At 42.3% G+C, this 144179-nt stretch overlaps 1 protein-coding gene and 1 long non-coding RNA gene across 2 annotated transcripts; both read right to left on the reverse strand.

The window, feature by feature from the left end:
• Positions 1 to 1408: 1408 nt before the first annotated feature.
• XIRP2 (xin actin binding repeat containing 2) lies at positions 1409 to 79957 on the reverse strand. The gene is made up of 9 exons (XM_083576735.1): positions 79732 to 79957; positions 57652 to 57803; positions 46363 to 46488; positions 25537 to 25647; positions 23668 to 23740; positions 21847 to 21971; positions 11026 to 20485; positions 6977 to 7110; positions 1409 to 4346 (listed from the first exon to the last, which is right to left on the reverse strand). Exons 2-8 carry the CDS (start codon positions 57706 to 57708, stop codon positions 7016 to 7018), a joined length of 10047 nt encoding a protein of 3348 aa, XP_083432861.1. The 5' UTR covers positions 57709 to 57803; positions 79732 to 79957; the 3' UTR covers positions 1409 to 4346; positions 6977 to 7015.
• A 48116-nt stretch (positions 79958 to 128073) lies between these two features.
• LOC310745403 lies at positions 128074 to 131648 on the reverse strand. Its single transcript, XR_014540115.1, has 2 exons — positions 131260 to 131648; positions 128074 to 128236 (listed from the first exon to the last, which is right to left on the reverse strand). It is a non-coding gene; the product is annotated as an uncharacterized lncRNA (long non-coding RNA).
• Positions 131649 to 144179: the final 12531 nt, after the last annotated feature.

The following is a 144179-nucleotide window of genomic DNA, read 5'->3' on the forward strand; positions in this document are numbered from 1 at the left end:
CGGTGGAGTGAGGCTGGGCTTCTTGCTCACAGTGTGAGAAGTGGGTTTCACCACACAAAGTGCATCTCAGTCTGTTCTCCCAAGTCCCCCCCTCATTTTTTGAAGCATCACTTAAGCTGAGTGTTTTACACAGAGCAGAATTGATACCTTGCTGTTTTTTGCCACACCCAGCCTTGGCCAGCGCTCCAGGAGCTACATGGCAGTGGGGGCCACACCACATTCTGTCACACACATACAAAATACATACACAGATCCTGAGCTTTCCTCCTCCTGAGCTGATCCATGCAGATCAGCTGAGAAGGGTGGAAATCGCCCCCTCCCTGCTCATCAAATAATCAATCCCGGAAACTACAACTAATCCAGAATGCGGCAGCTAGACTGGTGACTGGAAGTAGCCACTGAGACCACCTAACACTGGTCCTGAAAGACCTACATTGGCTCCCAGTACGTTTCTGAGCACAATTCAAAGTGTTGGTGCTGACTTTTAGAGCCCTAAATGGCCTCGGCCCAGTAAACATGAAGGAGCGTCTCCACCACCAACATTCAGCCCAGACACTGAGGTCCAGCTCTGAGGGCTTTCTGGAGGTTCCCTCACTGTGAGGTTACAGGGAACTAGGCAGAGGGCCTTCTCGGTAGTGGCGCCCGCCCTGTGGAATGCCCTCCCACCAGATGTCAAAGAGAAAAACAACTACCAGACTTTTAGAAGACATCTGAAGGCAGCCTTGTTTAGGGAAGCTTTAAATGTCTGATGTTTCCTCGTGTTTTTAATATTCTGTGGGGAGCCACCCAGAGTGGGTGGGGAAACCCAGCCAGATGGGCAGCGTATAAATAAATAAATAAATAAATAAATAAATAAATAAATATTACTACTACTACTACTACTACTACTACTACTACTACTACAATCTGATGACCAGGGAAGGGGCAACTTGCATTCCCATCTGGATGCTGGGCTGCATGGTGAGGTTGAAATCCCAACTCCCAAAACTGCTTTAATGGGACAGTCGACAAATTCATGGTCTACCACTGGCTCTTGTTGTGATGCTCATGCCGTCACTGAAAAAGTGTTTATGTGCATAGGAATGCTTTTGCTCATGTGTCCCACTTGTGGGCTTCTCACAGGCATCTGGTTGGCCACCTCAAATTAGATGGGCCTTTGGCCTCACCCAGCAGCATCTTTCTTCTGTCCTCATCATGTATATTACTTTAGTTTTATGAGCCAGTGTTCGCAGAGAGGAATAATTATGAACGTTAGGCTTCAGTTTGGTTTTCAGTGCTGCTGACTTTATTTAATTTATTTTTTATGTTCACCACAAAGTAATTCTCTTATGCTAAAACCATTATAGTAATTTGCTATTACCAAACTTTTTCAAAAGTGTTGGGCTTAAAAATAAACTCAAAAGCTGCATTTTGTAAAGTGCTTTTTTATTATTAGGCATTGTCAACTGCTCAGTGAAGTGCTTTCATGCAAGCTCGACTACTGTTAACCTAGAAAAATCACTGCTATTCAGTACATAAAAGTCAGTCATCAAAAGTGCTACATGTTTCTAAAACTGAACCAGAGCCTGGTTTCGTTTCCAGTCACGTTGGAATATTTCAGTGAATTAACATTGGCTCACCAGCTCACTATTTCTGTAGATACCATCCGTGATGATGTTCTCTGAATGCACATCAGCCCAACTCAAGCAAGCTGAAGTCCTATTGATTCCAATGGGAGAAACTTAGCTTACTGTTTTCTCATTGAGCTAAATGGGACTTTTAGTGTGCAAATCTATGCAGGTAAGCCACATTGAACTTAGTAGTACTTACTTTTAAGAAAATATGCAAAGGATCTTGCTGCATACTGCTTAACTTTGGTTGGATCATGCACCTTATTTTTGGTTTTCAGGCAACGTAATGTATACACTGGATTCAAAAATGTGAAGGCACATCATACCTCAATGACAAAAACGATATGTATAATGTGCAAATGCTGGATAAATGGATTATGGTGCATTATGATGATCTATTTCAACCAAGGACTCTGATTCAATATTTCTTTTCTTTAAAAAAATGAAAAAGAAACAATGCTACTCCTATAGCTAAGAAAGCAAATGTACATACCATATCATGAAGCAACAGCTCATTTACTTACAGTAATAACAGTAGGTGAAAAAATATCTTTAGAAACCTTTGTCTTCCTCTTAGAGCACACCAGGTGCATCATCTCCAAGTTTATTACAACAGATAAAGCATATATTTGAAAAAGTGCAGTAGAAGAGAATAATATTGTAGCCCGCTTTTCCAGGGATGGAGTCACACATGCACGCTCATCTCTTGAATGCAACACTAACACAATGATCTACAGCATGTGTGAAGGGACCCATCATAAGAGCTAAAACCACAGTGAGAATTTTCATACACGCAATGCCACCTCAAACTAGATACATTTCAGTTCACACCTTTAGCCAGAGCTATCAAGCACTGGGTAAACAGGAGATGCGCTTGCATGTATGAAGTAGCCCTTAATAAACATTTTTTTATCTTTGTCTGAACAGACATGACAGATATTTCTCAGCTATACATGAATTCCAGTACACCTCCAGCAAATTAAGTGTAAATCATTGGTGAAATAGAGTACAAATAAATGTTTTCTGGTGCGACCTCGTGGTTTAAGTGTTTACAAAAAGTTATGGCAGGTAGCCGGATGTGAAAGGTATATTTCATAAATAATGGATATATAAACGTTTTACCACAGTTAACAAATTATGCTCGGTCAATTGGGCTACATTTACTCATTATCATCATACTGTGTATTTCCTTTAAATTGATCTCCATCAGCTGGCTTCCTCATCTTGACATAATCTTCTTGAGAAGACAGAACAGCTCTACAGCTTGAGTCCAGTGAATCTACGCTTGTATCTTTCTGCATAATTTCCTTTGCTTGACAGATATTAATAGGACCATTCATAGCGTCTTTTGAATGTGGTCTGGAAACATCTTTGGTTGCGCCAAGAGAGCCCAACAGACCAATGCTGTCATTGCGGGGTAAAAAAAAAGTGTCTGCGTTACCGGATGAAATAGTATTTAACTTTTTAGCATGTCTGACTGCTTCCCTGGTGCCTAGTAACTCACTATCCAAAGGATATGCTGCATTAGCGACCTCCTTTAAAATGACGGCGTTGCTAGCGCGTGGTTTTTGACAACTGGCAATTTTATTATTATGTCGAATAAGACTATCTGAGGTAGTGATAACTTTCCTTTTGATGCTTTCTTGAACGAGATTTAAAGCCTCAGTGGAGTAGCCCATGTCAGGGTCAGTTCTACTGAGCTGTTCTGAATTTCCTGTGTCTCTCTCTAGCCTTCCAAATGCATATTCATAGGGAGCGCTCTTTGCGTGGCTCAATTCTCCTAACAGAGAGTGCATATCACCAAGAGATACTTCCTGTCTCCCAATGTTCTGATGCGGAAAAGCGGATGTACAACTGTTGTTGTTGTTGTTGTTGTTGTTGTTGTTGTTGTTGTTGTTGTTGCTGTTGAAAGTGATATCCTTATTATTCGGCAATAGGATGTCCTCATCTGTGTTAGTAACTGGTATAACTTCCGCAACATCAGCCTTGCTATTTCTTCCATCCATCTCCTTTTCAGTACCCTTCATAGCCGTGTTACCACATTCTTTCACATTCTTTCCACTTTCCTTCTCCTTTTCTGATTCTTCAGCTTCACTTGTTTTCCCTTGCCTAGTTTCGTTTCCCCCCTTTTTGCCTACTTCGCATGTCCTTGTCATACTGGTATTTGTGGCTTCCACTCCCTGAGATGCAGGAGTAGGAAAGGGCTGGCCATTGGATTGCGAGTCAACAGTTTCACCTCTCTTTTTCTCCTTGGTTTCCCAAATATAGTCATCGCCGTTTGCCAGTTGATGCTGGTTTCGGTCACCCACACATGGATTTAGACAGGTCCTGACGACCTCTTGTTCAGAAACTTCTGGTGGCCATTTTGGTTTATTCACTTTAACCTCCTCCTCAATAGAAAATGATTTTTTTGGTGTTTCCATAGAAGGAGGCCATGTGACATTTAGTTTTCCGCACTCTATGTTTTGTTTTAAATTCTCACCCAAAGTTTCACGATGCCCTCGCCGCCTGCCAGGATTTGAAATTTGATCAGTTGGTTTATCTGTCTTTGAGATGGATGGATGAACTTCTTGAGCATGAACACAGCCAATGGAACCTTTTTGATCTTTGGGAATCCATAATTCTTTATGTTGCTTGTGTCCAAAACCTTCATCATAATTTCCTTTGGATTTGAAAAGTTGCTTAAAATGGGGTTTACAGTATATTTTTCCATGGAGAGAAGCGTAATTTCCCAAGCTGCCAAATCAAAGAGAAAGTGTTTTATGGCATCTATCTATCACAAATGCTCCAAGAATATCCAATTTCAGTTGACATTTTAAGTACCTATAAATAACAGTTTCTATAAATATGGCCCTAACTCATATCATTTTAGAAAAGAAATAATAAATGCATTTTATTTAATGTATTCTCAGGGATTACAGATTCGATGTATTCTAACAGATTATGTCTACTAGCAAGTGATATAACATTCACTTTCAATGTTGGTTTTATAACTTTGTTTTAAATGTGGAAATTGGTTTTTCAGGACAATCTGCTATCTTCCTATGCAAGAAACGGCACAAACCATAGCAGTGTGCAGCACTAGACAGAAATTGTTCTTTGTGAGGCAGTGTGGAATAGGAGTAGGTTGAAGGTGCCTATTCTTTTGATGGATCAGTCTTCAACTCACTATTGGGTTGTGGCCTGATCCAAAGGAGGTTGCAACAGGAGCACCACCACCATGCAAATATATGGCCACAAGAAGAAGAAATGAGTCCTCACATGCCTGCCTGCATAGCTCAGTGGGTTAGAGGGTGGTGCTGATAATGCCAAGGTTGCAAGTTTGATCCCTGCATGGGGCAGCTACATATTCCTGCACTGCAGGGGGTTGGACTAGATGATCCTCAGGGTCCCTTCCAACACCACAATTCTATCGTTCTTTGTCTGGGTTAAAAGTAGGTCATGGGTCTCCAAAGGCTGAAGATACCCACTTTAGAATAACGTATTTCAGAGGATGGTGATAAGTTTAACAGAATGTTGGACAATACCAGAACAGTCCACTCAAGATCCGTAAGTCCCATTTGTTTTACCGGAAAGGCTAAACATATATTAACCCTTTCTCAGTTCTCAACAGGAATGAAAGATGCTTAATTTTGATGGGTTCACACTCATTTTTACCAGTTTATATAGTGTGGTGAACTGCTTAGCCCATGAACCTGATCTGGACCACCAAGCCTTTTTAACAGCTCACCCTTGACCCAATGTATCAGGAGTGATAGCTCAGTGGCACTGTGATGCTGATCAGCTCCACCCCCACCCTGAGAGTGGGTCAGAGCACTCAAGAAAGATGAAGGAGCATCCCATCCATAGATTAATTTGCTTCACATTGAGCAGCTTTGCACACTATGTGGATGTTCCAATCAGAAACTCTATGTGAGTCCCACTTCCTGTTTCCCAACAGGTTTGTGAAAAACATACCGAAGTGTGGCATTTACACTCCTAGGTGTGTGACATCATACTGGGTTCATAAGGAAAGGGGTAACTAATTGTAAGGGGCGGAGTTAACTGTATATAAGGTTTAAGCACAGAGGTTTTTATTTAGAAAAAGGGTTAGAGTTAGGGTGGTTGAGAAGACAGTCTGGAGTTAGAAGAGACAGAGGAGATAAATCTGTGGGTTGGGTTAGTCTGGTGTGAGAGAGTGAGAGAATTTGTTAAGAGGAGTCAGTCAAACAGTTGAGATAATCAGTCAGAAGGTATTAGGAAGGTACAGGCTGGTAAAGAAACTAAAGTTAAGGTACTGACAGGAATATTATCTGAGAAACCATAAACTTGTTAATGTTTGTAAAATAAACTTGTTTATTTGGTTCACTTTTAACAACTGTCTGGACTCAGTGTTTTACCCGAGAGTAATGGGTTGGTGGCAGCGGGGAAGCGAGCACAGTGGTGGCACAGGGATCAATAGACTGTTAAATGTCCGGGGACCCTGTGTGATCACTACACCAAGGAACATCAGACCTTGCATCTGATAGCCACGCATCTCCCTGCATGGTATGTGTGCCGGACATTTCACACATGACCCCCCAAGTGTGGAAAGAGGAAGCACAACCCATTTGTACTTTCTGTTTGAACACTTTTCAGATAAACCAAGGTGTGTTTCGGATTCATTACACAAGTATTGATTAACTGCAGCGTACTGAAATACAGCACAGCAATGCAAGCGTGGTGAGGCTGTCCAGTCACATCACTACTATTCCTGGGAGCCAAATGGGAATGGGCAACGTGGCAAGGAGAGCAGTGCAGTGCACCTCTTCTCTTTTGGTTGATCTATACTTTGCTGCTTTTTCTTGGAATCATTTTACATGTTTTTTTTTAATAATCATACATAAACTGATATATTTCTTTTCTTTGTTTTTTAATTGCATGATTGTATTATTGTAAGCTGTCCTGAGGCCTTTTGTTGAAGGGCAAGTAATGAATCTTCCAACCAAATAAATATTATGAGTTCCTTGGGAAACACAGCATATTTAGTGTCCATGTGCAATATTATTTTGCAAACATAGCAAATGGAAAATAATTTCCAGGGAACAGATCCACCCAATTATTCTTGTCGCTCTGATTCTACCTACAAGACTTACATCACACTTTGCATCCAGCTCTGACAAGTTCTAAAATATGGAGAACCGATATTCCCCTCCCCCTTAGATAGAAATGTCCAAAGAGAAAGAGCTTAAGTGACCTGCCAAACGACCATTTCGGTGCTAGAGTTCGGCAGGAATTCCCGGTCTGTTGACTTTTGACCCACTCTCTTGGATATCACTCATATGAGAACAGATGCCGGCTATGTCAGTATTTGTATGTCAACGTGTTAATTGTTCACTTCATCTTACCTTAATTTACTGCCACAATGGTGACACCGGAAACATGATTTATGAAAGGTCTGCTTGTCGGCAACCAGGCATTCCATTGGATAGACTCTCTTTTGACAAAGTAGGCACGTTTCCTTTCCCTGAAGTTGCAGTTTCTAGAAATAAATAAGACAGGGTCTCAGAGCTATTACTCATTTTTTTTCCCCTTCAAGCTCTGCACCAAATGTTTTGCCACCACTAAGAAAGCTGAAATGCTTGACTCACATGGAATTAACACCTAAGATTCCAGTTTAAAGGGCCAAATAAAATCCATGTTGCATCGTAACCTATACATCCTTGGGAGACTAGGCTCACCTGTTTACTTGGAAGGCACAGATTGCGGTTTAATATTCCAAGAGGAAGAGTGACTCACGCTTCCTACTTTTACATTTTCACTGTCATGTGCCAAGCAGGAGCTTGCATAGCGAAGCTGCATATTTCTGCAGCCGGAGCTCGCCCACACCTTCCCACTGGGGAGGCGATGCATATGTTCCCCCTTAGCACATATTTCAGTGGAAATGCCTGTTTTTCCTCTTTCACTGCATTGGGGATTTTCTGCAGGCAGCAGATCATACATTTTTAAAGGGTTGGCTCAACAGCGTTGATCAATAGTCCAAGACATTTTGTGTTATTTACTTTGTTGAATCAGACCTGTTCTCCTTGGACAACGTGGATTATTACAGTGATGTCGATCCCTTTGTGTGTGTTTGTGTGGGGGGCTTGATGCTGTTTAGCAATGAAGTTGCTGCCAAGGTTTGCATTGCTGTGCTCTCTGCGAGGGACTGTGTTCCATCCAGGAATGGATGAAACCAGCTGACCAACTCCACAGTCCCACCACCTGCATACTGAAACTATAAACCAGGGCTGACTCACCTGTGCCCCCTCCCCCAGATGTTGTTGGATTACAACTTCCATAAGCCCCAGCTAAATTTGGCCAATGTTCAGGAATGATGGGAGTTGTAGTCCAACAACATCTGGGGGAAGGGGCACAGCTTAGACATCCTTGCTAAAAAGAAGACACCAGAATAGATGACAGCAATCTGGATTTTTTTCCTTTTCTTTTTGAATTACATTTGGCCAGAAGAAGAGAGAATGGGTCTTGGAGAGAAGTTTTGTTCTTGAAATACCCTGTTTAGGTTGAACTAATCTTTTGAATTATGGTGCTGGAGGAGACTCTTGAGAGTCCCATGGACTGCAAGAAGATCAAAACTCTCCATTCTTAAGGAAATCAGCCCTGAGTGCTCACTGGAAGGACAGATCCTGAAGCTGAGGCTCCAATACTTTGGCCACCTCATTGAGAAGAGAAGACTCCCTGGAAAAGACCCTGATGCTGGGAAAGATTGAGGGCACAAGGAGAAGGGGACGACAGAGGACGAGATGGTTGGACAGTGTTCTCGAAGCTACAAACGTGAGTTTGACCAAACTACGGGAGACAGTGGAAGACAGGAGTGCCTGGTGTGCTCTGGTCCATGGGGGTCACAAAGAGTCGGACACGACTAAACAACAACAACAATCTGTGAATATTTTACATGTGCTCCTCTATGCTTAAATGTATTGACACTGTATTGCATTTAGACCATTCATACAGTTCTTAGGTTGCTGATTTAACTGTTTTTAGTGTTATTTAATTGGAATTGTTTATATTAAGTATTGATTTTTGTGAGAAATTAGCTTATAATTACTGTTGCTTTTGTACTCGGCATATTGATATGTTAGGAAGCAATCTGAGCCCTTGATCCATGTTCCTGGAGGGGGTTAGAACTGGGCAAATGTCACTCCATCCAGCTCTGCTGAAAGGGTAGCTCTATTGCCATGGATGCCCCATTGCACCTACTGAAGATGGTACTGCCATCTGTATTCCTGCTGACAGTAGCTGGTGCAAGGACCCCAAATGTGGGTGTTATATGGGGAGCAGCAGGAGTGACCAAGGGTTTTCTGGGTCCTAAAATGGCCTCTTTTCAAGTTAGGGTCTTGATTTGGGCCTTTCTGCTGCTCATGCTCAGAGCTGAAACAGGAGAGAGAGAGAGAGAGAGAGAGAGAGAGAGAGAGAGAGAGATGCCTCCACCTCTGCCAGAAAAGGTTTAGGTAAGGCGATGGTCCCACGACTCTGATTTTCCCTGGGACCAGATTATTCTGATTCGAATTGCTCTGTTATTATACTTTTGACATTGATGTATTTACTGACATGTTGTACATATTATTGCTGTGAAGCACTTTGAGCTCAACTTTGCTGTTGGAAAAGTGGCATGCAAGTAAATCAGATGAAATCCCTCACAGATGAAGCCCATCACCACTTTAATTATAGCAATTAAAATGGATTAATATGGCATCAATATCATCACCCTTTGTTTTTAGTCTCTTAGCTGTGATATAACGTCCTGAAATGTTTTTATTGCTGTTATTATGACCCTGATTATATTGCTTATATTTTACAAGGTTTTTAATTGTTTTAAATCTTGTACACTACTGTGGGAAAATATTTTGAATGAAGGCTAATAATTTCTTTAAATAAATAAATATCCAGGGAGGCCAAAGAGTTGTTGGGGAGGGGAGAGAAAGGGGCAGGAAAGTCCCTTTCTATGAGCTTCTTTTTGTTTCCTATTCATGGGTTCCAAGCCCATCAGTTGGTTTCACATTTGCGTATACTGTAACAGAGAGTTTGGAAATCCCCAAATCCTATGGATGTAATCACCCTAAACAGTTCCGGTAGTGCAAGCATTTCTGGCTATGCAATTAAACTTCCCCTCCCTCTTTTCTTCCTGTCCAACCCCATGAACCACTTAGAGCTGTTCCAGATGGTTGTGGAGAAACCCACGACATATTTCGGGGATGTGGAGACAGAGAAGAGGGAGAGGAAGTTCTGTGGTGCAGCCAAAAGTGTTTCCACAAGCGGAACTATTTACCTGGATAGCATCTAGTGATTATATCCATAACTTCATCGCTCCTTTTCACAATGTTTTTTTACTGCTCTTAGTGTCTTCAGTCTCTCCTTCACTATAACATGTATTTGCAATAGTATGAATGAAGTGTTTTCATCAAATCAGTGCAATATTATTGTGCTTCCTTTCCCTGCTCCATCAATTTGTGCCCATCCCCTGGCACAAACATCATTGAGAATGCCTTCCTCTGGGAGAATCATTTTTGACAATAATTCCACATGCCACAGAGTAGAACTCCAAATAAATGCAACATTTTATGATGTCTTCTTTCTCTCTGTCTGGCATTCTGAGGTTTCAGCCCTAAACACACTTCTATAATTGGATCATTACCACGGAGCACATTGTAAGGGTTGGGCTATAAATCTCTTTAAAGGCCTGCACATATAAAACAAAATGAAGTTGCATTAAGGCAGGGGTAGCTAACCTGCCACTTTCTGAATGTTGATGGACTACAATATCCATCATCCCTGACCGTTGGGGGATGACGGGAGTTGTAGTCCATCAACATCAGGTGGCTGGAGATAAGACACCCCTGCATTATGGGCATACTCTTCTAGGAAAAAGTCAAGCACTAGCCACTTTTTTTAAAAAAAAAAATGATGGCTGCAAAAGATCATATTAATTTTATACGCCATGCAGATCCAAAGACCTTCATTCAATTAAGTGCAAAAAAACAAAACAACCCACACATGTTAGCATACTTTTAAAACTGAAGGAATCAACAAAAGTATCTTAAAACAAATGTCATAGTATGTTAATTATTTTGTTCTAATTTTAGTGCTCAGGAGAATGTCATTCCCGGAAATCAAATTTAACATTTGCCTTTTTCAACCTAAATTTAGGTTAGTCCCACACTTGGCACATATATCAAAGCACATGCCTTTGGAAAGGAAAGGAAGAAGAAAGATTTCTGAGACACAGAGAGAGTTGGGGTAAGAGGGAGGGGGAAACACCAGCAAAGAATTGTTAGTTGGAGTTATGTAACTTCACTCTTCCAATAGACACATTAATTGCACTCCATGTTTCATTGCCATGGCGCCATACTCTTCCCAAGCTGTTAATACCTGCTTCACACGCTGCATGCTTATTTACCACTGATAAACTCTGCCTCCTCATGGAAGCTACTTCTCACTTCTGCTTCGGCAGCATCAGACACGGTGTAGCCGAGGCTTTTGAAGACTCTCTCGCTTTCTTGCCAAGTCTTCTGAAAATTCCTTAGCAGCTCTTCTGGTGAATCAGCAGCAGAAATATCCAAGATATGCCCTGAGATGACGTCTTCATAGGTTGGCGGCGCACGCTTGAAGCCAAATCCTGACTGCATCCCATCTGCACTTCGTGATGTGGAGGTGGCAGTTCTCGATTCCACGACGGTATTCTCAAATGTATCCATGCCGGAGGAGCATTCAGTGTGGAACTTTGCATCAAAGCACACCCTGGGTTCCAAGGGATGCTCTTTAATGGCACATTGCTTTTGCTTGCAAGGTGCGTTTTCCTTGGGTTCTCTTTGCCACTTGCCTGGAAACTTTTGGAAGCTATCTAATCTCTTCTCACTCTCTTGGGAAGTTTGGCTCAATTCCTCCTTCCTAACCCTGTGCCTTTCTTCTTTTATTTTACCACTGATTACACCATTCTCAACATACTTTTTCTTTGTTTTCACCTCAGCCACTGGCTTATCATGAAGTGTTCCTAACACTACATGTATTTTATCCTCACTCTTCTTGCCCAATCTTTCAGATGCAGACGGTTCCTTCCTTATGGGAATAATCAATTCAGGGACTTCAGCCTTCTGCGCAAGACCTTGGGGACCAGTCTTAGAAACCTCAATATTTTGAGTCCTGCAGACAGAGTCCATATTTTGTCCATGTGGCTCTAAGCCTTCTGGAATGTTTCCTCCCTTTTTGGAGATGTGAGTCTTGTTTGTTTTGGATTCTTCACTAGCTTTTTTCACTGTACCAGCAGTTATTTGGGATTCATTTACGGATGACATTTTTGAAGTCAAAACATCAGATTGCCGTGCCTCAATCTTGATTTGTCGGCGGAGTGTTGCAGGAGATTTCACTATCTCTGACCTCTTTTCCACAATAGGAACTGGGGTTACTGATCGATTTTGCGTTGCCCCTTGAGCGAGTTTTACTGTGGTGTCTTTAAGCTTGGCCAGCTGCTCAGAACGGCTTCTTGGAGGAGAGGGGGAGAGGCAGGCAGCTGGCCGCTGCACCTTAGATGTTGGTGTAGTAGACCTGGGAGGTGGTGATGGTGGAACCGGGGTACTTTCCCTTTGAACAGGAGACAAGACCTCCCTGAGAGGAGATTCAATGCATCTAGATTCAATTGTAATGTAAGTAGGTGAAGGTGCTCTCATTCTTAGGGTTGAGGGTGAAGAAGTTCTGGTTTCTGAAAACCTGTGTTCACTAACTTGCTGTTTCACCTCTCGATGTGCCCTTGTGTCTTTGATCATCTCTTTAGTCTCCTGTGATTCTTTCCTGCTTGAACCAATGCTTACTTTAGCTGTCTTTTGCAATGATCCACCAACTTTAGGAAACTCTTTTCTCGGTTTTTGGGGTTTTGTGGAATTCATGGCTGTCTGGATGGCCTCCTCAAAGGATCCAAGCATTTTGGTGGCTTGATCTTTAATCAGCGATAACTCTTCTTTCATCTTCTCAACATCATTCCCTTGTGTGAAGTAAGCTAAGTTTTGCTTCCTGTCTTGTTCTACCAACCACTCTGGAATGACATTTAAGAATGCCTGTAATGTTTTGAGCCCATTTTTATTCGGCTCAGTTTCAAACTCCTTCACTCTGGACAACACCTGCTGTACTTCCTCACGTTTCCTCAAAAACTCTAATATATCGACTGGGCTTTTCTCGTTACTCTGCAGTGATCCTCCTGGTGAAATGGATGATAATGTCTTTTTCTGTGCCAGCTCTTGTTTCATCTCTGTTGCCTTTAAAAGGCCTTTTTTCTGCTGTGTGGACTTTTCCTGGGCATATTCCTTTCCTTGTAGGCTGCTAGTTTTCTGGGACAGTTTTTTATTTTGGGCATTTGTTTCTGAAACAAATGTTTTCTCTTTCTGTGAGATAGATGTCTGTGACTCCTGATGCATATCAATTATCTTTTGCTTGACCATTTTCTCTGATTTATTGCTAACCTCGTCTTGTTTTCTTTGGATTATTACTTTCTCTTCCTTGGGGCAAGCGATGACTTGCTTCTGCTTTCTTTCCACAGCCAAGGAGACTCTTTCTTGCTTCATTTCTTCTGTCCCTGTTTCTTTCCTTTGAACTAATATTTGCTTCCCTTCACTTGAATCTTTCTCTCTTCCGTCCTGCTTGCCTTCTGTATATTTTAGGAGTCCTTTCCCCACGTGCATCTTCTCATCAACGTTCACCTGGTTATTTGTCTTTGTGGTGCTTTGCTTTTTTCTGATAGAATTGCATACATTGTCTTTCTGTTTCTCTTGAACTTCTTGCTTCACAGCATTCTGGAAGCTAGTTGCCTCTTGCTTTTTATGCATCTCAGACTCCTTGTGGGTTTCATATGAACTTTGTTCTAAGGTGGGAAGCTTGACGGTTCTTACATTGAAAGTAGGGGAGACCAGTTTGCTTTTGGGCATGTGCAAATGCTCCACATTTTTATGTTGCTCTCCTGCATGCATAGCATGTTCTTCATGGGTCTGTACCTTCTGAGAAGACACACAGTGCTTTGTTAGGTTTTCTGACTCATGCGTTGATGTTTTTTGAGTGTGTTCCTCTGCTGAGATGCTAACAATGGTTTGAGACTGTTCAGCAGCTAATACCGTTGACATAGACTGCAGTTTATTGCTTTGTGACACCACGACTTGCGCCTTTCCCTGACATTCAGGCTGAGTGGGCCGATCTGGAGCTGAGGGCAAAAGGCCTGGCAGAGGGGTTTGATCCTGTTTGTCTGGTTTTGGTACTGGCAGACAATGTTCTGGCTCTGTCTGAACTGAACTTCCCGAAGCTTCACTGTTTCTTCTCATAACCACTTTGCAAACATCTTGGGTTTGCTTCTGCTCCATCTGTTCCCTTTGCTGCCTGTATTTTTCTTCTGCGATCATTAAAGGGGTTTTGAATTTTCGCACATAAGGCTTAGGACTTGCTTGTGTCACATCTGCTGGCAGGGAAGGAGATTTGACAAGTGGGAATGCACTTGTTTTCTTTAATGGCGAGGGCTCCAGCTTGATCACTTCCATAACTGATGCCGGCCTTCTAACCTCTTCAGCCCTTGCACAAACTCTTTCTTCTCTCTTTTCACAGCTAACAACATTCCTCGTTGTTGTGCTCTCCATGTTTTCTTCCATTATTTTTGTGGCATTGTTTTCTTGGTGCCTCTGGACAATGCTTGGGTGAACTTTGTGAGATGTTTTCGGCTGGGGTGCTTCTGACTCTTCCGTAAGTTCTATTGGAGGATGTTTCTTGGTGTGTGGGGCCTTGCCAGGCTTAACACTGGCATGAAGCTGAGTCGACTGCTGCAAAGTGTTGTCTAGGTGTTTGAGGAAATGTTCTTTCCTTTGCTTTGCCTGATGAACAGGAAAGGGCTGAGGAACAGGAGATGAAGCCAAAGCCACCAATTCATGCTCATCTTCGATAGGGGGCGGAGGTGGAGGAGGAAAATGTTCATATTCGGCTTTAGCCTGTCCTATGGGGGGCGGAGGGGAAGGAAAGCTTTGTCTGTCAGAAGCCATCAGGAAATGAGTCAGAGGAGGAGGAGGAGGCAGAGGAAGATCTGCTTCAGATGAAGTCACTGATATTGGGGGCGAAGGGGGAGGCGGAGGCGGAGGCGGAGAATCAATTTCTGTCCTGTCTGGGTCTTTGGAGTTTTTGTTTGGATTCAGTGGATTTTTCACCACACCTCTGAAGTCCGATGCCACAGCTTCCACTTTAGCTTTTCCTTGAAACTTCACTGTGGATTTTTCATTTTGCTGGATAATGTCTTGCTTCCTCTCGGCTTCTTTAAATTGGCTGTGGATTTCCTGGGTGACTCTGACTTTTTTATTGGTTTTAATATTCTGCTCTGATGCCATGGAAACCTCCGCTTGGGTCGCCTTAACATTCTTTTTCTTCTCTTGGCAAACTGCCTTTGAATACTGAGATTGTTTTCTATCTTGCTGCGCCCCTTGCGCTTCAACATGACCGGTTGCTTTGGAAATCACGCCAGTTGACATGTTGACCAGCTGCTCCGCACCCCTGCGATGAGAGCTGTGCTCACGGGCCGACAATTTTGATTTTTCTTTCCTCTCCTCCTGAACGCTCATGTCAAAATATTCTTCATCTTTACATTCCTGGAAAACATTCTGCTTCTTTCCAGTCATTACTTGCTTTGCAGACGGTACAATGCCAGGTGAACTGCCTTTCCGCAGCGTTCCACCTCCCTCTGACTTCTCTGTTCTTTCGCTTTTCTGAATAGTGCTAGGAAGAGCAGATTGATCAATCACATATTGATCTGTATGACTTTTTGCTTCCCTTTTCACAATGTTCTGGACTCTGACCTTATTCGTGGACTTATCCACTTTCTCGGTGACCTTGTGCTGGGAATTAGATAAGCACTTCACATTTTTCTTATCTGACTCATGTGCCTTGCTGCTCCATTTCTGAACAGAATGGATTGCTCTGGTGCCTCCAGTGAGAACGCTTGTCTCCCCAGACTTCATTCCTTCATGAAGTTCCCGGTGACATTCTTCAATATTATTTTGTGAACTTTCAGTTACATTAACTTGCTTCTTGACTAATTGCTGAGGTGGCTCATGCAGTTGTTCGGTGAGCCTCTTCATCTCTCGGCTGGTGCCTGTTTGCTGCAGCTTTGTTTTAGTTTCTGCAGAAGTTTCAAGAAAGCTCTCTACCTCCACCTGAACATCCCTCCTGACCATTTCCTCTTTGCTGACACTCTTGAAAGACTGTTGTGCTGCTTTTAAAGACCTCAGTGTGGATTCAAGGTCACCTCGAACAACCTCTTCTCTCAATACCTGGCTTTTTGTGTTTCTTGCTTTCTCCAGAGATTCAATTGCTTGCTTAATATCTCCAGGGATGACATCAGGCTTTTCTGTTTCCTTCAGCTGAGAAGCCGATTCTTTAAGGGACTTCAGAATTGCAAGGATGTCAGCTTTTATAATTTCTTCCTTCTCTGTAACAGTTGTTTGATTTATGGCCTGGCTGAGGGAATTTAAAGCTGCCTTCAAATCACCCCTTATAATTTCTTCTTTGCATACATGACAAGATGTATTTTGTGGCTCTGTTGTAAAGATTTTAACTGCATTGCACACATCTCCAGGGATTATGTCAGTTTCCTCAACTGTCCGCTGAATCTGAGACTTCTTTTTCTTAAGCAACAGTTTTGTAGCTTCAACATCACCACCAATGATTTCCTCCTCCTCCTCTTCTTGATTACGTCTTGCAAATGTTTCATTTTCGCCTGTCTGGAGTAGTCTCAAATAATCTAGTGCCCCAGCTTCTATGCATGTTGTAAAAAACTGAACATTTCCCCTTTCTGAATCATCTATTTTAGGTCTTTCTGATATTTCATAATTCATTGCAGAAGAGAGAAGGCTATGAATTGTACGCTTCACATCGCCACATATCACTTCTTCTTGCTCGATTTTATCACTATCCTTTTTGTGAAAGAGAGAATAGACTGTCATGTTAATATCACCTCTCTCGTTTTCCTGAATTAAAATTCCACGTTTTACAGAGCTGTCCTTACTAAACAGGTTTTTTATGGCTTGCTGTATATCACCTCTCACTACCTCTTCCTTTTCAATGTGAACATCTGTTGATCTATTCAGCAATTGCTCTTTTGCTAAATTCACATTTCCCTTTTCATCTTCATTGACTTTAGTTTCCCTTTCAATGGGGCCTGGTTTGGACAGCAGGTTCAACATGATGTTGGCTAAATCTCCTCTGATTATCTCTTCTTTTTGTATTTCAGGAGCCTCCTGATTCATAAGTTTATATTTTGTCATTCGGACATCGCCAATTTCATCTGCTTCCAAGATGATCCCATGGGATTCTACGACTTTGTGAGAATAAAGTTCCTTTAAAGTTTCTTTCACGCTTTTCCCTATGATTTCTTCCTTTTCAACTTTGCTTTCATTGAATTCATGGAAAGGAGTTGTTTCAAACAGCCACGTCGTAGTCTTTACATCTGCCTGTGGAATTTCTTCTTTATCTATTTTTGTATCGTTTTCGTCAGTTTCCTTAATGGAGTCCAGAGGCTGGTTTTCAAAAAGCCACACTGCATGCTGAACATCACCTTCTTGCACATCCTCCTTTGTTACTGTCTTGACATCTTTATACTCTGACCCCTCTCCTCTAATCTCATCCATGGTGTGTGTTTCAAATAACCAAGTAGACGTTTTGACATTGCCTTGCTGTATTTCGCTGACACTCACTGTTCTTACATACATGCCTCCTTGGCTTTCTTCAGACTCAAATAATTTCTTGTTGGCCTTCACGTTGCCACCCTGCACAGTGTCGACTGTGGGTACAATGAATTTTTCCTCATCTGAAATGGTGTCCAGCGGCTGTGTTTCAAACCGGTATCTGACCGAACTAACATCTCCTTTCTGAATATCTTCCTGGGTGACAGATTTTATAACATACACATTATCTGATTTGTTTATCAATCCTAAAGGCTTTGTTTCAAACAACCACCGCGTTCCACGTACATCCCCATGAATTACTTCTTCCTTCTTCACGGTAGTCACCTCATGATAATACCCTTCTTTGTCTTGAATTGCGTAAAGTGGCTGGGTCTCAAAGAGCATTCTGTAGCTTTTCACGTCCCCTTTGGCTATTTCTTCTTCACTTATGGTTTTCTTGGTGCTGACATCTGCAGAAGATTCATCTTTAATCTGGTCCAAAGAAAACGTCTCAAAGATGAAACATCCTTTCCTCACATTTCCACCTTGTATGTCTGTAACAGTTTTAACTGAGGTCCTGTCTCCCTGGTGGTCTGTTATTTCGTCAATTGACTGGTTCTCAAAAAGCCAACAGCAACGCAAAACATCCCCTTTCTGTATATCTTCACTTTGGATGGTTTTAATTTTGTTCACAACTTCCTCTGAGCTGACATTTATTGAGTCTAACGATTGATTCTCAAATTTATACCGCATGGTGGAGACATCTCCAGGCTGGATGTCAATTTCCACCACCCGCTTAAGTTCTTTCTCTTCTTCTCCTTGGATATTTTCTAGGTTTTCAGTCTCAAAAAGGAAACAAGCTGTGCGGACATCACTTCCCTGAATGTCCTCCTGTTCCACAGTGTGAAGTTTTATGGCTGTTTCTGCTTCTTCCCTTATTGCATCGAGAGGCTGAGTTTCAAAGAGCCAGGTACAGGTCTTGACATCTCCTCTGCAGATTTCTTCACTGTCTGTCGTGACCTTCTCTTTGTCATATAGAGATTCCATTGGCTGGGTTTCAAATAACCACCTGCATGTTTTAACATTCCCCTTCACAATTTCAGTTGTCTCAGTCTGTTCTGTGCTTTCTTCAACTTCCACGTTGCTAAAGTATTTAATGGAGTCAAGGGGCTGAGTTTCAAACAGCCACTTGGCTGTTTTCACATCACCTGACTGTACTTCTTGTGAGGAGATCCCTTTGATGATCTCAATTTTTTCAATACTCTCGTCAAACTGGTCAATGGGCCTTGTCTCAAAGAGCCACCTGCAGTTCCTGACATCCCCTCTCACGACCTCCTCTTGTCGAATTGTTTTAACTTCATGATATTTGCCATGCCTATCTTGGATGGCATATAATGGAGTTGTTTCAAAAAGACCTTTGTTTAATTTTACAGCACCTCTTGTTACACCTTCCACATGGATTTTACATGAGTCGTCATGTTTTCTGAAACGGCACATTTCAAATGCATGTTTGCAGCTGCTCACATCCCCCTTGTCAATTTCCTCCAGTCTCACAGTTCTTATGACTTCTTTCTTTTCCTCTCTAATCTGTTCAAGGGGCTTAGTCTCAAAAATCCATTTCTGATGCCTCACATCCCCTTTTTCTTCCTCAGTGGCAGCCATTTTCTGAAGCTTTCCAACATCTGGACTGTCTTTCAGCATATCCATTGGCAGTGTTTCAAACAAGTGTTTTGTGGTATTTACGTCACCTCCGATTATTTCTTCTGTGGGTAGAGGATTTTCATCTTCACTTTCCTTTAGAGTGTCAAGAGGCTGAGTCTCAAAAAGCCAGCATTTTCTGCAGACATCAGTGCCTAGGATGACTTCTTTTTCCACCACAGTTTCTTCAGTCTCCTCCTTAATGGCATCTAAAGGCTGGGTTTCAAAGAGCCATTTTGCCCTGCCTACTTCACCTTTGACACCCTCCTCCATGGAGATTCCACGGACGACTTTGATTTCCAATGAATCTTTGTTGATCATGTCCAAAGGCTGCGTTTCAAACATCCAGCGCACTGTCCTGACATCTCCTCTCTCAAGGTCTTCTCTGTGGACAGTTTTAATCTCTAGCATTTGGCCCAAATTGTTTCTAATAACATACATCGGTAGAGTTTCAAAATGCCTTATACTTCTCTTTACACCGCCTTTAATCTCCTGTAATTCAGATCGGAGCTGCAGCAGCTTAGCTTCATCCACTGAATAAAGTTGTCCAATGCTATCCAGATGTTGTGTTTCAAACATATACCTCACCGTTTTCACATCTCCGCCAGTGATCTCCTCATCAGAGGTTTCATTGGATTCCTGGTCTTTCTCATGGTGAATTTTATTCATTGAGTCCAGTGGCTGAGTTTCAAACATCCACGTGGCTGTGCGGACATCGCCTCGAGCCAATTCAGGAATTCTGTCTGCGCTTTCAGTGTTGTCTGAAGAATGTCCACCCAGTGCATCAATGGGTTGGTTTTCAAACATCCAGGTAGTATACTTAACATCCCCACCTGCAATGATTTCTTGACTGGCAATGCTTTTAACATTGTCCGGGTCAGGAGATTCATCTTTGATGGAATCCAGAGGCTGATTCTCAAAGATCCACCTCATAGATTGGACCTCTCCCTTGAGGATTTCATCCCACTCCAGATATTCCCTTTCTGGGCTCATGCACTTCTGAGGGCTGCTCTCTGTGTTTTCAAAGACATACCTCGCCTGGCGTACATCTCTTGCAGCTGAGCTGCTTATTTCAGTGTCACTAGACACGATATCAGAAATATCATTGAAGTAATCTTTTTCCAAATTCTTTCTCAATTCTGGGTGGATGTGTTTGTACAAACGCTTTAATTCGTAAAGGTTTCTTTGCTTGGAATACAGATCTTTGGGAAGGGGCTGCTTCGATGGAGAGGGAGAGGATTCAGGGGACTGGGAAAGCTCTGTCATTTCAGGTGGAGCCTGTAGTAAGTCTGGAGAAGGTGGAGGAGGAAACTCCTCTGTACTTGCATACTTGGAAGAGCAGCTATAAGCTGCAGCTGAGGCAGCAGATGTGCACTCGGTTTCCCTCGCCATATATATTCCTTGCTGTCTATTTGCAGAAGCCACTTCAGCAGAAGACGAAAAGGCTGCAGAAGGCCAGGCCATTTCTTGATACTCATTTTCAATCTTTAGGGGACAAAATTAGTCGTTTCTTTTAAAAAACTGTTTCCTTGAATTCATTCTATATAGTTCACTCAGCCCTACCAAGTGCTAAGCAGCAGGAGCTCAGATTTCTAATCTACCTGAGAACAAAACTAATGTCCAACAGTGTGAGTCAACATATTGGGGAAGGGCCATTGCTCAGTAGTAGAGCATCTGCTTTTCAGGCAGAAAGGTCCAAATTTCAATTCCTGGCATCTGTAGGCAGGGCTGTGAGAGTCCCCAGCCTGTTATGCTTGAGAGCTGCTACCAGTCGGTGTAGACAATAATAGGCTAGATGGGCCTACCTGGTAGAAGGCAGCCTCCTACATTCTATGAATTAGAACTGGTGCAATTCATCCATAGCCTCCGTTAGTTCAACAAGGTAGTTTGTTCCGATATTATTTATCTGCACTATAGTATATACACATTCTGAGATAATCTTGATCTGGCCTGCTTTTATCTCATATTAACAGATGCAGCAGTCATAGGCCTATGCATTCTTGTAAGAATTGTAAATAGACAGCACACAGAGCAAGGAGCCAGATAGTTTATATCCGTAAAATATCATTTATCTACACTATAGTGTGTGTGCCTTCTTCTAAGAATTGGAAATGGAATACAGAACATGCAGCCAGAGAAAAAGAATTTAACAGCACACAAAGGGTATTTTGAAAAGGAAAGCTGTACCTTATAGGTGGGTGTTGATCAAAAAATACGCTTAAGGATGTTAGAGAATTCCAGATTATTTCTGTAAAATTTAGACTAAACACTTGCAAGATCTTCCTGGATATCTCCCAAACAGACCAAAATATAATTTAATATACAAACAGCACTGTCCTGTGAGTCACTATACATCGGTTCATGGGATCACTCTTAAGGAGCCCAATGTTGCTATGATGCTCTAACAGGTACATGGGAAGGTAAGGGGGGGTCACAACCCCAGCTCTGCTAATGGCTGCCATGCTCACAGCATCCTAACATCTTTTCCAGTCAAAGAAAAGCCAGTGTAATCAAATCCCACTACTTCATTGCAGCAAGGACTTGGCAGGAAGAACAGTGAGCACACTCTGTCTTGCTAGCAAGTGATCAGAAGACACTCTAGCAGGACTCACTGTTTGCCCTGCCACAGTTTTAATTTGCCCCTAAACAATTGGAGCATACCCCCCGCTTGCCACACACATCCCTTGTTTACGGACTTAAGATTTGCACTGGAAATATCAATTAAACGAATGCAACATGGCTATTCTGAATTTAAAGGCTCAGAAAATAATGTTAACTATATGCAAAAATTGATAACAATTCAGGATTGTTCGGATGGAGATAATCCCATTTTTGGCACCACCGACCTTGATCTGCTTTGCAGGCGTTCCACTCTCTCGGCCAGAATGGAACTGGGCTGTTTTTTCAAAGTGCTGCTTTAAGGATTGTGTAGAAATCTTTGGGATCTCCTCATCTGTAGCTGCATTGACCACTGTGATACAGAAAGAAAATGAAAAGAAAAATGAAAACTTGAATCTATATTGGCTGTATGAAAATTCATCAGCATTTTTCTGTGTGTTTCTCCCCACAGGCACATTTTTGTATGTGATCCCCCCTCCAAAATATCGCATTTTTATATCATATATTCACAAATGTATGCATTTTTATGAACAACTCCCCCTAACGTATGCATTTCATCCCCCCCCCAAGTGCAAATTTCAAAGGACGGTTTGCATTTTGGTGTGCATATTATTCGGGATGTGTGAGTTACACCCTTGTGCAAATTAATTGAAATAAACAATGAATTTAGTAGTTTATTGTACAAAACTCATATACAAAACTAGCAGATATGACCTCCGCTATTTTTAAGCAGCATTTGAACATGGTTTGGCATGAAGTCTACTAGTTTTGAACAGTCACTGTTGATTTTCTGTACCACACTTGAATCAGTGCCTGAATGAGCTTCTCCATAGTCGTACAGTCTACAGAACGGAGGCAACTTTTGCATATAGCCCACAAATTCCCAATGGGATTTATGTCTGGGGAATTCCCTGGCCAATCAAGTACCTGTATTTGCTGCTCTGTCATGAATTTCTTCATCACTTTCGATGTGTGACAGGGCGCTAGGTCCTGCTGCAATATCTCAGTACCATCAGGATACCTCTTTTTCAGCTCTGGAATAACTCTCTTTCATAGAACCTCAATATATTGTGGCGAGCACATCATTCCTTCTATTGGCTTCCAGCTTCCGGCACCATAATGATCAACTGACTTTTCGTGTTTGTTTTGAGTACAGGATTACGAGTCAGATAGAAAACATGCTTTGTTTCAATTTATTTGCACAAGGGTGTAGATAGTGTTGCAAACCGGAGCAAATATCTCCTCCATCCCTACTTCAGGAATCCCCAAAGGCTTGAGCATTCCCAGTGGTGTGATTGGTTGGAAGATGCTACCAAAAACCACCAGGTTGGATTTGATGGACCTCTGGGTCAAAGTCTAGCCTGGAGATTCTATGGTTCTTATTCTCTCTGCACTATTTCTCTCATATTGATAGCAGAGAACCTTACATAGATAGAAAGTCCTAGCCATGAGCTAGAAGCACAATGAACCAGTTTATTTGCTGAGTGACATAGCAGCACCTCTTTCACATGTCAGACCAGAGCTGATTGAACACTGCAATAACAGGGACTGCGAGCCTTTATTAATTTCTGGCTAGGTGATCAGTCCAAGGGTAATTATATCCTTTGATATTCATGACATTTAAATATCTGCTAGGGGAATTGTTACAATAATAATAGAGAAAGAAAAATTGTTTGCCTAAGCCCAGGGCACTTGTGGAAAAACACTCAAGCATATATTAGGTAATTTTAAGCACACCACCATTCATATCAATGGGATGTATGAATGTGCTTAAGAGGAGATGCAAAGGCTTCTGGGCTGGAGTGAGTGTAAATAACCTTAATTATATTCTAATCTTTATGGCCACAATCCATCCAAAGTTAAGTCCCACTGATTTTGATGGATGATATTTAAGTAGGTGCTTAGTTCTCCAGTCAAAATTAATGGCACTCCCAGGACTTAATTGTGGATGGATTTTGTCTTTCATCCATATGCATACAACAGAATTTGCTGTGTGAAAGGGTAGCTATCGCTTCTTGCCTCCCAGTATATTCTCAGATTTCTCTTACCTGTTTCCTCAATGCTTTGAGTGACGTTAGAAGCTCTCTTAGCCTCAGACAAAGATTGTTCATGATGAGAAACCTGCAAACACAAATACACACCACAAAATAATTAAATAAACCAAATCTCAATGTGAAAATCAGTATTTTAATTTGATCTATTGTATGCTTTATGCAACTCTGGGAGGAGGAGGAACAAATGCTTTAAGGAGGGAACAGTGTGAGTCCTTCCTCCACCAGAACTGATGCTCTGTAGTTATCTGTGAGACAGAAAAACAGCAGTTAAAATTTCACCTCTGCCAAAAATTCACAAGGTAGGCAAGTTGCCATCTCTTTGTCTCTTGAAATGCATTTATTTATGTATTTTATTGATGTATATACCACTATTTATAAATATGTAAGAGCAATACTTGACAGTGCTTGAATTGGGGGGACAGAGAGGGTCCAGCCCCTCTTATTTTAGGGGTCAGTTTCAAGGATAACTGAGACAAAGTATGTGAAGTGCTTTGAGGACTCAATAACTTCCATTTGAATGCAGAGAACATCAAATGCACAACATCAGTGACTGAATTTGGATACATGCAGGTACAGTGCACACCACCTCTCCCCCCATCTTGCCACTGTTTGCCCACCCCCCCTTGCTTCCCTCACACTTTTGCTGCCACCGCCTCCATTGCTGCAAATGCTTCCCAGACTTGGGGAACAAGGCACAAGGCTCTGTTAGGATCCTGACTACCTGCTGCCTCATTCCCTAAGCCCAGGAAACACTTGCCCGGCTTTGGGAAGGATGCAGCAGTGTGCCGGGATCCTGACGGAGCCTGACAGACCCTCACACCCTCATCCCGCAAGCTGGACAAGCACGTCCTGGGCTCAGGGAACAAGGCCCTGCCAGCACCCTGGAGCCTGAAATGAGAGGGCTCTTGGACCCTGTCAGAGCCTTCCTGCCTCCATCCCAAAGCTGAACAAGTGCTTCCTGTGCTTAGGGAATGAGGCAAGAGTCTCTTCCAGGATCCTGGAACCCTGCTGCCTCTTTCCCTGAGCATGTGCAGAGAGCCTCCCCACCTTTGCCCACTTGGTTGTCCCTCCTCCAGCCATTTCTAGGCGGCGAGTACCAGCACCTTATTTTCTAGAGAATGAAAAGCACTGGGTACAGCAATACAAACTTACACATCGGTACAGACATCTGGACCAGCAGTTCTTTAATTTCAGTAGTAAAGTGTCTATCCGGTAGGTATAGCATATTGCATACAGTGTTCACTTGTTCCAGTTTAACATGGGGCAAGCCAAAGAGGAGAGAGCAAAGAAGAAAGTGGAAATGGCTTTGAGGAGGAACAGGTGTGGTTAACAGGAAGATGTCAAAGAAGGAAAGCTGTGGTGAAAGGAGGATGGGGCAGTGTCCAGTGGGATCCACTGCTCTTCTGTCGCCCAAGGGCCCACACAAACCTGAAGCCTGCCCTGCCAAGTGGCAACATTTTTGCACAAATACTTTTATCAGTGGTACTTCAATTATTTCCTGAGACGGGTAATGGGGACGGGTAATGAGTACAGGGAAGACTCCCTGGAAAAGACCCTGGTGTTGGGAAAGATGGAGGGCACAAGGAGAAGGGGATGACAGAGGATGAGATGGTTGGACAGTGTTCTCAAAGCTACAAACATGAGTCTGACCAAACTGCGGGAGGCAGTGGAAGACAGGAGTGCCTGGCGTGCTCTGGTCCATGGGGTCATGAAGAGTCGGATACGACTAAATGACTAAACAACAACAATGAGTACAGGTGCAAATTGTCCCATATAAAACTCCTCCTTGCCACCAAAGCCATAAGCACCAGAGGGCAAAAGTGGCACAGGCAAAATGGTATCTCATTGCATTGATACAGTTACCTTTTCTGATTGAAAGGCTTCCCGCTGAGTTGCCTTTGATGCCACCTCGTTCACCCTGGTTTCTGTGCTGCTGCTGCTTGACATTGTGGCTTGGCTTCGACTCGTCACCTTCTGAAGATGAACAGAAAATAATTCTACGTTGGCAAGTTTACGGTACACTTAAATAAACACTTTCTTCTTTTCTTTTCTTTTCTTTTCCTTTTATTTCTTGTACATGGGCCTTTCCTCATACAGAGCCCTCAGGGACTAACACCCGCATTAAAAACACACACAAGTAAAGCCACAATTGGCAATGCAACAGCATGTGGCAATCAGTGAAACAGGTTGACCAAGAGGGCCACTCCCGCGATGCTCTGAAGACCTGCAAAAATAAATGGTTCTTAAGCTGGCGCATGAATCAATACATAATGCGGGTGAGAACCAGATCTGTACTGGGAGGGAGTTCCAGAAATAGAACTGCCTCCATAATCATAAATGATTCTACGGTATATAAGAGGAAAGAGCCAGTTATTTAGTAACAGGGCATAACTCATAATATAATTGGCAAGGATAAGATAAGGAAAAAAATACTGGGATGGCTTTTGCCGTAACACACATTGTGGTTTCATTACTATAGTGCATCCAGGAGATTTCCTTTGCTAGGCTCTGTGGCATAAGATATGTATTAAAAGTAGTAGTACAGGACACAGTGACCTGGGTTTTAATGGAAGCTCTGTTGATTTAATCGTCAAATTCCTATTTACAAGCAAGTACGTGACTGGAATATATAGGAGAAAGTTCCCCAACTTGAAGATGATGTGAAGGTCTTGTTCGGAGGATGTAAATATGTGTAGCTAGAAGTCCCAGCAGTTGGGACAGAGGAATATTTCTAGTGTTGCTAGAAACTGTTGCAGCTTAAATCCCTGATTACAAACCACAGCAACTCTTAATCTTTGCCTTCAATACAAAGCTGTGCAATATGGCTCTTCAGCTCCTCAGATTTCAACCCTATTCGAGCTGAACAAGGACTGCCCCCACCCACCTTTCTACCCGATTTCTGCCACAGTGGGGGCAGCTGCCGCAAAGAGGAAGGTTGTCCTCCCTCTTCTGTCCTGCTCCTCAGGGAAGGACACCTCTGTCATTTCCTACTTGCTTCCTGGTGCCTGGGATGCTGTTACTAAGGTGCTCCAGACATTGGGGGACGGAGAGTGGAAAGAGACACCTCTTTCTTCCACCACCAGTGCCAAAGAAGAGGAAGGTGAGAAAGAGCACTGTGGTGTTTGTACAAATTGCTTTGGGTTGCTAGCCTCAGCCTGAGTCAAGCCTGGAGAATTCACTCCTCACTGCCTGTTTCTCCAAGGGACAAACGAGGGAGGAGCCAATTCACATGCCAGAAACTGTAAAGTAATCAGGTCTCCAGCAAACAGCATAATGGGGGGAAGCAGCATCTGAAGTGTGCGGCAATTATTATGACAATGTAGCTAGTTTTTTCAGCACGATGGCCATATACAAGCCCAAGTTAAATTCCCATGGATTTCAAGGGGAGCATTCGCAGAAGTCAATAGGAATTAATAAGGGCTTAACTTTGGCTGGGCTCATGCACAAGAGGACTTCCATTGCATTCCCTAAACAATGGCTTAATTGGCCATTCCTGGGGTTGCTCAGTTGGTAGTTCATGAGACTCTTAATCTCAGGGTTGTGAGTTTGAATCCCACATTGGGGAAAAGATACCTGCATTGCAGGGGGTTGGACTAAATGACCCCCATGCTCCCTTCCAACTCTACAAGTCGATGATTCTATGATCCTCCTCGGATCCATGTTATCATGGATGTTCATGCCAAATTTGAAAATCAGATGCCTGGCTCTATGGATCTGTAGGACCTGGAGCACATGGAAATAGTCAGAGACACACAAACGGTTCTGGGTGTGATGGACTGTTCAGCTCATGTTCCCAAAGCCCTTGGGCAGGGACAATGGGTGTGGGGGTGATTTCCAAAGGAAATAATCTATTTCCTTGTTTGATAATTCATAGGTTCATAAATATTTCCTGATGTCCAAAGGGAAAGAGAGCATGTGAATTGCAGAATGTAAAGGTTTGAACTTTCCAACTGTTGCTTGCAACAGCAATTATGTTAAGCGGAGGCAACCATGAGGCTGGCCACAGGCAGAACATATCGTTCAAACTAGGTGGGAAGGAATGGTAGGAAGAATGGGCAAGATTATTTAGATGGGTCATTTCCCTCCCCCTCCCATAAATGTAATTGTGGAAATGCTGTCGTAAAGTGATTTTCACATAAAAATAGCGTGCGGTTGAAAGCAAATGCGGGTCAGGGGGAGGAATCAATGCATGTCCCACAGGTAAGAATAAATGTTAAGAAGTGTTCAGGATTGACTTTTTTTTACATACAGAATTCTCTGGAGTAGATCACAGTTGAAAGGAAGCAGAAGTCAAGGAGTCTAGATGGCATCATCCACTGGCATCTCTCTCATTTTGAGATGAACCTTAAAACTACATTATATTAAGCATATTCCTAATTATGGTTCCATTAGGTATATAACTGACAGTTCAAAGACAGCTAACAATGGTTAGTAAGTGTATGAGGGCTTGCTTTGTATTTATAGTTGAATCTTTCCTACAGCGCCAATGGGATTGTTATGTAGCTAAGTGGCTTGAGAGCTACAGGCATTCCATTTACAATTTGCCTCATATTTCTTCCTTGCCGAGACTGAGTGATGGGCACAGCACACAATTGGCAGGGAACACAACTGATTCTATTCTATGTGGTTCACCTACAGCTGTTGTTATCGCAGTCTGTGTGCTTTTTATGTCCAGTGCCAAAAATAAAGGCTCCTCTCTTAAGTTATAACTCCAAGTAACTTCATAGGGTAAAAGAAATGGGATGAGTTGCCAGTCTGGTCCAGGCACTCTTGAAGGAGATGGGGTTTCTGGATCCATGAAATCCGGGTCCATGCCTGGTTTTGGTACTTGGTCACCCTGCAGGATAACCTCTGTGGGGATCAAGGATAGAGCATGAGACTCTTAATCCAAGGTAGTGGGTTTGAGCCCCACATTGGGTGAAATATTTCTGCATTGCAGGGGCCCTTGTGGTTCCTTCCAACTCTACAATTTTATGATTCAATTATTCTTAGACAGAGGGAGTGTGAACCTGTTGATTCCCCTTGTCCTCGCAGCTGTTACTATGCTGTTACTAAGAACCATGGTATTAATTTGGAAAGGCTGTCCAAGCTGGGTGAGGGTGGTATTTCATTATGGTGGTTCCACTCATCCAAGATGTAGCACTGGGGGGAATTTTCTGCTTCAGGGTTCTATCTTATCCACTTTTCTGTTCATCGTCTACAAAAGATCACTGAATGGTCTTTTAATATATTACTAATTGAATACTTTACGGACTTGAAATTGAATCTGCTCACACACACACACAAATGAGAGAGATAAATTCTTCTTCATCCGGATATGTTGTTGTTGTTGTTTAGTTGTTTAGTCGTGTCTGACTCTTTTTGACCCCATGGACCAGAGCACGCCAGGCACTTCTGTCTTCCACTGCCCCCTGCAGTTTGGTCAAATTCATGCTGGTAGCTTCGAGAACACTATCCAACCATCTTGTCCTCTGTCGTCCCCTTCTCCTTGTGCCAACATCAGGGTCTTTTCCAGGGAGTCTTCTCTTCTCATGAGGTGGCCAAAGTATTGGAGCCTCAGCTTCACAATCTGTCCTTCCAGTGAGCACTCAGGGCTGATTTCCTTAAGAATGGATAGGTTTGATCTTCTTGCAGTCCATGGGACTCTCAAGAGTCTCCTCCAGCACCATAATTCAAAAGCATCAATTCTTCGGCGATCAGCCTTCTTTATGGTCCAGCTTTCACTTCCATACATCACTACTGGGAAAACCATAGCTTTTACTATATGGACCTTTGTTGGCAAGGTGATGTCTCTACTTTTTAAGATGCTGTCTAGGTTTGTCATTGCTTTTCTCCCAAGAAGCAGGCGTCTTTTAATTTCGTGACTGCTGTCACCATCTGCAGTGATCATGGAGCCCAAGAAAGTAAAATCTCTCACTGCCTCCATTTCTTCCCCTTCTATTTGCCAGGAGGTGATGGGACCAGTGGCCATGATCTTCATTTTTTTGATGTTGAGTTTCAGACCATATTTTGCGCTCTCCTCTTTCACCCTCAATAAAAGGTTCTTTAATTCCTCCTCACTTTCTGCCATCAAGGTTGTGTCATCTGCATATCTGAGGTTGTTGTTAATTCTGGCTGGGGATTCATCCAGCCCGGCCTTTCGCATGATGAATTCTGCATATAAGTTAAATAAGCAGGGAGACAATATACAGCCTTGTCGTACTCCTTTCCCAATTTTGACCCAATTTTGAATCATCCGGATATAAGAAGGTCCAATTTCAGGTCTGCCAACCATGTCCCTGTCCATTAAATGGAAGTTATGTGGGCAACATTTTAGAGTCTTCTCATGACACATATGCCGATAAGCAAACTATGTGTTAAAGCTACTAATTTTTTGTAAGACAACACCACAGGAGATGTTGGACTACGCAGCATGGGAGAATAACAGGTTCTCACCCATTTGACAATGAACCATATTAGTAATCAGCGTTGTTTAGTTTGTGTATCCATCACTTGCAGTGACATCCTATTCATGTCTACTCAGAAGCTGGACCCACCCCCCGGGAAAATGGGTGCAGGACTGCAAGCCTCACCTACTATGCTCATCCTTTCATCTACCAGTCTTGGTCTGCTTTTGTGCAGCCCTGGCAAAGAGCTGTCAATCCCCTTCAAGCAAATCCCAAAATAGAGTGGATGAGCCCTACACGTTAGTGACCAATATTATTTGTAATCACATTCTTCGGAGAGATGTGCAGCCAGAGGTCTCTAAAGGGAATGATGATCATATTCTTCAGCAGTGACTCAGGTGCACTACCCTGGTTTTACTAGCAGTAATCCATTTTCCTGAGCTTTCTGTGCTTTTTATGATGAGCCAAACTTCATATCAGTTGATGCTCTTTGTTATGGCACAATGTCCTCTGGTCTATAAGAATTCAGCTTTATCCCTTTCCATGGAGAAGGCTGCCTGCTCTTTGTCTGAGAGTGTTTGTATCTGACAGCCAGGTTTATGCCGTATTGACGGATTGGCCTCCTTATCCTTCAAAATCAATTTAGTAGCTGCAACTGAGATGATTTTTGGCCCCTTCAAGAACAGAAGAGGTTCTTTCCAATTTCACACAGTGCAGTGGTGAACTTCTGTAGCTAAATTGCATGCTACACCCCGCCACACGCACACAAAGATACCAGGCTCTGAAACAAAGATCCTGGTGTTTAGTAGTGGTCTGCATGCCTAGACACATTGTGAAGATAGTGAGAGAACAGTCCCCAACCTTCTCCAAATGATATGATCAGCACTGTCAAAATGGACAGCATCGGCCATGCATTTGGTACTATAACATGGATCCCAATGCACACTGCAGGAACCCTATATCAATCCTTGGTACCAGATGTAAGGAAGTTTGTTTTAAAAACAAACAAGTTCAAGTTCAACATGTCTGCAAAGGAGCTAATTCTGGCTCACAGCTGTCCCTTTGCAAAACAAAGCTGCTGTGCCAAAGTATAAAACATACTTAAGAAGTCTAAGAAAACATCTAAACACACACACATATGTGTGTGAATTTTGTTTCATTTATTTCCCCCAACAATTAGGATCTTTAAACTAAAAGGCCCAAAGTGTAAATGAACTTGAAGATGAACAAGAAATCATTCAAAGTTCTGCTCCAAAAATGAACTTAATTCATGTTCAGCTCACTTGGCAATTATGGGAACTATTTTCAGATACAGTTCAGAAATTTTTGAACTAATTCAATGAATTTCATTGAACCAAACTAGGTCATCCCAAGGCCTGATAAGAATTTGGCAAAAGGAACTGCAGGCATGACCCTCATTTGCACATGTGGATCCTTATCCATTAGGGCTTCAGCCCTGCACAAACAAACTAGGAGTATGCTCCATTTAATACAGTGGGACTTACATTTGAGCATACATATGCACAGGACTGAGGTTCACCGACATTGGGTGGTGGCATTCCATGCCAAAGAGTTTAATATTTGATGCTACAATTCTATGTAATTCTCTTTGCAATGTTAAGTTGTGCATGTATTACAATATACAGTGGTGTCTCGGGTTACAGATGCTTCAGGTTACAGACTCCGCTAACCCATAAATAGTACCTCAGGTTAAGAACTTTGCTTCAGGATGAGAACAGAAATCGTGTGGCTGTAGCGGGAGGCCGCATTAGCTAAAGTGGTACCTCAGGTTAAGAACAGTTTCAGGTTAAGAACGGACCTCCAGAACGAATTACCGGTAAGTTCTTAACCTGAGGTACCACTGTATTTGTTTCTGAAGAGCAAGAGACATATACCAGGCAGATGATTTTTGGAGGGCAGATAATGCTTGCTTTGGTTTTCAGAAAACTGGCTGCTGCTCCCATCAATGGCTGTTGCTTAAATGTCATTCAAAACTATTTCATTGTGTTCAGTAGCATTGTGTGAAGGAGACAGGAGGGGGCTTCCTAGCAGTATTTACAACCAGAGTTTGAAAGCACTTCACCACATGCTGCTTTTTTCTTTTTTTAAACTTTTACTTTTACTTAGAATTGAACACCACCCTGGTGGGAAAGTCAAATGAAAGAGCTCCATCTACGTGGCTCCTGCTAATGCATGGCTTTTTAGATCTATTTGAGTGTGCTGGTTGTGTGGGAAAGCTACACAAAAGCAGGATGGAATTACTAAGCCCTGTGTTGTGATGCCCATTATTCTCTATGAGTTGGAGGATGAAATTTGAAATGTGTAGACTGCTCAATGCTCCCCATATGATTTATAACCTAAGTTTTGCAGAACAAAACTGTCCTTGCTGTAACTCCCCCCCTCCCCGGTCCTTTACCTAACTTATTATCTGACTTTGAACTTTGGGTTCCGTTGTTTCCCTGTTCTTGTGGTAGTTTTCAGTATCTACTCCAATAACTCTGATGAATCAGATGCTTGATGTCATCTTGCGCTTTCTGGTTTGTATCCCCATCCCTCAATTTTTCTACCTCTTTGGCTCACTCACAGATCATGTTTTGGATTTGATAACAGTTTTTTCTATATTTCCATTTTCTGATGGTCACCTTCTTTTTCTCTCATTCTTCTTTGTGCAAACCTCTTACTAGATCATCGAATTACCTTCAGAATCTGGATTTTGATGCCTTCACCCTTGTTAGGTCCTTCGGTCGATATCTCCTGTTTATTTATTCCCTGCATCTTCTTCTAGTGTTCCTCTTTCCCTATGTAACTGCTCTTCTATATTGTTCCTGTCATCCTTCTCCTACTTTGCCTTTAGTTCCTCATTGTAGTAACTTCGGTAATGAATTTGGGCTGCTTTATAAGTTATGGGGCAAGACTAAACACATTTCTTCTCCCTGGCATAAATTAATGTACATCTCTTTTCTTCTTCCACCTGCTCAACCTTAGTATTTGCCAAAACAAATTGCTTCTTTTCCTTCTTCTCCTTGCTTTTTAACTGTTAATTTTGTGCTCTACCTTTTTTCATCCCCTCCCCACGTCTCACATCTCGGATTTTTGCTTAGTTCCCCTGCCCACCATAATAAATCAGCAGCTCCTGACTTTTCTATTTCTGTAACTTACATCTCCTGGTCCTTTATAGAACTCTTATTTCTAAACCTTCTCAACCAAATGGGTCATAGCTCATTAGCAGAGGACCTGCAGTGCATGGAGAAGGTCCCACATTCAATCCTGGGCATCTGCAGGGCTGGAAAAGACGCCTAGTCAGTATAGACAATACTGAGCTGGACACATCATCTAAAGAAATAGCAGTGGAAGAAGGAAAGCAATGAGCAGAAGAAATAAAGGAAGATGCTTTGCTACAAGGCAAATTCCTATGCCTCCCCCTATGCCTCATGATTTTCTTCTTTCTCTACTATTTATTCAGAAGATCTTTCTGGTTTCGTCCTCACCCAAACCTACATCCAGTCCTTTTTCATCCCATTTCTTCTTCTTCTCATTAAATATATTGCTTTAGCTCATTTTGCTTTCTTTCTCTAACTAATCCCTCCTTGATCTCTGGTTAGTTTTCTTTGACCTTTAATTCTAATTTTAATTTAAGAACACAGAAGTGTCAACAATGGTTGATTCTTCTTCACTTGCTATTGGCTAGTTTTTCATCTTGCTTTTCGGTGGCATCCAGTGTTAGTCAAACTTAGAGCAGACCCATTTAAATCAGTGGTTGTCTGCTGAATTCAGTGGGCCTACTCTGAGAATCACTAACATTGGATATCTCCCTTTGTTTCTTAATTACTTGAACAAATCTTATTTGAATTTTATCAAATACTCTTTTTGAGTCTTATCAATCAGATCTTCATGCTAACAGAATAGAAACAATGTTCTTTTCCTTAGCTAATTTATCTGAATGCCCCTTGTATGCTGATCTCTTCCTGATCTCTCCTCTACATTAAATATTATTAGTAATTCTCTTCTTCCTTCTGTTTTCAATATTGTTAATCATACTCTTCTTTCTTCCTTGCATGAGTTTAGTTTCATGGTTCTCCTCATATATATTTTTTAACAATGCTTGTGTTTCTATTATTTGAAATTCCTAAAGGTTCTGATTCAGGCCGTTTGATTCTTCTTGTTTACCTTCATTAGAGTTTTAGATTCTCTCATTTAGTCTTTTCATATTGATCAGCATGTTCAGGACGATATCTAGCTACTCTTTTCTATTTCTGATCTGTCTTCTTCTTTTGCCAATCTTTCGTCATGTGTTCTTGCTGCTTCCACATGGCAGCCTGCTCATTCTTTGAAGTTAAATCTTCAAACAGAAAACAGAATATCTTACTTTTCCTGTCTCTTCTCTTCCCGTTCTTTCTGCTTCTTTGATTTATGGCTGATGTTATCAGTTGTCCTTCTCTTCCAACCAGAGATTTCAGAACCTTTTCCTTCTTTTTTCTTCACAGACTTCATTTTCAGCTAAGCTTTGTCGTTTTCGGTTGTCAAAGCCAGCTAAAATTCATTCATTTCTTTTTGTTTATTCTGTCCATCCTTTGAATCATTCTCTTATTTTCTGACACTTGGATTATTGCAGTGCTCTTTTGGTTGGTCTTCTGAATTACCCTCTTGTTGCTTTCATTTTGTCACCTGCCTTATTTTTCCTCACACAAATATGATCATGTTTCTCTGCCTTTGATTCCTCTTCAGTGGTTACCTTTTCCTTTTCACATTCAATTTATGATTCTGCAACTTGCCACAAAATGTATTCAATCTCGGACTTCCTGTTATGCAACGAACCCAGCAAGTCGCCCTCTTGGGTGCTCCAGCGCCCGGGAGGGGTCCCCATGGAGATGAATGGGTAAGGGGCATGTCTCCCCTATCCTTTTGAGGGTAACAAAAGGGCACGACCTGCGGTCGTCCATTAATGCCTTTTTGGTAACAACTGGACTGACTGTCTGTAAAGCACTTGGAAGAGAATAAACTGTTGAGTTGGATATAATGGAACTGAGGACTGGCAGGATGGACTGCAGGAAGATTAATTAGTTTAGGGAGGAGGATGGAGAGGAGATATGGATTTTGTTTAGATTACATCAGCCCACCCTCTAGAAGCTTGAAGTTGGAAATAAGAACAGTGAAAGGGACAGGATGGACCACAGTGTATACCAACTTGACAGCTTCTGAGACTTTCAGACAGAAAAGAAGAAATATGGATTGTGTGTATTTATTAATGAGCTGGTTGGATGTAAAATTGAGGATTAAATTTGGCAAAATCTGAAGGGTGGGTGATGCTGGGAGATTGGCAGTATTAAAGGGGGGTGTTTATTATATATTTTTACAAAAAAATTCTAGGGGTTTCATTTTCACGCTCTGCACCAGTGAGGCTGAGTTGTTGATTACTGGGGCCAGGTGTCAGACAGCCATGTTCAAGGCCATGTTAAGGAGGAATGTGTGTATGTTGTCTGGGAGGAAGCAATATCTGTTTTTCCTCAGGTAAAGTGTTACTCATGAGGTATCAGAAGGAAATGTTTGAAAATTGATGAACAACTATTATAGATAGATGAGGATTTACTCTACTCAGGTATTTTGAGGACAGGTTATAACAATGTATAAAAGCCGTAGCAGAAATTTGTAATTGAACAGGTGTAGAGGCGAAGGGATGAATGTATTTTGAATTATAGCTGGAAAAGTTATTTTATTGGGAGCAGCAAAGGAGGAAGGAAAATAGAGGTGACATCTGGGGTGGGTGGGAAGTCAACTTTTAAATTTACATTGAATTTGTATTAATTTGGTGACAATTTGTTAAAAGTTATGGAAAATCAATAAAAATAATTGGTAAAAAATGTATTCATTCTCTAGATCCTGCTCGCCTTCATCTCTGGTTTCTCTATAGTCTACTTTCCTTTGTTTCTATTTTTCTGCTTCTTATTATTTGTCACATGCTGGACTTCTTCCTCTCATGCTTCATGCTTTTTTCTCCTTTTTCTCCTTCACTATGCAACTCTTTAGCAAACAATATTTGTTAAATTAATTCTCATACTTTTGATTTTAAAATGCCTTTAGAATGCAATTCTATAATAAAATCTGAAGTTTATGCTAAAATCCTAATCCTCTTTAACGATGAGTAACCCCAATAGGTCTTATTTCTGAGTATACATGATTTGGATGGTGTTATGAGTCCATTTGAAGTGGTGCTTGCTTCTGAGCAGATGTATATATATATAACTGCATTGTCTTATCTATTTCAGCTAGTTTCTTGCTGCCTTCTCCAGTGTTTAGCTTCATTTTTAGTATATTATTTCAGTATTAGCAGATTGTTGTCTTACATAGATAGTAAGACCATTAGGTAAGACCTGTCTTTGGGTCAAGTGGAAAAGAGGTAGCCATAACGAGTTTCCAAAATAGATAGTGTATTGCAAATTCACTGGGATGTATGTCACTGGAATACAATGGGACTGAGACCTGGGTTAAATGTGAAACAAACTCACCCATGCTGGGTTCCATGCACCTGGTCTCACACCTGTTGGCATCTACATGTGCAGCATTAGTGCAGAAGTGATCTGTGCCTCAGGAGTATTTTGTGCTAGCATGTTCATTATGCACACAGAGCCGGTGACACTGTGTGTGCAATTCCTTTTCTTCTTTTTTGCTCAGCACATTTAAACTGGGCTGTATTTTTGTAAATGCAGAATCTGATATAATCTGATGGATGGAGGCTTTCACATGGCATCTTCAGTTTGCTTCCAGCACAGCCATGATGTGCATTTTGTGGCCTTTAGCAAGTCAGCATTACCTATCCCACCAGGATGCCATGAGGATGAAAGGAGATCATTGCAAGTGTACCACCCTGAGTTCTTTAGAAGCCAGAATAGAAGGATTACTAATAAATATATTTCTTGCTATCCAGAGACGAGTGATGTTTGCCCTTTAGTTGGACTTTGCTTTCAGTTCTTCTAGAAGCAAGTACTAACCATTTATTCAGCCACTCGTTTTATGTGAAGAACTGCACATAGCTCAAAAGCTTGCACAACTAATATATAATACCTTTGTAATACAATGGTATCAGTGCTCAAATTACAGACAGCAGAAGAGAATCAGAGTTGAATAAAGAGGAGTCAGCCACACCTGGGGCTGCTGTACCACTCACTGGGGAATTGGACCAGGTTCACTGTGTGCTCCTACAGAAGCTTGGGCTGATGATTTGGAAGCCATGGAAACTGAGGCTGGTGGTCTGGAGTCTGCAGAGCTTAGGTCCTTAAGAGACACTATTAGGAACCAGACCTGCCCAGCAATGCAAGGAGAACATCAGAAGGAAGGTCATAGAAAGAGTAAGTACTTGTCTTCAGGACAGAGTGCTGGCCAGAACCACAGGTCTCAGGCCAAGGTGGTGGAGCCTGGGGAAGGTAGACTGAACGAAGAGATGTATTAGGTCTCAGTTCATCTCCAGTCTTCCTAAGAGCAAGTTGCTCACTTGGTGCTGCAACCACAGAACTGCCTTGCTGCCTTGGCCTCATGGGTACCCAATTAGTATGGTCAGAACCACCTTCCACTCGGACACTCAGGGTGGGGTGAGTTAAAGCCAAGTCAATGTCTCGGATCCAAAATGTTCCTCCTAGTAGAATATCCACAGCAAATAATTTGAATGAACGCTTACAGAGGAAATCATTCAAGGAGGATCCTGTCAGTGATCAGAAAAGAGCAAGCCTTCTTCCTTCGGCCTCCCAGATCTTACAATGTCATGGAACTGATATGCTTTCCTGGTTCACTGCTAGCTTTCAAAAATGAAGATTTAACTTGCTTTCCACTGTTTATTGCCAAATGTTCCTTCTAGAACAAAGATCTTTTACAGTAAGACTGTACTGTGTGCTCCTACACACACACAAAACAAACATAGCAGTCTGAAAGGAGAGGCAAACAGCTATTGACCTGAAAGCTGCACTATGAAAGAAAATTCACAGTAAAATCAGGTAATTTTTGCCTATTTGACTCTAATGCACAACAATAACATTAGCAGATTTTTTTTTCTAAGGAACATGGGCTCAACAATCATTATTATTTCTAACTGAGGTGATGCATGCTTCAAGTCCAATGTTTAAAATGCATCTTGATCAAGCTTCTATTGCTCTCTTTGGTACACTGAATTGAATATTGACCCAAGATACCAAAGTTAAATAAGGACAGGATGCCAACCTGGATTTCCTTGTTACCATTAGCTACGTGAATCCTGGCTTGCAATAGGGCAACACAGCAGACCTGAACTTTATATTTGCTCGGGTGGCTTAAAACAGCTTTCAAACTGGGAATGCATCACATTGATTAAAAGGAATTGAATAATTTCCTGTGACAGGCTATGGATTCCCTTAAGAGTTGTCAGAAATCTGTGGACAGAAAACCCATGCAGTTTCAGAAGGGGAAGTGAATGCATAACTTGATTAGATGAGATTTTTTGCTGGAGGCTACTCTCCCTGCCTGTCTCCCATATACCTCAAGGGATATGACTACCATATGCATTTCGATCTACACTTATTTTTAGCATTAGGTTTACTTTAAGTAAGTGAAATGCACTAAGCATAGGTAAGTACCAGTTGAGATTGTGCCCGTGAGAGTGTAGTACATTACTGACAAATCACGTTAAATCAAATGGCGAGCACCTTTTTTTTTTAAACTAGGGGTGTGTATTATTTATAATCCTACAGAAGAGAAAGCTCCATTGGATATAAATACAGCACCATCAATGAAAGCAGCAGAAGAAATAGAGTTGAGCTCCTAAAGGATTATGTAAAGGTAAAGGGACCCCTGACCATTAGGTCCAGTCATGACCAACTCTGGGGTTGCGGCACTCATCTCGCTTTATTGGCCAAGGGAGCCGGCGTACAGCTTCCGGGTCATGTGGCCAGCATGACTAAGCCACTTCTGGCAAACCAGAGCAGCGCACGGAAAGGCCGTTTACCTTCCCGCCGGAGCGGTACCTATTTATCTACTTGCACTTTGACGTGCTTTCAAACTGTTAGGTTGGCAGGAGCAGGGACTGAGCAATGGGAGCTCACCCCGTTGTGATGATTTGAACCGCCAACCTTCTGATCGGCAAGCCCTAGGCTCTGTGGTTTAACCCACAGCACCACCCACGTCCCATCCACAGGCCAGAAAACTCTGAGTAAATATGCAGAGGACCAAGCTCTTTTTATCCAGACAGTCCCACTTTCTGCTCTGCCCTATTCTATTAAGACCAAGAAGATAATCTCTGTTCTCTCTATGAGTGTCTTTTGTGCCCGGAATTCCTTTTCAGCCCAAAAGACTATGGTGGTTGTTTGTTTGTTTTTAGCCTTGCAGTACATATTGCTGCTAATAGGATTTATTTGTGTAAAGCCTGCATACATAGAAGACAAAGAAGATGCCTAGAGGTCTGTGCTTGTTTTGGTTTTTGGATTTTTTACAAACCTGTAGTAGGTAAGCTGATTTCTTCTTCATGATGCATTTGAAAATCAAATTAAGAGTGGCGTAATTCATGGGACATTATTAATTGGGCAATAGCTTCTTTTCAGTCTCAAGAAGTTGAAAGTTTAGTATTATACTAAACTTCTACCTCAGGGATCTCCAACCGGTCAACCGCAATTGATAGGTCGATCCCCGGGTGATAGTGGTAGATCGCGGTTGATCGAGGGCTCACTTTCCTCTGCGGGGCAAAAAAGGCATCCACCCCCGCTCCCTTGCTCTTCCCTTCATTCGCGCAAGATTGCAAAAAAAGGAAGATGGAGTTATTGCTGCCGTGTTTACTACTCGGTAAGCATTTCATGGCGTGTGTCCCCCCCAAAAGCAGCAGAAGTAAGGCATCCCCCCAAAAAAGCTCAACAACTTTGGCCTGCCTCCCTAGCTCAACAACTTTGGGTTCCCTTTTATCTGGGAGTAGATCGCAGTTTCTTTCGGAGTTGGATGTCCCTGTTCTACTGCATGCACATCATATCTCCTGCTGTATACCAGTCCCCCCCAAAAAAACCTTGGGTCCCCCCAGCTGTTTTTGAACTACAATACCCATCATCCCCGACCCTGCTAGCTAGGAATGATGGGAGTTGTAGTCCAAAAACAGCCAGAGACCCAAGTCTGAGAACACTGCTGTAAATACTACACAAAGAAGATGGTCTTTTCACTTTATTGTGGGGAACCTGCCAGGTTCTCTCCCACTTCCCATCTCCACTCAAATCTAGTCCTTGGCTGAAGTATTTGGCCTAGTCATTTTCATACATTTTGAGGAGAATGTCCTCTGATGATTGGATTAATCTTTGGGGAATGGACAAATTGTTAAGAATTGTCATCGTTGACTTCAAATTCAAGGTGCTCTCAGTTTGTTCATTTCTTTTTTAAAACAACAGAAATGGCTTTCCACAGTGTGGCTGCTCAGGCTCCATTCTCGGAACAGACTGCTCTTTGGGAATAATGCTACATCATGACATGTACAATATAGATATTTCTCATACACATCACTTGATTGGAGAAGTTACCTTCGGAGAAGTGCAAATTTTGAGTTGGCTGTGTTTTCATTTGCATATTGTTAAGTGTGAATTAAGCAAGTTTGCCTTTAAATGAAAACTGGATCAAATCCCCCCCCCCCATTCCCAGTTAAAAAGTAACATGGGAAGTAATTATTAACTACATGGAAGGGAACAGCTACTTCTGACCAGCCTGGAGAGATCAGGGAACTGCTAACATGGCATAAAGCACCTGAAGATAAAGCCCAGTATCAATAAAAACACTTTTAACACACTCTAAAAGGCTTTATTTACGCTTGTTTTGGTTGACCTCTATAACTCACTCCTGGTTTTTCTGCTGAGCCGTGTTAAACTTGCACCAATGAAATGTACCGTGCCACAGAGAGCTGTCAGAACGGTTCATTGTATCACCATAGCTGGCAGAATTTCTGACTGTAGATATGAGATGGTCTGAGTAAATTGCATATGCAAACCTATTAAATATAGGCCTTTTGTGTTTCACACCTTTAATTATTTTGGCTTTTTTCTCCCTCAAGTTTCACCTAAATTTGCTTTCCTGTAATGGAGGGTTAGCTAACATGGTGCCCTCCATCTGTTGTTGTACTCCTGCTCTCTGTAGTACCAGCCAGCTTGGTTAATAGTCAGGAATGATGGTAGTTGAAATCCAGCAATATCTGGGGAGCACCACATCGCCCACCTAAAACACAGAATTTCTATGTGGTGCACGTAAAATGTTTAAACAAAATAACCCTCTAGAATAAGGACACTTAAAATCTATCCTAGAAACAGAAAACTACCTTTAATGCCTGCCAAAATAGGAAAGTCTTTTTCAAGCACCTGAAGTTTACCAGAGAGGGTGCCTACCTAATCTCAACTGGAAGGGGGTTCTATAGGATTTTGCCCCAAATACTGAATGCACAGCTTCTGGTAGTTACAAGCCATGTATCTGAACCATGGGGGAGATGGGGGCTGACTGAGATTCCTTTCAAAGATCACAGTGGTTGGGCAGAGATATAAGGCATCAGGAGGTGCTGAAGGTATCTTGCACCCAAGGGCCTTGTACATTAAAACAAGAACCCTGAACCTGGTCCAGTATAATATGGTATAATAAGTATAATAAGTACCAGTGTTATGTGCTGACATGTTCCCATCAACAATCTAGTCACAGCACTGGGCACCAGACAAAGCAGAAGGGTAGCCCCATATGGAGCACATTGCGATGATCAAGCGTTGAGAGTGAATGCTCATTAAATAGCCAACTTTGTCTAATACTCCTGCAAGCAAATCATGATGAAGGGTCATCTGGAAGCCACACTAATGACATATCCAGGTTGTCACATTATCAAGACATGTGTTTCCCTGCACCTGTACTGCAACAATGGCTGCCTGCTGGCGGAGAGAGAGAAAATGCAGAATGTGTTGATGTCATAACATGGCCTCTTCCAGAAGAGTTTGCAATACCAGCCCTGCCTCATACACAACCTGTATTCCCATATTAGGTACCAGTGGGTTAATTTAAGGAGGCATAGTGAAGTATTGTCAATGGCTAATTTTAAAATTCACAGGGTGATAGCCAGTTGTCAGTGCATGAGTGGAATGGACTTCCCCTTTCCCTCCTCCCCTTTGGAGCTCTAACCAAGGAACACCCCAAGAGGAAGAGGAAGTCCTGTTGTACAAGCAGTAGCCCCCTCACACAACATTGGGTTTCACCCACAGTTTAAAAGCAAAGCAGCCTAGATGGATTTGTTTACAGTACAACCACATACACACAGAGAAACTCTCTCTCTTGGAAGAAGAACCAAGAACCTTAACCTTTATTTGAAACCAGGCACACAAACGCAGGCACGGACAAACACGATATGACATTTCTCTAGGGATGAAACATTTCCTACTACAGATTGTGTGAAAGGATTTAATCGCAATTCTCCATGTGAAAACCCATGATTTCATTGACATGTACCTCCAGCATTAGACTCAAAACATTTTCTGGTGATGCTTTTAATTCTTTACATATTCACAACTGGAGAAAAATCCTGCCTTCAGATACAGGGTTCTCATTTTATGTAAATAAAACCTGCTCACGTTGATACCCAAAGGCAGCTAGCTGTCTCACTGTGGACTGTAAAAGCTGGATGACATAATTGACAGTGACCTTGTGTATGAATGACCTTGATTTAAAGCACCTCGAGACCATGGAATTTTATTTATTGGTTCAGCAGAGTTTTAGACTAACATCATTTTGTTGTTTCATATATGAGCGCTGAGCATTAGAGTAAATGTGGCTGTTTATCAAGCCGTTACTATTTCTCAAAATGAACAGCACATAGATAGTGCAATGAGTTTCATTATACCATCCCTTACATATTCCAAAAATCATTAACTTGGCTGCAACAGTTTTTTTCCATGATATATGATAATGAAGTAATAAAATACATAAACCTCTTATCTAAACCAACATTCGGAAGCTGCGTTTATATGGCTTTGTGTAGCATCTGGGTTCCTCTGTGCCATTTTTGATCTATTTAGAGAAGCTGATTAAATTTAACACAAAGAAAACAGCAAACTCTTTCCCAAAGAGAACAGCTTAGCACAGCTCCAAGAAAAATATATGCAAAACACTCACAGATAGTTTATAATGAATTATAACCCCAAAGACGTGGTTTACATTTTCATATGTTTGGGGGCCATAGAGAAGAGGTGTGTTTGGATCACTGTTCTACAATATGAGTTTTGACTGGCACTTCATTCATTTGTTTGTTTTACCTTCAGATACAGTAACCGCCACAGGGACACGGGTGGCGCTGTGGTCTAAACCACTGAGCCTCTTGGGCTTGCCAATTCAGAAGGTCAGCAGTTCAAGTCCCTGTGATGGGGTGAGCTCACATTGGCTGCCCCAGCTTCTGCCAACCTAGCAGTTCAAAAGCATACCAGTGCAAGTAGATAAATCAGTCCTGCTGTGGCAGGAAGGTAAATGGCATTTCCATGCGCTCTGGCTTCTGTTGTGCCAGAAGTGGTTTAGTCATGCTAGTCACATGACTCGGAAAGCTGTCTGTGGACAAACACCGACTCACTCGGCCTGAAAGTTAGATGAGCGCCACAACCTTATACAGTGGTACCTCGGGTTAAGTACTTAATTCATTCTGGAGGTCCGTACTTAACCTGAAACTGTTCTTAACCTGAAGCACCACTTTAGCTAATGGGGCCTCCCGCTGCTGCCACTGCGCCGCTGGAGAACGATTTCTGTTCTCATCCTGAAGCAAAGTTCTTAACCTGAAGCACTATTTCTGGGTTAGCGGAGTATGTAACCTGAAGCGTATGTAACCTGAGGTACCACTATAGTCACCTTTGACTGGACCTAACCATCCAGGGGTCCTTACACTAACCCTGTAAAACAGAACATTGAAAATTACCAATATTCATGCGCATCCAGGAAAATTGCCAATCAGGGAAGCAGCTCATATTACTTTTTTTGTTTAAAGCCAAGTGAACATTCCCATGGCACATCCTCTTTCAGATGGCAATACAGGGCCGGCGTTATCATTAGGCAGAGTGAAGGGGATGCCTCAGGCAGTTGATTTTGAGTGTCATTAGAGAGCAACAAACTGTTAATTGTTTAATGTATGTTTATTGCATTTTTGCTCCCAGAGAAAGGGACTTGTGGGATTTTCTTTGAAAACAACTAGGCCAGCTTGGGTTCCTTATGTGCATAGGGATAGGTTTGGGGATGCATCATTTGCTGTTCTGTTGTTCAGTCAACAAAATGCCATGGGCCAGCCCTCTTGCAAGTTGGAGAATTTGACAGTCATCAAACTTTAATGCAAGCGCTGTAATTTTTGCTTATTCGCCAACCATATGAGTAGGCAGAGTTTTATGCAAGCACTAGCAATATTTAAGGATACATTGCAAATCAATCAATCAATCAATCAATCACAAACTTCATGACAATGTTGTCAAACCCAGACCATTCTACTAATGGTACTCTGTTCACTGACATTGTTTTGGAGTTACCATCCAATCTGATATGCTGAAATGTATATTCCCTTGAAGTGATGATGGTAGCCATTAACATAATTGTTATATTTCTTATCCTGTCTCTCTACCTATATAACTCTCTGTTATATTAGTTTTTGTTGTGAACAGTCCAGAGACCTACAGGTATAGGACGGCATACAAAATAAATAAATAATAAAATAAAATATTTCGTGCTTTTATCTTGTATTTTTATGATGTGAACTGCTCTGAGATCTACAAATGAAGGGTGGAATACAAATTTATTAAATACTAAATAATAGTAGGAAGGACATATTACTCTGCCCCAGCTCCTGCCCACCTAGCAGTTCGAAAGCACGTCAAAGTGTAAGTAGATAAATAGGCATCGCTCCGGCAGGAAGATAAATGGTGTTTCCATGCACTGCTCTGGTTTGCCAGATGCGGCTTAGTCATGCTGGCCACATGACCAGCTGTCTGCAGACAAACACCGGCTCCCTCAGGCAGTAAAGCAAGATGAGAGTGCAACCCCAGAGTCGTCCGCAACTGGACCTAACGGTCAGGGGTACCTTTACCTTTACTTTTTAATAATAGCAGTAGTAGTAGGCAATAAATATGTAGGCAGATTATTTTTAAAAGTAAGAACGATTATCTCAGCTTCCCTCAGAGATACTTGAGGAAATCCTATCAATGGATGGCTCAGTAATCTGCACAAACAATGTTGGGTAGAAATCTGTATCCTGAGGCAAAAAGTATCATCGACAAGCTGAGAGGAGGAGGACTAGAGGGCGGGCCTTATGAATAGAAGCAGAAACATTACCTATACAATACTGGGGGGTGGATTCTGCATTATCAGTTTTGGTTTGAGTCACACTTCACAGTTCCACCAAGTAACTGTAAGGTCAAGAGACATGATCACAGTGCTTGACGGCTTAAAATAAAGCCATCCAGACATGTGACACTTCTCAGTATCAACCCCCACCCCCAAGAAAAAAACCCAGTTAGGACCAACAACACAATTGAGATTTGAGGATTGAGTAAACGTTTAAAACAGAAAATAGTGAAGCAAATTACAGTGTTCAGCTGCATGCACAAGTCTCATTAAATTAAAAAAAAAGGAAAGAAGGAAGGGACATGTCAAAATTAATGTGATGCTGCCACAAGACAGATGAATTACAATGCGCCTGGTGGGGGTGGGTGGGTATGTGATGGGATACTTGATGATGGGCAATAAATAACAGTAGCCGTACTGTCAATAACAATATCCGTTACACAAGCAACGCCAGCAACACTGTCAGGAAGATCAAAAGCACTTACGTTGTTTTTCGTAAACCACCAGATTTGGCCGACATCATATAAGTTTAACAAAATATGAACTGCAACAGACCAAGTTTGGGTTATGGTAACATGATGAAAAGATGCAGTAAGCCCTGTTCTTAGTGATGACAGTCTTTAAAAGACTTAGGTGGAATCTATACACATATTAAAAAAGTTCTAGGAATGCTTTTTCCAAAAAGCGTTTTTTAAAAATACATTGAATTTGCCATAAGCTCGCCATCGCCATCTAGTGTCACATTGTGTATTGCACTTAAAACACACTTAAAACATTTTATGTGCAGCTGTATAGCTGAGTCCTGTGAATATGAATTGGCTATCACACATTTAAAACAAAAACAAAAAACCTCCCATAAAAGTCACCTGTAAGCATACACCCTGATTTATATGAAGGTGGCTTACAAGGTCAATACATCTTACTGTTGCTTAAAACTAGGACTACCCTCCACACAACCACCATTGCTAATTCTACTACTTCTAACCTGTACAGATTTCTGCTGGTATTGGTACTGAGCACTCTGCGATGTGGCAGTTTCTGCTTTTTCAAATTGGTTCTTCACGCTTGCCAAGCCTCCAGGTATCCTACAAGCCTCTGTTTCGTCGAGAGCCTGGTGGGACAAATAAGGGTGGTATAGTGGTTAGAGCGTTGGATTAGGATGCATGAGAGGAGGGTTCATATCCTCACCTAGCCGTGAAGCTTGCCGGGTGAATTGAACCAGTCGCTGTCTCTCAACCACCATCTTACTTAACCATAGTTGCTATTCTGCCTATTCTTCCAAATGACGCTTCTGCATTTTGTAGGATTTTTTTTTAATTAAAAAAGTCAGTTTTTTTAAAAAAGGAGTTTTTAAATATTAGAAGTGCACAAAGTGTAAGATGCGAATTATTATGCAATGACTATGCTGTTGGGTTTTTTTATGCAGAAAATGCCTTTGACACTTGTTCCTTGTATCCCGAACAGCAGCTCATTCACATACATTTCTTAATAAGCCATGCCAAAGTTAGAAAGCAAACCTATTAGGAGGCTGTCATCAAAATCCTTAAAATATGAATGGGCTGTACATTATGAAGATTCCTACTTAGAGAAGCTTGCTGTGGTATTATTACCTCATTGATTTAAAAGATTAAAGCCATACTAACAATAAGCAGATTTCAGAATCCCCTAATCCAGAGCTTCTTCAACACCATTAACTACTTTACACTGTCAGGTGTTCAGAGACAACGAAGAGATTCTGCCGTTACACAGCTACGAATTAATCTCTTTTCAAAACCAACATGCAAAGTCTCAGAGGCCCCTTCCATAATGCAGATGGATTAGCACAATAATGCACGCTGCACTCTGTGTTTGGAAAGAACTGTGTTTCAGACACTGACCCAGAGAGAGCCACAAAGTAAGTTAGAAAAGCCGAGGCTCAATGACAACTTGGAAACTGGGATTCCAGCGAGACTTTTAAAGCAGTGGCAGATCCACAATGCATCTGGAAGCCACTGGCTCCTGACAACCACAATGATGACTAATCACCACCACTTAGGATCTGCCCATTACCTATCTATCTTCCTTTGTTTCCCTCTGTGCTAATAGGATCCTTTTATTTTGAATACCATGTAAGAGGAGAAAGCAGGAAGCAGGAAGGGAGTGTGAACCAGCAGGTAATTTTAGGACAGGGGTGGGAAACTGTGAACCCCAACTCCCCCCAACCACAGTCACCATGGCTAATGGTCAGGAAAAACAAGAGCTGTGGTTCAAAACCATCTGGGGAGCCACAGGTTCCACATCTCTGCTTTAGGATAATAACCCAGATCCAAAGCTCTGCCTGGAGTTTGGGTCATGCACATGCATGTTTGGCCTGGGGCAAGCTATATACATCGTGCACGAATGGGCATGACGCACTGACAATGACTGCTCTTTCTAAAGGAAAGCAGCCTGTTTGAATCTAGAACAGTGTTTCCCAAACTTGCGCAGCCAGCTATTTTTTGGGACTACAGTTCCCATCATCCCTGACCACTGGTCCTGCTAGCTAGGGACGATGGGAGTTGTAGTCCAACAAGAGCCGGAAACACTGATCCAGAAGCCTCAGGTGACCAGGAGGTGCCTCATTATTTCTCCATTTTTTCTTCTACTGGCCATTTCTCCTTTCCTCCAAACTACCCTCAAGATCCACATGTGTATACCAGATGTGAGGGGGGAAGGAAGATCTTGAGTAAGAAGATGGCCTATCAGAAATGGTAAAGGACCCTCCCCCTACTCACGGCTTCTCTGATAAAATTTGCTGCAGCTGCATTGCGTGCATTTCTGTATAACATGTTGTTTGCCCCTAAGTATAGAGATCCCATTTGTTTCTTATACATCACTGTGTTGTTCTCTAATATCCAAGTGTGAGTGGGTGAAGCATATATTTCATTCTTTGGGTGCCAGCTTGACAAATCTGCACATTTGCTTCCAGCGTTCTTATATATTAAAGCTGTGAAAAACAGATGAGCACACACTTTGCAAATCTCCATTGCACACTTTGTTTTCCAGGAATGCAAGGGGATATATTGCCAGAGTGCATTGTGCAAGTTTGTGGGATTAAAAAAAACACCACAACACCCAAACAAACATGTTTTGGACAGGTATGAATTCACTCAGAGACTTCATAACTCCAAGGCTAAGAAACTGCCTCCCAAAATAGCTTCAAAAACATATTGATTTTTTAAAAACAAAAAAGCACATGCTACTTTGCCACTAACCTCCGCAAAGAAGAAGAAGAAGAAGAAGAAGAAGAGGAGGAGGAGGAAGAAGAAGAAGAAGAAGAAGAAGAAGAAGAAGAAGAAGAAGAAGAAGAAGAGGAAGAGGAAGAAGAAGAAGAAGAAGAAGAAGAAGAAGAAGAAGAAGAAGAAGAAGTGGGGGTGGCAGCAATGGGATACTTTTTAAATGGTATATTTGCCCACTGATATTAGGACCATCTCTACCATTAGGTAGAGTGAAGAAGCTGCCTCAGGAAGCAGAAACTTGGGTGGGGGCAGGCAGCAGCAGTGAAGTATTGGAAGAAACAGTTGAATATGCTACTCAACGTGCCTTGAACCTTCAAGCCAGCCTGCCTCCTCTGGTGTGGTGAAGGGAAAATTAAACTAGCAGTCCAGTTGGTTTCAGTACGTGGAATGGAGAGGGGCACCATCTTGATCTTCACCTTTATTCACAACGATTTACATGTCACAAAGAGTTGACTTCCTAGGTAATGTTGTTACAAAAAAGAATCTCACTCATCTCCCCCACAGCAAGAAGGGGGAGTTGCTCCCTCCCATCTGGATCTCACCTTTTGCAGATTATTATGGAAGCACAAAAAGACATGCTTTTCTCTGTATCAGGGCTGGAAACGGCATGGGAAGAATAAGAAACCCACCGAAGGGCCAAGAACATCACATTCAAGGGAAGCGAGTGGCAAGGAGACCATGGCAAAGAGATATGAAGAAGGGTATAATGTCAAAAATTAAAGAACTGAAAATAAAAATCCTAGCAAGGCGTCCTTCCCCTCCAAAACAAATCAAGCAAAAATTCTGTGTCATGTTCTATCTAACCTAGTGGTACAAATAACTTTCGTTATTGTGGTTTGCAGGGCATAAGGGCCATCCAAAGACAGATGGAAAGCAGCAACGTCGTGGCAGGGGGATTGGACACCACTGCTTTGTGACAAATTACCTTCCTGATTGGACCTCATTAGAATATAGCACTCTGCCTGTTTAACTGAACACTTTGTTGCAAACTAGGAGATGGTGGAAGCAGTGACCTTGGGAAAGGCTACCTCTAGCAAAAAGAGCCACGTCTTGTCTATTGAAAGAGAAGTGAACTCTAATAAACCAGGTATGGTGTTTTAAAATGTCTTTTTAAACCACCAAAAAGTCTATAAAAACACTCTCCTGATAAGGAACTGGCAACTTCCTCCCTCAGTTGGGTGGGAAACCGTTCTCAGTTTAGTGCTCAGAGCTTTCCATTAAGTTTTTCCACATTAACAAGTGGCATGGAAGTTCTTGTCCTGCACAGTTTGCATGATTTTGTTAAAAATCAAACCCTGTTTATGACCTTGTGTGTCAACCCCAGACACACACTTGGGGGTTGTGCTGCTCCTCCTTCCACACACACCTCTGTTGCCTTGCACAAAATTCACATGAACCTTATTTTCCCAACAAAGATGGCTCCCTCCTGGTTCCTGCCGTATGGCAAGCATTTTGGACTATATCAAGGGGAAGTTGAGGTGTCACACCCTACATTTAGATTTGGGGTCCTCTGTTTTGAAATGGCAATTTCACACCAGGGCACTAAATAGCCAAAGCTGCCAGGATCTGACATATGTCTTAACAACAACAACAACCCCAAAACACTATAGCAACTAGCAAGTCAGTGGGGAATGTAATTTTCTTGAAATGTCCAAGTCATTTTGGGTAGCTAGTACATATATCTGAGGAGCAACTAGGCATGTCCTAACAAAACAGCACTGGTTTCCAAAGGACGCAAAAGACATGAAGTTACGTTTGAAGATCTATGTTTTGGCAGAGCAAATGTGAACAGCCAGTTATATTAGCAAGCGGCCATTTCATGCATGCCTAGCGCAAGCCACTGATTTTCAATGATTTGTGGTGGGCAATTTTAGTCTGACACTCTTTAAGCTCTCCGATGAATGTTACTTATATAAAAGGCCACTAGCAAATATCTACTGTCTGTTCAGACATCCAGTTTGGGAGAAAGTAGCTCTAATTTCAGTGTTAGGTTTAGCTACGTATTGAGTCCTTAAATGGCATAAAACATTCAATAGTCAGTAAATTTACAATGCAAAGGTGTGTAGAGTTCTTAATACAGCTCTTGGATTTGGAGAGAGATTACAGGTTTCCATTAAATTCTCTATTTTAATTATGGAAGCAGTGTATCTCTTTCTCTCTCCAGCACAAAAACGAACAAGCAAAATCTCCTTGCAACACACATTTTCTCTGACCAAAAGTGAAATGCCAATCAACCAAGCAGCTCGAATGCAACAGTTGTCATATGATAGGTAGAAAAGGTAATAATAATAATAATAATAATAATAATAATAATAATATACAATGGCCCTTTGTTGGATGATTGTTTGAGGTGTTAGAAGGCAATGAGAAGCAATTGTAGGATGGTTGATTACAGTAATTTCACTATTTCCGAACAAATGAAAAACACAAGTTACATTTGAATACTGCATTGTGTGAAGGCACTCAGTGTGTGTGTGTGTGTGTGTGTGTGTGTGTGTGTGTGTGTGTGTATGAGAATGAGAGAGAATATGTTTTGCCTAATTAAATGTATGAGGCCTGTTCTTCAGATAGGAAGGATAGTAGCTCAGTGGTGGAGCATTTGCACTGCATAAGGCCACTTCCTATATTCCTTTGTGAGTGGCAGGAATTGGCAACCCCCTCCCAGTGGCAAGTCCTGTTCCTGTGGCTCCTGTGTACTGGACTGTGTGCATGCTTAGGGCTGAGTAGAGGCATCACGACACAATATGCAAATGACCCATAGTATCCTGCACAACACACAAAAGTACACTTCATTCACCAGCCTTCTCAGCTACATATTGCAGTGCTATGCAAAAGGAGCAAGCCGTTTCCAGCTGTGCGGGTCTAAAGAACTGCAAGGCATTTGCTACTGCTGCTTCATCATGCCCAATGGACACCTGTTGGTCATACATCACTATCAGGGATGGGGAGCATGTGGCCCATCGGATGTTGTTCAACTCCAATTCCTAGGCACCAATTCCTAGGGACCTGCTCTCTCCCCCCACCCACAATGATCAGGGAGTGGAGAAGGCCGAGTGCGGAGGCAAGCGTGGTGTGGCTTCAGTGGCTGGCTCTTCCTCCTGCCGCAGAGGGGAAAGAGGGAGGAAGCAGTCCCTGGTTGGTGGCAGCAACAGGAGGAGGAAGAGGCAGCCAGCCGTGGAACCCAGCAAGGTGCGGCACAACTTCAGCGGCTCATGGTTCCTTCTCCTGCTGTTGCTGCTGCATAACAGAAAGACGGGGGAAGCAGCCCCTGGCCGGTGGCGGCAACAGCAGGAGGAGAAGGCCAAGCACAAGAGGGGAGGAGCTGCTGGCCATTGAAGCCACACTGCCACTGTGTTTGGCTCTGGGCCCTAGCTCTTCCTGGCATCCTGACGTCACATATGTGTCATCAGCCCCCCCCCATCTTCTGTGCAGGGTTGGTGCTTCTGACAGCCAGTATGACCCATGCTCAGGGATGATAGGACTTGGAATCCAGCAAAATCTGGAGGTCCACATGTTCCCCTGCTGTAGAGTTTGGGGACCAATAATAATAATAATAATTTATTTATACCCCGCCCATTTGGCTGGGTTTCCCCAGCCACTCGGGGCAGCTTCCAACAAAACACTAAAATACAATAACCTATTAAACATTAAAAGCTTCCCTAAACAGGGCTGCCTTCAGATGTCTTCTAAAAGTTTGGTAGTTATTTTTCCCTTTGACATCTGGTGGGAGGGCATTCCACAGGGTGGGCGCCACTACCAAGAAGGCCCTCTGCCTGGTTCCCTGTAACCTGCCTTCTCGCAGCGAGGGAACCGCCAGAAGGCCCTCGGCACTGGACCTCAGTGTCTGGGCAGAATGATGGAGGTGGAGACGCTCCTTCAGATATACTGGACAAGGCCGTTTAGGGCTTTAAAGGTCAGCACCAACAATTTGAATTGTGCTCCCACCAACTAAACAGCAAGAAGTAGATTAGGCAATACCTTTAAAGTCTCCACATTACCTGGGTACTTCCTCTGAGGCACTTAGTAATGCCAAGCTCTAAGTATTGTGTGTGGAACTTTTATTTTGATACTTGTATTCTGGCACTATTAAATGGGGCTGTCAAAAGAAGATTTGTAGTTCCTTAATTGCTTGACTTTTAAACAACCAACCGATTTTCATATTAAATTTGCATATTACCCAAACCGCCGTATGGGCGTGTTTTTAATATATCAAAGAAGACAGATTTTGTTTGCGAAAATTTAAGTGATCACTCACTGTTAGCAAGGAACGGGACCTTTAATATTTTATTGCTCATTCCTCCTTACCCAGAAACACACCGAAAGCAAAACAGCCTCAAAAATAAGTATTGTGCCATGAACTTACAGCCTCATGAATTAAACTTTGCCCCATCTCTGTTTCAAGTTACCCTCTATGTATAAAACAACTATAACAGTGCATTCCAGCTCATGACTACTCAGTATTAAGTCCTTCTGAGTTCAATGGGACTTGTTCCCTGCTAAGTGTGTGTAGCAGCGATGGAGAGTTTCTCACCAGGCCTCCTCATTTGACCCAGAAACCATGCCCATCTGCCCCAAATCTGATGTCATATGTGACATCAGGTGTGGAACAGGAACAGATGCAGCTGAATTGGCAACTGTTGTGGCCAAGATATGTAGAAAGCAGGAATGACATCCCTGTGCACCAGAAGTTCAGTCCTGCTTGTTTCAGGTGCGTGAGAGAGTTCCCTTGCACCTTTCCTTTCGCTGTTTCTTTAGTGGCAGCATTGAGACCCTCCATCTCATCCCTCCCTGATTTGCTCTAGGAAGGGAGAAGTTGGAAAGCCTCTCTGGCTGGGTAGGTGGTGGCAGAGCCAGTCAGGCAGCAGGGCTGCTAGCTGTAGCTGCCAGTTTCAGGTGTGGCCCCCTCCCCACAAAGCATGGGGTCTAAGAGAGGTGACCTTTCTCCACCACAACAGGGGTGTCCCTAACTGTGAGCATAGCTGCATCTTGTGCATTGACACAAGTTTTCACATGCAGGTGAGATGGAATGGGTATACCCTAAATGGCCTCAGCCCTGTATACCTGAAGGAGCGTCTCCACCTCCATCCTTCTGCCCAGACACTGAGATCCAGCACTGAAGGCCTTCTGGTGGCCCCCTCAATGTGAGAAGTGAAGCTACAGGGAACCAGGCAGAGGGCCTTCTCGGTAGTGGCATCCACCCTGTGGAACGCCTTCCCATCAAATGTCAAGGAGATGAGTAACTATATAACCTTTAGAAGGCATCTGAAGGCAGCTCTGTATAGGAAAGCTTTTTATGTGCAATTATTTTTTATGTTTTTATGAGTGTTGGAAGCCACCCAGAGAGGCTGAAGCAACCCAGTCAGATGGGTAGGATATGAATAATAAAATTATTATTATTATTATTAGTAGTAGTGGTATTATGCAACATGGAGGATATGGACAAAACAAGGGCATCTGTAACACTCTGATAATGGTGTATTACCCTATGTAAAGATGCCAATTTTATAGAAGCATGGATATGACTGCAGGCATCAAGCCTTCTGTTGGTTCCATATTTCCTGGGATTAGAGAATCCATCTTCATTACAATTCACTAATTATTTCAATGATCTTTTAACATTCCTGTTGCTTTTCTTACAACAGGAGGCAGCTGTGGCTGCACTGCAGTCATTTCAAGCAACAACTACTACTACAACAATACTAAGCTGCCGCCACCATGGGAATCTGCAGCTATTCCTACTCCTTTAACTGGTTTATCAAGTGACAAGAGTGTAAACAGATCTCATTTCTCTGTTGACTAAGCCAATTCAAACAGATTTTATGCCTTCAGCAGCAGGAAGAAGAGAAATTGGCCAGCAGTATGATGTACACAGTACAAATTTTTATCTGTCATACCTTATATTTAACCCTAGGTAATTTTAAAGATGCTACACAGCAGTCGTAAAGTACCATTAATGCTGGAATGTAGCTAAATAAATTCTAATCAGAGTAAACCCACTGAAACCAATGACCAAAATCAGTCCCATCCATTGATTTCAATTAGTCTGCTCTAAATATGAGCAGTACCATACAATTCATTGGGTGGTAAGCAATGCTAGTCCTACTCAGAGTAGACCCACTGAATTTAATGTACATTACTAACTTAGGTTCATTAATTTCAGTGGGTCTTTTCTGAGCAGGACTTGGTTGAATACAACCCATTGGGCCAAATTCAACTAACTGGTCTCATTATGGCCAGCCCATACAAGGACTTCCCCCTTCTTCCCTCCCCACTGAATTGGCTGTGTGTGTGTGTAATTAAGTAAGTAGAACTGCTTACGTATGGAGGAGAGGAGAGATTGTTCCACTGAGCAAGCAGGAATGCATGTGCTGACAACATGTGTGGGCAGTGTGACATTGAATCCTACCTATTGTACAGGGTGAGTCTTTTAAAAGAGGCCCTGTGGAACAGGTGTACTCTGTATCCATGGGGCCTCTTTTAAAGGACTCACCCTGTATATTAGCTTGGGTTATGTATGCATGTATTTTATTTACTGAATTTATATTCCACTTTTTTCTCCAAGGAGTTCAATGTGGCATACCCTGAGAGTAAGAGTCTTATGCTCTACCATATAGATACAGACCCGGCTTTTTCCCAGTTGGATATGCAATATGCCCCCTCCATCCAAACTGTTACTGGAGGCTGAAGCCTCTAGGGTTAGGGTTGGGAGGCAATTTTCAGCTCCATCTGAAAGATGTCTACAAGCGCAGAGCTTCATTTATCTTCACACGAGTGAATAGCAGACATTCGCTTACATAGGGAGAGTAAAGGGCTTTTTATGTTCCATTTGGCGTTCCATAAAAAAAGTTGGACTCCTTTCTGAAGGTTAAAAATCCATCATACACACTGCTATGGATTTACTTCACACACACTTTTAAAAGATATCCTTAATTTGGGATGGCTCCCTTTGCATCATGAAACGAGATTATTCTGATATGATATCTGATTGACTTTTGTTTCCTTGACTTTAGGATTTGCCAAACATCGCAAAAGCAAACAGGAGTCCAGGCTCATTTTATTATGCCTTGGACGTGAATTCTCATATGCAGCTAAGCAAAGATTAATCCGTGAGCAGAAGCTTCCATTGGGAGAGCTGACGTCAGCACTTCTGAGCAGAAAGCAGGCACCCAAGTGGGAGCACAGCAGCGATCCCTCTGACCCACGTTATTATCTTTGCAGTGAGCAATTTATTTTCCTGAGCTCTCCAGGAATTAGTTACACCTTCAGAGCAAACCCCAAGAGTTTAGCTTCTAATCATTTTTGTTATCCCTCAGTAGGGCCCACAATCAGACATTTTCCTTGGACTTCCAGTTGAGGACAGGTCCCTAACTCCAAAAGAGGTGCATCCACTATTCAGTGGTACCTCGGGTTACATACACTTTAGGTTACAGACTCCACTAACCCAAAAATAGTACCTTGGGTTAAGAACTTTGCTTCAGGATGAGAACAGAAATCGTGTGGCGGCAGCAGCTGGAGGCCCCATTAGCTAAAGTGGTGCTTCAGGTTAAGAACAGTTTCAGGTTAAGAAAGGACCTCCAGAACAAATTAAGTACTTAACCTGAGGTACCACTGTACATTATTTGGAAGAACTGTGGAGCTAAGTAATGGGCCTCTTAATCCCAGGATATTTTGTCAGTATTGTCATACCTTGGAAGTCGGGCGCCTTGCTAGTCGAATGTTTTGGCTCCCAAACGTCACAAACGTTACGATTTGACTGTTCCAGTTTGTGAACTATTTTGGGAAGCTGAACATCCGACAGGGCTTCCGCGGTTTCCGATTTGCTGCAGGAAGCCGTGCTTTAGTTTCCGAACATTTTGGAAGTCGAATGGACTTCCAGAACAGATTCCATTCGACTTCCAAGGTACGACTGTATAACAAGCACAATCTGTAATGGCATGTGTGCTAGGGAGGAGCTACAGAGCCAACTCCCCAACACCAACACCGCCGATGTTTACCAGGATAGAAGTGGGTCAGGGCAGGGTGATGGTGAGGTTGGGACCATGCGAGTACATTGGCAGGACAACCACTGATCACCATCAGCCTGTCCCAGCCCAACCCCATCAAGGTAAGCTGCAGCTAATTAGAGAACTCTTTTGGATTTTTGTGTGTATGTGTGGGGAAAGGAAAATGAATTAATTTGAGACATTTGGGTCTGAAGATTGGGGAAATATTGCTGAAGAGAAGGTAGAACAAGTTGGATGTCATCCTAGAGTGAGTTTTTTGAATAATTTCTTTTATGTAACTGACAGGTAGAAAACCAGAAGTCCTTGTCATTTCTCCTTCTTCTTCTTCTTCTTCTTCTTCTTCTTCTTCTTCTTCTTCTTCTTCTTCTTCTTTCCTTTCCTTCTTTTATCATTTTTTCTTTCTTTCTTTTTGTTTTATTTTCCTTTGATGTCCTCTGCTCTGGGCCATTATTGGGGGTCCAAGGATTAGAGACACATGAAGGTGATGGATGGTTGGGTGAAGGACATTGACTGAGTGAGAGGCAGGGAAGGGAAGACCTGCCAGAGTAAGCAAAAGGAAAGCTCCCAGGTGAGAGTTTGGAGGAGGGTCCACCACTTTCTGTGTGAGACAAGGGTTAAGATCCACCTTTGAGAGAGGACTCTGTGTTTCCTTCCTTCCTTCCTTCCTGTTTTTATTTAGATTAGTTTTTTTCATCTTACTCTATTATGAAAAAACTTTAATAAAATCTTACAGGGTGGGGGGAGTAAGCAGGGGCAATGCCTCCACATGTGCTGCTACTGAAACAAGCTATGACAAATGGTCACGTTGCTCTGCTTACCTGTTTGCCTACTAGTTGTGTGAACAGCCTATCATGGACCAGACAGGGAAAATTGTGCCTTCTTATCACGTGACTCGTGAAAGAAAGGCAGGATGGAACATTATCACTTGACAAATATTTGCTTTGAAGGGATGGTATGAAGGCACTGGCACACTATCAAACTAAAGGCTTAGGAGGGAAAGGTGGCTCAACTTACATTCGCAGAGGAATTGCTGATCTCTACTTTGGATATGGCTGCTTGATACAAAGCCATCCTCTCCTTCAGTGAGACCACCTCCTGGGGCTCCTTGTTGCTCTGGCTAGTCCCTCCTGGCTGTCCACTGGCTGATTTCTTACCACCTACAGAACCTAAAACAGAACAAAATGAGACAAGAACACAAGGGTATGAAGAAAAGGATTATTTCTGTGTGAATTAAGGAGGAAGTGGAATGGTTCGTATTCATTTATTAATGCCTGCATTTATATACCCTTTCTATAAACAAAAGTCACACAGGAGCTAGTTTGGATTGGATTGTGGTATAAAAGTGTAACATCCGCAACAAATGATTAAAAGCCCCTAAAACACAATTAATGAGCCATTTTAAAATCATTTTGTTTGTACCAGAGATAGGCAAAACTGCTACTTTCTTTGTTTTTTCCTTAGAGAATTATACAAACGGCCACTGTGCTGCATCTATGCAATATTTCTATAGTGCGTAGATGCAGCTGTTTATTATATTTAGTACAATGAGCTGATTACCTGTTATCAGATTGTTTTACCTGTTGTGACCTGTCTCTGGCCTGTCTCTGTTGTTTGTTTATTTGTGATATGCTTACCGGGCTGTTTTCTTATGATGTAAGCGGGCCTTACAATGGAAATATGGGTTATAAATGTTTTAAATACGTTTTTTTAATGCTGCATGTGGCAGCTATGAATGAACAGGAGGCACCTATTGGTTTTCCTTGCGCGGGGGACCTTTCCTTGGATTCTCAAGGGTGTTCAACACCTACTGAATGGGAAAGCGGGATAGCGGTAACACCAGTTCCAGAAACTGGTTAAGGTTAGAAGGCTTCTTGCTAGAAAAGAGGGAAAATCAGAGGTTGCAGCAAAGGGAGAAACAAGACCTTCTGGGAGTTGTAATGCTGTGAACCCCTCCATCATAGGCTCAGGTTGTATATATGTCTAAATAAACCATATATCATAAAGACACCGCAGTCTCCACTGTGCCTCATTTCCAAACAAGATACAAACCCTGGGAAGCACCTGGGAATCTTGCTCTACTCAGCTATAAGGGTCGTGTGCAACAATACAATAATGGACTGGATGACCCTTGGGGTCCCTTCCAACTCTACAATTCTATGATTCTATGAATGTGATCTCCACAATTCAGTCTTTTACTATTAATTATTTTGCCTGCAGGACTGTGATAAATCCTTCGCAATAATTAATTATTTCGACCTCCCTTGAAGTACTGCAAAATGAAGTCACTGTGCAGGGGCTGACTACTCCCAAGCCCACAGGTTGTCCCCTTAGTTCTGTAAAACTTTTTGTGAAAACGCAAAACATAAATTACTTCCTCTATTAGCCTCACAACCAGGTCAGTAATTTTCCTTCCAACCAGCAATTAATGAAATTATTCCTGTCAAATACGTGCATTTTCTTGTCATAATATGCTTTTTTATTTGCAGCTTAATGAGCTTAACAACCATTTTATTGAGCTCTTAGCTGGGCTACAATATAACCTTTTCAGCAGAGGGGAACAGGAAACCCAGCGTTTGTAAATTTGACCAAAAAATATACCTATGTATTACACCTATGCTTGTTGATTTCAACCATACATTCACACTTTTCCAAGCGTGCGACTGAAATGAGCAAAATCACAAAAGACTATGGAGCCAAACACCATTTAGGATCAATTTATGCACTTAATGTTCCAGAAAGAACAGCCCCATTTCCATGCGCCTTCCATTCGACTTTGTAAGCACAATCCAGCATGTATCTACTCAGAAATAAACCCCACTGAATTCAATGGAACTTGCTCGCAGAGCATCGGATTGCAGCCTATGAGGCTTTCAGGTGATGTCATCGTGATTTGTTACCAACACTACTTTGCTTTAAAAGTCCTTACATTTTTATTGGTGTTTGTTCCTTCCGCTTTGATCACAGTAGGGGATGTGAGGCTGGGAAATTGTTACTGGCTCTCCATGCACAGCTGATGAGATTCATGAGTTTGCTAGGGTTTTCAGCCTCTCAGTCATTTTCAGCCTCACTTTCTAACCCTGTCCTTTTGAAAGTTTTATTTCTTAGAACACAACTTTACAACAATAACTCCAGAGACATGGTGGTGCTTCATACAGGATGGCATGAGTTGAGACACCAGTGAGCAAGGAGGAAGGAAATCTTGGTCTCACTACCACACAAATGCTGAAAATCCAAATATGTATGAGAAGCCAGTCACACAGACGTTAGAGCAGCATTTCTCAAACTTGGGTCTCTAGCTGTTGTTGGACTACAAATCCCATCACCCCTAGCAAGCAGGACTAGTGGTTAGGGATGATTGGAGTTGTAGTCTAACAGCAGCTGAAGACCCAAGTTTGAGAAACACTGTGTTAGAGTATGCAGAAGGGTCAAGCTTTTTTTAAAGGTTGCAATAAGGCATTAAACCAAGATCTGCAAAGCTGGACTTTGGGTACATACAGGTTCCCACAGTAAGAATGACATGAACTCCTTCTCCTACTGGCAGTGACAGCCTATAGGACTAGTATTAGTACTATAGTACTCAAAACATTTCTTGTTTTCTTGTCATTTAGTTATGCCCATTGTAGAATGTAAACTTGGTTTCATATGAGCTGTTCTATTTCCGTCTGGAAAGAGTATCCTGAAAACCTTTCAGGTTGCTCACTCACAGAGAATAGGCAGTTGCATTCAAGAGCAAGTAGTGCTATTTCCTTCTTTCTTATTCTCACTTCCACTTGTTATATTCAAATAGCAAGTAATGGTTGGAATTGGGAAAGGATTTCAGAGAAGCAGCTCTTCCAAGGACTACTGGTTCTGAACACTATGCATCACCTCCAGCATCAAAGCACAAGAGTGGGAAACATTATTATTATTGCATTAATTTTGTATGCTGCCCTATACCCATAGATCTTGGCACTTCACAACATAAAATTACAATATAAAACTTATTATGCCAATAAAGGCCAATAAGGTAAAGATAAAGGACTCCTGGATGGTTAAGTCCAGTCAAAGGAGACTATGAGGTTGTGGCGCTCATCTTGCTTTCAGGCCAAGGGAGCTGGCGTTTGTCCACAGACAGTTTTCTGGGTCATATGACCAATATGACTAAGCCACTTCTGGCGCAACAGAACACCGTGACAGAAACAAGAGCACATGGAAACACAGTTTACCTTCCTGCCACAGTGATACCTATTTATCAACTTGCACTGGTGTGCTTTTGAACTGCTAGGTTGGCAGGAGCTGGGACAGAGCAACGGGAGCTCACTTCGTCATGGGGATTCGAACCACTTACCTTCCGATCAGCAAGCCCAAGTGGCTCAGTGGTTTAGACCACAGCGCCACCTGCGTCCAATAACAATATAAAACACACAAAATACATAAGAAAAACAGAATCCAGCAGGGCTTTTCTTTATGTTCTTAAGATACAAATAGATTCCCTGCCCCACTCCCACCCCTTCTGGTCAAAAGTGTCATAAGACAAAATCTTGTAAGTTTACGTGAAATGTGTGTCCATATATCATGAGCAGTGAATTCCTTTTCGAACTCTTGGGCTGTGTGTGGCACATCCTCTATGATGCCTTTGTTACTATCACCAGAATACTAACTTAGTTTAGTAGTTAGAATTTGCAAGATTTTTCACTGGTTCTTAAAATAGCTTACTGATATTTCTGGGTTGAGTCTTTTTATTTTTTTATGAACAAGGGACAGAACAAAGCAATAGAGGCTAAAGCCAGACAATAGTTTCTTTCTTAGAGAGTTGAAGGTGATACAGTTAGCATTGCTCCCTGTGGTTTGCTATAAACACATTTCTTTTTATCCTGCTACCAGCTGTGGTGTGCCTGGATGGCAGAAGCTGCAGACAAACCTACAGCTGGAGAAAAAGACACCTCTGTGCTGTTGCTGTTTTAAATGCCCCTATCTAGAAATATTGGTTTAAAGAGCAGCAGATTAATGCTTGTGATGACTCAATGGGAATGTTGCATGAGGCTGTTAACATGAAGTTTTGATTATACACCACATCTTTGATATGGCTGCTATCATAAGAGGAATATAATTAGCCCTATGTCTGAATTGAAACCCAGTGGACTCAGTTACACTTTTTCTTATAATGCAAGAAGATTCCTGATGGATCAGGCCAAAAGCCCCTTGAATCCAACACTCAAAATAGCTAAACATATGTCAGTAGGAAGTCCACAAGAGACTCATGAGTGCAACAGCAGAATGGAGTGTCATTACCCGCTCTGGGATCCCACAGCTAATTCTCCCCTGGTCTCCTCACTGGCCCAAATAGGACTAATTTAGCCAGCTAGCCCTAGTGATCATCTAATGTTTATTGGATGGATTTCCCCCCTAAATTGATTTTTGAATTCTGAATTTATTGTAATTCACATTTTATATTGTATTTTATGCTGTTTTTTGTTGCATCAATTAAGTGTTTTAAATTTGTTGTTAGCCGCCCTGAGCCTGGTTTTCTGAACCAGGAAGGGCGGGGTATAAATAAAAATTTATTATTATTATTAAAGAGCGGGGCTATGGGTGGCTCACCCATCTTGGGTTCAGGCCCTGCCCACTGCTAACATGCCAGCAGACCCCCCCCCCCACGGAAATGCAGCAATATTGACAGAATAAATGTTCCTCAACCCTGCTTTTATGTAGTGGAGATTACATGATGGACTACAGCAGTGCAAAGTAGTCCCTAAAGTGTACCCTAAAATATATTTGTCATTCTGCTGTGTGGTAGAACCCAGAAAGGAAGGAGAGCAAGGACTTCATTTGCTGAAGGCTTAGAGAGCAGAGCTGCAAGGACAAATTCCCCTTTACTTAGAAAATCAGATTTTCGAAGTATCCCAAAGTCCTTCATTCTGCTACGGTTGAAACACAGTTGGTGCAGAGCAGTAAACCTTCCTTGTGATAAAGGGTTATCATTTCTCCAGTGAAAATAGGGACGTCCTGTTTAATAATAATAATAATAATATTTTTTTTTTATTCATACCCTGCCCATCTGACTGGGGTGCCCCAGCCATTCTGGGCAGCTTCCAACATATAATAAAACATTAAACATTTTAAAACTTCCCTATACAGGGCTGCCTTCAGATGTCTTCTAAAGGTTGTATAGTTACTTATCTTCTTGGCTTGGGGCTGGGGGGAGATCACATAACTCTATACCCTCCAACATTTCTCCAATGAAAATAGGAATGTCCTAAGGAAAAGCAGGACATTCTCAGATCAAATGAGAAACTGGTACGGCTTCTGTAAATCCAGGATTGTCCCTGGAAAATAGGGGCACGTGGAGGTCTGTGCTTAGAAACCAGAGCAGCAAGATCAATTTCCCCTCGGTTGGTTAATACTATGAAATAGCTGTTTCTCATGCTGTGGGTACACACTACTGTGCTCTTAAAGCACATTCAGAACAGCCCCCCCCCAAAAAAATTAATAATTCTAGGAAATGTAGTTTGTTAAAGGATGCTGGGAATTGTAGCTCTGTGAGAGGTAAACTTACAGTGTCCAGAATTCTTTGAGCGAAAGAATATGCTCCGAATGTGCATTAAAGGCATTGTGTGTTAGCCACATCGGAGTGCAGTAGTACTCAGAAACACACCAGCAGGTGGAGTCTTCCCCTCTAGTTACTGGAGGAATATGCTGTTCTGATGGCCCGTAAAACATTACACATGTAGCAATTTCCTTTTGGCAAAGTCATGCTGATTGTTAATAAACAGCAGTCATCTGCATAGCTCTTCCCCTTTCTTCTGTATTAGGTCTAAGGAGAAGAGAATGTACTAAAAAGATAATAATTGTAAGCCCACCAAAAAACACTTCCTTCGAAAATTACTGGAAGAGCATTTGCTCCAGTTGACTGGAGAGGCATCCACTGCTGTATATTAAACAAAAATAACGTCCATTTTTAATCCTTGCTCCTGTCTTCCAGGCTGCTAGCTGTGGCTAGCCACAGCGGTGATCACATTATCGCTCCACCACCCATCCCCAGTCTGTCCCCCGTACCCGTTTCTAAAGGCCTTTTCAACTACTGTTTTTAGAAGGTAACAGATAAAAGGAGCACAATTTGGTAAAAAAAAAACAACAAAAAAAAACAGGAACATTTAAGCGGTGTGGGAATGTGATTTTCATTAAGAGCCCCTCTACATTATCTGCTCTAACTTGAGCACTGGGTCATAGTTTTGTTTTTAAACTGCATATTCATACAAAGTAGAGATTGTCGTTAAATGCTGGCTATGTGTGTGTGTGTGTGAGAGAGAGAGACAGCAAGTGGGAGAGAGGGAGGAATGCAAAACAGGTAGAGCAAAACTCTGCCCAAACTCTTGCTTCCTTTGACTTACTCTGTGAAACTAATATATGCTGCTTGATCCAGGAGTACAGAGAAATGTATACGCAGCCATCTCTAGCACCTCAGAAATGTCTCCATTCACAAACAAGTACCCAGCAGTCTCTTCTGTTGGCATTTTCCCTATTCCCTTGCCAGGCTAAGAGAATCATTTATAATTGAAAGGATGCCTTAAAAGCATCACCATGAATATCTTCGCTCTTGGTGTACGCAGGGATGAAGAAAATAAGTTGTGAACATCCTCTGGCTTATTAATAATCTCTCTGTAGAGAATCAACCACCCATCTCCCCCAAGTTTACCTCATAAAAATTGCACCATTCCTGTGCGGGCAAGCTTTACGCTGCTTGGAAACTTTGATTTGGCAGCACACAAACTTCTGCGAACAGGATGTTTTCCTCTAGAAAATGGGAAGTGTTCAGCCAGCAATTCTGTATTGATTGAAATGCTGCGTTGCTATCAATTCCCACATGGACATACTGTGCTAACCTTTGAGCATCTTGGTAGGGCGAAGGGTTAGTACAGGCAATAATGTACAGCTCTCAGGCCGAACACACTGTGTCCTGAATGCAGCCTCTTGTTACAATCTTGGGATTCCTCCACTTTCATTGATGTGTCGGCAAGCAAAGGCATGCAACAAAATAGTTCCATATGTGCAAAGATTTCCACCTGCACAACAGAACTCTCCTTCCCCTTCCTCTTCCCATGTGCCTGCCCCAAACCCTCCCCAAATCTGGTCCAGACAGTTGAGGGAACCACAGAACAGACAGGAGGAGCACAGAAAAAGGAGAGGGAGAAGTTTCATTGCACAACCAAGTATCCTTGAGCTAATGGAACAACTTTGTTTGATAGCACCCAGAGTGTTTGAAAGGTTCAGCAATTAGCAAATATGGAATTGCTGCAATATTCAGAAGCAAATATTGCTGGTTTTTATATTTTTGAAAGGGAAACAGCCATGATGTCCTAGTAACCTTTGGTGAACTTGAAAGCTCTTTTGCATACATCATGATCTAATTTAATTAGTGCTGGGAGAAAGCCCATTGAGCAAAATGGACCTTTTTTCTTAATAGACATTTATAGGATTGCACTGATAGTTTGCATAAGACTTCATGTGCGCCATCTTAAGACTGCAAGAAGACTCATTCTCTCCTCCACCACTTTTAAAAAAGTTTTATTTTATATTTGCTTAATGTCCAGCTGGATGAAGAATTGTGGGTGCAAAAGCTTGTTCACTACACTCTGTCATTGTCATAGGTCCTAAGGAAAGTATTATACCACTGTTACTTTTTTGATTCCCCCCTCCCCGCTCCTTACACACACAATGGACTAACACGGCTATCTGTATTTTTTTTGCATTGATTATGATTACCACCATATCTTCGCATGATTTTCTGGGACTATATTATGACATTAAATATATGGGGCCCTCCAAGTGTCCCTATTTTCCAGGGAGAGTCCCAGATTTACAGAAGCCGTCCTGGTTTCTGACTTGATCCTGGAACATCCCACATTTCCTTAGGACATCCATATTTTCATCAGATAAATGCTGGCAGGTATGGTTATGCAACCCCTGAGGCCAAGGAGATAAGTAACTATATAATCTTTAGAAGACAATTGCAGTCCAGTATAGGGAAGATTTTTTAAAAAATAATAATTAATGTTTTATTAGGTTTATGTATATGTTGGAAGCTGCCAAGAATGGCTAGGGGAACCCTTTTAGATGGGCGGGGCTATAAATAAAATTATTATTATTATGGAATAGGATGTCCCTATTTTTATCAGAGAAATGTTGAAAAGTATGAAGTAACAAGAGGATTTTGTACATTTCAACAAATTTATAAAGTGCTTATAAGTGATTAGACCATGATTATTTCTCTTGCCAACAACACACAGTCCTTCCTGTTTCATCTGCAGGTGTTGTCCGAATTCTTTCTCCCAAGCAAATGGATCTTTCACTTCCTTCATAGAAGCTGCGCAATCAGCATTCCAACCACTTTCTGGAAATGGCCAGGAAATAAGAGTGGAGCCACCGAAGTACAGTGCCCCCAGTCCCCACATTCCTGAGGTGCTCTGGAAAGATACCAAGGATCAAAAGCTACTGAAAGATTGAGGGGAAACAAGTAGGGTCACACTCTCCCCATCTTTCTCCTGATAAATGTCACCAACAAGGGTGACAAAGGCAGTTTCAGTGTTATGACCAGGTCTGAGGCCTGACTGGAAGGGACCCAAGTAATCAGCTTCCTCCAAGCATGTCTGAAGCTGGTCCACTACCACCTTCTCAAGCATTTTCCCCCAAAGGGGATATTTGACAATTGGCATTAGTTGTTTAACACTTCTGGATCCAGGGAGACCTTAAGGAAGGGCGCACACCACAGTCTCCTTCTCCAGGAAAGCATTCATCACACCCTGGACCCACCCTCCTACAGCTAGTCCTAAGAAGCCAAGATGGGCAAAGGTGGTTGTCTAAACCTCTTCAAACAGCTTGTCCATATCCTCAGACTGCAATAATCATGACACTTTAAAACCACAAAAAATATTTAAGTGTAGTATTTTGGAGAGGTTAGAAGAAAAGAAAACTGCTAATCAGCAGAGCACCTTAGCCCATGTGAAAGTTGCTGGAACAAGCCTATATTATTCCATTAGTTTAGGAATGGGGTGAGTGGGAAGGTTCTTATAACAATCTATCAGGAGGTTAATTAAATTCCTATGTTGTAGATGTTCACAACGGTCTGTCGCTTTTGTTCTAAATTTCAAAATGCATTTAATCTGATGCGTCTGACATCATGTAATTTAATTTTAAAGAACTCCTCCTGAGATATATACCAGCATCTGGTCATTTCCCAGTAGCTCAACAGGCATTTACTGTTAAGGGCATTGTAGTTGCTAAAAGAACTATTTTAGAACCCTTGGAATCTGCTTCCTCTCCAATCAATATGCAGTATGCACAATTAGCAATTTCATTTACGAATGGAATAAAGGCATACAAAGGGAGAAGGAAACTCAAGACTGTTTTGGACGTGGGCCTTCCCGCCCAAATTATGCTGACCAAATCAATGGGCTATTGGATTTCAAAAAAAGAGAGACTTGGATGCTTATTTTAGCTATGCTTTAATACATTTCTTTTCACATACTGAAATTACCTAGAAATAATAAAAATAAAAGAACCTGGTCTCATTTTACATGCCATTGCAGAACACATATAAGTGAAATAATGGGGGAAACCCTTTGGAAGAATACATCAGTGTGCAACATAAAAAACCACCCCACGAACTCCAACTAATAAAGGCGTTTGAAGGGTGCTATGATTCATCTTTAATATGTAAATTGTGATTATGTTTTTTCCGGCATTTGTTTTCTATGCCTCATAATTGCACACACATATTAAATAATGTTGCCATACTGTTCTCCGCTTAATGAGGGGTATTTATTATTATAAATGGAACCAATGAAAATTGGATGTGTTGGATGCAAAGCAAGGATTAGAATGGATTTTGCCTCCCATCAAGTCAGTCTCTCAGCCTTATAATAACTACATCTGAATTACTCAGCTATAACTTCCAGAAAGATATGATGTCATAATCAATATAGACCGATCCATAACGAGGGCTTTGCTAGTGCAACAGGGGTACTCTCCTGCCTTAATAATTTCCTGCCTTAAGTGCTCTCATCGCAGCTTCCTTTTCTTTTCCCCCTTCATAAATTAAGCCTAGAGAAGTAACAGAATCTGACAGAAGAACTGCTGGGAAAGGGTTTATAGAGGTGGGTGCACTCAAATTGCACATAAAGTGGGACATACTGAAATATTCAACCTCATGGGTAACCCAACCTATAAGGTATGCGAGAGCCTAGAAGTGTACAGTTTAATTCAAAGGGAAGGAGAGGGGGAGCAAGAGAGCGAGACAGAGGAGTAAAAAGCAGAGAGCGTGTGTTTTATTTCTTGCCATTGAAATGTCACTGCTCCCTTTCTGACAGCCGTGCGGTTCTCAAAATCTGCCTGACTTACTCTGAAATTATTTCCCAGTGCCACAATGTTTTTTTAAGCGTCGAAATCACCTTTTTAAAAAGTTGATGAATGCAAACCTGACATTCTGCACAAATGTCCCTGCAAGGACACCTGAGACTACTTGCCAGGCTATCATGTTTATCAGCTGAGCCCAAACCGTCTGAGGGAGGTGGGGGCACATTTGTGAAAAGCTTGTCAATTCTTGGGGCAGAGCTGACAACTGACATCTTACGAGGGAACCCGATTTTTGTTTTCTGACAGAGGAACAGCTTTTGTCCTTTTAAGAACCCCCAGGAAGTTGGAAGGTGCAAAGTGCAGTTTCTGATGTCACATCGTGATGGCGGGTGGTGGAGATGGGAAGGCCCTTGCTCTTGCTAAATGCTTACCCAGGCATAGGCAAACTTCGGTCCTCCAGATGTTTTGGAACTACAATTCCCACCATCCCTAGCTAACAGGACCAGTGGTCAGGGGTGATGGGGGTTGTAGTCTCAAAACATCTGGAACACCGGAGTTTGCCTATGCCTGTGCTTACCTGTTTCAGATAACTTATTACAGACAGAAACTATATTAGACTGTGACTACATCTTTGAGGTTCATGAGAGCTTCACTGCCAACATGCATCCCATGAGAACCAACCAAACTCCATCATTATATCTGCAGATGAGACCCATTTGCAATGGTCTTTGCATGGCAATGCAACAGTTGTTTCAAATGGCAGGGCTTTATGGCTGCTCTTCCATTCTGAACAGGCTGCCCTTGACAAGCATGTTCAAGGAAAGATAAGGATTAGGAAGGAGTTGATTGGTTTTTGCCCTCACAAAAATTACCTTTCCTGTTCAGGGAAATCTATATTCTCCTTCTTCATGATGGCAGATAAACCTGAGAGCAGCTAAGGTTACCTCTTGCCCCTGCCCTCCTTTATTCTTCCCAGTTTCCCTTTTCTTTTAATTATATAGTCTTTGCCCTAGTCAACGAGCAGTTTTAAATGTGCAATCTTTCTAAGTGTGATAAATGCACAAGTGAACAAATGCATGCAGATTATTCTGTCTGGAAGAGGTACAGCTGACCTGCACTTAAAACAACTTTGGGAGCCAACTTCAAGAGCAAAGTTCTTGTGTTCCATATATACTGCTGCAACTAAATTCTCCATTACCTAAACAGGTTTTATTTAAGGGAGGGGGCTCATGGATGATATATGCTACAACAATGAACTACGGTTAACCTAAACCAGGCATATGAAAACTTGGCCCTCCAGATGTTTTGAGACTACAATTCCCATCATCCCTGACCACTGGTCCTGTTAGCTAGGGATGATGGGTGTTGTAGTCCCAAAACATCTGGAGGGCCGAGTTTGCCTACGCCTAACCTAAACTATTGAGAGTAATCACATGCACATTTGTGTTGCATACCTCCCAACATTCCTCAGATGAAAATAGGGACGTTTCTCACTCCCCACAACTAACCCTCCTTGTCCCCCCATTTTTGGCCCATCCGCTGCCACAGAGCGTTTCCACCACCATAACACAAATCGAACACAGCACACACGCCCTCCACTGTCCAGGGAAAAACCCCTTAATCCTAATTTTATTTTACTTCATTCTTTGGTAGATTTACTGAACGAAAAGCAATAAATAAGTTTCAGAAAGGGGCAAGATGTGGAGGCACAAAGCACTTCTTAGAGAAATCAAGACTCCTTGCGCTTCGCTCTACTCCGCCCCCCCTTCCCACCCAAGGTGGCCTCTGCCTGCCCCTCAGAGCCAGTGTATCACATTGGGTTGGGCCTTGATGGTGGCAGCCTCTCCTTCTCTTCACCAGTTCTCTGCTACAAGCTGCCCAAAGGTGGAGGCCAACAGTGGTGGACATGGAAAGGCCATGGGATTTTCCTTCACAGCTGTCATTGCCACTGCTGGCCCTGCTTGAGACAAGCAGTGGCTCATCCTTCTCCCCGAGTTCGGTGGCAGCAGAGCTGGCAGGGAAATTAGGGACATGCCAGGATCAAATGAGGAGCCAGGATGGCTTTTGGTAATTCCAGGACTGTCCCTGGAAAATAGGGACACTTGGAGGGTATGTTGCTGTGTTTTGATAGCAGTTTGTATCATATAAGGTGTGCTCTGCTTCACCTCTTTAAAGCCAGAGCAGAAAACATGTGCCGGGAATATCACTTAAGTAATTATCTTTGCAGCACTTATAAGGCATGAAAGAATGGGAATTAAACTCCCCTGGCAGATTAAAAATAGAAGGCTGCTTTGAACCTCTGAACCTCCTATAACACAATCAAACTTACTGCCAAAAATCCTCCGAAAGGTGCCACATGAGCAAGTGAAGATTAAAACTACAAAACTGTTTGTATGGAAAGCAAAACACGTACTTATCGGGCTTTGCGCCAATTCCGTTCCCTGCCAGGAGTTGAATGTTTCCATTATTGCAGCACAGTGAAAGGCAATATTTATTTGTGTCTGAAAACTTTACCCCACCCCACTAAACATAAAGATTTCTTTTTGACGGTGGCCAAATCACAACAGACTTTACATTTGCTCATGTGGTTGTGAGATTAGAAAACTCAGCCTTGGACACAGTGGCCTTAGTCTGCCATCTGCCCATGGAAGTTGGTGGAAAAATAACACTGAGCAAATGAATCTTGGCAGGGAGTGCATATTCTCTCACCGAGTTTTCACCTTCACCTCCATAATTTAATTATGTACATAATGCATAGTGATAAGGGAAGAAATGAGTTCATGGTTAAAGGTGAACCTCCCTAATTTGCACCTTCCAAAAAAATAAAAAATAAAAAATACATAAACCAAAACACTACCATCCTTTGAAACTCATGAATTTTGCAGGGCACTTCTCCAGTCAAGGAATGTTACACAAATGCACATACTGAGGCAAAGTGTGCATAAAAATGCATATGTTAGCAACCGTAGCATAACAAAAATGCATTATATGAAGGAAATTGCTTTGCAAAAATGTGTATAATAGGCAAAAATGCATAGAAGCACGGGTACATTCACTCAAAAATCATGGCTGGATCTAGACACACCAAAAAAGCATTGTAAACCTCAAAGTGGGAAATCATGTTGGTGGAAGACGGACCTCCACAGCACCATCTGGTGTCACAGTGTTGGAACACATATAAAACGCTTTTTTCTTTACTAATGTAGCTGAGTTTCACAATTAATTGTCATGAGGACTTAAAATAAAAGAGGAAACTGATGCAGAAACATCATTTCTTAAAGAGTGGGAAAATGGGGAACTGAAAGAAGCAGAAATTGACAGATTTGCCCATCCCTGGTAATAAAAAGCATATGTTTATGCATTTATGCATAGAATCATAGAGCTGGAAGAGACCCTGAGGATCATCTAGTCCAGGCATAGGCAAACTCAGCCCTCCAGATGTTTTGGGACTACAATTCCCATCATCCCTAGCTAACAGGACCACTGGTCAGGGATGATGGGAATTGTAGTCTCAAAACATCTGGAGGGCCGAGTTTGCCTATGCCTGATCTAGTCCGATCCCTTGCAATGCAGGAATATGCAGCTGTCACATCAAACCTGCATATATACACATGCAGCCAGGGAGGAGCAAGAGGCAAGGGAAGTCAACAGAAAAGCCTGCTTCATGTCCTAATCACACAAGGATTGAAAGGGGCAGTGAAGGCAGGGCTTTTTTCCAGCCAGAACTCAGTTCCGGCACCTCTAAGGTGGACGCCATTGCCATTCAATGAGGATGGTGCTCACGGTGAATTCCGGCACCTCTTTTTCTAGAAAATAGCACTGAGAGTAGGCCTTCTGTGGGATCTGGAAGCCTGACTGTGCATGCTTCCAGGTCCACTAGAAGTCTATGCATGCTGGCCTCCTCAGCTTAGAAAGCCATGCTCAATACGTGGGCATTGGGAGACAGGGAGCTGCACAATGCTGGGGACTGGCTGGTGCCATAGTCCAGTGCTTCCCTTTCCAGTGCCAGACCCTCCTTCCCATAATAAACACATGACAGGAACTAGAGAGAGTGTTATGTACTGAGTTGAATAGGATCCAAAATGCAGCAGTCTGATTGGTCCTAGAACAATAGGATCCAGAATGCAGCAGTCTGATTGGTCCGCAGGAGCCACCCAATCCGCTCCAGGTAGAAGTGAATCCACAACCTGATTGGCCTCCAGGAACATCCCAGAATTAGCCAATCACGTGGGGCCCATTGTGTAAATAATGTATATAAAGCAGACAGTTTGAGGAAACTTCCATTCCTCGCTACTAGCAGGCAAACAAAAATACAAAATTCCCTGATGATTAAATTCAGGCGCCTTCTTCATCATCAGTTAAGCTTCTCTTCAAGCACAACCTTTCTATTTAAAAATAGGATCCCCGTGAGGTCCCACACATTTAAATATGCAACCAACAATTTTAGAACACAACTCACAGGCAGACAGAATGTGAGGAAGGCTCTCAGTATGGTGGCATTTGATGCGCAACTAGCACAGCAATCTCCCAAAATAAACCGTTTTAGGATCAGTTTTATGACAGGTCAGATTATCAGCTCAAACCAAACATTTGTCTTTTTAAAAATCCTTTTAAGTAAAATTGACGCATCTCAATTTGGGACAGACAAGGCAATTACAACTTTCTTGGACAAATCCAGTAAGCCGAGGGAGATATTTCAAAGACGCTCTGTGGAAAATGATACGCATCCAAGGTGGGGGGGAGGGTGGATGTGAGAGAAGGACTCATATAACACGGATGCTGAACAGCTTATAGCACATACCCAGGGTGAAAAAATAAATCACTTCTTTTATTTTCAGCTTTCATTATTCATAAGGTCATATTCCTTTCCCCTTAACACAACTATTTTTAAAACTTGTGGAAAACAAAACAAAGAATGGATATGGGGTGCTCTGTCCCATCTGCCTGGATGAGCAGGGAACTAAATGAATACCATAGGACACCTGGTGTTTCCATACCATATTCAACGCTAACACTTCTAACTTCCCCCAATTATATATCAGGTTGTTATGACCCCAGATGACCCTAAAGCCACAGTATCTTGTAAACTTTAGCAACTTTAGCTCTTTGGACAGAGATAGCCTGTCACACTCTGGTAACAACTAGCCTACCTAGAGTTTTAAAAAAAAATAATTCTGTACATTTTTAAAAACCATTGGTTTTATTTTTTTTAATTGAAATCCTTCATGGATATTTTATAGCATTTTATGCAAACTACTTAGAGACTTTTTAATGGAATGACATTTTGCTAAATCAATCAATCATTCAATCAATCTACAAGTGGGCCAAAGGTTTGCAAAAACAAACTTTTCCAATGTGTGTGAGCATGACTGTATGCGTGTGCAAAAGATTTTGAACCTCTGAATTCGGAGGCAATTTCAAGGGTGGGGAGTAAATTTTTCAGATACCTGGGTGTATGTTGACTACGGCCGTGAGCAAAGGCGGCTCCCCCAACAAGACATCTGTGAAGATGAAGATGATGAATATGTAAACCACTTCTGAACTTCACTCAGTTACAGTTATGGTTACAGCTATGGTTGTTGCTTTCCTACTTTGATTGATTTGTGTACCTTGTTGACTTTTTGCAGTTGTATTTTTGAAAATTAATAAACATATAGTAAAACTAATGTACACACCTGGAATAAAGTCATCGCAGGTGGCATCCAAAGTACATTTTTCAGCCGTTGTATTTTTAATGAGGAAAAGGAGATAGCCGCCATCTTTGCTTTTATCACATGTATCTAAAGTATTCAAGGTATTACCGAAAGTGCATAAAAGCCCTTAAAACACCCTAGGAGCCAGTTACCTTGTCTCTTATACACTGGGCAGATTGCTGTGATCACCTGGAGAAGTCCTCTGTCTCACACTTATTTTATGCTCTCTTGTTTTCCATGCAAGCCAAGGCTCTCAGCAAACTGGCACCAGCAATTTGGAACACTCTTCCTATTAAATTCCAGCAGGCGCTGCTAATTCTGATATTTCATCACCTACTGAAAAACATTTTTGTTTCTCCAAGCATTTTTAGGGAATTAATTTGATTCAGTGCTAGTCATTTGTTCTGTGTTTTATAGCTTAATGGTGTTTTAATGATTTTATCGTACACTGCCTTTTTTTTTTTAATGCTTTGCTGGCCTTTAAATATCCCCCACACCACAACCCCAACTGAAGACCTGTCTTCCCAATTCACCACCACCAAATGGCATAGTAAAATTGGGAATGAGTACTTTGTTGCGGCCTTAAACTAACATCCCTGTTAGAGTGCTGCAAAGTGTTGTATGCAAGGCTGCCTTTGAAGAATATCTGGAAACTTCAATTAGGTCAAAATACAGCCAGTTTTGGGGATAATAATGCAATATGTGTAAGGTTGGTGCGGTTTCTCTACTTAGGTTTTGAAAACCTTTGTTTGTGACATTTATTTATGTCTTGAATATGGTTTTTATGTTTTTTTGTGGTATTTACTATTTTTTTTTAATAAAAAGAAATACAAAATACAAATGCAGTCACTAGACAATTGACTTCAACAGTCTGGAAAGAAAATATATTGGTGTTTTAAAACCAACTAACTGGCTCCTGGTCTGTTTTATAGCACAATTCAAATAATAACAATTAGAGCTCTCTACAGACTGGCATTTGAATATCTAAAGCACTGACTTCTTGTCACATGAATTGGCCCATGTCAAGAGACATGGAGACATCATGGAGAGAGTGGTCAGATGAGCAGCAGGTGTGGGAGGAGATTGGGGAGTTGGAGGAGCCTGATGCAGAGGAAAGCCCTAGAGGAATGCTGGGAGGGCCCTTATGGCTTGGGAAGCAGAGAATTGGATTTGGGGACAGGGCTAAGCAGAAGAGTGACCCACCTCTGGGCCATCAGATACCATTAGCATAACATAAGTGTGGTGGCCTTGGTGTTTGCCCGTGGCTTTCAGGGAGGAGGCATCTAAGGGTAGATCTGGATTCAAGTTGTCCCATTGCCTCCATCTCTATCTCCAAGGATGCAGAGATGACTGCACCAGCAGGAACAGACAGTGCATACTTTTTGTACTCATAAGGATGCCCACTTGCTTGCCTGGTGCTGAGACTAGGGGGCATGTCAAGTGTTGAAACAAATAATAATAATAATAATAATAATAATAATAATAATACAGTCATACCTCGTTATGTTTGCTTCAGGTTGCGCATTTTCAGGTTGCGTCCTGCTGCGACCCGGAAGTACCAGAAAGGGTTACTTCCGGGTTTCACCGCTCACGCATGCGCAGAAGCGGCAAATTGCGACCATGCATGCGAAGATGCGGGTTGCGTTCTTTTCAGGTTGCCAACAGGCCTCCAGAATGGATCTCATTCGCAACCAGAGGTACCACTGTAATAATAAATTTTTATTTGTACCCCGCCCTCCCTAGCAAGAGCTGGGCTCAGAGTGGCTAACATCATATAAATAATACAATATGCATAGAAACAAGCAATCAATCGATTAAGATGCATCCTAAAATTAATTCAAATAAATTAAAATTAAAGTTAAAACTGAACTGATGACAATCCGCAGGTTAAAACTAAAAGTGGTTAATACTTGCCAGGACCAACTGTTTCCACTGATATAAGGACCTGTGAGTGGTAAGTTCACACCTAGCCATATATTGTAGAGCTCTGCCATGCCTTAAGAATGTGTAGCCTGCAGCCAAGCCTTTGTTGGGACAGTGTACTGATTTTTGCAACAGAGCCTTTCATCACAAACTGATAGTTTGCAGAGGGCTTTAAAAATTAGTCAGAGAGCTGCATACAGGCCCAGAACCACACATTGCCCACCTCTGATGTATGGGTTGAGATTATCATGGCTGCAACCCTTTGACCCTGCAGTTATTGTGCATTCTCACAGCTCACTGCAGAAAAGCCATGGCAGCTTTCCCAATTCACAGGTCCCCCCACCCCCATTAAGTACTAAAGCAAGGTTTGTATCTAATGTAGCACCGAGTAACCATCCTACCAGTGTAAGGATTTGTGTTTGTGCAGCAGGACGTCCGCTGTCCTCCGCTTGCACATGCCCCATCTGCTCTGGAAGGTTAGGGGAACACCTAGAACAGATTCAGATGTTATGTACTGAAGTTCTCACCCTAGGCCAGCAGGGGGATACTGTAGATAGTTATGCAAATAAGGGTTCGAAAGTAACGTTCACTGATTGGATAGTTTTAGAAAATTGTTACAGTTACGTTGTACTGGAGCTCTATTATAAGCAGGCTGACTGAACCCTTCAGTTCAGTTCTGGCCTCTGAATAAACAAGAGCTGTTTGAAGAATCGCTGTGTCGTCTGATATGCTCACCCACAACTTAACAAAAAGTGTAAATCCTAGGAGTTTCTCAGCACTACACTGGAAACTGTTTTCCTGTTTGTCCCTTTCCTGAATCTATTCAAAATAGTCAGGAACTACTTGTTCGTCTAATTTTAGCATCCTCCAAAGTACACATACCTTTTCATCCCTGGCTAATTTGACATTAAGTGTTTAAGTGATAAGGAGGGAAGAAAACAACATAACTTGTTTGAATGTCAGACATCGAATGATGCCAAGGCACTGCTTGATTAAACCCAAAGCTGCAGATAGACTCGCAGCCCAAAATAATCTGCCCCAGGATGAACTTGAATCTGTACCTTCAGTGCAATCCTGAGGCAGCAGTCTTGAAGTTGGTTAGGACCTCAGCTGGCCTTAGAAGTTCAGAAATAAAGATGAACCTCAGATATAACATGGATGGTCAACAATGCTAAATTTTGGGGGGCTGGAGATGGTGGCGGCAAAGAGATAAGCGCCTACTAGACAATGTGGGAACATAACTTGAAAGATATTGGGAGAGTAAGAAGAACCTAAATGAGAGGTATGTGAAAGAACTATTAGAAAAAGAAGTGGGCAACTTAATGTTAGAAGCTTGTGGTAGGTGTGGCCTGCACATATTCATTCATGTGCACATAGCCTCTCTCTCTCTCTCTCTCTCTCTCTCTCTCTCTCTCTCTCACACACACACACACACACACACACACTCTCCCTCACACACACTTAAAAATGGGGAGAGTGCAATCCTCACTCTCCCATACCTTCCAATAAGGACATCTGTAATTATTATTCCATGATAATAATAATAATAATAATAATAATAATAATAATAATAATATTTATACCCTGCCCATCTGACTGGGTTGCCCCAGTCACTCTGAGCAGCTTCCAGCATACATAAAAACATAATAAAACATTAAGCATTAAAAAAAACTTTCCTATACAGGGCTGCTTACTTAGCTCCTTGGCTCGTGGGTCACATAACTCTATACCCTCCAACATTTCTCCGATGAAAATAAGGACATTCTAAGGAAAAGCAGGACATTTCAGGATCAAATCAGAAACCAGGATGGCTTCTATAAATCCAGGGCTGTCCCTGGAAAACAGGGACACCTTGAGGGTCCGATCTCAAAAGCTCTCCTTGCTGAAACAGAGAAGGCTGGACCACTCCCTACTTCAGCAGGGAAAGAAAGCACTTTCAAAATGCTGGTAGTGCTGGTGCAAGGAGTTATCTCCACTGCTGAAGGTTATTCTGCCACAACCAATACTTTACCTTCCTGTTTATTTCCATCATCCTGGTTTGAAAAATTCAATTTCAGGCCAGAATATCAGTGCAAAACATCACGAAGTAGAAAAGTTGTTAGATCAGTTGTCTTGAGCTATGCTTATGGTGAAAAAGAAGGACTAATTGCACAGTTGCACAGCCATTTTTCTGCAGTCATTGCACGTTGACTGTGCCATTTTGGGCTGAGCAGGCTGTGTGTGTGAGCATACTAACGCCATATGCTGAAGTCGGCGTAGATATGATTTTGGAATGAAAAACAGATAATTCTTTTGGGAAGTTGTGTTGAATGCTAGGTTCAACAAGCAATAACTTCAGATTTAATTAAACTTTGAAGTCCAAGTGGAATGCTCTTGGGGGTAAGGGAGGTAGGGAAAAGCAACCCAATGCCTATTAATACCACAAACATTTCAGTCAGAATCCCTAGATCTTCACCACAGTGCTAATTGTAAAGCACTAAGCTGTTGGTTTATATTAGCGATAGAGGGACATGCCTCTTTATTTTCAGCATGTCTATTTTTATAAAGATTGCAGCTTGGTAATGGTCCTTAAATACATGCTGGAGTAATGGGGTAGGCTGCGTGAGGATTGCTTCTGAATACCTTGTGAACTTATTAGCCAACATGGCACAATTAGGGGCGGTGATCTCACTGAAGGAACAAGTCATGTGTAATCTAATACCCTATCGTATTAGCTCACCATTGAAATAAATAATTAGGAGGCAAAAGAACCAAAAACAAAGCACCTACCTAGCATGAAATACTTGGGAGTATTACTAGCCAATCTTTCCAACAAGAGTTCATACCAGCGCAATAATTACTGTTGTGACAATGTAACCAGAAACAAATTAACACTAACCATATATGACATTTGAAAAGTTATTGTACTCAGTGCTGTATAAAACTTCTGCTAGTTTCAGTGCTAGTTTCTAAGATCTGTTCAAAACTTTTCAGACATCATACACACTATTCAAAAGCAAGCAAAAAAGATAAACTCTTCAAACGATCTGTATTTCTTATTCTTAATTACTAGTTTTGCTTCTAGGCCCTCTTCTGTGTTCTTGCCTTAAGTTGTTGAATGCATGAAGTGAGGTCCGCTCACACAACGAGACCCCCCCCATCTCACCCACCTGCATACCCCCACAACCCTTAAATCTGCTCCGGGCGTTGGGGACACCCCAAGAACAGGCTCAGGGGAGCACAAGGGGAGTGCCTCATTTCCCACCACACTGAATTCCTCTTGCATTGAATTCCACCCGGTGATTTTAAACATCCATGGAAATTTCAGTTCTCACTTCAATCCTACATTTGCACAGTGTCATAAATGCTACCTTTAGATGGTGTGCTATCTCTTTACAACAAAACCTTTGTGCCCTCCAGATGTTTTGGACGTCCCCTCCTGTCAGCCCCAGACAGCAAAGGTCAGAGAATTGTGCTTCAAAACATGTGGAATGCATCAGGTTCAGGAAGGCTGTGCTAAATATTATGATGTACTTGAGCTGCTATGAAAATGACGATTGCTGTTTTAATTTAAAAATGCTGATGCACTCAGGAATTAGAGAGAGAGAGAGAGAGAGAGAGAGAGAGAGAGAGAGAGAGAGAGAGAGAGAGAGAGATTTTCATGCAGCGGGTGCTATTAACTTCAATGGGGTTTGTTCAGATCAAACCAAGGTTTACATCCAACGAAGTGGAATTGGGAGTGCAATCTTGCAGTTTGGGGTTTGATCTCCAGCTGCAATCATTATGATTAGGTGCTGAAAATGTATCCATGTGGTGTATAGCCAATATATCAGTGTGTGTGATGTTTGCATGCACAAACCTGATCAGTCCACAGCCGCTCAGCTAGAAGTCCACACAAACTAACAAAGTAAAGCCAGTGAGTGCCACAGGTTGAGAGAGTGGTGTGAGATTCCAAGTATTGGCCATTTTGCTGATTCTAAAATAACATTTAAATGCCACTCGTGTTCTTGCTCCCTCTCAGCCCTGTATCAATAAATGCCATGCTGTATCTATAATCTCCACATAAAACCCATGTCTTGAGAGGGAAGCAGTTTCTGTTCACCGCTCACACAGGAATGCCTTGCTTCCCACTCACATGAACACAGAGAATAATGCCCAACCCACTTACCTTTCCTAATGTTCAGAACTCTGTGAGAGGACCGCAGCCTCTTTGTCACTGAAAAATCTTTATAGTCCTCTCCACACAGACTTGGTTTTGCTTGGTTTTCTTTGCGATACAAAGTTCCCAGTCCCCTGAATACAGAGTCTAGTGGAGACCAGCTCCACTGAAACACGCACCTCTCCCTTCTCTCAAGTGAGAGGATTGAGACAGCTGGTTTTATTTTAGCCCTGCATGCAGAACATGGCACTTGGCACCTATTTTTAGGGGCTGAGGCCTGATGAGCCAGTGCCTGAGTCGACTACTAGCTCTAGGAACCTGTTAGTAAAGGCCATCTTAGAGTGTCCTTTTGTCATATCTCTATGCATGGCATAAGCACTTGTTCAGTCAATCAAAGTTTCACTTACCTAACCCTCTAGTCATTCCTCCTTAAGTTTTCCCCCCCTATATAAAACAAGAACTCCAATTATCCTACCAAAATAGGAACAACCCCACAATGGTTTAGATTAACATTTCTACCCCTTTCCCCTTACTTTATGCATACCAAGTTATTTTGTGAGGAATTTTTTATTATTATTTTAAACTCCTATTCTACCAAACAATATATATGCTTTGGATTAGCATTTCTTTAATGGAGGTTATACAGCAGGTTATTTTGTGAGGGAAATGTTTCCTTTAAACCAAGAAGTCCATATTTTTTAGGAAGTAGCACATTAAACTCTGGGGATGTGCATGAAAAAAAGCAATGGGAGAAGAGGTAGGCGGCCAGGCGAGAGCTGCGGGAGTCTGCCTTTCTTTCTAGGAATGATATGATATGCATGACATAAATGTGATAGTTAAAGAATAACTAAAAAGACTTTTTATTCTCTTTTTTCCTATCTGCTTTCTGTTTTGTATTTTCTTATGAGTTTGAATTTTCATGTTTAATATGTTAAAAATAACTTTCAATAAAACTGATATTATTATTTTAAAATGAAATTGACCCTGACTGGAACAGGGTTTTTTAATTTTTAACCTGAGCCAAAACTCAGTCCCACAACTTGCTCAAAGTGTCAAGTTCAAAGTGAAGTAGCCATGAGTGCATTTCCACCACCACCCCCCCCGGTCACCTCTGCATCACGACTCTCTATTCCCAAGCCTGTGAGGTTGATAATAGATTCACCAGTGAAACTCTGCTTACTGTGAAATATGAGATGTTACTGTCAAAACATCTGAGGAATGTTGATAGGGTTTTGAGAAAAGGAGTGAAGCTCCTCACAGGAATTCCACACATCCCAAGGCTGTCATGCCAAGTTTTGCCTGTACTGTATTGATGGGAGCACCCTGATCAGGTGAAACATTTGTGGAATTTGGAGGGAAGACCATTTGTGTAAGTCTAGCCAAATGTCTAGATCAGGGTGGTGGTAGCAGTTTCTTGCATACATACAAGTGTATCTTCTAAGTTAGAAAATGCAGCTTCTAGACAGGAGCATACATTAGTACATTTCTTTTAAGTATTGAGGATATCATGGAAAGCTTAGAGGCAAACCAGTCAGAAAGTTAGACAAAAAACTTTATTGTCTCTCTCTAGCAAGAATAGAGGTGACACAGGGAATGCCTGACTCCCGCAAATACAACTAAGTAAAGTGCCACCTAGTGAGTTGACTGTATAATTACCCCTAACCACAAAGAGGGCAGCCACACTTTCCAATTCTATTGTGAAGCTAATTTTATACACAAGGAAGAATGAGTACTGAGTATTAAAATAAAACAATGGCGTGGATCCCAGGCCAGTAAATGCTTTCACTGTTTTCACACAGGATGGTGACAAAGTATGTCTTTATTTGGATCCCTAAATTATCTATCACCTTTTTGTCATGTATTAGCATGATCAAGGAACATAATCCAGGGCAGGTCTAAACAAATATAGGGTGATGATTATCAGTTCTCGAATTAGCAACCCCCCTCCCCATGAATAGAGGGATCCTTTATAAAATTTAGAATTCTTGACTACCTAACTCTGCCTAAAAAGTCCTGTTGCACTGATTGATCTTGTTCTGCACACACAACAATTCCACCCTCAATATTTATTTTATCCCCCCCCCCAAAAGTTACATACTCTGGTATATTTCCAGGATGATATATAATCATCCTATATTCAATTTAAAGTCAATTTTTCAATAGTTCTGCACTCAACTTGTGAGTCACATCCTTGAATAAGTGAAGGAAGGTTCATTAAGGAGATGAACAGCTAATAGGAATAAGAGGCCTCTTACCAAACCTCTCACTAGCCACCTTTAGTTTTCCTGACATCTTATTCCATAGACTATGGAACAATAGAATCATAAAATTGTAGAGTTGGAAGGGACCTAAAGGGTCATCTAGTCCAACTCCCTACAATGCAAGAACCTCAACTCTCGGGCCCCCATCCAACTTGAAACCAAACTGTACCCTGATTAGCTCTGCAAATGTGCTAGTAGTTTTGCTGCTGCACCACTAGGAATGGCATGGATTTCATGGAGGCAAGATACCATCTGCTTATTTATGTATGACATCTGTCTGCTGCCCCATAACTTAGAGTTCCCTGAGTGGCTTACAATACTTAAAAGAAGAAATAAAGAAATACAAATTGATACATGCAATCATACAAAGGGGTAGTGCTCTCCTTCTCAACCATTGTCTTATAGATCATCTTTGTGCCCTACCACCTCTCTTGGGGAGCTTTTGTACATCCTTGGCTTGTTTTGAAGTGAATGCCTTCATACCCATCTTACTATTCATTGGAGCTGCTTCCTACCAGCACTGCCTCTCTGTTAATCAATTCATAAACACAGAGGTGGGGACCCTTTCTCAGCTCAAGGGCCACATTGCAGCCTGGATAGCTCAGTTGGTTAGAGTGTGGTGCTGGTAACGCCAAGGTTGCAGGTTCGAGCCCTGTATAAGACAGCTGCATATTCCTGTACTGCAGGCGTTTGGACTAGATGATCCTCAGAGTCACTTCCAACTCTACAATTTAATGACTCTACTATTCCTTTCTGAGAGCAACATACCAATGGTTGGTGGGAACAGAGGCAGAAGTGGGCGGAGAATGAAATGCGGATTTTACCTTAGTACAGTAGGCTAGCTTCTCCACACCCCACTCTGTCCTCCCTCCATGCATGATCAGAGCTCAAGGCCAGGCGAAAACACTCAAGAAGGTTGCAAAGCCAGTCTGGGTGAGCAGTGTGCCTCAGGAGGGTGTGTGGCCTAAGGACCAGTCAGGGAATCCTGGTTCCCTGTTTGGCCCCCAGATCTGAGGATGTCACACTTTGGGAAGTCTCAGCTGTTTGTCTCTCCCTCCACCCCACTTTTTTGGGAGGAAGCTTAGCAAACTTCAGTTTGGTTCCCCAATTAGTAAGCATGCATTAAAACCGTATGTATGGTAGCTAAGATTCATCAAGTAAGTTAGAGGTATGATCCAGCTGCCATCAAGCATGCAGATTGCTTCTCAGCTTTGCCTCCACTAGATATTTGGTTGAGTCAATTAAAGCAATTAAAGCCTGAAGTAATTAAGGACAGCGATCCATGCTGATTGATCACATGGCGCCTGATGGCAGCGTTTTCACACATTTATGGAAGGAGGCTGCAATTATCCTGCAAGGAACACAGACCCTGTGACCTGAGAGTGGGGGAAAGTAGCCTGGTTTTCACTGTCTTTCTCTTTTTTACTCAAGGATTTGTATGTTGACAGATGCACCCAGGCTGGTAGGAACAGGCCCAAATGGTGAAAAAGAAAAGAAGGGGGGGGAATGATAAATCTGTTAAAGGTGGGACTTAAATCCCGGAGAGATAAAATAAGACAGAAAATACACAAAACACATACTCTCTCATACAACTAAAATGTCTGGCAAGAGGGTTTAAAATAATAATAAATAAGAATTCTAATCTTGTTTACCAATGTGACAAGGACTGATGAGTGTACCGACATCAGCTCTCCAAATGCTTGTCAGATTTAAGGAAATACGTGTTTCTATCTGTCGCTGAAATAAATTCCCTGGAACAAGGGCACAGAATCCAAGTCCTCTAGCACACAATCTGGGATAAATGAGCAATCACTCTGGGCGTGACATTGTTATAAAGCCAACAAAAGTGCAAGGTGAACTCCGTCGATGACTATTCACATTTTTCAAATTATGTTAATCCAACAGCAGCTAGCTACTGGTACTTACTGCTGCGGTTTATCAATTACAGTTTCCATGCTCTAAACAAGTATAATTTCAAGGTTGATGGAAGCCACACTCCCACATAACTGAGGGCGTGTGTTTTTTTTCCAAAAAGGAAAAGGCTTAACCTTCACTTCCTCTCAACAAGCTAACAACATCCATCTCTACTAGATGAAAATGTTCAGGTTCTATTTCAACTTCGTTTTCCAGGCTTCAATACATTATCTTCCTCAGCCGTCATTCTGGTTAGCAGCAAATGGGATTAGCCGGGGAGGTGTGCAATTAACAGTTTGCTGACAGTATTTAAATTGTCTAAATTACAGGGCAATCTTATGATCCTTGGTATGCTGGTAAGTCGCTATGCCAGGGCTGCCACAGACATGTCACAACCCGATACAAACCAATATCAAGGTCAACAGCAAAATAGCTGCAGAAACAAAAGCTAATGTGCCAATGCCAACACTCCCTCAAGCGTTCCTGGAAGCTCTGCTGCCAACCCTCAATCATGCCACTGATGCTCTCTAATTGTGCATAGAAAGTACCGGTCGGTGCATGGCAGCTGGACATTCTCATTATGCACACATGGCCTCCGCACAATGTACAAGCAACCATCAGGAATGAGAGGACAGCAGTGCCCACCCTCTGCACAAACAGTCGTGATGCTCCAGGAATGAGGCCTGCATGGAGAATGTCAGAGTACAAAGGTTCAAGCCCTACTGCGACAAACATGGTTCCACACAAGCAGTGTCTCCAACACTGCATAAAGCACATCTGTATTGTAGCCTCTGTGCATGGAAGTCAGCATCGTGCAAGAAAGAGGTGAGAGCTACATATGCAAGAAAGGATGGGAATTGCAGCAGCATGGGAGCTGCTCAGTGGGAAAGGACAATGCAATGGGAAAATAAGAGCCATCATTTTAACTCCCACCTAGAGCTGACGCTAGAGAGGGAGGCAGGTGGTGCTGTGGGTTAAACTACAGAACCTAGGGCTTGCCAATCAGAAGGTTGGCGGTTCAAATCCCCACGACGGGGTGAGCTCCCATTGTTTGGTCCCAGCTCCTACCCACCTAGCAGTTCGAAAGCACGTCAAAGTGCAAGTAGATAAATAGGTACCGCTCTGGCGGGAAAGTAAACAGTGTTTCCGTGTGCTGCTCTGGTTTGCCAGAGGCAGCTTAGTCATGCTGGCCACATGACCCGGAAGCTGTACGCCGGCTCCCTCCGCCAATAAAGCGAGATGAGCGGCACAACCCCAGAGTTGTATGTGACTGGACCTAATGGTCAGGGGTCCCTTTAGAGTTGAGGAAGAAATTTGATTCAGTTCACATCTTTAGCTGAACCTACCTAATGCACACTTTTCCAAATGCATGCATGCATGCACCAAAATACACCTATTCTTTGAAATAAGAAACTGTCTGAATTTTGCAATGGAGTTCTCCAGCTCAGTGATGCATACAAAAATGCATATACTAGGGTAATGTGTGTATGGAAAAGCAGCTATTAGTGAAAAATAGCATAGAGAAATGTGTTATGTAAGAGCAAATTGCTTTGCAAACATGTGTTTACAAAAGATGGGCATACAAATTTATGTGTATATTAAGATAAATTTCATGAGGACTTTCTTTTAAAAGCAAACTGATGGGGAAATGTGGAGAGCTGAACTTTAAAATGGTAAAAGCAGAAACTGAAAGGAACAGAAATGGGCAGCTCTGCCCATCCCTAATCCCACCCCAGGGAGATGTGAGTGAAGCTTTCACAAGGCACAAGCCTACCTTCCTGGAGGTCCTGCTGGGACTATTATATCCTACTCAGAGTAACTGCAAGGCAAAACTTGTGAGTCTAAGAGCTGAAAATCATCCGAAAACCTAAGGCATAGAATTCCTTCAGTTAACAGTTGCAAGAGCTCATCTAACCACCAAGTAAAGAACTTTTAAACTATGTTCTGTCTTCTGGAGTTTTATGTCAAATTGATGTGCTCCCATCCTTTCACCTCACTTTTTTAAAGATTCTCTCTCTCTCTCTCTCTCTCCCCATCCCCACCTTTCTCCCTTTCCTCTAAGAATCTATTCTCTTTTTTAGGGTTGTGAATGCAGTAGGGTACGCAAGTGAATTTGAAGCAATATGCTTCTACCCCACTGACTAAACAGATGTCTCCTTGTTCAACCTAAGCTTTTGGTCTGGATGCGAATTCCTGGACTTTTGAACTTCCTTTGATTCATTCTCAGGGTGGTACCCACATAAAAGATCCCTCTCGCACACAAGCTTTTTAAAGGGTTATATGTGAATCTCATGCATATGCAAGCTCCTAGAGAGACAGGGAACAGTCGGCAGTGCAGACTCAAGTACCCTCCTTCCTGTATGTGTCCCACCATGAAGACATCTGGAAGGGGACTGCCTGTGAAGCGCTGGGGATGCCAAGACACTGCTGAAATAGTCACCCATTTTATTGTGTGACAGCATCAGTTTGCAGAGTGAATTCTGACAGCATCGCAGAGGAATGGGGATGGCAGTCTTTGTGCACTCACAGTGTCTTCTTTGAAAGTTGCCTGGTAGACAGAGGAGCAACTGGCACAGCTTCCTCACCGTTGCATCTCCTTACTGGGTAGAATTGCACCCGCCTGGCTGCCTCACTGCCGTCAGCCATGAACTCTGAAAAAGGCACAGTACCCTTGGCTTCAGGACATAAAAGATGGGCTCCCCATGGATGAGTAGCTGGATTTCCAGAGCTGTTTATTCTGGAGGCCTTTCAAGTGGTCTGCCTGGCACTGGGCTCGGAGGGGAATACCCAGCCTCCATGCTCAGTTGTCTGTGGGACGGCAAGGGGAACCTAGGGGCATGGATGAGTAATGAGTTTCAGTCACAACAGCTGGGTCTATTGACTAGGCACTCTTTAGGGATTGGTGAGTGAGTAGAAGTGAGGAGGAGAGCTATAACCTTCCACTCTGTTGCTTCAGCCTCTCGGCCATTGGCAGTCCCTCTGATGTCATCGTCTTGTTGGGAAGGCAGTTTAATCATCACAAGAGCACTCACTCATCCTCTGAAGGGAGTCACACTGACATTGCCTGTAGTTTCTATTTGGCCATTCTGCCAGCTCATGTATCATAGAGCGCTGGCGTGAATCTTCACCATTTCAAAGACCTGGAGATTCTGTTCGCACTACCTCAGTGGCGTAGCGTGGGGGGTGCAGGGGGGGCCGGCCGCACCGGGTGCAACATCTGGGGGGGGCGCGCTCGAGACTCGAGTGCTAAAATCCACGGGTTAGGGGGCGCAAATTACTTGCCTTGCCCCGGGTGCTGACAACCCACGCTACGCCACTGCACTACCTACAAACTCTAAATAGAGGATACTTTTCCATTACAAGCATTAACAACTAAATCATCAAAGGGACCATATATGGAATTAAAAAGTGCAGCTGCAGGCAACAGATCATTTACAAAGGGAAGAATCAGCACCTCAGATTGCTTAAATACACTTCTCATGAGTTGTGCGAGGGAAACACAAGTGTTCCCTCTGACCCATTCCCAACTTGAGACTTTGGCCTAGGGGCCCTGGTATCCCATGTAAGCTTCATCCTCATCTGTAATTACCCCCAAAGCTGAGCTTTATTTCTTTCAGTGTGCATCACTGACAGAATTCCTAACAGAATCTGAATCCGCCTCTGTCTTGTGCAAAGCCCACTGAACAGAGTAGGATCACAGAGAGAGTTCTTAATGCAGAAAAGTACATTCTAGAGAACTTTTGTTACAAGGAACGAGGAGAAGAGTTTGGATGGTGGTATTGGTGGGGAGGCTTAACTTGGAATGCAAGCTGCATTTACCAGGCTGACCTTGAAACAAACGGAAACATCTGATCAAACTTGATTCAGAAAGTGCTGGAAGATAATAAACATGAAATTTCATTTTTACTCAGTGACATTTCAGACTAGAAACACACTTGGAAACGTTAGAAGGAATTCTTCTGATCATTCCATCAAGTGTCTCTGCTGGCCAAGCAGAACAATTTCCCTCTCCTCCACAATGTTCAGGGGTTTCCTCTGATGTTCCAGGGTGCATTCGGAGGAGGTGCAGGGGTACATGGGGAAAGGAGAGGAAAAAAATATTTCAATTTTCTTTCACCACACCATGTAGCTTAAGAACATATGAAAAGTCTTGCTGGAGGAGACCAAAGGCCTGATCTTGCCCAGCATCCTGTTCTCACAGTGGCCCACCAGATTCCTCTGGGAATCCCACGAGTAGGACATAAGGGCAATATGTGTGTGTGTGTAATGTTTGCTGCCCTTTCTCTGCCTTTTTCCAGCTCTATAATATTCAGCATCAGCATCATTGACAACAGGCTGCAAACCAAAGGGAGGAGGCCTAAAGGCATTTATAATTTTGTGTAGGAAAGGAGGAAATGCACTTACTCTTCACCTTGTACTTTTATTAGAAGCCAACGTTAACACCTGAAGCACCTGACTAACTAATTCACATGTGCTGCCACAAGAGACAAGAAATTGAAAACCAGAAAGAACACAATCCGTTGCAGCTACTGAGAGCACTTCTTGCTTGGTGCCAAGAGCATATGTTTTATGAGCTGAGGAGTCTCCAATACGTATCTCAATTCTGCTTATAAGCCCACATGGTGGCATTTCAAAAACCACCATATCCTTGCTTTAAACACAGTCTCCACCCACACTTCCTTGCTTGTATATGAACCCAATAATGCTGGCCTATTTTATTGCTGTTATCATTTTCAGGGATGGGGCGTCTGTAGCCCAACAATGCTCCCCAAAATAATGGATTGTACCCTTCTGTTCAGAGAAGAAAATGTCCCTAAGTTAGTTTTTACCTATCAGTTTCAATGTGTTTGCTCCGAGAATGATTGTTGCATATAACCCAATGTATTCAGGTATGCTTGGGGAGTCGGTTCTTCATGAATTCTTGTACAACACAACATGGTCTGCTCCTCTTGATGCAAGGATCTGTACTTCAGTATCAAACATTCTGCAATTCTCCAATGGCTGCAATGCAGCTCTCAGCAGTTTTTTAACATGTCAAAATATTTAAACATGAGAGAATATATGCATTTAAATGCCATTTAAAATATACATTAAAATATGAATTCTGAACATTTTTCTTTCTTTTACAAAAGGCCAACTAATGCAGAAAAGGAACAGAATAGAATTACGGGCTGAGATATGCAAAAGTGATACAGACCAGAAGTAGACAGATCTGCCTCTGCCAAGTGCATATGAAGTGCCATGTATATGAAGTGTCCTACTTATATGAAGTGAGCATGTAGGGAAAGTGTAGTATCATTAAGTATTGTTCTTACATTATTAGCTAGAATTTGTTCCAACAAGCCTTGTTAATATAATCATCTGGCAGCCTGCTGCATTAGGAATATCATTGCCTAGTGGGAATTTGATTTGGGCGATTCTGCTTTTCCTATTGACAGAATGGGGAGCAGAGAGGCTCTCAGTTGCTTTTATTGCAAGGCTGACCTTCAGAGCTTCATTTTAATTATATGTTTCCTTTTGTACCGGTGATGTGGAGGGAATCACACCAATGTGCCCTTCACTGAATTCTTAGTGGTCAAAAAACAATGTTTTTTCTCTGCCTTCCCCTCCTGTATAATTTCAAGTGGGGTTTTAACCTCAGAGCTACACCATCTGCCAGAGAACAAATACTGACTTTTTGTTCTCTTTGGGGGTTCCACTGACCCCATTTCCCAAGTGCCTCACATTTCAAAATTCTGGATTAGGAAGGCAGAAAAAAGGGAAAGATGGAAAGAAAAAGAAAGAAAAGTCTGTACTCTGAAGTAAGAATTAAATTACTGAGAGACAAACAAAAAACAAACCCTGAATGTTTCTTCTTAGCTTTGGCAGGTCAAAACAGAATTTATATGAAACCCAATTAATGGGTGTTTGATTTGCTGCAACTAAAGAAGACAGTTTGGAAGGGGGAGGCAGAATCAGCTCTATGGCACAATGGCCATCTAATAACTCTCTCAGAAACACAGATGAGTAATACAAATGTCAAAATATCCTTAATCATGTGATTTAAGTGTCCAGTTTGGTATGTCACTGAATGACAAATGGATTGTTATCAAGTTGCATTTCATCGTTCATGCTACATCATATGAAATCATTTGGCTAAAAATGTGCCTGCTTATTACCCCTTAGCCGTTGACAGCCTAAGTGTTATAAATATGAAAGAGGCTGTGTTAGAGCCATTCAGCCCACTGATTTATGAGTCTGACTTGCGGAAAGCATGACAAAAATCTCTTTTTAAGGAGCACATTTCTGAGAAAAGTATGTTTTCCCTAAATGGAAATTCTGCTCTTATAGCCATGGATCCTGCTGCTCTGGTTAATGTGCAAACAAGGTAAAGTTCACGCACGTCTCTGACAGGATCTTGCTCATTCCTTATTCATGTCACCTTGCTTCCGAAAGGTTTGCTTGGCAGAGGCCAAAAGATAGCGCTTCTCTCAAGGATGAGAGATCAAGGTTGATGTGGAGATTTCACTGGCGTGCATAAATAAGAGCAAATCAAACAGACATCATCGTATTTTCTTGTCATTCTTATTTACAGCGCTTAACGTCTTAAGTAAGAGGCACTGAAAGCTCATGCTTGCGGAAGAGGCCCACATCCCCTAACCTGAGGCCTCTAAGAGTGGACTGCTTCCACAGTCACATTACCTGGTTGTAGGGTAAGACACACTCCACTTGCTCAGGAAAACACTGTCCTTTAAGGTAAAGGTAAAGGGACCCCTGACCATTAGGTCCAGTCGTGACCGACTCTGGGGTTGCGGCGCTCATCTTGCTTTATTGGCCGAGGGAGCCAGTGTACAGTTTCCGGGTCATGTGGCCAGCATGACTAAGCCGCTTCTGGCGAACCAGAGCAGCACACAGAAACGCCGTTGACCTTCCCGCTGGAGCAGTACCTATTTATCTACTTGCACTTTGACGTGCTTTCGAACTGCTAGGTTGGCAGGAGCAGGGACTGAGCAACGGGAACTCACCCTGTCGTGGGGATTCAAACCACCGACCTTCTGATCGGCAAGTCCTAGGCTCTGTGGTTCAACCCACAGCGCCACCTGCATCCTGCACTTGCTCAGGAAAACACTGTCCTTTAGTTACCAATTAAACAGTGAGTCCTGACACCAGGCTCACCAGTTTCAGCCCAACATTGTGGGTGCCCTGCACGTGCGGGTGATGTCACGCGCAACACGCTTGTGACGTCACACAGTTGGAGGAGGTCCTGAAAACTGGTTTTGGGCAGGGTCAGGAGACCCACCAGAACAGCACCTGGGGGGGGGGGAGGAGAGAGGAGATCATTCTATCTGGAAAAACCTTTGCGCAATGTTGAATTTCTCCCCTAGTATTTCAAGGTAAGATAGCATCTGTAGACGGACGGAGATGGTGCTCACAGAGTTGGGCCGTATATTTACACTCCACCTCCTCATAAAATGTTCAAGGCAACATAGAAGTAATTAAAAGCCCGCAATCGATACTGAAATGCCTGAATAAAAATCCCACAAGGCTGCAGCGCTTAAATCTCATTTAAAATTAACGGGACATAAGCTAGTTCTGACTGGAGGCCATACTTAATTGTGGGCAGCATGGCATAGCAGTTGCTTGCCTAGCTTTCTAAAGCAAATGGCAGATACAAGGGCCTGACTTTGATCAAGACACTGGTGTGAAGGGGGGGGGGGTTAAACACACACACACACACACACACACACACACCCTCCAAATGAGAATATATAAAATGGCCTTGTGGGGAAATGGGGAGGACTAATTATGCCTGCAGGCTGTAGGTTCTCACCTCTCCTCCAACCCACTGAATTCCATGGAAGCTTACTTGTCAAGTTAAACATTAGATAATCCCATTTAAGTCTATGGGAGTTAAAAAGCAATTATTATTATTATTATTATTATTATTATTATTATTATTATTATTAACCAAATTATTTAGTTCATCAAGAGGCTCTTAATCTCGCGAGACATTTAAATGTCAGAGCAAGCGGGTCAGTAAATCACACAGTTCAAAGCTTGAGCTAACTCGATTAGAGAAGCATGAACTTCAGACTTAGCTGAGTTTCAGGCCTAATGTGCACAGCAACTCATGCCCTGTAGGTCCTACTCCATTAGGGTTGCCATATCTTGAAGAGCAAAAAAGAGGACAGCCCAAGCTGCTGCCAGTCTAAGCCAGGGAAAGAGGTGTGTGGGGCTGCTGTCATGCCTGGGCACCTCTTTCCTCAGCTCAGGCTGGCAGCGGCCACAATGTGCAGGGCAGCCTGAACCACCCAAACCCGAGCCGCCTGAGCCCGAAAAACCTGACATTTCCTTTAAAACACAAAAATCTGCCCGGATGGGCATTTTAGCCCCCCTAAAAGAGGACATGTCCAGGTTTCCTCAGATGTATGGCAACCCTATAACTCCATGAAATCAGTTGCCGAGACTAAAAGACCCTGCCTCCCCACAGCCGTCTAGGTCGTCTCCTCTACGGGGCTTCTTGCCAGCAATTGGAGACTGCGCCTGCATGCAGCTTGTCTTTGCTCCTCCCATTTCATCTCTCTCCTGGATCTGGGAGTCGGGGGTGAGGAAAGCTTGTCGCAGCAGGATGGGGAGACACCCATGGGAGATGAGTCACTAGCCGGACTCCTCTCTGTCTCTTGATCTCCCTTCTTCCCACTGTGACCAACTAGTCTATGACATCAAACTTCTCTGTTCTTAACATCTGGTTTCCAAACAAACTTTAGTTTGGATGTGAAATATGGTATCTGGATATATATGCAACATTAATATTAAAGAAACATTGGGATGCTTCTCCACAATGATAATTTTTGACAAACACATTGCAGGTTTCAAAATACACAATGTAAAATTCCAGCATTGACTCTTCTCTTCAGAAATTCCAAACAGCATCTATTCAGTACCTCACGTAAACTTGCATTGTATTTTGTTCTTAAATTACATTGAAATTTGTGGCAATCTGCAGTTTTGAGCATTAAATGCCACTTCCAAAATGTTAATACATCAAAATTACACCCAATGAAAGCTTTACTAAAACATGGCACCATTCTGTCCTGTTCTATCATAAAAACATTAAATATATTTTAAGGTAATCATCTGAACAAAAATAGATGGAAAGCTTTTTCTTTCCTCCTTTTATTGAATGCAGCTTTCATTATACAGTCATGGTTTTAGAGAGGTATTTTGTGTGTGTGTGTGTGTGTGTGTGTGTGTGTGTGTGTATATATATATATATATATATATATATATATATATATACATGCCCTGTGCTTGAAGAAATTAACATAGTGTTCTATTTGAAGCTGGGGAAACTATCTTACAAAAAGAGAACAATCAAAGTTATTCTTTTAGCTTGCCCTTATTTAATCACAAAAGCACCTTCACCAAACATTTTACTACTGAAACCTGCCTTTCAAAATTACAAGAGTGTCAAATAAATTTGTGCTTTACAGCATCGAATGTTGTTTATTTCAGAAGCCTACCCATATATTATCATTATAATTTTGCTTTGAATCTGTATCTTACGGGGGGGGTGTTGTTGCTGCTGCTGCTGCTGCTGAAGAAGAAGAAGAATTCCTCCTCCCCCGCTTGATGTTTTGCTGTCTAACTTGTTCTATACAAAGTATGAAAGCAAGAAATCAGATCAAAAAGTGTTATGCTAACCTTCAGCGTTGTTGTTCTGCGCATTTACTGGTGGCATCTTGTCAAAAAGTGGTTTGCCACCTTTTGCTTCTGGATCTTTCCCTGGAATGACAGAATGGCTCCCAGGCTGGATTTTAAATGCTGGTGATCGCAAACTTCTCTCGGTTTCTACTTCCTGTTAGAAGACATTAAGGGAATGTGTATTAAAAGCTATCAGTAGGAAACAGATGTGGCTGTCTGAGGGAGGAGGATGTGAAAAGGTGAGGGAAAGAGCAGTGGGGTTCCATTACACGATTGATGTTTTCCAAAATGCTTCAGGGTAAATCTCTAACATTGCAGAGGGTTACAAATGTTCATTTGCTGTCAGTTTACATTTCAACACATCGAGAAGCTAGGCAACCACTGCAGCTCTTTACATTTGGCGTTTCTTTGCACATTTTTCAACACCACCACATTTCCGGAAGGAAATACTGTACATAACAACAACAGCGGATCTGAGCGCATTTATATTTTATTTTTACAAATCCAAAAGGGTGTTTCAATGCAGTCCCTGCTCGTTTAAAGGGTATGTTGGAAGTTAGATGCATTTCTGCTGAGTTTTAATTGGCTGCTATCCCTGGGATCTTCCAAACAAATTTCACTCATCATCACAGCCATAGGGAGCCAAGTTCCCAGGGGCGGAGGAAGGGGGTGCGGTGGGGGTGGGTCACCCCGGGTGTCACCACTGAGGAGGGTGACAAAATGCCAGATGGCACTCACCGTGGGGCTTGCAGAACGCCTGAGCCATGCGTCTCTCCTGGGAGTGACACAGTGGCTTGGGCACCCGCAGGCTCCATGCTGCCCCAGACGGTCCACCTGCCACCTCCCCCCCCCCGTAGGGTATCTGAGTGGGAGGAGGCAGGCATACTCCTCAGAAGCCCTGCAGAGCATCCTGCCCTGCTTGCCCCGCCCCACCCTGGCACCTGTCAGGCCCCTGGGTGCAGGGCACATGCACCACCCCAGGCACCCGATTGGCTTGCTCCGCTGCTGCATGTTCCTTCCACCCATCTCATTCAGTAATCATGATCACACACAGAATTGTAGCACCAAATGTTCGCAGTTAAGTAACCCTTAAAATAAATAAATTACAATTTCACTGGAGTGGGCAATCTGAAGCTCTGCTTGTTCTCTTGCCTGGCTTGCTGTTTAGGATGCGACAGGAAAGCATATTTGGCTCTTTGGGAATAAACACTTTAGACAAATCCTTGATTTTAATAAGAATACTAAGGTGATTACAGCTGCAAAATTGATGAGATGTTGCAAAGGACTAATTTGTAAAAGATTCCTGTGGACTGAAAATATTGTGGACGTCTCCAAAGCAACTACAAGCAAGTCGCTTTTGATACCTTTTGCTGTTTTACATGCCGAAATCAAAGCAGCATGAGAATGAAATGTAACAGAGCATAACTTTGAAAGCACATTTATTGGAGTGACTTTTCTATTAGTTATTTCATAAGCCAAAGTTGTTAATCAAAAGTGTATTTATTCTCTGTATGCTGGTAAAAATAAAAAACAAACAACAAATCTGCTGACTTTCTTTTTTCTAAATAATCTTATCTTGTACTGGTTATGAGTATCCAGTAAATACTGAATAATAATAATACTGATGTAATAAAGCGAGCATCTACCTGAAATCAAGATATCTTGGCTTGCCAGAGCTGCAATAAAGAAGAGAAAAATATGCAGGCATATATAGCCTCTAGAGAAACAAGGGAAGTTTAGGAAAAGGAATTATTTATCATGTATATGACAAATTGCATGTGATCATGGAACATACCCATGCACACACATATTCATTCATTCATACACACACACACACACACACACACACACATTCATATTACATTTATATCCCACATTTTCCCCAAGGATTTCAATGTGACACACACACACACACACACACACACTTCTCCCCCTCTCCTTTTTATCCTCACAAAAATCTCAAGAAGATAGATTAGGCTCAGAGATAATAACTGGCTCAAGGTCACCCAGTGAGTTTTATGGCTGCACAGGGATTTGAACCCTGGTCTCCCAGGTCCTAGACCAGCATTCTAACCACTGCACCACACTAGCTCTCATAAAAGCACAACTAAAAGAATTAGAGGAAATTGAGAAAAGAGTGAGGTTGGCCACAAGCAATAGGATTCCTTATTGTCATCTATCATATACACACAGTCATGTTCCTGTGGTATTCTGAAGTCTTCAGTATTCTGCAAATGTCATGAATTTTACAAAGCCCTTCCGTGCATGAACATGTCTGCAATGAAAATAATTGTGTCCAAAGACTGGTATTCACCAAACCCCGGCAAAACTTGCCAAAATGTATAAAAACAGATCACCCACGTGTTGGAGATGTAAAAAAGAGAAAGGGTCCTATCTACACATATGGTGGAATTGCATAGAAATCCGTGAATTTTGGAATAATATATTCGAGGAAGTCAAAAAACTACTTAAACTTACTTTTTGAAAAAGACCGGAAATCATCCTCCTAAGCATGCTGCCAAAGGAACTTGGAAAATCAAAAAGACCATTGACCATATATGGGATAACAGCTGCCAGAATATTAGTGGCAAGAAACTGGAAGAGTCAATCAATACCCAGTATAGTGGATTGGCAGAATCAAATGGTAGAATACCTGCAGCTAGCAAAGATGACAGGAAGAGTTAGAGGTCAGACACAACAGAGTCTATAAGGAATGGAGAATATATAAAGAATACTTAAAAAAATTATAGCGTAAACAGAAATCTCCTGGCAGAATTAGACTGACCCTTGAAATTCATAAAAGGTAACTGAGGTATAATGAAAAATCACAAGAAACAGGTAACTGTGCGGTATAATGTACATAACAGATAAAGTACAGTGAGACTACTTGGAAGTCTTTTTAAATGTTTGCGGCACTTTTTATTTCTAATGGGTGAATAATCATTGTATTAACAAAATAATGTTGAGGAATTTCATAATTATGTATGTTTTTTCTCTTCTTTTTTCCTTGATTTTTATACACTTATCCTTATCTTGCATTTTCCTTTTCTTTCTTTCTTATGTTGTAAGCTTGTAATGGCAAGTACTGTATGGATATATTCATTATAACTCAATAAAGATTGATGAAATGGGGGGGGGGGGAGACTGGTATTTAATTGTCCTACTCAGAGTATATTTATTGTTTTATTTGGTGGTGGGGTTGTTTTAAAATGTTTTAAAATGTTATATGTCAATTTGGATTTTTGTATTTTTGGACTGGGGAATTGTTTAGGGGCTTTTGTTGGGGGAGTGTATTTTTAGTGTACAGTGGTACCTCGGGTTACATTCGCTTCAGGTTACATACACTTCAGGTTATAGACTCCGCTAACCCAGAAATAGTACCTCAGGTTAAGAACTTTCCTTCAGGATGAGAACAGAAATTGTGCAGCGGCAGTGGGAGGCCCCATTAGCTAAAGTGGTGCTTCAGGTTAAAAACAGTTTCAGGTTAAGAACAAACCTCTGGAATGAATTAAGTATGTAATCAGAGGTACGACTGTATATACATTAGTATTGTTAATTGTTTTACTTATTTTTACACTGTCTTTTTATTATTTTCTTTGAGCAATTGTTGAGAACGTATTGTGTACAATGAAAAAAGTGGATGGGTGGGGCGGGGCACAAAATGAACATGAAATCGGTGCCATTTTAAATGTACTAAGTATCATTTTGACTGACAGTGGCAGAACCAGAAAAGTACACAGTAATTTTTCCAAAGCCAAGTTCCTGAAAGTACCTTGACTGTTTCAATGCACTTTGTCCAGTATTTTTTATCAAACCAAACAAGTCCTCACGATCCGTGTTTTGCCCTGACTTTTATGCAACTAAAGATATCCTCGAGGCATCCTTAAAATAACAGAAGTATACTTGAAATGCTGAATGCAACATGTTTCGCTGTCGCTGGAATCGTGTAAGAAATCCAAAGGGGGAAAAGGAAAGGAGAGCTCTTCAATATACAGGCATATATACAAGTTGCAAACCATCTTGCTTAATGCTGGGTGATGTAGGCTGAAGGAAAATTGTGGTGTTTTGCATGAGGTCTGAAAAGCAGGGGAGAAGGGGGCTGGCAAGAACTCTTGGCAGGCAGGCTGAACAGGCTGGTTCCTCTGTTTGTAGACCTAAGCCTGCTGCTTCAAAGAAAGGACCAAAGAATGATCTTGAGATGAGATGTGAATGTTCTGAACCCTCCCCTCCATGGTAGACTCAGGGTGTATAAATGAACCATATATCATAAAGACACTGCAGTCTAATTTCAAAAGGAAACATGAATACAGGATGAGCACCAAGAGCCCTGGAATTTCACACCACTCACAACCTAAGTTGAAATGCTAAACCTAGTCTTTACCTCTGCTCACCATCCCTTCATGAAAGGAGAGGCTCAAGTTCCTCGACTAACAGGTCTAGAGTAAGTGTATTGTTAATCGCTTATCACCTCGCTTTGTACTATGTGATGGCTCTTCTCCCCAGGTGATTCCTGGCCAGGAAGCTGATTCAGCCTGCATTTTAACACTCTTAATTCAGCTCATCTTAATTCTCAAAGAGCTGACCAAACCCTAGAACCCAGGAATTTAGAGGGGGTCTGGATACCCACAACCCAAGGGAGTTAGATTCATGTTGTTACAGGTTTGTGGGTGCCCTATCTAATTCACACTTTCTAGAGCAATAAAAAGGTAAAGGTAAAGGTACCCCTGCCCGTACGGGCCAGTCGTGTCCGACTCTAGGGTTGTGCGCCCATCTCACTTAAGAGGCCGGGGGCCAGCGCTGTCCACAGACACTTCCAGGTCACGTGGCCAGCGTGACAAGCTGCATCTGGTGAGCCAGCGCAGCACATGGAAACGCCGTTTACCTTCCCGCTAGTAATTGGTCCCTATTTATCTACTTGCACCCGGGGGTGCTTTCGAACTGCTAGGTTGGCAGGCGCTGGGACCTAGGAACGGGAGTGCACCCCGCCGCAGGGATTCGAACCGCTGACCTGACGATCAGCAAGTCCTAGGTGCTGAGGTTTTACCCACAGCGCCACCCGCGTCCCCTGACAATACATGAGCATCCCCTAGAGCAATACATGAGCCTAAACATAACTAGCATTCAATATTTGTGATGCAATTTAAAAACAACAGCATATATTTTGGAAAGTGTACACAAAAATACATATATTAGGGGAAATGACATACAAATTTGCATTATTTTAAGGGAAATTGCTTGCAAAAAATGAGTGCATACATACAAAAAACTGCATATGAATTTTCTTGTGGACAAAAAAAGTAGTTTGTAAACCGATGCAGAAATGGAGCAAACTAAACTACAAATCGGAAAAGGGAGAAACTTGACCCATATCTGGGCCCTGAACAAATTCAGGGACCTTGCACAATGTTTAATTATGGTTTTAAATATGGTGGAGGAGAATGAGAAATGGGCTAATCTACCTCCTGCACAGGCTTATTCCAAATTGGGAGGGATGTCAGTGGCTGCATTTTTCCATTAAAAAAAAGGGGGGGGAGGAAATCACAGATCTCCCGTATCATCCAGTTTGGCTTGCAGGAATTTCATCCTTATGGTGAGGTATTAAACAAAAGGAAATAGAACTCCTCTACTCCGCTATTGAGAGAAGCAGTCGAGTCGTGAAATGCAAAGAACCAGCAAAGGTATTTTTCATTCTGATTTATCCATAAACCATTCTGTAGTAATTTCTGGGGGCTTCTGGGCTGACCCTCAGAGATGAAGGGTGCTCATATGTTTTATATATTGCCATAGATGCTCTGGTTGTTCTGCAGTGTGTGTTTTAAAGTCAACCTGCCCCAACTCAGAAGAGATAGTGAGCTAATGCACACAGAGGCATTCCCCCCAGAGTCCAGAATGCTTCGACATACTCAAGGTCGCGCTCTGGGAAATGAAACAAAAAAACACAAAAGCATAATCTGGATAATGAGGCATGAAATTAGTAAGAATCAGTAAAAGGGAAATGCAACATGCTTTATGCTTTGGCTCATATTTGTCCCCCCCCCCTTTTTTTTTACTCCAGCAGGAATATTTTTTGTTTGGTCTGAGATGTTTGGGAGCAGGTGAGCTAAAAGAATGAAGGCTGGCATCAGATGAATTAATGGAGTTCCAGAGTAATATGGATGGCTGCATCTCAGAGCAGCCTTGACCCACCTGGTTCCCCCCAGATGTTTCGGACACCATCTGTCAGCTTCCTCTGCCTTAGTCTCAGTGTTGCCCTTGCAGAACTGAGCAGGGAGGAAGCCTCTCATTTGCTCTGGGTCCACCTCCCTGCCTTCTGCCCTACCAGTCACAATGGGCATCAGCCATCATTGTTGTGGCAAAAGAAAAATGATTTGAGAAGTGACCAGTATGGTAAGGCATAGCCATGGATCCACCTTCCTGATCTTGGAATCGTAGACTGCCTGACAGTGCTGGGGAAAGGAAGGACAGCAATGAGGTCAAGTCCGTGTGGATAATAATAATTATTTATTATTTATACCCCGCCCATCTAGCTGGGTTTCACCAGCCACTCTGGGCGGCTTCCAACAAAATATTAAAATACAATAGTCCGTCCAACATTAAAGGAGTCAATCTGGCACTCTTATGAGTGCATTAGTGCAGTCCTAACTTTATCACTTCATTGGGGATGTGGGTGGCGCTGTGGGTTAAACCACAGAGCCTAGGACTTGCTGATCAGAAGGTCAGCAGTTTGAATCCCCGCAATGGGGTGAGCTCCCGTTGCTCGGTCCCTGTTCCTGCCAACCTAGCAGTTCGAAAGCACGTCAAAGTGCAAGTAGATAAATAGGTACCGCTCTGGCAGGAAGGTAAACGGCATTTCCGTGCGCTGCTCTGGTTCGCCAGAAGCGGCTTAGTCATGCTGGCCACATGACCTGGAAGCTGTATGCCGGCTCCCTCGGTCAAAAAAGCGAAATGAGCGCCGCAACCCCAGAGTCGGTCATGACTGGACCTAATGGTCAGAGGACCCTTTACCTTTTAACTTCATCACTACACTGCCCCACCCCAGCGCTGACCCCGCATGGTGTAGTGATGTCAATGTTGAAAAAGCAGCTCTCTGTCTCTGCCCTACCACTAGAAATGCCCTTTGAAGCGTTAGAAGCAATAGGTACTTTGGTTTTCAAATTGTTTGATTTTGCTAGTGTTCCATAAATATATTAAAAGCTTTAGGTTGCAACCCTGTACTCATTTTCCCAAGAGAAAACTCATTCTCACTTGATAATTAGCAAGATTCAGCACTTAACAGTATTTTAAAAAATGTAGTATATATTCTCTTTGTTTGGAAAAAGCAAATGTTAAAAGGTTGGTAGCACGAAAAGCCCCAGAGGAACCCATCTGAAAGTTGGCAGGGTTAATCCCCTCTGAAGGGGCTATCCTGTCTCCAGAGGTCATGCTCCTATGTGAAAAAACAAGGACCGTGTGGCCATTTTGATTCTGCAATTCAAGCCAATGGGATTTCCATATATTTGTATTTCCCCGTCGCAGTCCGGTTTCAGATCTGGGGCAGGGACAAACATTGGATTGGGGGAGTCTGTATAGACATCATTCATATATATATGATAGCTCAGTCGGTATAGCATGAGACTATTAATCTCAGGCTCATGTGTTTGAACCACAAGTTGGGCAAAAGATTCCTGCATTGCAGGAGGTTGGACTATATTACCCTCATGGTCCCTTCCACTTCTGCAACTCTATGGTTCTATGAGAATATCAGTTTCTACACAAAAAACTGCTTCAATAAGTTTGTATTGTTGAAATTGTTTTGTTCCATCTTTGTGTGGTGAGTGGGAGAGACAATTTATTCATCCCTCTATGAAGAGTCACTTTTGAAGGCTGGAATGAATGTTAAGTGCATCTTTACAAGGTCAGATCAAAGGCTGTTATTAAAAGGCCATCATGTCTCCGAAAGTGGCAATTTCTGGATCCTTTAGAGCAAGTGCTTAACAACACAGGACGCTCATGCAGCACACACACACCCCTCTGCTCTTATCCTTCTGATGTTTTGTGGCATACTGAGGAAAACCAATTTGAGCATCCCTATCTCCCATGAATATGTCTTGCCTCTTTATGAGCCCAGTTACATTCAGTGAGGGACTTTGGGGCTTAAATCTGGGTGTGGAAGTAACAAGCAATGCCTTGGATTGTGTTACTCCAACTCTCTCAGCCCCCCGGAAGTAACCCACCTCTGGATTAGGATTACTCAGCAATACGCTTCATATCCACAAAGCCATTCTAGTATTTACTTTTTCAAATTCCAAAGCTGAGTTTTTGGCATTCTCAGCCATCTTCCTGAGCTAAGACCTGATGGAGAGAAGGAAGTCTTCACATCTGACAGTAACTTTTTGCTTTTTCTACATAGGAATGCTTACAGAAATCCACATGCCTTGCTGAATTTTTCCCAGGGATGTAGAAATTCCACATTGCTGGAAATGTTCGGGGGAGTGGAACTTGCAACATTGTAATCTGGGTCCCTGTTTTGTTCCAGAGCTGTATTTCCAAAATGCTTGCATTAATCACAACCTTAAAAAGCAAAAGTGGTTATTTTAAACACACTTTTGTTGCTGCAGATTAGATTTCTGCATTGCTTTAGCCTTGCAGGATAATTTTTTTAAAATGTTTTTTGGCCGAAGGAATGATTTTGGAAGGTACTTTGTTGTAGCATATGATCACAGATAGTGGGGGTTTTTGTGGCCTAAAAGGAAAAAAAATTATTTGTTGTTTGGATTTTAGACAGGTTAATTTCTGTGCTCCTGCAGAAAACCAATAAAAAATTAAAACCTTGCCACAGTATCAGTGTTGTACTTTGAGGCAGCCTCACATTATTTATGCATGTGTGATACTAGAGAAATAAGTTTCAAAGATCAACTGTAAAAACAAACAAAACAAACAAAAGAATGATCCATAACATATTGCCCAATAACTCCATCAACTCTTGTTAAGTCCTTGCGGCATAACACAGTGTGTGGGGACTCAGCATTCATAGAGAGGAATATGGGGTTGGATCATGCTTAATCCTGATCTATATGTGTTCAGTCTACTGCCTCTACATATTGTGTGTACACAGGCAGAGTATTATGTACATAGGATCTGAAAAAAAGCAGTGTCTGCAATTACAGCTGGTATATGCACAAGGTTTGCTGAGAAAGTAAGCCAGGGATGGGAACATGTGTTACATTACGTTGGGCAACAGAGTGCTTTAATTGCACAAACCTAAAGCTTTGGAAACATGATTGAAATACTTCCACAAAATACTGACAGAGGTACCCTGTCACAGGGAATGGGGAACCTGTGATCCTCCTGAGAGCCACAGGTTCCCCACCCTGTCCAATTCCCTTTCCCAGGCTCCATGCTTACCAGAGCTAGTCATGAATCATTATGCTTTCTATTATCAATAAAGAGGGGAAAAACCACTTTCAGTATATTGATTTTATATCCCTAGAGATAACATATTCCAAGGAAGTTTCTTTTTAGCAGAAACTGATCTGATCTCCCCCTCCCCTTTTATTAATTATTCTGTATGAAATTTATTTAGATAGAAAATGGTTAAAAAACAACAACAACAAAAAACAACCACCACCACACACACACAAACCCCACAGAATCTATTTCCTACACAGAACAAAGCAATACCAGACTAGATGGATACCGTAATTTTCGCTCCATAACACGCACTTTTTTGCTCCTAGAAAGTAAGGGGAAATGCCTGTGCGTGTTATGGAGCGAATGCACTGGACTGGAGCCCTGGCTGCCGTCAGTCAAGCAAAGCGTCTGTCCCGCTTTGCGCGGCTCTCGCTTTGCTTGCTTTAAAGCAACCTACGGAGGAGCCGGGGAGGAGGGAGTGAAGGAGAGCCATGGCAGCAAAGCGGGAAGCAGCCGCTTACACGGGAGGAGGGACAGACGGGAGCCATAGCGAGCCGGAAGGAGGCAGGCGGTTAAACGCCAGCAGGCACTTTTAAAAGCATTGCGTAGTCAGCAACAGCTGCTGCAGCCTCAGCTAGCAAAGGTCTCTCTCTAAACGGAGCAACGTTTGCTCTAAACGGAGCAATGAGGCTGCAGAGGGACGGCAGGGCACAGGAGGGGTTGGATTGGGAAGGGAAAAGATTAAGCAACCAGCAGCAAAAAAAACCCCAACCTCGAGCTCTGAGCCACGAACGCAGTGAAAACCAGGAAGTAAAAAAAAAAAGGCTGGGGAAGGCAAGGGATGAGGGAGAGGGGAAAACTATGCAAATCCCCCCCCCCCTCAGCTGATCCGCTGGGGACGGGAGCTGGAGTGTGCTTTTTTACTTCTGCAGCTTGTTTTCAGGCAGGATAGATTTGAGCATTGTCTGGGTCCTAGTGCCCTTACCGCTTTTTTGTGCTCCATTCTATTGCTGCTGGTGGCTGCTTATCTCTCAAACTGAACCTGATACCAGTAGCCACGTGTACAAACAAAGTAGAAGGCTGCAAGCAGGAGCGCTTTTACACAGCTAATGGCGAATCCCCTGCAATCCAAGTCCTCCTCACTTGCTCAAATCTATTCTGCCTCAAAACAAGGAGCGGAAGGAAGAGGCGGCAAACTGTTAAATGGAAAAAAACCCCAGGCACAGGGCAAATACCTTATGTATACCTTTAAAGCAACAGTGCTCTTTCCCTCCCTCCTCCCCACTTAGCTCGCCGAAAAGCTCCTTCTCCACCCACCCCACGCGTGTTCCTTGTCCCTTGAGTGCTTTTCCTTCCCTCCCCACTTAAAACGTGGTTACAAAGCACGGATCCACATGGATCCTCAGGATTTTTGCACTGGGTCACCCCAAATTCACCATCAGATCACATAGCATGTCCATGGCTGCAGCCAGCACCAAAAAACACACACGCACCCACTGTTTCATGGGGCCGCAATGGCGCAAAAACATGGTTACAAAGCATGGATCCACATGGATTCTCAGGATTTTTGCATTGGGCTACCCCAAACTCACCGTCAGATCACGTGTCTGTGGCCACAGCATGAACCACAAAAATCATACATCCACTGTTTCGTTTAGAATATTTTTTTCTTGTTTTCCTCCTCTAAAAATTACGTGCGTGTTATGGTCAGGTGCGTGTTATAGAGCGAAAAATACGGTAAATCGTTTGACTTGGTCAGCAACAACACAGTTCTTTCCTTCGCAGGGACATTTAAAGCCATTTCTCCCTGTGAGTGTCTTGTCCCTCCCAATAAACAACTCTGCGGGGAAGAAAATGTATTTTGAAGGGTACATTTTCATTGGGCAAAACATCGTCGAAAAGAAGTATGGTGTGCAACCTGCCATCCTTCTTTTAAACAGAGCATCCTTAATAAGGAAAACGTTTAGGGGTACTCTTTTTCCTACACATACTGAAATACTGCCCCCTCAATGAGGCCAAACTTAGACCCACAAAATGTTTAGTGGTATGCGTCCCCCTGCGTCCCCCCCATAAAAAAAGCACTGCTATTAGGCATTGTGAGTCAGCTGCCTCCAGTAGCAGACGCTTGGCAGTAGTGATGGCAATGATAGGAACCCTCCCTGCCATTCCTCTTTGGGCCAAGTTGCAGTCTGCCACAAAACTGCTCTGCTGCCCCCAAGTGTGGTAGAGGAGGCTAACTTGTTGCCAGTGTCTGGTCAGCTTACACTGGAATAGAGGTGGCCTTTGCTTCGAGCAGCAAAATTTCTTTGACTGACCTCGACTGTCTGCAATGATACTGAAGGAGTGTCTCCACCCCCACCGTTCTACCCGGACATTGAGGTCCAGTGCCAAGGGCCTTCTGGCGATTTCCTCACTGCGAGAAGCCAAGTTACAGGGAACCAGGCAGTGGGCCTTCTCGGTAGTGGCACCTGCCCTGTGTACTGCCCTCCTACCAGATGTCAAAGAGAACAACAACTAACAGCCTTTTAGAAGACATCTGAAGGCAGCCCTGTTTGGGGAAGCTTTTAATGTTTGATGCATTACTGTACTTTAATATTTTGTTGAAAGCCACCCAGAGTGGCTGGAGAAGCCCAGCCAGATGGGTGGGGTATAAATAATAAATTTATTATTATTATTGGCTACTTTAAGAGAGAATGCGGCATCATTTCCGAATGAACTAGAGAGCAGTAGGTCCAATTCACTGCCTCTCGCGATGGACATTTTTAGACAAATTCCTGGAGGGTGGGGCTCTTGATGTTTTTGACTTATAAAGCCTTGAACGGCTCAGGACCATGATACCTCAAGGACTGCCTCTTCCCATATGAACCTACCCATACCCTGAGGTCATCCTCTGAGGCCCTTCTTTGTGTGCCTTCTCTGCAAGAGGTCTGGAGGGTGGCAACATGAGAGCAGGCCTTTTCTGTGGTGGCTCCTCATTTGTGGAATGCTCTCCCCGAGGAAGGTTCACCTGGCGCCTTCATTATACACTTCTAGGCTCCAGGGGAGGAAAATGTTCCTCTTTAACTAGGCCTTCAGCTGATTAACATCCAATGCCCTTTAAAAATGTGTTGGGAAGGGAAAGGTTTATTGGGTTGTAGTTTATTTTATGATGTATTTTGTGATTTTGTTTTGTGATTTTATGTTGTAACTGCTCTGAGACCGGTGGGTATAGGGCGGTATACATATTTAATAAATTAGGGCTGCCATATTTCAAACAGTGTAAATCCAGACAGAAAAATTGTTGAGCTTTCTGGGGGGGGGGGGGAGGGATGAGGAAAGAAATGTCGTTTTTGAGCTATTTTTATGGAAAATTGGCAAAAACAGCACTGCTGAGATGGGCTGCCATACGTCTGGATATTCAACTTTTTTTTAAACCGATTTTTGCCCGGACCTTTTGCCGAATGACATATGGCAACCCTAAATAATAACAATACTAGCCATAATGGCTCTGCCCCCATAGTTGAAATAGGCCACTGGTCTGATCCAGCCAGCCTCCTCTCATGTTCTTATGTTTAAATGAGTTAAACACCAAACTGGTATTTCACTCTGAGTGCTTGTTTTCTGCTGTAAAGAAGTTTTGAATAAGGAGCGTGAGGATTATCTGTATTCCTTCTGAATGGATTTCATGTTAAGCTCTTGTGTAGTTCTGTGCCTATGAAAAGCTGCCTTCTTTAAATAGAGGCAGTCATTTAATCTAAGAAAGATTCAGTCAAAAGTCCCTATTAAGCCAAGACTCTTTGCTGGGTAGATATTCCCCTATTTTAAATGTTAAACGCCTGCTGCTTGCTGCTGCTTCTTAAAATAAACATACAGATGTTCTGTTTCTCTCCCCCCACACTCCAATCACTTACATATTTTTATTTTATTTTTAAAAGCTACTTTTAATCTTTTGATATGACTTTGCCATTCTATTCAGTGTCGTATGGGGAATTTTTGAAAAAATGAAGTATCCAAATGCCATATGTCAGAAATATGTAGTCATTATATTCAGAATATGTCAGAGATAAAGTCTCCCCATTTCACTCGCTTCCTCAATAGTTCCACTTCATTTAGATAGTGGGCTTTCTGCTTGTTATCTAACCCTGTGCTGATCTAGAGGTCAGTAAGCCAGAACACATGAGGCTTAAAATAGAGGGAAATGCTTTATCAAATTACAGTTATCTTTTTTTCTTACGCACAGTTTGGGAAGAAGAGAGGCGCAGGTGACAGAATATTGACCAGTTTGTAAGCATCCATCCCAGTGGGGGGGGGGGGATGTGGCTTAATTGCTTCTATTAAAGTTATGTACAAACATACTCAGGCCCCATTTATTTTGATGTAAATATTACACGTAATGTTCATCAGTAATCCTATTAATAAAAGTATGGGGTAAAATCCCCTTCAGGGATCACTGCCTCACTGGAAGGACAGATCCTGAAGCTGAGACTCCAATACTTTGGCCACCTCATGAGAAGAGAAGACTCCCTGGAAAAAACCCTGATGTTGGGAAAGATGGAGGGCACAAGGAGAAGGGGACGACAGAGGACGAGATGGTGGGACAGTGTTCTCGAAGCTACGAACATGAGTCTGACCAAACTGCGGGAGGCAGTGGAAGACAGGAGTGCCTGGCGTGCTCTGGTCCATGGGGTCACGAAGAGTCGGACACGACTAAACGACTTAACAACAACAACAATGGTGTAAAATAATCAAACCCCTATATGGTTTAGCTGGGTTCTTTTTATAGTTAAAAGCCACAATACAGAGAACTTCAAAAACTTTTTCAGCATCCCATACAGGGCTGTGGACCCCCATTTTCCTATGTTGCATCTTGAGATTCCGTGATGGATGAAATTAATGGACCTAAGTTAGTCATGTCCATTCATTTCAATGGCTGAGTATGACTAACATTGAATAAATATTCGATGTGTGGATGTCCTTCTTCTAGCACCTTGACACAAGTATACCTGAGGGCCAGGTTGGTGCAATCTCATCCCCACCACCACTACATGTAGACTGTACAATTTAAGGTGGGTTTGACTGGACCATAGGGTTGCCATATTTCAAAAAGAGAAAATCCAGACACAAATTAGTTGAGAAAAATCTCAAAAAAAGGGAGAGGTTTTAAAGCTATTTTTAAAGAAATTCACTCCCCCCCCCCAAATCAACAATTCCAATATGGGCTGCCATATGGTTACATTTTCCTAGACATTTTAACTATTTAAAAATCCTTCCAGGACGCCATTTTCGAAGGACAAATCCTGGCTATGTCCAGGAAATTTTGAACATATGGCAGCCCTATTAGACTATAAAGCCATCCTAATTTGAAAATAACCCTCTGGGCAGCTCTTAGAGTAGGTCTACAATATCCAAAGGAGAGTGAAACATCTATTAGTTTGGCAAAATAATCTCTCTCCTTTTTTTTACAATCACATTATACTGTTTATTAGCATCGGCACTCTTTTCTTCATTTTCTATTTAATGAGCTTGCCACTACCTTAAGATTGTTGTTGTTTTTGTTGTTGATGATGATTCTTTGTCTTTCTTTAGACAGTAAAGGTAAAGGGTCCCCTGACCATTAGGTCCAGTCATGGCCGACTCTGGGGTTGCGGCGCTCATCTCGCTTTATTGGCCGGGTCATGTGGCCAGCATGACTAAGCCACTTCTGGCAAACCAAAGCAGCACACGGAAGCGGTACCTATTTATGTACTTGCACTTCATGCTTTCGAACTGCTAGGTTGGCAGGAGCAGGGACTGTGCAACGGGAGTTCACCCTGTCGCGGGGATTTGAACTGCCGACCTTCTGATCGGCAAGTCCTAGGCTCTGTGGTTTAGATCACAGTGCCACCCGCATCCCTTCTTTAGACAGTAGTGCCAGATAAAGCAAAATAATTTCAGTTGCAATCCGAAAGAGAGTTATACTGGAGAGAAAATGCCAATGAACTCAGTGGCGCTAACTTCTGAGTTAGTAAACATCCCTATAGTTCTACTGCTAGAATGGCAGATTTCTGGCACACACATATATTTTGCTAAACTAAAACATTTGTGGATCATAGGAGGAAAGTCGGGGCTCAGTAAGAAAGCATCCTAGTACAGATGGCCCAGGTTCAATCCCCAGCCAATGGTATGACTTGGTATAAGGCAGCTTCATATGTTCCTGTATCTTCTGTGTGCGAGAGAGAAGGAAGGGAATTTTGCTCCATGGCCATTAGTCAGGCTGACTGACTTCAGCACCTCATCAGACAGCCGAGTTAGAGAAGGTGTTAAGAGTAATACGAGCTTCACATGACCGCTGGACAAATGGATCATTCGCCCACTCGCCTTCCCACAATTATGTACCACAAAACAAGAACTGAATGCAAATGTGCATCACTGTTGGTGTGTAGGAATAATAATAATAATAATAATAATAATAATAATAATAATAATAATAGACCTTTGCTTACAAAAGTGGCATGATAAAAATCTGCTCCCAATGTGGTTCACATTTGTTAATTAAAATATGATGGAAATTTATCCTGCTGCCATTTAGCTCACACTGAGCTGGGAATCCTGTGGAGCATCTGCTGGAATGCCAAGGGCATTATTAAGATTGACGACAAGCTCCACAAATTGTCTGTTACAGGGGAGCGCTAATAATACCTGCTGCATCAAAAGGGGGGAAAGGGGGAAAGCAAAGTACTGAGAAAGAGAAAAACTCCAGTGTACTTTCTGCCAATTCTCTGCAATGCACCACTTTACTGTGCTCCGATGTCCCCAAAAAAGCATTTTCTTTCCCAAAAAAAGAAAAGAAAAGAAAATGTAGCTTTCTAAAACTTGTTCCCCATCTTTTCCATCTCTGTCTCCCAGGCATACCTGCCCTTTCAGTCATTGTAAATGAGTCAATATGTAGATTGGCAATTTAAGGACATTGAAGAGCTGATGAGTGCTGGAAGCAGTGATCTGAGGGGCCTCTGAAAATTACACATTGAATTAGCCTGCAGTCACATTAAAGCAAGATGAATGATAAAGGGCTAGCTTTGTAGGGGAAATGGTGCACTCGAGCCCAAATTCTGCTGCTAATTGCACATTAAAGTTCTGCAAAGCCATGCTGGCTGGGACTAATGGGAGCTGTGGTCCAAAACATCTGGAAAGCACCAGGTTGGCAAAGGTTGCATTTGCCAACAAAACTCCATAGTTTAACTGTGCACTAACTACACAAGCATCCTCTAGGCCTTGATGGTACCTTTTCTAATCTGTGCTATACAATCTAGCTGTGTTCCCATTATTGTGGTTTTGAATGATCCCTGGTCATTTCAAAGGAATATATAAAACAACAAAACAACAACAACAACAACAACTCTGGGCGGCTTCCAACAAAATATTAAAATACAGTGGTCTGTTAAACATTAAAAGCTTCCCTACACAGGGCTGCCTTCAGATGTCTTCTAAAAGTCTGGTAGTTGTTGTTCTCTTTGACATCTGGTGGGAGGGCGTTCCACAGGGCGGGTGCCACTACCAAGAAGGCCCTCTGCCTGGTTCCCTGTAACTTGGCTTCTCGCAGTGAGGGAACCGCCAGAAGGCCCTCGGAACTGGACCTCAATGTCCTGGCAGAACGATGGGGGTGGAGACTTTTGTTCCTTTTGACTTTCTCTTTCAACTTTTTTTCCTACCAACTTTCCTCAATAATGTCTACATTGGACGTCCTTGGCACATGCCACTTACATTTGTGTTGAAGTTACTACCACTGTGCTCACTGTTTACAACTCGCTCAACAATATTTACATCTCACACCGGGTTCTGGGTGCCACTTAAGAGTTGCCTCCTCTCTGGCCAGTTCCCTGACCAGCTATATATAGAAACTTTTCCTCTTTGTTGTGAGCAGGACACACATTTCCCCAGTCTGAAGTCACCCATTGCTACAACACTTCCTCCTTTGTCCATCTCATTCATTCCATTCTCCAACTCATAATTGCCAGAGGCATTTGTGTCAGGGGAATAATTTTGTTGTTGTTGTTGTTCAGTCGTTTAGTCGTGTCCGACTCTTCGTGGCCCCATGGACTAGAGCATGCCAGGCACTCCTGTCTTCCACTGCCTCCCGCAGTTTGGTCAAACTCATGTTAGTACATGTTAGTAACTCATGTCCAGCCATCTCGTCCTCTGTCGTCTCCTTTTCCTTGTGCCCTCAATCTTCCTAACATCAGGGTCTTTTCCAGGGTCTTGTCTTCTCATGAGGTGGCCAAAGTATTGGAGTCTCAGCTTCAGGATCTGTCCTTCCAGTGAGCACTCAGGGCTGATTTGCTTAAGAATGGATAGGTTTGATCTTCTTGCAGTCCATGGGACTCTCAAGAGTCTCCTCCAGCACCATAATTCAAAAGCATCAATTCTTCGGTGATCAGCCTTCTTTAGGGTCCAGCTCTCACTTCCATACATCACTACTGGGAAAACCGTAGCTTTAACTATACGGACCTTTGTCGGCAAGGTGATGTCTCTGCTTTTTAAGATGCTGTCTAGGTTTGTCATTGCTTGTCTCCCAAGAAGCAGGCGTCTTTTAATTTCGTGGCTGCTGTCACCATCTGCAGTGATCATGGAGCCTAAGAAAGTAAAATCTCTCACTGCCTCCATTTCTTCCCCTTCTAGTACATCTCAATTACTGAATTACTTATGGGGCCTAATGTTGCCAGGTACAGTGACTCTTTGGAAGAATCTGCTTCTTTGGGGATTTCTAGCTTGTTGGAATTTATGCTTTCTGATGTACAGAGTGACATCGTTCCAGTATCCCCTTCCCTTCCAACAGAATTTGTGTACATGCTCACTGGTTTGCTCCATTTCACCAGTTTCCATTATGCTCCTTCTAGCAATCTATGCTCTCCTTTAAAACCAAGCATTCTAGATGAACCATTTTGGCTCGAGGGCTTCTAGCATTCACGATATAAATGCCAATACGGGTTCTTTCCCCTCTCCAAATATCTCTGGCATGTTCGTCCCCCACCCCCATGGCATTTTGGCCTCTTCAACCCCCAACATAAGACAGAAAGCAATTATTGAGATATTCTGGTCCCAGGCCACTGAAGGCTTTAAAGGCCAGACATTAATCCTTAAACACTCATATCCATGTACTGAAATTCCTCATTAGGAATGGGGAAGCAGTGCCTTTCTAATAGGTGCTTAAGGACCAGTGATGTTCAGCAAAGCATGCCTGCTCAGTTTGGAACTGGCTCAGCATTTATGAGCTTTTTGGGTTAGAAAAGGCTTGCTTCTTTCCCAAGAGTTCTCTCATGGCTTCTTCTGTTAGGGCACGTGGGCTTATGCTGTGTGTGTGTGTGTGTGTGTGTGTGTGTGTGTGTGTGTACACACATTACCCACTGGAAACTGTAGTGTGACTTTATCTGCTTTGTACCCACTCCATAGCACTAGCCATGATGAGGGCCCTTAAGAAAAAAAAATCAATTCCTCCAATGTGCTCCTCCCTGCAACAACATAACTAGGACCAAAAATTTTAAAAACTGAATAGATCATAATGAAACACTCACAAGAAACAATCAAAATAACTGGCCTGAATAGATCAAATATTGTAGCCAACATAGTGCTAAGGAACTCCTTTCAGCAGCGCAAGGATTTAAGCTTGAGCATAATTTTCTACCTCTCCCCATCATGCCCTCCTAAATCTGTTCTGGATTTGGCAACCCCCTGGAACAGATTTGGGGAGTGGTGTGGGGCACGTAGAGGAAAGGACAAGGGGGAAGTTCCACTGGACAAGAGTAAATCTTTGCACTAATGGAACAACTGTATTGGGCTGTATTGGTCTTTTTCAGTGTTTCTGGTAGGCGACCATACATGAGCAGTAGGCTGCATCTTGATGCCGCATCCTACAACATTTCTCTGATGAAAATAGGGATGTCCTATTCCATAGTAACAACAACTTACCTATTTATACTCCATTTGACTAGGTTGTCCCAGCCACTCTGGGAAGCTTCCAATGTATAGAAAAACATAAGACAAAAACTTCCCTATACAGGGCTGCTGTCAGATGTCTTCTAAAGGTTGCATAGTTACTTATCTCCTTGGCTTGAAGATGCATAACTTTATACCCTCCAATATTTCTCCAATGAAAATAGGGACGTCCTAAGGAAAAGTGAGTCATTCCGGGATCAAATCAGAAACCAGGATGGCTTCTGTAAATCTGGGACTGTTCCTGGAAAATACAGTAGAGACACTTGGAGGATCTGCGATGGGTGACACATTGTGCAGGCCCTTAACTAAGCCTATAGGACCCCTGATAGTTAAGTACAGTCACAGACGACTCTGGGGTTGTGGCGCTCATCTCGCTTTACCTAAAAAAACTTGGGCATAGGCATTGCATGTTGTAGATTCAAAGCCAGTAAAGATTTCCTTATCCATTAATGATCATCATCAACAAGTATCCTAAATTTCTAGCAGTTGACGTGTGGTGGTAAACCACCCAATGATCAGTGATCGGTCTGATCTTCGTATGAAGATGCGATTGGAAATGCATCACAAGGGAGCACTGCAGCGTGCTGATTCCTCCCTGATGCAAATGAAGTTGATTAAACTTTCACATTGGTAGGTTCAAGGTTACAAACAAAATTTCACTTTGGGATGTGGGGGGGGGGGTGAAGGGAAATGTCAGTCTTTTGATTGTGGGATGCTGTGGAATCTTGCTGCTCAGGCAACTTTGTCATCTAAGGGTTGAAACTGGCTCCTAAGGATTTGAACTATTTCCCCCAGCATTGTTGAAAGTCATTAGGACACCAGGGAAAACACCTGGGCTCAATGAAATCTATTAAACCTTGCCCTATTTGATGTCAACAAAAACATTGCCATTGATTTCACCAGGATCAGCATTTTACTCATTGACAGGTTGAAAATTAGTGCCTTGGATTCCTTCTTTTATTGCATAATTACGTGTCAGCACCACCACCAGTTCAATCTCACCTCTATCAGTTGGCAAAATCTGCAGATGTGATTCGTCCCTGGCATGCCATTATAAACTGAACAACAAAGGCTACAATCAGATACCTGTCTACCTGGAAGCAGCCCTGGTGAAACTGATGGAGCTTATTACTGAGTAGACTTGCATAGGATTGTGGAGACACAATTACAGAGTGACCATTTTACGAAAGAGTTTAATTACATTTTCCTTCCAAAGGGAGGATGTGGAAATTTCCCTTCCAAACGCAACAGCATAAGCAAGACAAACAATATGAAAAAAAAATGTTGCACTAAATATATCAGTTCAATACTGAAGAGAAAACCAATTCAACTAACACCAATAAAAACGTCGTTCACAATAAATCAATTATATACCCCCTCATACACTCAATATACCAAACCATAGGGACATACCACTAAAGGGGACAAATCTACCAGACATTCAGTGAAGAGCATGACATAGCAATTGATGCAATAATTGTACAGGATATTGAAAGTCACCACATGCTGAAAATCCCTTCTGTAAACCCTGACCATTCACCACAGAGGCAGAGCCCCTCTGCTGACAGTGCCTCTCCTTTTGTGCCAAATGAACAGCTTCCCAGGTGCATTTGCATCTGCCAATGGTTGTGACTTTATAGCCCACTTCATAACATCCATAACATAACAAGGCACACTTCATCCAGGCTGAGAGAACAGGCACCACAGTCTCAGCCAATGTACACATTTTAGAGTTTAAGGATTGGATCACAAAATTTGAAGCTGTGTGAGTCTTGTTGTTTAGCTGTGTTTTTATTCAGGTATTGATTGGGAATAGGGGAATAGGGGACGCGGGTGGCGCTGTGGGTTAAACCACAGAGCCTAGGACTTGCCGATCATAAGGTCGGCGGTTCGAATCCCTGCGATGGGGTGAGCTCCCGTTGCTTGGTCCCTGCTCCTGCCAACCTAGCAGTTCAAAAGCATGTCAAAGTGCAAGTAGATAAATAGGTACCGCTCCGGCAGAAAGGTAAACGGCGTTTCCGTGCGCTGCTCTGGTTCGCCAGAAGCGGCTTAGTCATGCTGGCCACATGACTCAGAAGCTGTATGCTGGCTCCCTCGGCCAATAAAGCGAGATGAGTGCCGCAACCCCAGAGTCGGTCAGTTGTGGCCCAACCTATTGATTGGGAAAGTGCATATTTTGTAGGTTGCCCTGAATCCATGGCCTACCTGGCAGCAAGTCAGTATGTGCAGTCCAAAGTCCGGGGGTCAAGCCACACAAGCAAAGCCCAAAGCCCAAAGCCCAAAGGTGAAACACAGTCCAAGGTCAATCCAAGTAGTCAAGTCTGTCAGGATGCAGTCCAGAGTCAAACCTGAAGCCCAGTTCTGTAGAGGCCCAGGAGCATCCAAGCCAAGTTCCATCAACATGGGCAGCTGAGCAGACACAACACCTCAGCTCTGCTTCCCTTTTATACTTTGCATGCTATTTGCAGCTTCTGGGCTTGACGAGGCAGGTGACCCTCACCTGTTCCAAGCCCACTGCAGCTGAAGAATCACACACCTCCTCCCAGAGCTAGTGAGCCCCACCCTGGCCAGCTAGTGAGCCTTTGCCTGCCTCGGCCTCCTAGAACACCCCTCCCACTGCTCCCTATGCCTCAGAGCCCATCGTGTTTGTGGAGACAGGGATCCCTCTGGCTCTGGTGATGGGTCCTGCTGCTCTGGTTCCTGAACCCCTGGCCTACTTGGTGGCAAGTCAGTATGCCAAATGCCCAGTCCAGGGTCAATTCACAGGTCCAACGTCCAAACTGAAGCACAGTCCTGCAGAGATCCTGGAGCACTCAAGCTGAGGTCCATCAACATGGACACAGCACCCCAGCTTGTTTCCCCTTTGTACTTTGCATGCTGATTGCAGCATCTGGGCTTGACGAGGCAGGTGACCCTCACCTGTTCCAAGCCTTCTCCAGCTGAGGAATCACACACTTCCTCCCAAAGATAGCAAGCTCCACCCTGGCCAGCTAGGGAGCCGGGCGATGGGCCTTTGCCTGCCTCAGCCTCCTGCAGTGCCCCTCTCACTGCTCCCTGTGCCTCAGAGCCCACCATGTTGGTGGAGACAGGAGCCCCTCTGGTGATGGGTCCTGCTGCTCTGGTTCCTGTGCATTGACCCCCATCCCCTTGTCATCCTCCATCACCCTGTGAGTACTGCCTTCTCCACCCCCTGCTTCCCCGGTGTGTCCCAGTCCCTCACCCCTCACTGGGATCCTCTTCCACCTCCCTGTTGTCCTGCCAGTTCATGACACAGAGTTTGCTGTGGAGAACAACTGGTTGTTAAACCACTCTGAGAAGTGAAGAACTGTAAGAGGAATAGGGCCCTCCTAACAACTCTCGGCACTCTTCCTCCTCCCCATCACCCTGCCTGACACTCTCTGGCGTCCAGGAGACCCACTGCCAGTCAGTGCAGACAGTACTGAGTTTGATAGACTAATGGTCTGATTGGGTATAAGGCAGCTGTATCATGCCCTGGTGGGGGAAGTCAAAGCTGCACGCTCTTTAATATAAGTAAAATATGAAGCAATGTGAACTGCAGCAGCCAAGCCCACACTTCTTTTGTAGCACAGGCAGCATTTTGTCTATTGCAATAATGTAGCCAAGATACACGCACTTGAACTTTCCAGGCTGCGTTTCAGAATCGGCAGGAATGCTGCGTAAGCCACTGTGTGCAGCAGTGAAGAATGATCCTGGAGATCCTGTTTGCAAAATCACAGCCTCGGGCAGAGTGAAATGCCAGCTTAACACCCTGAATGGAAGAAATGGGAACTGAAAACAAAATGAGATCATCAGGAATACCAGGGTTTCTTTTTGGGACCATAAAAAAGGGTGGATGATGTGCCTGACATTTCAGCCAAATGAGACTAGACATCTTTTTCATCTTTATAATTCTTAATGCCTACGAGTTGATAAACGTTTGCGCTGCCAAGGTTAAAGCATCACTGTTCCAAATATACTGCACTGTTTCAGCACACGCTATGGTTTTTACAAAAACCCTCCTACAGTAAATCTACTTGTGCTTACTGCATGGTAACTATGAAAAGGCCACTAGCGATTATTACAGTCCTGTGCCAGCCATAATATTGCAAGCTAATGTTCTTTTCTTTTACAGGTGGAATTTTACAATGCTCATTGTTTTCACCTTTCCATGGATAGCTCAGTTGTTTAGAGCGTGGTGCTGATGATGCCAAGGTTGCAGGTTCAATCCCCGTATGGGGTAGCTGCATATTCCTGCATTGCAGGGGGTTGGACTAGATGATCCTCAGGGTCCCTTCCAACCCTACAATTCTAAGACTCTAAGGAAACATTGCGAAGATGGAATAAAGTATTGTCTGAATGCAGCCCAAATGTTGGGGAAACTGAATAAACTGCTGCTACATTCCACTATATTTCTGGAAGTGCCTTTTATATTGGGAGAAAGCTCCAATAAAATGAAGCCCAGAGCTGTTTTTTGCCCTGTAAGTAGAATTCTGCAGAACACCTGTTCTCTTCTTCCTGGCATAATGTGGTTTGCATCACATAAGTTGTTCTCTGGAGGTATGGTGAGCAGATGGTCCTGTTGTTTCAATGGGAGATGAACTAGTATATGGCCTTTGAGTCTCTCCATGATCTTGCTATTTTAAAATGCTGTCAAGAAATAAAGAACCGGCAAGCTTCTGTGATGAAGTGACCAGCAGTGACCTCAACAGACCAACGGCCTGACTGCTGGAGTCAGTGTCAGGCAGCTTTCTACCTTGTTGCTATGTAACAAATCAACTGATTGGGCTCAAAGAATGATAGCAAAGCTAGGTTTCTCTTTTTACATGCACCTCAAAAGGAATTTGCTTCTTAATTTTAATTTTCAAGATTTATTGCATATACATTCACAGCGTGAAAGTATGGGGTAGTAGCCAACAAAACAAAATGCAAGGAGTTTTGGCTGTGCAATGGAACATTCCCACCCTCTCCTCTCCCTGCACGTTCCATAAATTTGCTCCAGGGGTGTGGGGGGTTGAAGGAGCCTCTGGCACAGATTTAGGGGTCATGTGGGGGTCACACAAGGAGAGGAAAGGGCAGGGAAGTTCCATTGTGCAGCTAAAAGCTCCTCGTGTTAGCAGAACTATTTTGTTGAGTACTACCTCTGGTTTATATTTATTATCCTTTCATAAATTTAAAACCAATTTTTTTTAAAGGAGAAAACTCCTCTACCAAACTGTGTCCCAAATACGAAACGAAACAAACACAGCTATTAGTATGAAATACCATTTAGGTACTTTAATCCACCATCTTAAAAAATAGCCAGCACCAAGACAACCACCAGCCCCTCATAAAGCTAAGAAAGCTATAAGCAAAACCAGACAGCAGTATCATTTTCCTTGTCCACATTAAAATCGTAGCCTAGAGGCAGTGAGGAAGGAATAACGTTTTGAAGCCCTCTTAAACATTTCCAGGTGAAACAATATTTTATTATGTAGTTAGAGCATGAGTAAGTACCTAGTATTAATGATTAATTACTACATTGTCAAAGAGAGATCTGCCAAGTTTCCTTGAAGCACTTGGATTTGATTTGATTTGCCATATTGATTTAAGTATTTCTACATAATTGGGCAGTGAATTGGCCTTTTAGGCCACATAACAGTCAAACCATATAAGGCTGCTTCACTTTACATCCATATGCGGACGTTTATGTGTTAAAAGCAAAACCGGCAAACACTGTGATAATGTGTCATTCACACAACATGTTCTTAAATAAGCCTATGAGTTTAGGATTCCTAGGCAGGCCGCTGCAGTTCATGGTCTCAGGTTGCATGGATGACCATTTTCCCTGCCAAAACGGTGTGTTCCTAAGCAGTGTTTTCCTCCTGGGAGGCCAAGCTTCTAAATCAAGCACTAAACATGTCAACGTTCATAGATGAGAAAGAAAACCAACCACTTTGAGAACCCGCAAAGCCCATTTCCAAGCTTCAGCCAAAGCATTGCCATAGTTTTTATTAGTGGAGGGGAAAAACAGCATCACCATGGATGACACAATTGTACTTTTGCCTGCTTTATTTCAGGATTTACTTCTATATTTATTGATAGGGATAAGTAGTTTTCAAAATGTGGCCATAAAGATTTATATGCATGGCTTAGCAACTGATATCCATAAATCCCATCAGTTGCCAAGTAAACATCCTCAAACTGCAAGGTATATATATATATATATATATATATATATATATATATATATATATATATAAAGCTTCTTTCTGCTCCATTTCTTGGTATGGGACTAGAATGTAAAACTTAATTTATTGAACATACTGTATAGCTGGGAGTTTATTAAGTTCTCCCTTCATGTTTTCTTTTTTTAAAAAAAGTTTTATGCAGCATGTTCCCCAGCCCTTCATTACACGTCCTCGCTTTTGAAAGCAAACGAGAGAGTTGTTAATAGAATATATGTCCACGGATAGCATTCAAAGATAGTGGGAGAGTTATTTATAGATCTTTGTTGTGTGACCAATAAAATGTGATAGATCTGTTTGATGCAAATGGTTGACTGCTTACAGTTCTCTACTCGGAAGTGCTGCGCTGGGCTGAGAATATGGGGATTAGGGAGGAGGTAGGCAGCATTTTAAACAAGTCTCACATATGGTAGAGGCATTTCACATGCTCACTTGGCTGAGCACTGCCATTTTGTGAATGATGCTGGGAGCACACATGCTCCTTTTGTGAGATGCTTAAGGCCTTGTGCAAGTTGGACTTGTTTGTGTGTAGGAAGGGATACATCATAGGAAGCTGCCTTCTACTTATTGGCCCATTTACCTCAGTGTTGTATACGCTGACTGGCATAGGCGCCAGCTCCTCGGGGCTGAGGCACTTTTGGGGGCCCCCAATGTTTGTTTGTTTTTGTGGCCAGCCCCCCCCAATGTTCAGAGGACATTCAGCTCCGCCCCACAGCTCCTTGCAATGTCGTATGTGCAACGTCAGGACATCACACAACATCATGCATGTGATGTCCGGTCATCACATCAGGGCCCCTCACTCATCTTGAGAAGATGCCTCAACTGACTGGTTTTCCAGGGTTTCAGACTGCAGTCTCTCACAGCCCTACCTATAGGTGCTGGTGGCACTGTGGTCTAAATCACCGAGCTTCTTGGCCTTGCGGTTGAATCCCTGCGACGGTTGGCGGTTCGAATCCCTGTGATGGGGTGAGCTCCCATTGCTCTGTCCCACCTCCTGCCAACCTAGCAGTTCGAAAGCATGCCAGTGCAAGTAGATAAATAGGTACCGCTGCGGTGGGAAGGCAAATGGTGTTTCCATGCATGCACTCTGGTTTCCGTCACGGTGTTCCGTTGTACCAGAAGCGGCTTAGTCATGTTGGCCATATGACCCAGAAAGCTGTCTGTGCACAAATGCCGGCTCCCTTGGCCTGAAAGCAGAGATGAGCACTGCAACCCCAGTCGCCTTTGACTGGACTTAGCTGTCATGGGGTCCTTTACCTTTTACCTATAGGTGCTGGGGATTGAACTTAGATTCTTCTGCTTCTAATACAAGAGTATTATCTCAGTGAGCTATCTCCCTGAATTTCACTGAGTAAATGCAAAGAGAAAAAACCTCTAGATACCGTAAACCAGATAATTCGGTATGTTCTTTGACTGCAGCTGAAGTCAAACCATATTTTCTTCTTGTATACAGAGCAAGCTGCCTAGGGATGTAGCATGACTTCATTTAGAGTTTTCCAGGAAAATTCTGTGGGATCCGCAACAGATATTCTCCCGCAAAACAGGGGCCAAGTCATATAAGTGGTTTTCAGATGTTCTCCCTAGAAAACCTGATATTCCCAGATGGGAATATCAGCAATGGCAGATAAGGTTCCTGAAAAGATCACTTATGCAGCATTTGCATATTCTCCTGCAGCCCCAGAGAAGCATTGGTCACTTTCCAGGATTCACTGGACACTTTCCAAGATGCCCTTAGAATGCATCCCATAATTCCTTGCAGTTCAGAGGCAGAGCCAGTACAAGGCATTGCCCCACCTCCAGAAGTCAAGATACATAGCTCTCCAGGCTAGCCAAGTTATTTTTTATTTTTATTTTTATTGCAAAAATCACACAAGTGCCTTCCACTCAGTGTAAAAATACAACTAAAATAAATTAAAACACCTAACAATTTGCTGCCCCTTCAGGAGACCCAAAATCAGCTGCCTGAGGTGGATGTCTCACTTTGCCTAACAGTAGGGCCGGCCCTCTGTGAAGGAATCCATGAAGATGTTCAAGTCTTCCTCAGCAAAAGAACTTGAGTGAAAAGAATGAATTCCCTAAGGGTAGCAAGTTTCAGAACCACTGGACTAGATGACCCAGGAAGTCCTTCTTTCAACCTTAATATTTTTTTTTAAAAAATATTATCACTTAATATAATAAATGCTTTCAACAAACATTACAGGAGAAGAGTTCCTGCTTGTTTCAACTCTCATAGTGGAGGCATAACCTTTTGCATTAAACATCTGTTCCTTCCATTTACTCTTTGGCAGCAGTTCAAATATCTTCAGCAGAGGGCTCAGCTTAATGAACATATACAGGGATTATTTAAATGATGGGTTTTAATTAGCTCTTTGAATGGGTTCTTAAAAGAGCAAGCACAAAAATCACTCTCTCAGCTGGGATGCTTTAACATATTTTAAGAGAAACATGGCATAATTGCTGCCCTGTAAGGCAACCCTTTGCTGAATATAAATCTTGACGTGGCCATGAGTTCAAGTCATCAAAGCAGCTGTTTGATTTAAGAATGTGTTTTCAAGATGGGTGCCTTCAGTTTTGCAAAAGGACATGCTTCTTCGCTCGACAACCAAGCAGGTATTGTCCTCAGCAAACAAGTGGGTCTTCTTGGATGCTCTGCTTTCCTGCATCTTGTGTGAATGTGTGCACTACATCAGAGCAGAGAAGGGTCATCGGGTCCAGTAATTGTAAGCAACCTGCTATGATTTCTACCTAGCGCCCATGAATTTGTCTGTCAGGCTGCTTCCGTGAGGCAGTTTATTGTGGATTCAGTGCTGCTTCTGCATGCACGTTTGGCCACATGGCATCCTCCTCATCAAAATGTCACCGCGTGCTATTTTCCCTTTTCATCTGATCTACACCCTTTCTGTGGAAGATCTGATAAGTTTTTAAAATAGAAAAAGGTAAAAACCGTATTAAATGGCAAAAAATTGCATTTTGATTAGGGCGGTGTTGTCACTGCAAAAGCTTTCGTGAACTTGAAACACCGAGTTTACAACAAAATGTTGTGTGGAACAGACTTGTTAAAAAATCACCACATCTCAGGGCAATAATGAGGTCTATTACATAATTATGTGTTACATAAAGAAGCTTTGCTTTGAATCTGCCAACAACCAATATCACCGGCACCAGACTAGTATCTTGATAGAGGGGATTCCCCCCCCCCCATATTCACACTCTCTCCACTATTCATAATGTTATAAATCTCTTTCGTGTGGTCCTCTTACCTGCCTTTTCAAAGTCAAAATCCCTAAGTCTTTCATGACCTTTTCAATGACTCCAAGATCTGAGGGTTACAGGAAGTTTGCACCTCATTTATAAATTTAGATACCTCACAGATAGAGAGATAATATGTGCCTTATTTTGCATCTCCTTATGTTTTAATGTCATCTCCTAAATCTCTTGTGCAGTAGCAGAACAGAGAGCTAATATATGCTTATTTTGATGCTTGAAATGCCATAATACGTTTTAAAATGTTGCTAGTAGAAAACAATAACAAAACTGTATAATTTGCCAGCCCAACTGTTTCCAGCTCTCACTCGACTTTATTTTTAACCATAATGTGCTGCTTTTGTAGATATTTTTTTTAAAAAAATGAAAAAATAAACAATAGTAACAATAACATTTAATCTGCCAGATATTTTCTGTTCCAGATCCACATAATCCAAAGCATATTTCATAGATGATGATGATGATGATGATTAGGTCATTATCCAATGCTGCTGTCCATTAGCACAGCAGACCTCCCCTTGTGCAAGTCCCTCATACAACCGCAGAATCTGCGCCAGAGAGATGGACTATCGGGAGCAGATTTTGAGGATGCACAAGCAGAGCAGAGCAACCAGTGACCAGCAGAAGGGAAAGAAACTGCAGTTTGGAAAATGGTGTGGTATTTGATGAAAAAAAAACACCAAGGTAAAAAAAGTTTTAATTAACAAGTATGCCCTGTGACGTTTTAGAATGACATATCTAGCATTGTTCTAATGGGGGAAATAACATTAAACAGGTCAAGTGTAGTTCCAGTCTAATTGTTATCTCATCTGACTGGCATGCTGGCAGGAAGTGGAGACTCATACTAGGCTGCCATACAATTCAGTTGTAGGAATTTCTGAAATGAGGCATGGATAACCCAGTATAAGTACCAAGTGCTACAGCTGTTGGAAAATACCTTTCCCAACCTTATCAGGGCCCTAAAATGTTTTTTTTGTGTTATTGTTCATATTATTATTTTTTAAAGAAAATGATTTTAAAACCTTGTTTTTATCCAACCCTTATTTTGCTGCTTTCAAGACTTCATGATATTTCTATCCTGTATAGCAGAAGGAGAAACAGAGCTGGGCAAAGCAGTGTGAGTGTGTATGTAGGCCACCGGTTATCGATGCGCCTCATACCCACAAATGAAATTAAGCTCCTGTGCCAACCCTGAAACTTTTATACCCAGCATTCAAGCTCAGTGTGAGATTTCCAAATGACATGGCCCTTCAGCAAAATCCCAACATGTTCGCATTAGCGAAGATGATTTAGTTAAATGCAACCTTACTGCAATTGGCAGTCTCTTGGACAACCAATCCAGATCCACAACAATGTGCATTTCATTTTAAAGGAAGATAAAAAAAACACACGCTGAGGTAAATTTTCCTAGTAACAGACTTCCAAGGCTTAATTTGAAAGGCTGAGCTCTAGGAATTTTCAGTGCTAGAGCTTAGTCCTGAAAGAAGGAAAGGCGTGATGAAAACGAAAGCTTCTGAACATGTGCAGAGCTTTATTCCGCTCTCAGTAGTGTAACCAGTGTCTTTCCCTACAGATCTGATTTCAGGGTTCCGGAATCAAAGGGCATAGCATTTTAAGCCTTCTGAGCTTTCCAGAAATTAATTGCCAGTTGTTTGCGGGCTCCTCAAGGACACTGTTTAATGCTGTAAGCCGTATCTGAGAAGACTGATGTGTTCCTGCTGCTTCTTACTTCTAATCATTCCGACTCAGTGATTCACTTTAAAAAGCTGCTCTCTTTTAAAAGATTTGAGCAATCTTTTCAAAAACTTGCATCCATGAGATTCTTTTTGGGTTCAATTATGACCCTCATTTCTCCAATAAGATAATGTAACAGGATAAAAGGGTAATTTTAATGAAAAGAGCCGTGGAGATGACCCTGATAGACTTCCCAGTCCTCAGAAAATGGCTGGATCTAGACACATCAAAGAAGCGTTTCAGTTAAACACGTTGTAAATTTAAACCAAGAAATCCAGTAGGGAAAAATAGAACCCCACAGCGCCATCTGGTGTCACAGTTTTATATTGCATATACAACGCATATAAATCGTTTTTTCTTCACCAATCTAGCTGAGTCCATCTGCAAAAATGCCTGACTTTCCACTTTAAAGGGAAGCAAAACTGAATCCTGATGTTCTTGTTCTATTGGGAGGAGGAGGAAGAATTCAAGTTATTGATTACTGGAAACCCAGCTCCTTGTGGCGTTCATACTGCTTGCATTTTATTACCAAATTAGCACTGTGCAATCTGAAGTACAGTTATTCTTCTTATGCTCTCCTTATGCTCCTTCTGATCAGTGGTGGTAAGTGCCCAGTGGCACTGGGTGGGTAGAAGGCAGGGAGACCAACAGCTGCTGGAGCCAATGACAGGTGGAATCAGAGCTCGCTAATTTCTGGTTTTGTGGGGAAGAAGCAGTCAGCCAGGGCTATACGTAAGTAGGCAGGTTCACCTTAGCATGGCAGGCATGTGATGCTGGTGCCATGTGCCACAGTGTTCACCTCCAGGTAGATGACATGTGAAGAACTTGGGAGCATCTGGGAATCTTTCAGCATGGCGGCATGTGAAAGACCAATGCAGAGATGCACTGTTGACCCACAACTGGGTTGCTTTTGCACATGGTTCCAACTGCAAGAAGACCTTGAGCTGCAGCTTCTATTCTTGGGAGGTGACCAGCCACATAGTTAAGCAAGAAGAACAGCAAGAATGCCTTGTCAGTTTGCATTTTTTTTAGTACAGAAAGTATTGATATGATGTGTAGAGATATTTCCTATTCTACTTAATTCAAGAGCGTTCTGGAAGCTTCTCTGTGTGAAAGAAACAAGCAGATGTTTGGGTTATTCCTTCAGAAAAGCTGAGTACAGTTGGTTTAAACTGGTTCTGTTATCTCTTCCCAGTGCTTTTTTAAGGGGGGGACGCAGGGGGACACATACCCCTAAACATTTTGTGAATCTAAGTTTGGCCTCATTGAGGGACAGTATTTCAAGATGAGAGTACCCATAAACATTTTTTAAATTTATTTTTAAAGCACTGTCTCTTCCGTCAAGGTCATGCTGACTATAATAATAGCCCAGAAGGAGCCTGGGTTTCACTTTCTGCCTCTCTTTCCTTCTGGTGTGGTGTTCTGTATATAGTGTTAAGGTTTAGTCTTTTTATAAGTTATTGTAAGTTAAGTCTGCTGCAACTGGATTTCTTATGGACAGTGCCAATGCTGAATGTGTTGGATTTGTGACCATTATGCTCATTTGCCTTCAGAAGCAGTAAAGCTCTGCTGGATGAAATACAATTGCCTCTGGTCCATTTTTTGGGAATCTTGCAATGTGTTTAGGTTCTAACTCTGCTAACTATATCCTGGAATCTGCTCTGGATCAATATTGAGTAGAATTGCATGACATGCCTCTGATCACATTTTTTTTTCCAAAAAAGTTGTTTTTATTAAAGGATTTTCATAGTTAACATCGCAAGGGGATGGTATCCACAATATACAAAATACTACTGCAAGACCTTGCAAAATCCCTCACTGCAATCAAAGACCAATGGGAGCATGATATACCGTATTTACTCAAGTCTATTGCGCCACCAAATCTAATGCGCCCCTCAATTTTCAGAACCTTGAAACCAAAAAACTATTTGCTGGCGAATGTAAATGGGCCATCAAATCTAATGTGTACTTTAATTTTTGCAATGCAATTTGGCCAAAAAAATGTGTGCATTAGATCTGAGTAAATATGAAATAAACCCTACCCGATGGTCTAAACTGTGGTCTAAACCACCCTTTAAGTCCATCTCAACCAAAAGAAGGGAACTCAATTTGAAACTAATTTATGGACGGTACCTAATACCTCAGAAGCTGATGCTGATGCACCCAGAAACCTCTGATTGCATTTATAAACCCAACCCAAATGCTATATTTGTTAAATAAATAAATAAATAAATAAATAAATAAATAAATGTTAGCCTTAGCCATGCATTAGAAGTTATTTGTGGATGGGAAGGACTATTTTTTAAATCTGCCAAAGTAGTTGAACGAAAACCTTTTCTAATAGAGTAGCCTTTATTATTAAACTCTTATCTGTAATTATGTTCCCACTAATTAAAACTTTTACAGCTTTGGTTCCCTATCATGCACCCAACTTACTTGCCATCAATATTTTTAACTATGAACCGTCAGAACCTACCACTCTTTTCTCATTTGGCTTTATATAAAAGGGTATTGATTGCTCCCTTCCCAGTACTCTGTACAATTAAATACATTAATAGGAAAGTAACATATAATAATGTGAAGAAAATTAGGTCTTGCTTCAGCGGCAAAATGCACTTGTGACACCACAAAGATTCTTCAGACTGCAGAGTGACGAAGCTCTTTTCACAAATAAACCACAATACGTGTGCAGTCCAACACATTTGGAGCTGATCAATGACATGTTGTTTATATTTCCATGACAATTCACTGTTCAGCAAAATACTGTAATCTAAAATGAACAGTTTACTGCTCTGTTTGAATGTCAGCTTGTATTTAATTGGCCATCATTTCACTCTTATTGAAACGTCCAAACATGCCAGCCACTTTCCTCCTTTCCTTTTTTCAGCGAGATAGGAAGCCATTATTTCTGGGTCTTATTACGTGGGAGCATATCCAAAGCTGAACGACACCAGACACATCAATCTAATTCTTTCTTTCCCCCTCCTCCTCCTCTGAAGATATGAACTTGCCTTGTGCAGTCGGACCACTGGTCCAACTAGTCGATCTTAATCTTTCCTTACTGGCAGCAGCTCCTAAAGATCTAATGCAGAGGGCTTCCCAAGTTCTGCTGTCCAAGATCCCTCGTGTAATTTATGTGCTCTGCTGCTGAAGAACAGGCTTTCAGCAGCTGGACATCCATTTGCAATGACCTTCCACTTCATATCAGAGAGAGAGAGAATAGCCATGGTGCAATCCAGGCTGGTACAGACAGGTGTGGTTGATGGCTTCCCCATGCAAGTTACCAAGAGGAGGGAGCGGCAAGGCTGAAGGGAGCTCAGCATGGGCATGGCAGAGGCGATATGGCACTCCTGTGATTGGAGAGTGTTGGGTGGGTTGGTGGCATTCTAGGCTAGCCTTGCAGCTCTCATTAAGCAAAGTTCTTATAAAGCGGTGTATTTCTTTATTGCCAACAAAGGTCCGTATAGTTAAAGCTATGGTTTTCCCAGTAGTGATGTATGGAAGTGAGAACTGGACCATAAAGAAGGCTGATCGCCGAACAATTGATGCTTTTGAATTATGGTGCTGGAGGAGACTCTTGAGAGTCCCACGGACTGCAAGAAGATCAAACCTATCCATTCTTAAGGAAATCAGCCCTGAGTGCTCACTGGAAGGACAGATCCTGAAGCTGAGGCTCCAATACTTTGGCCACCTCATGAGAAGAGAAGACTCCCTGGAAAAGACCCTGATGTTGGGAAAGATGGAGGGCATAAGGAGAAAGGGACGACAGAGGACAAGATGGTTGGATAGTGTTCTTGAAGCTACCAGCATGAGTTTGACCAAACTGCGGGAGGCAGGGGAAGACAGGAGTTGCCTGACATGCTCTGGTCCATGGGATCACGAAGAGTCGGATACAACTAAACGACTAAACAACAACAAGAACAACAACAACAACAACAACAACATTTCTTTATTTAATTTGCATCCCACCCTTTCCTTCCAAAGGGCAGCAATTAGGTGATATAACAACAAAACATCTTGAAAGGAATTGCAATTCTGGCCAGGAAAGATCTCAACTTCAAAGTCTTGTTGGAAGAGGAAGGTCTTCAGCAGGTGCTGCAAAGACAAGAGATGGTACTTGTCTAACATTTGAGGAGAGGGACTTCCAAAGGGTAGGTGCCACAAACACTAAAGGCCCACTTCCTGTATTGTGTGGAATGCCTCGTGTGGTAAAATGGCGCCTGCAGGAGGTGTTCATCTGCAGTGATTGATTGAGTATATAAGGAATGAGAAAGTTTGGAGACTGGCTGGCTTCTGAAAGTCTGTTTTGACCCACAGATCGGCACAAATCACTACAAATCACTTCAGGTCAACCTAATCCACCTGCTTATTAGCAATTTGTAGCTGCTTCAATTTGATCTGGACAGGGCAGAAATTGGCCTCAATCAGCGCTGTTTGGTTCAGAATTTGGCCGAATTTGGCTGAATGCAATTGATGGCTCCTGCTTCAGGAAAGCATTCCACAGCAGAGGGGCAAATTAAGGAGTTGTTCACTTTTCCTGCCCTCCTGTCATGCCGCCTGCAACTGATGTCAAAATGATGTAAATCCAAAGACAGTCATGAGTGACCCGTCAGACTGGATGTGAGTGTGATACAAAACGAAGCAGACAGAAAGTCAACCTGTTTAAATATATATACTGGATATCAAATTTGTGAGAAATGCTAATGGGTGACTTTCAAAAATTGTTTATGGTCATGGTGTTCTAACCAAAGCTCAAGCTCTTGAGTTGAAGTTAGAGAATGTTGACAAGTCTAAATGATTTCAGCAGACATTAAAGTGCTTTAAAGATGAATGACTTAATTTGCTGGGACAAGGCAGTTCAGTTAATAGCAATTGTGTGTGTTTCTCCCCCCTCTCTTTCTCTCTCTTTTTTTTCCACCTTTGCTGTTCAAGTTTGAATAGGCAGCTCAGAGGTTATAAGGTTGTAAAGGCTATTACCAATGGAAGCCTTCCTGCTGTTGTGAAAATATTCAAAGGGGAGAATGTTAACACCATTAACTTACTAATAAACAGTGTTTATTTTTATATGTCATGGCATTATAAGCTGAAAATGGGGGTGAGGCAGGGGTTAAGTGGCATTTTGTTGGGCACTTAATGTGTACTTCAGTAGCTTTTGCCACAAAAGTAGCATAAAGCTCTTAAGGAGTACAGGATTCAGCCCTGACACATCTCCATGTACGAAGCCAACTCACATGCCAAGATTATATACTGAAAATTCAAACATGAACCATCATCTCCCTGCACCTTGTTCCTTGGGCTGTTCTCATTCGTTTTCACACAGGGATGGTGACAAATTAATTCAGTTCACACTCAAAAGCAATCTACCTAACTTGCACAAGAACTGAAATACAACCTTCCTCTGAAATTCACAAATTCTCTGAATTTTGCAGTGCAAATCCCCAGCCGAATCATAGGCGCAATGATGCATATACCAGGGTCCATTCTGTACAAACACATTTGCCTTGGTAAAAGTAAAACAAACAAACAAAAATCATAGGGAAAATGCTTTGCAAAGATATGTACACGAAGCAAACAATGTGCATGTTAGAAAATTGCACCGAAATGCTGGTGAATATTCATGAGGACTTATTTTTAAGAAAGGTCAAACTGATGTATGAATGTGAAGGACTGAACTGAAGATATGAAAAATATAGACCTGAGGAAAATGTAAATTATCTTCGCCCACCCCTGTCCCCACTACAGACTAAAGTCTAGCTGAAGGGAAGGGAGGGCAAGGGACCACGAGGGGATTCATTCTTTTAGTGTTCAGGGGGAGGGAGGTACTTTAGGATAACTGCGTTGAAGAAACATTTCAAAACACTGCCATGTGGGCTGTGGTAAGCCCACCGAGACTCCTTTGCAGAGCTGCCACCTTTCTGGCTTGGGCTGATGTGGAAGCCACCTGACATTAAGATCCACATGGAGGGAGACCTTGCCAGTATCTGCTACAATATGTATTGGGCCACCCCTGCCACCAGGCACCTAGCAGGTTTGCTGCTGTATGCTTTCAAAGCCCAAGATATGTTGACGGGAGGCGGGCAGGATCTCGTCATTCTGCACTTCAAAGGACTTGCAAGCCAGGCATCCTGCCTTTCCCTTTCATTGTGTTCTTAGCCATTCAGCTCTTGTGCCTCCTGTACTCTTCCTCAGAAACTCACCCTTTGCCTCCTTCTTCCCAAATGGGATCTATGTGGGACGCTGCTTTCTACAAGAAGTGGAGAGGATTGTGGGGGCCTGGGGAGGAATAGTACATGCAATGGCTTCATCCCGCTCCTCCTCCTGCCTAAAAGGGCAAATGGCCCACCCTGTGGAATGCCCTCCCATCAGATCTCAAGGAAATAAACAACTATCTGACTTTTAGAAGACATCCAAAGGCAGCCCTGTTTAGGGAAGTTTTTAATGTCTGATGTTTTATTGTATTTTAAATATTTTGTTGGAAGCTGCCCAAAGTGGCTGGAGAAACCCAGTCAGATGGGCGGGGTATTATTATTATTATTATTATTATTATTATTATTATTATTAATGATATGTGCAGCTGTTATTTTAAGGCCACCAGAGGCCCTCCAGCAAAAGAGAATCAAGTCACTGACTTGGAAACAAGGAGGAAGGTTGAAAGGTTGATTACTGGGTTAATTGTACTCCAAAGAATGAGCACAGTTGTTTTGCAGAATGGTCATGGTCAAGAATGATGGGAGCTGTAGTGGTGCAGGCTTGTCATGCATTGCAGCTCCATGCTTGCTGAATTTCCTGCACCTCAAAGCAGGGAGAGAAGGACAGTGACCCCAGTTTTTTTTTAATCCTTGGACCAAACTACTGCAAAAAAATAGCCGCAGGCCCTTATAAAACCGTTGACAGGTCAATGTGTGCTTTAAACTGCTGAATAGCCTCCATCAAGGTTTGACTCTGTCTTTATCAGCACCTGTTACTCAGCATATCAAATCTTTAACGCCAGGGAAAGAACTTCCAATTGCATAGATCCCCACACACACATTTTACTGTTCACATAAAGAAATGGCATTTTCAGCATTTCCCCCCTCCCCATCCCTTCACACGAAATACCACAGAGTGCTTTGTATTACTTTGAATCCTGCTTTCCGTGCCAGCATAGCGGCGTTCATCTAGGAGGCCGGACTGCACACATAAAACGCCACTTCAGAGCCTTCCTCTGGCCTAATAAAGTTAAGTGGCTCCATCAGCTAATGGGAGACTGTTGAGAGGGAACAGTCCAGCAAAGCTGAAAAGGGAAGGAATTGTACACTGAGGTGATTTGTTCAGAAGACATAGTGGCTGTCTTTTTTCACAGCATCTTTTTTTTAAAAAAAACACGCCTTAGTGAGTGGCTTGTCACCCACATAACCCTTTATATTATGGAATGAATTGGTCCAAGTAGGGAGACAGGCATGTGAGAAGAATTCTATTGGAAACGGCCAAGAGATTTGGTACAATTGGGCATTTTACAAAGTCCGTCAAACGGGTCGGAGCCAAACAATACAAATTGAAAGCTTTTGCAGACGATCTGGTTTTGACATTACAGGAGCCAGAATCTAGTACAAAAAGAGTTTTAGAACTGATTCAAGAATTTGGTCAGGTGGCAGGATTTAGATTGAACAAGTTAAAAACGAAAGTATTAGAGAAGAATTTAACACCAATGGAAAAAGAAAGGTTTCAGAATGAAACAGGTTTAACTGTGGTTAAAAAAGTGAAATACCTAGGGATCAATTTGACTGCGAAAAATCTGAATTTATTTAAGGACAATTATGAGAAATGTTGGTCAGAAGTCAAAAAAGATTTAGAAATTTGGTCTAGATTGAGGCTTTCCTTGTTGGGACGAATTGCAGCTATAAAGATGAATGTTTTGCCAAAAATGTTATTTTTGTTTCAAACATTGCAAATTTTGGACAAGATGGACTGTTTCAAGAAGTGGCAGAGAGACATTTCTAGATTTGTCTGGCAGGGCAAGAAGCCAAGAATTAAATTTAAAATATTAACTGATGCAAAGGAAAGAGGCGGTTTTGCCCTGCCAGACCTTAAACTTTATTATGAGTCAGCAGCATTCTGCTGGTTGAAAGATTGGCTACTTCTTGAGAACACAGACATTTTGGATTTAGAAGGTTTCAACAATGTTTTTGGGTGGCATGCATATTTGTGGTACGACAAGGTTAAAGCACATAAGGTATTCAAAAACCATATTGTCAGGAAATCACTGTTTAATGTCTGGATAAGATATAAAGACTTACTGGAGAGTAAAACCCCAAGGTGGCTGTCGCCAATGGAAGCCAAGGCTCAGAAAAAGCTCAATATGGAGGCCAAATGGCCAAAATATTGGGAAATTTTGGAGCAAGAAGGAGACAAACTGAAATTGCAGAGTTTTGAGAAATTAAAAGATAAAGTGCGAGATTGGCTTCATTATTATCAAATAAGAGAGGCCTATAATTTGGACAAAAAAAATGGTTTCCAGGTGGAAAAATCAAAGTTGGAAATAGAATTGTTAGAACCGAAAATTAAGACTCTGTCTAGAATGTATAACTTGCTGTTAAAATGGAATACGCAGGATGAAACGGTTAAATCAGCTATGATTAAATGGGCGCAAGACATAGGTCATAACATTATGTTTGCTGACTGGGAACAGTTGTGGACCACCGGTATGAAGTTTACGGCATGTAATGCCCTAAAGGAGAATATAATGAAAATGATTTACAGGTGGTACATGACCCCAGTTAAGCTTGCAAAAATTTATCACCTGCCTGATAATAAGTGTTGGAAATGCAAAGAAGCTGAGGGAACATTCTTTCATCTTTGGTGGACGTGCCCAAAGGTTAAGGCTTACTGGGAAATGATCTACAATGAATTAAAGAAAGTATTTAAGTTTACCTTCCCTAAGAAACCAGAGGCCTTCCTTTTGGGCATAGTCGGCCAATTGGTGCCAAAGAAAGACAGAACATTTTTTATGTACGCAACAACAGCAGCAAGAATACTTCTCGCCAAATATTGGAAGACACAAGATTTGCCCACCGTGGAAGAATGGCAGATGCAAGTGATAGACTATATGGAGATGGCAGAAATGACCGGCAGAATCCGAGACCTGGGAGAAGAAATGATGGAAGAGGACTGGAAAAAGTTCAAAGATTATCTACAGAAACATTGTAAATTGTTTGAATGTTAAAATGATGTGGGATGTAAAGGTAACATGGCATTTGGGATATGGTTAAAGGAGATAGGAAAAAAAGGAGTTAAAAAAGAGGGGAAACTAGAGATTTAATAAGTGGGAGCCTATAATTATAAATGAAATTTGAAAGAGGGTTAGAATTTGCTGAAATTGACGGAACAAAGAGGAACACAAAAAAGGGAGATGTGAGGAGGTCAGGAAAGAGGAATACGAAATCTTGAAAGTTAAAAGTGGATTTTTTCTTTTTCTTTTTTCTTTTTCTGTATTATGTGTGAATGTTTTTGTTTTTTGTTTTTTTTCTGTGTTGGTATATGTAGTGTTTGATTTTTATGTTTTGTAAAACTCTAATAAACATTTATTAAAAAAAAAAAAAAAACAAAGTCCGTCAAACGGAAATCAATCCATAAAATTATATTCTATACCCAGAAGGAGATGTGACTGAGGCATATTAAAAAGGCAAACGAAACGGTGGAGTAAACGAAAGGAGGGCAGCCTGACCTACATCACAGGATTGTGGTGAGGATAAAGTTGGGGGTGGGGAGGGAACCATGTATGCCACTTTGAATTTGTTTGAGGAAAGGTGGGGGTATAAATGTAATGATGATGAAACATGTATGCATTGCAATTAATTCAGAGAGAAAACTCTTCATATCTTTACATCCGCAGTGAACCTGTTAATGGCAAGGAGCCAGAAGCTGCAGGTTGGTTTCCACCCCATAAAACTTTAATTCTAGCCCCAAGCTGATGGAGATATAACTATTTGTTTCTTCACCAGTGATTGTTCCCACACCTGAATAGACTGGTAGATAGCATTTATGTGATGCTGTCACAAGGCATCTGCTTTCACAGCAATGTATTGCGTTAATCTACCTTGCGAAAACAAACTCCCGACTCTCTCCATTCGCTGATGTACATTCAACATGTGCTCTTACATCAATACGGTCTCCTTTTTAAAAAAAAAAAAAACCTGCACAAACACTTCTAAAGCTCCCCCCTTCCAAGGCTGAAAGACAGTTGAATGTTGTCTGTCCATGCAGTGATTTTCACCTTTCTGGCAAATGAGGAATTAATGTGAATGCATGAAAAAGCACCAGTGGCGTGATCTTTGCCTCTTCAAGTTTCATAGCAATATATGTAGTAGTGCTGGATCTAAAGAAGCTTCCACCAGCTTTCAGATATTTGGGATTACAACTCCAGTCATCTCCAGCCACACTGCCTTGGGCTGATGAGAGTTGTAGTCTAAAATAATAATTGGTGGCAGCAGCAGCATTTTGTGATGGGGGGGCATCATTCTGAAGCCAACTTGTTCACAGTTACACTGAGCAACATTGGTCATGTCAGAATGACTGACAGTGGCTTGGATCCAAAGAACTACAAGCAGAAGGAGAATGTGTACAAGTGCTGTTCCTTGAGCGATCACTAGTATAAGATGTCTCCCTGTGCAGCACCATAGTGTATTGAGGGTTGTGGCATGGCATGCTTAGACGTATTGGTACTTCCCTCATCACACATCTGGTTTGCACACCTGGTGATGACATATAGCAGGATGTACACACACCCCAAAATGCTATAGCCGCCAGAGTGTGGAATGAAGACAAGATGAAAACTGTCTTGATATAGCATATGTCCAACCAACAAGAAGACCCACAAATGTATGACTACTTGCAATATGTTTCATCATACAAACAATTGAGAACAGGGCAGTGAACAACAGCAGATGATGAAACAACTGGCTATAGATCAATTTCAACACGTAAGTCTTTTTCAAATATGTCCCAGTTAGTCCTAAGTCCTTGGGAAAGAAAGAAAACAATTGTCTTTGAGGAATGCAGTCAAATGTTTCCTAGTTTATTATCATCTAGCTGCTCTGTATTTTATTATTGATTATTCTGTTTTCATGCGCTTGTTCATTGAAGTATACTGTTAAACCTGTGGGTCTTATTGTTGGTTGTGAATGTTACATAGGGACCTTAATTTCATATCATAATTTCATATCCTTTGTATAAGGCATGTAGAAGAGGCAGATCAAAACAGAGGACTCCATCCCATGGCTTTCCATTTTCAGACGCAAGTCTTACTGAAGATAATGCACTCAAATAAGCCAAACCACCTTAGCTTTTAAAGTCATTCCGTCCAATTGTAAATCTATATGTTGCGATGCAGGGTTGCCAGGAAAACCTAATGGATGTCCTTTGACATCAATAAAGTCTATAAATAGATCAAATGAAACTATGAATCAAAGAGTAAACAGAAAGTCTCGTGACATCAGGCTTGCTTCACTGAATATTAGCACTATAGCAACAAGGTTTTCCTAGGACTCTTGCAGTATGATTCTCTACAGGTTTACTCAGTCCCACTTGTTTCAAAGAGACATTATCCCAAGTAATTGTAGAGAGAGCCTGCAACACTGACCCCTTAGGGCAAATAGAGCACTATTCCATCAACCTTCATCTGCCCTCATCCAGCCCCCAAATTACACCTTCTTACTTATAACAAGTCCAGGGAGTGATAATGCCATCATCTTCCACCTCCTTAGTCTCAGTGCTGCCCTTGTAGAACTCAGTGGGGAGGAGGAATTAGTTGGCTCCATCTGTCATTGGCTGTGGCTCCACCTACTGCTGGGCATCCGGCTTTCCACCCTACGTGTCCCAATAGTGAGAAGTGGGTGGAGCTGTGGTCTAAACCACTGAGCCTCTTGGGCTTACCGATCGTAATGTCAGCAGATCGAATCAGCACAACAGGCTGAGCTCCCGATGCTTTGTCCCAGCTCCTGACAACCTAGCAGCTCAAAAGCATATCAGCACAAGTAGATAAATAGGTACCGCTGTGGTGGTATGGCAAACGGCATTTCCGTGCACTCTGGCACTCGTCACAGTGCTCTGTGTGCCAGAAGCGGTTTAATCATGCTGGTCCCAGGACCCGGAAAGCTGCTGCAGAAAAACACCAGCTCCCTCGGCCTGAAAAACAGAGATGAATGCCACACCCCATAGTTGAATTTGACTGGACTTAACTGTCCAGAGGTCCTTTACCTCTACCTATGGGTCCCAATAGATACCAGTCACCACGGCCTGCAACTTTAAATTCCTTAGTCATACCTAGTACGCCAAAACATCTAAAGCTGGGTTTCGCAAACTTGTATCTCCATCTGTTTTTGGACTACAATCCCCATCATCCCTGACTACTGGTCCTGCTAGCTAGGGATGATGGGAGTTGTAGTCCAACAACAGCCAGAGACCCAAGTTTGAGAAACCCTAATCTAAAGGAACCCTGCTTGCAATATGTACATTTATAAGATGGTGCAAAATTAATTCTTCTGTTCAGTCATTGCCCCTTGAATATCTAAAAAAGTGTTCCATCTAGCATAAGGTTACCAGAATGAATCCAGGGACACTTTTCAACTTCAGTAGGAATGATAGGATTTTGTATGGTGACTGATTTGTAAATCCGGGGACTGTCCCCAGGAAACAGGGACATCTGGTAACCTTAATCTAGCAGGAACTATTGACTGACATTGTTTCCACTTTCCCTCACTCTTTATAAGCACAATTAACTTTCTGAGCTCGTACTCCTTGGTAAAGGGTTACTCTTGCCTACTTATTATTCAATATTTCCCCTATAAACATTCATTAAAAGGACGATATGGAGACCAAACTTAGTATTCAAGCTGGAAAATAAAGATCAGGAACTAATGAACTCCTTTAGAGTTTCCACTTTCTGAAAAACACCCTTGGCAATAAAGAATGAATAAAGAAAAGCAGTAAATTGCACTGATTATGTTATATCAGCAAAATTGCTTCTGAAAATGTCTTCCATGAAGCATAGCTAGCAAGTTAAGTTAACGAACTACTCCCTGGAGGTATCTTTTGTTATATGTGGGCTCAGTCCCGCTGGATACTGCTGTAGCACATCCCCCCATTCATTTGATGAAAGGGGATGGCAGAGCAGCGGGGGCTGATAGATTGAGCCCACTTGTCAAGCAAAAAAAGGCTCCAGGAGCATCATGAGCCCAGTGTGCTGCTGCCTTCTTATGACCTAACTTTCAGTTATTTTAAATATTCAGGGGGGAATACAGTGACTGCTTCTCAAAGAGGACTGAGACTGAAACAAACCCTCTCCCATTTCAGTTTTTGGGTCAGAAGTAGTACCTCTGAAGAGTTTCTCCCAAAAAGCTTTCTGTAGGCATATTCACAACCTCTAAAGAATCTTCTTCACTGCTATAGTTTCTCCTGTCTGTTGTTATTCACCCCCTCCAAAGAATCTTCTTCACTGCTATAGTTTCTCCTGTCTGTTGTTGTTTTGACACTATCTTTGGATCACATACCGAGCAGGATGTCAATGAAGACACTAGGTGGCCAATCGTATGCTGCTTTGCAATGATGCCACAGAGGGCAAATGAAGCCAACTGAATGTAAGGGAACTGCTTCAGGTTGAACACACAATGAAAGGGATGACATCACAACACGACATGGCCAATCAGAATTGCCTCTGTGCCAGTGTCATGGAAAGCAAAGAAAGTCATTTCAGAATAAGGACTATGCTTCAGTGCGTTTGAAGGAATGAGTAAAAAACCATAGCCTTTTGATGCTCCTGAAAATGTTTGCGAACAAGCGGCAATGCTTCTGGCTTACATGGATTCACAACGGGAGGTTTCTTTTGAAAAAGAGGACTGGAGACAGCATCCTAGCAATGTTCTACAACTATAGATTCCATTTGAGACTAAGGGAAAATGAGATGTTCTCATTAGAAGTGATTTTGAACATACGACGAGCCAAAGTGCAAACGAATTTTGCATGGTCTGAACTACCTAGTTACCAAGCAGCCTTTTGCATATTACATTTTTCAGAGTTCATCTATTTTAAACTGCCCTATACATACTTGAAAATGAGTGATGCAGTGCCATGCTTTGCAGCAATTTATCTGATGGCATGTGCTAAATTACTTAGATTGGCTAAAACCAGTTAGCGCGTTGTTAGGCGTAATACATCATAATGTACCCAGGAACTTTCAGAGAGGGTAAAAGCTGATGAAGATTGAATGTGTTTCAAGCATTTCAAATCCCTTGAAACAAAACAGAAATTAGTGTCAAAGAATGCTTATTTAAGAGTTGATGCAAGCCAACAGGCCTAGTTAGCAACATACATATTGACACTCCAGTCCTAAATACACTGCCAACAATCCAGCACAGAGCTATAGACAAGCACAAAACCCATCAATTTAGACTCGAAGTGCCTGAAAGCAACCATGGCTATTATGTGGAAGTGTAATTCACTGACTTTGCTGAACCCTGCTTCCAAGGAGGGATGCTACAGATTGTGGCCTATGTAACATCATTGTGGCATTTGCCTCCTAGGTGACATCATGCTGGGTCATAAGGAAAGGGTTAAATGAGTGTGAAGTGATTGGCCAGTGGGAACCCACAGGAGGAGTTAGAGTTAGAGTTAGAGTTAGAGTTGTTAAGGAGTCAGTCGGGTGTTAGAGAAGAGAGAGGGAGGATAAGTCTGTGGGTTGGGATAGTTTGATGTGAGAGAGTGAGGGAATCTGTTAAGAGGAGTCAGATAGACAGTTGGGATAACCAGTTAGAAGTTATTAGGAAGGTATAGGCTGGTAAAGAAACTAAGATTAAGAAACTAACAAGAAAAATTATCTGAAACCATAAACTTGTTAATGCTTATAAAATAAACTTGTGTACCCGAGAGAAACGGGTTGGTGGCAGCAGGGAAGCAATCACCGTGGTAGCAAAGGGATCAATAGACCGCCAAACGTCCGGGGACCCTGTGTGATCATAAAGTACCCATCACTCTGTTGTTGTTGTTGTTGTTAAATATTTATATATATCCTGCCTTTTCCGCTGATTGGACTCAAGGCAGCAGTTGAGGGTGACAGACAACAACCAATTATCTGAAGAAAGGATCCCTGGAAAGCAAAAGCCAATTTATTTATATATACCTCCATAAAAGTCTCAATAGACCTCCTTTTCCAAATTTTGTTTAAAATACACACACAAACCAGTTCTCTACACCCTTTATCTGTTCTGATTGTGCAAATAATAAAAAGGACTGACTAACCCTGACAGGAGACTGAAAATAGCATCAATACACAGATGAATTGCAAGCCCTGCTTTGCAGCTATTCCAAGACTGGAGTTTCAACATTCAATTGCATCCCCAACACCGTATTCTGTTGGCATATTTGTAAGGAACACAAGTCTACTTCTGTGCAGAGACACTTGGCACTCTGCTTTGATCTTCCTGCAGTAGATTTTCTTGCTGAGGAAGGAGCTACAATTGCACGCTTCCCATAGCATCAAAGCCCCTGTCCTTTTCAGCTACTCTCTGATGAACAGGAAGGGACCCAGAGGGTGAGGTGAAATTTGGCTGCGGGTGATCTCTGGCTCACAAGCCGGAAGGGGGAGGAATGTGATGCAGTTCACATATAAAGGTGGAGCTGCCTAGTTTGCACCTTGTGAATCAATACGAGAACTGAAACACTGCCGACTTTGGAAATGTGTGCTTCTCTGAATTTTGCAGAGCAGTTTTTTTTGAGCCATGTGTTGTGAACACAAATGCATATGCTAGCGCCAAGTGTGGATATGAATGCATATAGGAGCATATAAAAGATTAAAATGCACAATATTAAAAAACTGTGTGTCGTAGGCAAAATTGCACAAAACACATTGAGAGAAATTCATACTACAATGCTGATGAAATTCCATGAAAATTTTGCAAATTGATGTGGGAATGTGAAGAACTGAAGACTACAAAATGGAGAAACCGAGAGAAGCCAAAATGGATAGATTCACCAGCTCCTAGCAGTGATTGAACTTGGTGAACCAAGAAGCCATTTGGGGATGGGGATAAAAAGTCAGTTTAGTGGGGCGTAATTGGGAATGGAGAAACAGCAGAACTGATCATTTAACCTTTCCATGCCCACCATTTTATTTACCCTTCACCATCCACCACTTTCCCATCCCAAATCTATTCCTGCAGCAGCTTTTGCAAGCTGCCCTGGGAATATGCGTAACTGAAAGATGGTGTAACAATATTTAGAATAAATAAATATTCCTAAACGGTTTCAAGTACAGCTTTGGAACCTTAACAGACAGGGGGATGCCTATTAGTCAAATGATTTGGGAATGAAAGAGAAAGGGCTCAGCACTTGCTCTTGTTCATGACTTCACTCCAAATCCCTATTTGCAGCTCTACCCCCACCAAAAAAATAAAATAAAAATGGAGTGAGAGGCTGCTGAGCACCCATTACACATGCTTCATGTGTAAATATTCAGAGTACGCACATGCTCTAAATATTTCATAAAAAATACCTTCAGGTGAGGATAATACAGTGGTACTTCGGGTTACATATGCTTCAGGTTACATACGCTTCAGGTTACGGACTCCGCTAACCCAGAAATAGTACCTTGAGTTAAGAACTTTGCTTCAGGATGAGAACAGAAATTGTGCTCCGGCGGTGCAGCGGCAGCAGGAGGCCCCATTAGCTAAAGTGGTACCTCAGGTTAAGAACAGTTTCAGGTTAAGAACAAACCTCTGGAACGAATTAAGTACTTAACCCGAGGTGCCACTGTATTGCAAACTCGACTGTATTCCGGCTAGAACACAAATACTTCACAAACACCCCTTTCCTTTCCTTTTGTGCAAGGAATACAGAGGTAAAAACCCATGAGTATGTTTTTTAAAAGATGCATGCATAATGTGTGTGTGTGAGTGCGCGAATGCGCACTTGAATTAGGTATAGGACACTAATTATATGTGCAGCTGGGAGTGAAAGCAAATCTACAGGATTTCATATGGATCCATTACCCAAACAAAGATAGCAACAAGCCCAGATGCCCTTATTAAGTTCACAAAGCTGAGGTATGGCAGTTCAGAGAGAGCTTCTGCGTTCACTGTAAAGAGATGAAGTGAGATCAGGTTGCGTGCATATGCTAGGGCTTCAGAGGACGAAGGATGGTATTCAACTATATATTACACAAAGTAGACCCATTGAAACTAAAGAACATTTTAAGTTAGGGCCATTAATTTCATTTGGTCTGCTATGGGTAAAATTTAGTTGAATGCCACCCCAACTCTCTACTTCTTCAAAAGGCTCCTATTTGTATGTTCCTGAAACTAAGAGCCATTGTCCGCATACAGCATTTCTTGCAGACCCTTTCTGAACAGCTCTTGTACTAGATGTAGTGATGTACTAAAATGTAGTAATTCTAGGGAAATGATTTTTATTTTGAAATTTGTTGCTACATTTCTATCCCACCTTTTCCTCCCCCATTCCCTTTTGATTTTACACCAACTCTGTAAGGGAGGCTAGGCTGAGGGAGTGTGACTGGTTCAAATTCACCAGGTTGAGCTACATGGAAGAGTAGGGATTTGAACCCTCATCCTCCTGGATCTTAGTCCAACACTCTAACCACCGTGCCACAACTGCCTAATAATTTCAGCCACTGTGTATTTCTGATAGTAACCCACTTTGCTATGTATAAGCAAGCTACTCCCATTCTAGAGCAAGTTTCCTTCTCTCTTAAAATGCTTATATCTCAGCATGACTGCAGAAAGGAAGGGGGGGAACATGTATGCTGTTGAGGAAGTTTGATTTGCCCCTAGCCTGCCTCGTTATGTTGCTGAAAGCCAATGCACAAACTGACAGAAGCTTTTTCAATTGAAAGCAAGTCAATACTGCCTTACATCTTTGTCTGGTGGCTGACACTTCATTCCAAATTATTGTATATCAATGTGACATGCCTAAATGAAATGAGATTGCAACGGCCTCCAGAGGTTTTAAAGGCTATGCAAATATTTTCCTGTTAAGAACCTTCCTGTAAATGTAGTTTGTGTGTTTGTGTGTGTCCATGTGTATTTGATTCCCACTCCTCCCTGCAATACATTCTTATATGGGAACACTTACAAACTAGATGTTTTATCATATACTTGAGAGAGATTGGGGGTGGGGGTGAGAGGGTTGTCAGCATAGCAAACAACACTATCAAGCCACACATGATTTTACCAGAAGATGCAAGTTAGGAGGCACTGAAAATCCTGGCCAAATGTTTTTTTGACTGGGCCTGCATAATATATTGTCTTCTACTCATTTTTCTTCTTCTCTTTTTCCTAATAGAAAAGAGCCCATTTCTACTTGCCTCCCCTCAGTTTATTTTGTTAAGCTATTAACATTTATTTTTTTTAGAAAGTCTGTCAAAGGAGCATGCTGGTATTATTCCAAAGGCCAATCTCCTTAGCAACTCCTTTGTCTTCATCAGTATACCTTGATACAGTCCAGTCACTAAGAGAATTTTCATTTTGCTCTGGTGGAATATAATTGTTCATTCCTGAATCTGAAGAAAGCTGGTAATGCAGGCCATGAAAATAAATAGCAGATTAAGCTAATTGTGAATTAACAGTGTTATATAGTGAAACATGCAACACTATATAATACTAAACCATGATTTGTTAAACTATGGTTTATTAAAGCATGGCTTTGTTTTATGTGTGAACTTAGTCCAGCGGCTTAACTAGGGTTTATTAACTAGCATTAAGCATCACTGGTTAAACAGGGTTTGTAGCTGGTTTATAAACTTTAGTTAATGTTAACCATATCTTAGTGTTGCATGCAATCCCATACCTCCTCCTTAACTACAGCTACAGAGCTGTCACTGCCTTAGAATGTAGCAAAAATTTCAAACAAGATAATTCTCCACATTGTTGTTCACATGAATAATTCCTCATATTGCTTATTTATTTGTCTGCATATGCTTTGCCTTTCTACCCTTCAATATACTTCATACACAAATATATAGTCACAAAAACAAAAAGGCAAAGGATAGAAAATCAGTATGTTTATTGCACATGACTAATAAAGCTATTATTAAAAAATACAATCAAAATCCTTTTAAATTGCCATGGATTTTGGAGTTTGGACTGGAAAATGGAAGTTTTGTTTGAGTCTTGAATTTTTGGAAGCTGGCACTCCTAAAGGACTTGTCTTTCACTTGAACTTTCCCCCCCTTATCTGTGACTTCTGACTGTCCAGGTGGGAATTAACAGAACTCACGGAACACCACAGAGAATAAAAATGCACTTAAAATAGCCCCTGTTCCTTCCTTCAATAAAATAGTCTCTGAAGAACCAGGCAGCACATGAACTATTGTGGAATGCAGAACAGCTGCTGTGTTCACTACAGAGTCCCTGAGCTGATTGTATCTAAGCTTATTATTGCAAAGCGCTATGGGACACCGTGACTATCAAAGGAGCCACTTAAAAGAAAATTCTGCTCTAGTCCATAAATAAAATTGCCAACTTAACAATGTAACTTGCAGTATAGTTTCCTGCAGAAGTTTTCTTTACAGCACTACGGCTGGGAGTTTATACTGCCATTAAAATCCACTATCTGTTCAGTTCAACCAATGTTCCAGTGACATATGATATGCTATATTATGTTACATCATATTATTGTAGAATCATAGGGTTGGAGATCCTCTAGTTCAGTCCCATTCTCGGTGCATTATCTACATTGTGTGGGATACAACTGCGGTACCTCTGACCAATCACGCTAGCTGCTATTTAAATGCTCCCAGTGAAGGAAATGTTTCCACCAACTCCTGAGACATCCTGTTCATTATCAGACAGCTCTTACTGTTAGAGAGTTTTCCTGAATGTTTAGCCAAAAATCTCCTGCCTTCCCATTTCCACTCATTATTTCTAGTCCTACTTTCTGGACCATTCTGATCCATCTCCTACATGACACACCTCACAAGTGCTCCTCAATCCTCCCTTCTCCATGCTAAGCATACCAAACTATTTCAGCTGTTCCTCATAGGGTTTCCAGGCCC

Source organism: Podarcis filfolensis (genome assembly GCF_964270895.1).
Source record: "Podarcis filfolensis genome assembly, chromosome: 1".
Lineage (NCBI taxonomy): Eukaryota > Metazoa > Chordata > Lepidosauria > Squamata > Lacertidae > Podarcis > Podarcis filfolensis.

Coding starts and splice junctions, on each gene's coding strand:
- XIRP2 (XM_083576735.1), bottom strand. CDS start 57,708: ATGGCTTTGTATCAAGCAGCCATATCCAAAGTAGAGATCAGCAATTCC. Junction 25,648..46,362: donor ACCAGCAGAAATCTGTACAG/GTTAGAAGTAGT, acceptor GTTCATCTTCAG/AAGGTGACGAGTCGAAGCCA. Junction 20,486..21,846: donor CGCCTGCAAAGCAGATCAAG/GTCGGTGGTGCC, acceptor TGTCCCCTAAAG/ATTGAAAATGAGTATCAAGA.